At 38.2% G+C, this 133,236-nt stretch overlaps 1 long non-coding RNA gene across 5 annotated transcripts; it reads left to right on the top strand.

The window, feature by feature from the left end:
- The first annotated feature begins 14,298 nt into the window (after positions 1–14,298).
- LOC121949868 (uncharacterized) lies at positions 14,299–84,176 on the top strand. Of its 5 annotated transcripts, XR_015776907.1 has the most exons (6): positions 14,299–14,494; positions 15,806–15,910; positions 16,225–16,305; positions 18,833–18,890; positions 37,912–38,006; positions 83,998–84,176. It is a non-coding gene; the product is annotated as an uncharacterized LOC121949868 (long non-coding RNA). The 5 variants fall into 5 exon arrangements; XR_006106306.2 differs by lacking the exon at positions 15,806–15,910; XR_015776904.1 differs by lacking the exons at positions 15,806–15,910; positions 83,998–84,176 and adding an exon at positions 53,193–53,422.
- Positions 84,177–133,236: the final 49,060 nt, after the last annotated feature.

Here is a 133,236-nt window from a genome sequence, read left to right as displayed (position 1 = left end):
TGTCTCTCTGACCACTGTTCTGGTCGCCTTCACTGATGATTCAAGTATTGATGCAGAGTTTGCTGCTGCTGATATAGGATGTGTGTCATGTAGTAGACCAGTCGCTGCTGCTTTTTGGTGATACAGGTTTGATGCTGTTCATAGAGCTGAAGTCAAGCTGTTTCCCTCGCTGCTGAGAAAGTTCCATCGGCCTCCACTTCAACGAGAACCTACTTCGAAACTCGTGACCAATGCCCACCTGCCTGTGTGTTTTCATGGCAAGTCGTCACATATTGCCACTTTGTCTTTGGACTTCCATGTCTACATACTACCAACCCGTTCTCCCACCGAACTCATCAAATATGTCCGCTCTGTCAGTGCTTTTGGTGTATGAGTATGATGCCAAAAGCCACCTTACGCATCTAACCTGAATGTGGCTGGATGGCGTCAGGTCAGAATGTGCTTGGACAGAACTGGTGGTGTTGTTATTATATGCCGGCATACAGCTGGCTGGTGCGTCCACATTCAGCGTGCAAGGGCAGTGTCACTTGAGAATGGAACCAGTGCCTGTGCATGGCTAAAGGACAGTGACTTTATTAGCTAATCCTAGCTATGGTGACGGTCCGCGTTGGTTGCCATGTGCTGTGTAAACATGAGGACTGTGCTGTATCATCCCACCATGTGCATTTATGAAATGTGCAATACATTCTTCCAGCTATTGAATGTAGGCCATATTTAACATGTAACAGTTGTTTATATTGTATATAGTCTTATTTTTATTCTTACTTACTTACGTATATCTCTGTTGTTCATTGTAGCATTGCACACATATTTATATTTTTATACTTAGAACTTGAATACTAGTTTAATACAGTGTTATAGCATAAGGCACAGTTTTATTTTGTACACACTTTTTGTATTTTACACCCTATACACACTCAGCACATTAACCGTTTTGTAATTCAAGTAATCACATAATAGTGCTAGTTGCCTATTGATGTTTTTCTTTATATCTATATTTTTACACACTTGCATAATCAGCATATTATACATACTTATTTTTAAAAAAAAATTATTTACATACTGTACAAATTGGTTGCTGTTACTGTATCTCTATTTTTACATTTATGTTTTTACATTCTTGTGTTTGTGTGTACTTACTTTCTCTTAATTCTCTATTCTGGCATCAGAGCGACTGTAATGAATCACAGTTTCCCCCCAGGGATCAATGAAGTGTTTCTGATTCTGATTTTGTTGACATCATGGTGACAGCATCCTGGAGCGATGCAGAAGGTTACCTAAAACCGCATATGGAGATGCATAAGGTCACTGACAGAGCGGCACCATGTGATGAGTTGGGATGAGAACATGTTAACGCTATGCTCTTGGTATCGTTCTGTGGCTGCTGTCGACGTTCTGGTATGCTGCTACCAACACCAGGATGTCAACAAAAGCACATGCTGGGATTACACATGGTCATGTTTAGGCAACAAAAGAACATGGCAACCAACGCTGGGACTTAAAAAAAAAAAATTTAGATCACCTTTTGTAGATGGTGACCTACTAACTTCACAACTTTGTTATCACAGCTTCTTAATGAGTTGCCCTGCCTTTCTGCCCAATGCTGAATACTTTGTGGATGAACAGTTGAACTGGGATGAAAGGTTCATTCTACTCGGAGCATGAAAATTTTATCATGCAGTGAATGCAAAGAGGAGTAAGTCTGTTGAGCCCCATTAGTGGTTTCAGCCAATAATCATAAAACTACATTTACAACAGATAACTGTTGTTTCACAATAGTGGAATACATTTGGCAATCATATAATGTCTGTCAATCATCTTATAAATACAGTAAGCGCTTCAATCCTTTCTGTGGTGTTGAGGTTGTATAGCTCATTCTCTAAATGCTCTCAGCATTATGTCATGGTATTACAGTAAAATGCATTAAGCACTGTATGTGTTGCACACTTCTTTATTGTTTGTAAAGTTCACAGTTCACTGAAGACATACATGCCATCGATCATGCATACTTGAGTTACACCAAGTCACACTTGCCGAGTCAAAGTGCACAACGGGGAGATGTTAAGGGAAAAAATAAGCTGAAAAGGGGGAAATGTAAAACATAGCATATGTAGTGGAGCAGGATTGAAACTCACATGGCTGATTCTGTCGCCCCAGGGAGAGCTAACACTGAAATGCTCTTTGACCATGAAATGGCCCTGCCTGGTAATGGTGGTTAATGACTGTATGGTGCAGTGGTGCCGAGGCTAGGCAGGAGGGAGACCTAACAGGGGCATCCTGCCTGCTCCAGTAGGCCCCATCCAATGAAGGAAAAGGGGAAGGCTGGGATAGGGATGTTTGCTTGAAATTATAAATGTCAATGTGCTGTAGTCAGAGGACTCTATGTGTGATAGGTAAAAGTAGAGCATCAATAAGAAGGAGGGATATTGTTGTGCCAGGAGCAGTATGTCATAATACTGTATGCCTTTCAATGTATAAGCACAAATAAAGATATGGTGGAGCCATGCTGTAATATGGAAAAATATAAATCATTAATAGAAATAAATGCGATATGCAACATATATTTTGCATTTTGAAGTACTGGTCCAGAAAAAAAAATCTCATGGTCTGCTAAATAAGCATTCCTATCTCTAAGACATAAAGATGTAGGCTCACAGCACTACCATTACCAATACCAGATTCACTTTCATAGTATCAAAACAAAACAAACATGATTGATATCTGCTGATATAATGAAGAAATCTAAGTTATAATTTTGATGATTTACTTTGAGTTCATGTAAAAACATGCACATTATTTACAGTTGCATATGGCAGAATAAGGGCTGGGCGAGATGGCTTTGAAAATATATTGTGATATTTATGGCTATATCACAAAACACAATATATATCTTGATATTTTCAAATGTCTTTGAACTAATGCTAATTAGAACTAGAAGCTACTGTCGTATAAATAAGTCAAATACACTACTGTTATAATAATATTTAATAAAATACAGTTATAAGGAAGTTAAAGTAATTTCATAATGACATTCCACATATTATTGTTATAATTAAATAAGTCAGAGCGGGACCCATGGTGCTTTTATTTTGAAGGACCTGGCTCATCTGAGGAAGGAAGTGTCAATGTTTTTGTTGTGGACTTGAAACCTCGGGTCAACAGTTGGATGTTAGCATTAGTAGACAGTTAAACAGATATCGCAGTGCCTTTAACCATGCAGATTAATTCATTATGAGCGGGCAGCAAACTAACAGCTCTCCTATTCATATATTAATAATATTTACAGGTCGCACTGGTGCTTCATGGTCACAAAATGCGTAGTAGCGATCTGAAGCTCTGCTAAAGCCTTGCTTTGTGTGTGCAAGAGATAAATGGAGAGAGCGAGGGAACTCCAACGCCAGTGGCTAATAAAAATGACGCGCCAGTTTATACTCAATGTTAGTGATATAATCATTTTATATATCGCATAAGGAACAAGCCACGATACCTCAAGTATATTTGATATATCGCCCACCCCTCGCCAGAATCTTTAAAAAAAAAACCTACATTTTTATGTACTTTTTATTTAACAGTGACGATAATCTTTCGTGTATGCTTGTATCAGATCAGATTTTTCAGTTTGACTCATCTGACCTTTTCAGATTAAAGCGTGCGCGTTTTACCCTTTGTCCTTTCACTCTTTGACTGCCGAAACTGATGCAGCTTATTATTTGTGTCCAGCTATGCTATGACTTGAAGTGCCTCTGACTGCTGACATATTGGCCTCATCACTACAAGGTTTCACCAATGTGTCCTCCAGCTGAGACCCTGAAAGAGCAAAACCCAGGGGCAAGATGTGGGCCTCAAGACCTCAACCAAGCAGTGGCACATCACGGCCCCACCACGGGCAGAGGGGGTTACTATTTGAAAGCCATCTGGCAATATAGCATGTGGCAGTACAGAGGTAATGCATGTATTATAGAGTAAAAGTGTCTCTCTCTAAAGGTTATTATTAAGGGACAAGACATTACACCACTAGAACTCAAGTAGACACCACTAGACCCCCCCAATTACTTAATATAGCAAAACAACTTTAGCTTTCATTTGGAGCTGTGTTTCTGGCTGCCTGATGGATGTCTGTTCATGCTCCTTTCAGCTCTGTGTTTGGTCTCTACTCTCCTGTGGGAAAAAATGCATTTGCAGGTTATCTGCTAAATTTTTGAATATCTTTACTAGCTAGTGGTTAAGCCAACTTTGCCTTTCTGCAGTTTGGTGCTGGGCAGATGAAGTGATAAGTGATAAAGTTATTTGCTGAAAGCAGCTGCCTGCTGAGAAATGCTGGAAATGACAGCATGAGAGCAGTGAGGGTGAATGAAAACAGTAAAATGTTGGGCCTCTAACTAAAACAATGAGCTGAAAGACACTATAGAGCATTGTAGAGCTGAGGGGAAAAGTAGAGTTGGGTGATGATTCACTGTGGGTCCAGCATCATCAACAGCCACTTCTATATACAAGTCATCTATTGTTGATTTAAAAATATTGACTGCTTTAAAGAACCCATTTATGTCTGATGGATTGATTCTGTGGTTTAAAGGTCCAGATTGAGTGGTATCTATCGGTGAGGTGGCAGAATTGAAACTTTTCCTGTGTGCCAGGCGTTTAGGATGTGGCTGATACAAAAACACATATAGCCCTACCTAGAGCCATCTTTGGATTGTCTGTTCTGGGCTTCTGTAAAAGCAACATGGTAAAAGTCCATGGAAACTAACCCACTGATATATGAATATGAATGTCTCATTCTAAGGTAACAAAATAACAACAGTTTGAATTTTCAAATGGCTATAAACCAATGAAAACATAGTCATGAATAGTATATAACATTCCTAAAAAAAGATTGCCCTAAATCCTACACGCTTTACCTTTAACCCTTTGAAACCTGGAGCGTGACATTTTTCTTATGTTGCTTTTCGAGGCCTTTCACAAGTATTTAAACCTTTCAACTTTGACCAAATTGGTTCAACTTCTTTCTGAAACATGGGAAAAAGGCCATTTTTTATAAGAAATTTACCTGAAATTGTAAGAAAATATTAGATTTAAAAATTATTTTTTGCTGGGTAAAATGTGCAGCGAAAATGAAAAAGGATATATACTACATATATTATATATACACTAAGTATTTATAATTATAATAATTACATATTTGAAAATATGTTAAGCACTTTTTTTCCAGTTCATTTCATTTTTTTATTTTACTTTCTTTTTCTTTTTAGTTTTTTTATCCTTTCTGTTAAAAAATGTTTAAAATATAATCTTAGAGTATTTTTCTTTTTGTTTGTTTTTTTTTTTTCAAATTTCTTGCTAATTTCTGGGTCATTTCTTCTTAATTTACTTAATGCCGTCTTCTCATGCATTCGACAGAAATTAGGCCAAACTGCCCTGTTTATTTATTTATTTTTTTTCTAAAGTAAATTTCCAGGTGATTTTCTGTACTTTTACCTTTTCTTTTTTTTTTTAAACTAATTTTTGGGTTATTTCTTTTTTTGTTGCTCATTGCCTTCCTGGTTTCAAAGGGTTAACCATGTCTGTATGCTTGACTATTGTCTGTTGACACTTTTTGTTTGACAAAGTTAAGAAATCCTGTATTTGCATAACTTGTGAAAATGTATACTGTTCTCAAGAATTATTTGTATGTATACCTACAAAATGTAATGCACTGCATTCTGTATATAACTCTCGTAATCATGATCCTGTAATTCATGTATATCCAATGTAATCAGGAAGGCTGTGATCATGTGACCAGTGCGCTGACAGTAGCGGAGAAGACCAAACATCCATCAAAGCAAGCAGGTTTGGGTGCTTTAAGGTGCATTGTCACAATGTTTCTTTTTCTAAACCTAACCTATGTCACTTTACCTTAACATCAAGTGGGGCACTATTTCATTATATATCACAAGAACAGCTGTATGAGGATTTGTTTAATTTTTTGGTTGTTAAATAATGTTTTGATTCAGAATAACTTTAATTACACCACAGTAGTGTGTGAAAAGTGACTTTAAATTTGTCACTGAAACAACAAATACACCTTTGATTGAAATGATGTTAAAGTTGACATCTTTTAGTTTTTTTCTTTCATTGAAAGTTAGTGTTGCTGCAAATGTATACAAAATTAAGGGAGAAGCATGAGAATACTAAATAGTGATAGCCATGCTATTCAGTATTTACGTCATCATTGAGGTACGAAACATGCATGCATGTATGCATGTACACATATGCTTAGACATGCTGTATGCTTTAAAGAGACATGTATAAATGGCAATCTAAGTGCACATACATTTACATGCGTTAAATATGTGGATGTATGTATGTAAATTAAGACGCATTACGACTGTGGAGCAAATGCGGTTTTAATCAGATTTGACGATGAGTCGTGATAAGGAATTGAGTCATCAGCTGTGGCGCAGGCAGTGAGGAAAGACGGAGACAACTGAGGGTTAAGCTGCAAACCTCTTGTGACAAACCTTGTCTGAGAAAGCTTTAGTGGACAAAATGACAAGTGAAATATGGGGTCAACTATCAGTCATTTATCAATGAACCCGTCCTGTCGTCATTTGAATTTTGAGCACTAGGCAATATTAACCTCCGTAACCCCCGAGTCGCAGAGGACAGCTTGGCGATGCCTAAGACTGACAGGCACAGTATCAAAGTAACTGTTGGGTGTCACTGTTATAAATGCTTTCAGTCACATAAAGCCATGGATGAAATGGTACCAGCATGATGATAGGCACTTGAGGAGCTCTTCATAAAAGTCTTATCCTAACTGGTTTACACTGATGCTTTGGCAACTCAGCACTCACTCTGCAGACATTAAATTTAAGTGCTATTCTTTGTGAGGATATTTTAAAACAATTACTAACTTTTGTTTCATGCACTGCTTGTCCTTTGTGCTCCTATAGATAGTCCTGCCAAGTAAATTTGCCATGGGCCATGCCAAGGCTGGAGGCTATTTAATCTAATCACTATGATCTATATGAGTGGACAGAGCAATGTGGCCTCAGTGTATAGAGGGTACTTCTGTGACCTCTGCTGACCTAAAAGTTCATTGCTCTTATGTTAGTTGGAGATAAAGTTACATCCAGTGGGAGCTGGGTGATATCCACTTACTGCCATCGCCTTGTGGGAAATGTGGTTGACACAAGGAAGCATGACTTCTAACACTCTCCAATATTAACCGATACATGATCAGCCATCTCTATATGTAAACGATAGCTTTATCATGTTTGCAATCATTGTAAAATAATAAGAGTTTCTGTCCATGCTGAAGTTTAAAAATAGCCGCTCTCCTCTCCCTGCATTTAGCTGGATTATATTCTCTGTTGGTAAATTACTCCCTTTGGAGAGAGAAATTAACCCAGATTTCCATATCAAAGCATTATGAACTGAGCCATTTTCCCCTGCCCTCCCTTGCTGCTGAAAAGAGAGAGTGGAAGGAGTGTGTAGAAGTAGCCTGCAGTGATATGCAGGCCTTACAGGGCTCCTTTCTTACAGGAGCAACACTCTCACAGAGAGAATCAGCAGCTTTCTACTGAAGCGAAGAATGAGATCACTGGGCTTTTTGTGCAAGGTCAACTTCGAGGCAAGACACATCGTGTTTAAAATTCAGTCCTATCCTCACCGAGCACTTGAAACACACTGTGCCAGCCGGGGAACCTGCTTGCCATTATGCAAAGAGGCGGCGGGCTTAAAGTAAATACGTAATCTTAATGAATGCCGAGATCTGTGGAGGTGGGAGTGGGGGAGCCCAAGTCAAGTAGAGAAGGGTCAGAAACACAGGGTGAATAATCCTGTGTGTCAACAAGACACAACCAGCCCTCTATATCCCAATATGTAGCCATGTTTACACTAAACAGAATTCCAAAGTTTTTTTTGAACATCTGACATTGCTGTGCTATCGCAAAATATGCAGGAAACTCCAGAAAGAATCTTTTTTTTTCACATATCACAAAGTTGTTAAATACCTAGTCCTATATAGAGGTTAAAAAAAATACTGATGGCGAAAAGCAAGGTTTATGATAAACCAACAGATGCTAATGATTCTAATAATGGAAGGTACTTATGTTTATCACCGCCAACAAGGTATTTAATGTGTGATTTTAGAGTATTAAACATTAAAACAAACATAACGTTCATTTTTCCTGTTAAAGAGCCTGCTTACATTTGCTTATTTGTCTTGTACATTGTGACCTATGTCATTGGCCTCAACTTGTCTCAGATGCATAAATTTAAAACAAAAGGACAGCCATTAGATGACATGTCACACAATATAGGGGTCTTGTTCTGGCCCCGTGCCTGCTGGCTGTGTCCTTTGCTTTGCCCACTTTGCTCTGCAAGACTGCCAGGACATTGAGCCTGACACGTCAGAACTGCTGCTCTCTTGGTGCCCTCTTTCATTCGCACTATCACAGAGTCAAAGCCTGCAGAGACGAAGCTGTCCAGAGACTAAGCCCTGCTGGGTTTGACTGGGCCAAGATCCGATCAAGCCTGGAGGAGAGGGTCATCCTCTTCCCTGACTTCTACTTGCTATGATCTCTGAACCGATTCTAAAAGGCCCCTGACTTGATTTGAGCAGACAGTCCCCCTTGAAAGCAGCCTTTGGTTTGGCTTCTGTAGCCTGGAACGGGAAGAGCAGGGTCATGCTGCACACAGGCAGGAGAAAGCTCAAGCAAAGGCAGTGTGTGTGTGTGTGTGTGTGTGTGTGTGGGGGGGGGGGGTGGGGGTGGGGGGGGGGTGGGGGCAGAGCTGATAGGCATGCTCCAGGTGCAGATGGCACACTGTTTTATGTGTGGCCTCAATGGACTATGTCAGCCAAGCTACTGGAGGCATATAATATGGGGAGATCACACAAAAACATTGTCAACCAAAATTCAAAGATTCATTAACAAAGGTCATCTCCATGACAGCAATTGCCTAATAGAGGGCTAAGACTCTTGAAGTCATCAGCAGGAGAGATGAAAAAAGAAGTCTGGAAATGAGGACATTAGTAATTTCACAATCTCACAAAAGGTTTGTACAGTAGATTATTTTGCATTCACATGGCTTACAGTGTCTCATTTAACTGAGAATTTTCAAATGAAATGCTTTACCCAAATCCGAACAAGATATGGTATTTGTTATAGTAGTCGACCGATATTGTTTTTTCCGGGCTGATATTGATACTATGATATTATTAGTAATTAATGAGACCAATAACTGATATTTGGAACCGATATGCATTTACAATAACAATGAAAATATTTCTGTTCAATGAAAATTTGAAAATAAAAAATGAATACGTAAAAATAGTTCTCTGAGGTTTTGTTAAGTTAAAGTTCCTCCCATGCTGACACTTTCTTTGCATATATTGCTGACTCCCTTCCCTGCTGTTGGTTGAGCGTAATACACACACTTTTTCACTAATTAATTTTATTGGCGATCATCAAAATAAAACCCTTATACAGATAATCGGCAAAATGCCAGATATCGGCTCCAATAATTGGCCAAGCTGAAAAATCTGTCAATCTATAATTTGTAATCTACGTGCACCTTCTAAACAAAAGGAATAAAATGGCACTTAGTGAGTCAGAATATTTTATTCTAGCATAAGATAAGATAAGAAATAAGAATCTGATATTTGTCTAGTTTACATAAGCTCTCAACAATCAACAAAATAGCATAAAAACAATAAAGAACACATAAAAACATCTATAAGGTTGCCCTCCAGCAGTTATCAGACAGACTATACAATAAGTGATTACTGTTCACTGATCACTGTTATGTGAAAAACATTTATATTATAGACAACATGCATTCAGAGAAACCCCTCTCCAGTCACAGTATAAGTGTGGAATATAATTCCAATCTGTGCCGTGTTGCTGATCGCAAGTCTATCTGTGTTTTTGTGAGTATTTTAGTTTTTGTGTGTGTTTGTGTTGGGTGGGGGGTGTTATCTCCTTGTGTTTCTCATTTGGTTAACCCTCCATGTTATGTTGCAGGTCAATTTGACCCATTTTAAAATTTGACAATCTCTGTGATATATTTAAATTTTTTGTTTTTTTCAGTATGAAAAAAAAAGTTCCTCTACTGGACTCAGTGAGTGCTTTCCAAATGAAAATGGTTTATACCTCAGAAGTACTGATTGGGTCAAATTGACACAGCAGTGAAATCGGGCTCAGACATGTCAAATTTAGACCTTTTTTTTTTTTTCAAATATGAGACATAATTTCCTGTCTCAAAGGAAGGAAAACTTAAAAAAATGTAAAACAGCATTTTAAAAGTGTAAAATGTTATTTTATATCTAGGTAATTCCAATTTTCATAAAAAAAAAAAGTTTAAACATGCAGGCCTATTTAAAACAAAACAAAACAACCCCTGCCTTTATCTGTGAGAGGTGAATAGGACCATTGCACTTAAAAATGATTGTATTATTAGTAATTGGGTTGGAAAAAAGGTACATACAATGCTAATTGGGATTTTTTTGGTTTCAGATAACGTTTTGATGATTAAACATGAACCCGGTCACTTAGGAATATTCTTGCTGTAATAACAAATGAACATAACAGGAGGAGTAAGCAGTATTATAGAGTGGGGGAAGAGGGAGTGGATCATATTATTAGCTAAGTAATACTCCACAACTTGTGCACCCAGTGAAGATATGATCAAGGCGGACACTGCCCCTAAGGAGCCGCGGCTGCAACAACCCCAAAAACCAATAATGGTCAGAGGTCAGAAAAGGGGAAGCAAAGATCCAAGTCCTATCCTATTGTGTGACATGTTTCCTTCGCCTGCTCACCCCAAAGGCTTAGTGTCAGTGTTAACACTTCAAACACTCAATATCTTCACAAAACACAAAGGACACAACTGCTTGCCATCCACATCATTTCTTCCAGGAACAGAGATATGGATCCTTCCCAAAGGTCACTGCCAGCTGAAGTTTCAATGATTAAGCAAAGCTTTGTTGTTTGGCTTTTTTCCCAGCAGCACAATCTACTTTTAGGTGCAAATTGAGTAGTTTGCTCAATATTATAAAATCAAATTGAACTGCATTTTATATGTCACCTTTAAAATGTAATGGGTGGCCATTTTTGTTGGATAACAATTTTATAATTTATAATCAAAATCAAATGTCAATGAGGAAAGAATACTCAGGTTTTTTTTTTTTTAACCATAATGCATATCTGTATATTTTTGCCAAATAGAATAATACTGCAGCAATGATTCAAACAGTTATAATGTGTAAATATGCAGAGGGCACTTTGAGTGGGTGACTATAACACACCTACATATGTTCCTTACTATAAGTTAATTTTTCTAATATAAGGGTGATAGCTTTCACTGGAACTTTTATTTATCCTGCCACTCTTGAACCTGGGAACACTCTGCCTGCAAGCTATGCCGCCACTACTTCAGCAGCATGCTCTGCCATCACTCAAAAGACAGCATTGTTACCAGACAACTGAGTCCACGCCGTCTACTCTGTTACACATTTATGGAATCATGCACCAGAACACAGACAATGTCATTGGCTAATCTCACAAGACCGGGATCCAATTTCAAGCAGGCATGGGTGATTCAAGAATCAATCTGGTTAGCTTCCTGTTTTTAGCCGGCCGCTGTTATACTCTGGGTGTAACTCAAAGGGATCTCCAGTTTCCCCTGGAATGTGTTCCTGCTCCTAAGGTGGTGATAAAACACCTTATTTTATGGGTCACTGATTACTCACTGTACCCTGATGTGTGTGTGTGTGTGTGTGTGTGTGTGTTTGTGTGTGTGTGTGTGTGTGTGTGTGCATGTGTATGCTGATATCAATCTTAGCAAGCACAAAACTAGAGCACTCTCTATATTTACAGTATCCTCCAATTTTGCATTTCTATCCCATTCTCCCATACAACCACACACATGAAAAAAAAGGGAAAAAAAGAAAGCAAAATCTGCGGCAGATAAATATATAATTGTTTGTTCAAGTGTGTTTTGCACAGTATGAGACCTTCCGATTGCTGCACCAAGTAGAATGCACTGCAGGCAGTCTCTTGAGGGAAGGTCTCATTTTCTGCCTCCCGCCGTGAAATATTCAGTCCGGCCTGAAATAATGTGGGACTCGTTTCAAGGCTTAGCACTTTTCAAATATGCTGGCAATAATGGACAGGGCATCAAATGAAGCACAGCCTCTCCAAGCAAGGGGAGCAGAGGTTTTAAATCCACAGCCAGGGTTTCACATAATACCAGAGACAGTTGAAGTGCTGTCTACATATACAGTGGAGTGATTAGTTATTGCTGGGATGAGCCTGTGAATTCTTGCCAGCGTTGATTTAGTCGTACTGTACGAGGGCTTTTTGGTTAGGGAGTATATAATACAAATTCATATCCCAATATTCTTTCTAAATACCTTAGTTGGACAGTGCCAAATTATATTTCCATATTTCTCTGCGTTATGCATATCACCAGGGAATCTGAATTTCATTCAGCCTGAAAAAGAAAAGAGAGCGAAATCAAGGGTGCGCCATAAATGCACAGAGATGGAGTGCAGAAGAATGTTATAGAGGGGGCTTTGGTGAAAGGATTCAAGGATTTAACAATCCCACATCCTCTCAGCCTGTCCTTCATCTCTAATAATCAAGCTTGGCCACAGAATATCCCTCTGGATGGGAAAAAAAAACATGTTGCCTGTCCGCCTCTCACTCATCTTTAGACTGCCAGTCTTGGGTCTTCCTCTTGAAGTCTTCTGTCACATTTATGGCTTCAAACACTTAGCACAGCCTTTTTTAACTGACTGCCATGTCTTTAAAGCTAGATATCTTTTTGTACTACATTAGCATGAGATGAAGGGCAGTGCGTCTGATGCAAAGGAAGCCCTGAGAAGGCTGGACCACAGACACTATGAACTTGTTTGTTGCCGTACACCAAAGGCCACCGAAACAAGCCAACCGCTTTCGGCGCAGGTGAAGTAGAATGTGTATAACTGTATTAACTGCATATTCATCAACACTCTTGAGACAAAAATAGTGCTTGAATTTCAGACTGAAGACAAATTTACATTGGTTTTCCAGAAATGGCGCATGGGCACAGATCTAATTGTTATAATCACATAATATCACAAACAATAAAGCACACTGTATGGACCAAAGTTTTGGGAAAGACAGCGTGTCGGTATGTTCTCATCTGCTCTCTATTACATGAGGACAGTCAGTGACACCTCAGCATAATAATCTATAATTGAAGTATGATATCATGTGATAAATATGTAGATTTTAAACTGAAAAATTTGTTGCATGAAAACTAAAAGTAGAGGCAGACTGTTTGTAACTTTAGAGTAAACATTATCAGAATTCCTAAAATCACTGAAAGATTTAAAGGACTGGTTAGAAACAAGAGGATCTGCAACCTTTGATATGACAATCGTGAGGGAGATGAGCATCATATTTTATATAAATATCAGAATGTAAGCTTAATAAAGTATAGAGAAAGGTACGTATTTTCCAAATTATTATTTAAACCACTCATCCGTGTGTAAGTCATTTTTTTAAGTTACAGTAAGATAAACCAAAAGTTATCTGTAAACTAAGTGCTTTTTGAAGAATGTCCTTTCTTTGTTTATGAACATTAGTTGTACTTTAGCCTCGCCGTGTGCCATTCTTATGTTAATTTTGTATGTTTATGCTCTATACCCTGCTGTGGTCTTCAGTTAGATAAATAAATAAATGATTAATCTAACAAAACTAATATACATAAAACTTTTGACATTGGCAACATAGTAGCACATTACAAGATTTTAACATTAGGCAGACAGAAATCAAGCATATCAAATAGACTGTCTATTTTTCCATCTATCAATCTATCTATCTAGTAAAAAAATACAAATGTCAGAAAGTGAATTCCCTCCTCACATTTAAAATAATAAGAGCCAAAGTGTGTGACTTGAGTTCAGCCAACTTCAAATTAAATTAATACCCAGAAGTCTCACCACATGGTTACTATATATGTGAGTATAATGACAGAAATTCAAAACTTATTTCTGCTGAATTTATTTTTCACGGATCACGCAGCATTTTCCCTATTAAAATCATAAAGTATTTATTTATTTGACTGTTTTTCAAAACTGATATTGTTTACAAAAGGGTTTTTTTGCGCTCTAACAATAACTACAATACACTACAATAATTCTTAAAACCTAAATAAATAAATAGACATTAAAAAAGAAAAGAAAGGGAAAAAAGAATGTGAGAACTTGCAAACAGTGAGTGTATTTAATGCAGTGCCGGGAGGCTGGCTGCCGTGACAGCAGTAATATTAGCAGAAAGAGCTCCAGGATGCGGAGCGTCCACTGAGCGGCGCCGCAGCCCGCAACATGCAGCAGCAGCAGCGGCGGCAGCCTCCGTGTCCTCCCTGCAACACGCTGCAGGCCAACCCGCTCACTCCCTCCGTGTTGGGTTACAATGACAAGGGCCCTGTCTGAACCACGACTTTTAGAAAGATAATATTACAGGTAGGTGCAAGCCACGGACCGTGTCACTATCGATAGACAAATTAAGCATTGAAAAACAAGACCGTGACCCAGAAATTCTCGCTTTAATCGGGTCACCGTGCTCGTTTTCAGCACTGAGTGATAATGGCACCTCTCACTGTCCTTAGCATTTGAAGTCCCCTTACCGCAACCTGTAGCTTTTGGGGCAGTGAAAATTGTCCAGCTGGACGCCTTGTATTTCCCCCTATTGGTGCCTTTGTGTGTTTGGAGCCATGTACACCTGCCTGCTGATAGCTTTCAACGTTTTTTTGAAACCTAGTTGAAGGTCAGTTCTCTCTCTAATGAGCTGCTGTGAGGATTTGTATCAGCAGAGCGAGAACCAAGGATGCAGATAAATGTGCACAGCCTGAATTCACTTGGAACTCTTAATGTAAGTTAAGTAGAACCCAGCTAGCAATTTTGGTTCTGAAAACGTTCGGACAATGGTACAGTGCTACTAATGCAGTGTTTTAATAACATTTTCAGAAGCAAGTTTTCTTTTAGTTCCCATAGTGTTCTTTTTAAAGTAAGGGTAACATTCTCTACATAACATCAAAAAATGTATTTATTTATTTGTTAACATATCACATTACATTCTCATAAAAAATGTGTAATCTCAGGCTTCAATAACATGTTGTGAATGTTGCTTTGAAAATGTTCTTCCTTTGTTCTCATGTTACATTGAGGGAATGTTTTATGAAAGAACATTCTATGATCTGTCACCTCTAAACATCACCAAAACATCCTCCGATGTAGCTGTTATAATCTTATTTCTTAGACAGCATTTATAGGGACATTATTTGAAAAGATAAACATTTTTAAAATGTTCTTTGAACATTACATTAAAATGTTTTCTTTTAAACATTATTACAACTTGTAGGTAACGTTAGCCAATGTTATGGGAGCGTTGCCTGCTACCTGGGAAATGTAGGATCCATTTAAAGAAAGAAGACAGGGCTGGTTTTCTGCAAATTGAATCACTTTAATTTGTTTATGTTGGTGCGTGTTTTCCCTATCAGGCTCACTAGCCATTTGATGGTGAAGGTTTTTAAACAGTTAAAAATTGATCTTCCTCACCCTCATGTTAACTCTGCAATATGCTGGAGGACTGAACTGGTTTGAGTCAAGTGAAACGCTGCAGTAAAAGAAGGGTAAATCTCTTTTCTTTATGTTGCACATGGGGGAAACAGCCTGAAAAGTCCAAGTACGCTTGCCGGGCGTCGGAAGAAACGCTGAGATGCAAGCTGAAATTTCTCTGAAATAGGCCGAACAGAGAGTCTTTTGCTCCTACAGGGTTTTGTTCAGGGTTCCACAGAGAAAGCCCAATGCAAAGTGGGCCTACAGCCAACTGGGATGGATTCTAGGGTGGAACCTAAACAGATGGGAAATAGTATAAAGGTGAGTACAAGGTCAATCTGAGCTTCAGTGATAAAGCTGTGGGCACTGCTCATAGCAGTGTTTTAAAAGTTGACTTAAGAAAACAGATTGTGTGGTCAGAGTAAACTCTTAAGACCATATTGGGCCTTTTTTTTCCAGGCTCCTTTTGTCTAGATTGCCACAGGCGGAAGCAGCAGACACCAAATGGTCAAAAAATTGTTATCATTATGTTTGTCTGGAAAATCAGCAGAATGGGGGTGTTGATTTCCAGCGGGTGGGTTTTCTTTTGTCCCTTTTTTTTTTTTTGTTCTAACCCAGATTTTCATGTTTAACAGGCCCACAGCTGATCCATCCCCCAGTACACAATCGAGACAGAGGAGGTTAAAGCACTCTGAACGCATGGGACCATATTGCAGGTAATTAATATGTCAGCTCAATGATGAACTTCGTCAATACATCTATCACCACACTTACTTGTAACTGGAGTAGCTCGTGGGATGCTGCCGAGAGCGCAGACTGGGAGTACATTTGTCCATTAGTAAACACTTCATAGTGTGTGTTGTGATTGGGGAGGTAGCGGGGCTCGTCTCTGTCCAGTTGCAGTCATTTTCGCCCGTCACCTCCTCATCGCTGTAAAAACACTTGCAGTGGTTTGGTAGATTAACAGAGAGCCCCCTAATGGAGTAATTACACCGAGCCAAACATCTATTTTTCACCTGTGCTCTGCCATTATTCTCTGTCCCCTATCCACTCCATTGGAAGTCACTTACTCTCCTTACAATGAGTTATCATTGACTGCCATTTAGACGTTCTGGAGCAATTTGTCTTACTGAGGCCACGCGCTGGCCTCATTGCAAAGAACAATCATTCTCCCTCCAATACATAAAACATTCATGGGGAAAAGGAAGAGAAAATGCCCCACAAACAGATAGCAGAGAGTCGCTAATAGATACTATAAAGGTGACAGACAAGGAAAATAATGTAGGAGATTACTGGAGCAGGAACAAACCAGCACAACCACAACAAAAGCTTCAGGGACAAAAAAAAAAATCCTTCATGAGACAAATGCGTTAAATGGCTAGCATGGCAGATATTGGTGGAGGTATTTGATCTGGTTGCAAACAAACTCTAAGTCTCAATTTAAACTTAAAATCAAAATTGTGCCATTGTAATTTACAGGGTTCCCACAGACATTTCAGGCCTGGAAAACTCATGGAATGAGTAAAAATAATTGATTGTTCTGGAAAAGTTATGGAATTTTGTTGAATGTCATGAAATTGTTACAGTAATCTTCTATGCATAACCTTGCATGCAATGTCACACAATGGGATTTTTTTTTTGAAGCTGTTGAATTAAAAAAGTAGAATAAATCTTGCCCCACATTTTTCAAACATATGAGATTCAAACATAATATCAGTTAGCTGGCATACAGGGAGAGACGGAACTCTGGGAGAAAATGAAGAGATGTATATGCGGGTAAACAGAACGTTGTCACAAAAACACACTTCAGAGCTACACTGTTATGTATTTAGTTATTTATTCATTCATTTATTGTGGTTCATTGAAAAGTCATGGAAAAGTTTTTTAAATTTTGTCCATAAAAATGTGTCGGAACCTTCAAAGTATTATATTTTAAATTTTTTTGGTCGTATTTAGTAAATGTTCAGTCATGAGACCATTGCATGTGTTCAGAATTATTTTAGTGAAACATTTAGGACCAGTTTCTTCTTTGTTTTTGGTTGGTTGGTTCCATGTTGAATAGATATTGAGTGACTTTAAGTCCTTGATTCTCCACTCCTGTTTTTTTTTTTTTTAACTTTTGATCATTTGTTCCTATGTGTTATGTAAAATGGAAACCTTTTCATCTCCTGGCCTGCGGGTCACTGTCATTTCACCCAGTTGCAGTCTGAATTTGCAACAAACTAATGGGAAAAATATAGAGAATGTTACACTGAGAGTTTGACGGGATAGAAAGGTTAAAGTTCTGCTTTTGTGAGTGCAGATACACAGTTCTTTTAAAGCCTTTAATACTGCTATTAGGCATACTTTTGTCTTTTTAACAACAGAATAGCTGCTGATAGATTATTCAGCTATAAATCAGTGCTGCACAGCTCCTCTGAAGGCAACATTCAGTGGCTTCACTGCTGTGCACAGTCCAGCTGCACACATCCCATCCAGTCCCAGCAGACAGGGTTAATCACCTTCCTAACTGAGTGTTTTGTTAGATTAGTCTCTCTCACTGCTTAACACAATGACAAATAACCATTATTCTTTTTCTTGCACTGATAATCGGGACAACTTAAACATTTCTTACTAGCACAAGTGAAACCATTAATCCTTGGCGATGCTGCTGATAAGTGCTGACTTTGGAGTAATGGCCCTGTCACCTTTAAAAAAAGAGGGAAAATTTGAACAATTAAAACAAGATGCCTATTATATTTAGTGCATCCCATCTCTTTGTGTCTTCAGGAAGGATCTGTCAGTGGTAATGGACTAAAAATGGATTGACTTTTTGTTGATAATGGATTTTAGAATGGATTTTAAGACGGAAAAATTATCAGTTTAAATACTTAAAGGACAGGTACACTTGCTCATGTGATATTTCATCTTCATGCATATTAATATTAAAGTGGTATTGCCTCTAGAGCTGTGGCAATAAGTTGATTAATCGATAGACAGAACTTAATTGGCAACAATTTTGATGACAAATTAACCGTAAGCAGTTTTCAAGCAAAAATGTAATGGTTTTAGCTTCCCCATGAAAAATCGTCAAACATTGTCTTGGGTTCTAGCAAGATGTGATTTCTAATTTTCACTATTTCCTGTTGTTTAATTGGACAAATGATTGAATTTATGAAAAAAAAATCATTAGTTGCACCCTTTCCTTTTTTGTATCATACTGCATTTTTAAAACTTCCTCTGATAAGTTGTGTTTTTCTACAGCTGGAGATGCATGATGGCACCGCAGTCAAAGAGGCAGTAAATATGGAGAGAAGTAAAGGTAAGAGTTAAAATGAAAAAAAAAAAAACACATCATAAAGTCTTATAGAATAGTTGTCCTGCATGCAGGTACATACCAGTACTATGTCTGATGCCAAATTAATCTTCATAGAAATAAAGGGGTATTCATTTTCATCCAAACTGTGATTTTATTATCCTGAATTTTATGGAATTACAACTGTGCATGTTGCGCTGCTTTCCCAAACATGCAGCTTTGCCACATGCTGCACTTTTATTCCCTTCAGTTGTATCTGCAGACAGTCTAACTGTCCATTGAATGACTTGCTTTGCACCCTTTGAATAGCTTTTAATGTGGACTGGAAACACCATGATAACAGTTTAAATATGAGCTAACCAGCAGCGCCGTGAGGAAGTATTCAAAGACTTCACATAGGCTAATTGAAATTCTCCCTATATAATCATCTCCACCATCATATGTTCTATTTGTCATTATGGCTGTCTGCAGCACTAATCAGTTGTTAATGTAGCTTCCTGGAGGTGTTACACTATAACTGACAGGATGATAATAAACATGCAGAATTGAGTTTTTGATTGATTATGATTTTAGATTATTTTCCCATTTTCATTTAATGACTTAAGATACCTTGACATTAAGGAAAAAAAGCTGTATTAATCACACTGTACATTTGGTCAGGTTATATTGTTAGCCTTGTTGTCAGTTTGGTAATAATAACTTTGATCGCAGTTGGGCTCTTCTCTTACTTAATGGATTTATTATTAGAATAAGACAAAAACATGCCTACTTAATTGCTCGAGGCTGCTCAAGACGGGGAAATCTGTTCGTGTTTGAGTCTGAATCATTTTTGTTCTTGTTTGTTTCATCAAGCATGCTGACTAAAACAGGACACTTGCTGAGAGTCAAAGTAGAACTAATTAGCCAGTTAAATATTTCCAGTTACCACATAACATCCTTTTAAAGCAGATGGTGAAGAAAAACACTTTAACCACCTCGTTTAGTCTTCATATGTCATGAGTTTAAAATAAAACTTAAAAAGAGTTTTCCCAAACCTTAAGCTAAAGGATTGAATGGAAATGCAAAAATCTAACCAGCTGTAGGTTATACTTACATACTTCCTGTTTGCTACTTTTATCGTACAACATCATATAGAAGTGTATTTTTTGGTTTAGCAATGCATAAGTTAGTGTTGGCGCCTATCATTTTTGAGATTCTGGCTCCATAAGAAGAAGCAGTTTTGGAAAAAGTACCTTAAATTGTCCTGGATGTTGGTCATTGGTGGAAAAATTAGTATTATAATAGCATAATGTTTTCGTACTTCTTACTTTATGATTTTTATCTGTTAATGTCTCATTCTAGCCAAACTCTCCATTCTTTGGCAGCAACACAGTCCCAGGCACTTGATACTTTGTATTTCTATGGACGTAGCTCTGTTTTGATCAAAGGGGGTTCAGGGGCCTAAGTTTCAAATCCCCCAAAGCCCATTTTGGCTACTCTTTGTTTAGCCCATTGGCATTCTGACCCCATGCTTCTCAGACTTTGAACTCAAAGCTTGGAAAAGCCGTATCGCTTCTTTAAACACATTATCAGTGGGCTAGGTTTTAAGAATATCGCTAATCATCTTAAGGTTTTAGTGCAGTGTGGCAGTATCGTTCAAGCCTCGGGGACCATGTGCTGGCATGGGCACTGTAAGAAATGTTGTGTGAAATTTACGATAAGTTGATGCATTTTATTTTGGAGCAGGTTAAATCTGTGTTGCTGTAAAAATTCACCAGACAAGTGAAAATCTTAAAACGTTCAACTTAATTTTGTTGCTATATCAGGATGGGTGCAGTATTGTGGAAAATATGGCACTTGAAAGAAGTGAGATGTTTCTAATATCATTTGAGTTGTGGCTTATCTGCTCGCAGCATCCTCCATATAGCATCTTAATCCACATGGCCGAGTATTTATTTACTTCCAGTTCACTTGTTTGGCTCTGACGGTTTAGCTGACTTTGTGTGTTGGGGTGAAACTCCACAGTAGAGAACTTGACTCAGAGTTTAATTGAAACTGTTAATGCTACAGTTTAATACATAATTGATGTGTTACTGTCAAGAAACTGGCATTGACTGCATAGATTTTGAAATGGTGATACAGCTCATGCATATTACACAATGATTTTACAAAGTGGAAACACTGTGTGAAGGAATCAGATTTCTGTGGAACCTGCTTGCTGCTAAGTGTTGCATATTTTTGCTGGCTCATTTTCCATATTTATAGTTTACTGTTTGAATGGAAGCAGTAGATGCTGTAAGTGCTTGTAATTTTTTAAATTTTTTTTAAAAAGTTTTACCGCAGCAACCCATGGCATTGGTGGAAAATGGGAAAAAGACATCCTACAACAAATCTTATATAGAAAGTTTGTAATGATGTGTTAACGCAGTCTGAGTTTGACAATGTTTGTATTTAAATGAACATTTTATATTGTTTTATTGATGATAGTGCTCTTCCTCTAAACTGAACAGATGTAAATTGCACATGGAATGTTTAAAAAAGAAAACCCCAAAACAGTTATGTTTTTTGAACACATTGAGCACTATCTGAATGAACAATTGTCCATCTGCTTTATTCGATTAAACACAATACCTGCAGTGCAACATGTAGTAGTTGCCGATGATACTAATGAATGCATACCGTAATAGCATTCTAAATGTAATAAAAATGCTTCTTGAGCACATAGGAGCGTCTCTTCACACCCTGTCTCGAGAACGTGCATGTGCGCATATGATTGCCTGCAAGTCTGTTTGTGCCCCTCTCACACCTCTCAATCTTATCAGCCCCTATGCTAAAGATTTGGCACCTTGAATCACATTGTCTTCATCTGGAAATATTTCAGCTGCATTTCTGCCACTCTAAAGGGAGATGAAGATAAAGGCGAAGAAGGTAAAAACACACCCTGTTGTGTGAATCCAAGAGAAGGCCTTGAACCCTGCCATTCATCCCTTTCACTTCATCAGCTGAGTCTAATTGCCAGAGAGGACAGGATACCCAGGGCCCAATTGTTCCTTATCCTCTTTGGAGCCTCTGAGGCATGAAAAGCGAAAGGCCTGCTTTTGATCTTTTTTTTTTGTTAGTTTTTTTTTCTGTCATCCCCTACTATCCTTTCCCTCAGAGTGAGACACTCCTTTCACACTGTGGCCCCTTCTTCAACCTCGCAAAATAATTATCAAGCTCTGCTTCATCAAATAATGGTAGATATTGGAGGTCATGATGGGGAGGGCCAGAGGTCTGCAGGGGTGGCCCTAGGACGTGGTGGAGCTCCCAACTCATCTTAGAGGCATGCTCCTTAGCTGTGGCTACCTTTATATACCTTGACCCCGGTTTTCGTTTGTCTGTCCTAATGAGACCCTCTCATGCAGCCAATGCAATAGAGGTCTTGCAATGGCAGGGTTGGGAGGCCAAAGTACAATGAGACACAGGGCTGTGCTCAGACAAGGGCGCATCTGTGCTATCTTATTAAGCCTTGGAAAAGAGCTCATGCGTCTCAACGTCCCATAGGCAATGAGAGCAGATCTATTGACACCTACTTGTCCTCTGCGGTCAACACCTTTCTGTGAAGAAGCAGGCACACCCAAGTTCTTGTTAGAAGTAATTCTTGGCAGAGTATTTAGCGAGGCAAAGTGCTTAACTCGGTTTGGGTGGCCATGTGGCGTAAGGATAAAGAATGCAGCTTTGTGATGGTGAAAAATTCCTTGGAATTGGAGACATGACAAGGGATGTCAAAGACACTGTCCGCATATGAAAAAGTCTAAAGTAAAAGAATGAAGGGTGCCAAAGTTTCTCTTAATGCTTAATTCCACACTTGATTTTTTTATAGGTTCAAAAGAACACTTTAGGTTATTATTTTCCTTTGTTTTGTTGCCCTTAGTTATAGACTTGGCCATTATCCATGCCCAGAAATTTGTTCAAATCTGAAAGAGTGAAATATAAGTTAAACCCCCTGCTGATTAAGAAAAAAAAATCCCTGTGTGAGGAACAATGAGACCAAAGATAGCCAACCTAAGCACCTATCTAACTTGATAACAAAAGGGACAGCAGGATATACTATAAGTAGTGCAAAATGACAAACAAAAACACAAGTCGGCAAACAAAAACCTTTAAGCAATCATGTTAAGCACGCCTAACATCTGAGCACTGTGCGAGAACAAAGCAGGGCTCCTGTCAGTGCATCGATCCACTCCTGAAGGCACACACATCCATAGCTCTCTGATTGCTCCCTGCCTCTCGCGCCTCTCTCCCCCGCGCCTCTAACTCTCTCTGCTCCGGCTCCTTTCTGAGAATGTGCTTATCGATCTGGCCTACTTCGTTGGAGTTAACTCACTGATAAAACCTGACCAAGGGCTTCCAATGGCCTGAAAGAGTTTGGAGAGCTGGTGAGAAGGCAAAGATAATAATAAAAAAAAAGAATGTAGTCCCTAAAATCACAAAAATATTTTGTCGTAATGTTGAGATAGTTGACTGTTACAGATTATTTAATATGCAGACACTAGTTTAATGTTTAAATGTTGTTGTCTGTGTTATGAGCTTTTTATTGTGGGCGACTTAGAGGAAGATAAAATTATGCTGGACTTAAAATATTACCCTTTATCTGATTTAAATCACAGTATCCTGCAGCTTGAGCAGCTAAAACCTGCTGGTTTGGAGACTGCTTTAAAGCCAAAGAGACTGGTTAGAACCTTTAAAATAGCAAATGATCATGGGAATTTGGCAAAAAGACATAAAATGAATCATTAATTTCGAAATTACATGGTTTAGGTTGTAGTCCAAACCAGATACCTGACCAAACCATTATTTAATATTTATTTGTATTTATTTGGAAATGTTAGTCAGATATCCATTATATGTGGTTTTTGTTTTGCTTTGGTTTTGTATTTTAACTCATGGACGTGTTGGTATTTGAAATTTAAGAGAGCATGTACTTGTGAGTATGGCATCTTAAATGAAGTGTTTAACTCTATCTGCTGCTGCACTATGAGCTAGAATGGCCCATGAATTTGACTCAAGTTGAGAAACTTAAGTTGAGGAACTCTTTTGTTACTCAGTTTCAGTCTGTAAATCAGAGTCTGGCCTCTAAGTAGCTCAGTGTGCCTGGGTTGGACTCTGAATGTAACAGGGAATGATTGATATGTTGCATTGCATCCACGTTTTGTAACGTCTGATGTGATTTGTAGTGTTTGTTGTATGGTTTTGTTGGTTGGTTACATATTTTATATTTTTGCACCTAAGTGTATTTATGTGAAACACTCAACATTCTGAGATGCAAGACAGATTTAAAAATGTTTGCTGTCAATCTAGGAAATTTAAATTGGCTGAAATATCAGTTGCATCTGAATTAGTGAGAATTTTCATTTATTTTACTCTGCTGTAGGCACTCTGTGATAAAAATTTAATAGAAATAAGTAATAAACAGTATTGTCTTGAATGAATTAGAGAGAAATAGTATCTATTGTAGTGCAGTGTATTGTAGAAATCAAACAATAGTTTCTTTTATTTTTTTCTAGTAAGCCTGCACCAAGATATGAAAAATCAGTGTTTCTTCAAAAAAAAAAAGTGACTCATGTTTTGTGTGTTGGTGTGTATAATTGCGTCTCCAGAGTGTGATTACATTGTATGTCAGTTTGTGTATATTTTTGCAAGTGTGTTGTGCTGTCATGTTTGTAACATTCCATGTGGGAGGGTCTGTTGATAAGTAAGCCATCTGTAGTGTTCTGCCGAACGACATGTTGTAAAGCGAGATTTGAGAGTGTTGAGAGACTTGACTTGACAAATCTTGGCACATAATGAGACAGAAGGGAGTAAAGGCAGAAGTCTGTCCAGAGATAAACAATTAGATTTGTCCCTGAGGTAAAGGCCAGGCAATGCAAGGACTCTCAGACTAACAAAATCAATATGGCTTCCAGTAAGAACACTCAGGGGGTAGAGTGATGAAGAGGTTATCATTCATTTCTCAGATTAGGACACACATACACAATGAGAAACAGTAACGCGTTCAAAATCAATATGATCACTGACATGAAAGCTGCTTGTCGGGGATGTATACATTTAAAAGTATGCATGCAATTTCCGTCTATCTGTCAAACATCGCCGCTCTAATGAGACATGATAACTTAGATCAACGGGGACGCTGAACCGAAGCCAGTCAAGCCAGTTTTCTTAAGCAGCCAATTGTGAGAGGATCTTAAAGGAGACAGCATTTGGGAATGATGCTTTCACACTCTCAGATAAAACCATAATGGAGCATGAGCCATAGACAGAGTGGGCAGTCCCTGTGCGTTGCATCCCCTCTTAGGTCCTGCCCAGACTTGAAGGTCTAATCTAACATCTCACCACTGTTCCCAGCAGGCCTCACAGGGGTAGCACTACCAGGGCAAGAAGGGTTGGACTGTTGGGGGAGGGGGGTGCAGGCGTTCTGCGTCGTGCTTTAAAGAAGACAACAAAAAGAGAGGGTGAATGGTTTTTTTTTGGGGGGGCACTTGTGTGCAACTGCTGTTCGTCTCCTCAGAGACGCCGAGCCGCTGACCATAAAGGTGTGAGGCTGAGCTGTGGCGAGCCTGTCGCTCATCTCCATGGAGACGGCGACGTGGCACCCCTATGGGCTTGTCTCTGCTATGGCCTGGAGCAGCAAGAGCACTAGGGGATTTGGCCCGGCCATCACCTGGGCTCCAGGGTACCAGGAACCATGGCTTCAGTGACCTTCAACAACCTGCCAGTCTGTCATCTCAGCTCGCTGGGGATTTGTGTAGAGACATTGTTTACTGGGCTGCTGTATCTTTGAAAGAGGCTCTTTGTTCCAGTGGGAATGAACTATAGAAAAGGACGTACTTTTCACAACATTTACTCACTTAATATTCAAAAATTTTCTTTTGCCTGCTTTACCCTTTCATGTTGAGACAATATGGGGGATTTTCGACTATACTGTACTTTTGTACTTTGTTATTCTCTGATTGGCTAGACAGAAATATAACACATCTGGCTGAGAAGGTAAAGGGTAAAAGTAAATTAACATAATTAGATTGCAATATCATCACACCGATTTTTGCATAGGCACATTTTTTCCTCGGCAAGTGAAGAAAACAATGAAATCGCTGTTTGGACATGCCTTGACTCACCACTTCGGTCTGAAACATTTTTATTGCTAAAGAAATGTGTTGAATTTAAAACTATTGTTTGTAATCACAGCAGGTGTGATTGTTTTATATTCAACACAAAATTCATCTCATTCATTTAACTCATTTCTGAAAGATACCAAATCGAAATAGAAACATCTTAAACATTCAAAAGTAGGTGTTTCCTTCGCTGCAACTAATGATTCTTTACTGATTATTCAGTTTTTTCTTAATTAATCTTTAGTCTATATAATGTCATATATAGTAGAAATAGACATATGCATTTTCCAAAGCCCAAGTTTAAAATGTAGGTTTTTTGTTTTGTCTGGCGACAGTCCAAAACTTGATAATATTCCAATTGAAATGATATAAAACAGGGAGAAAAGGCACATCCTCACAATTTAAAGGCTGGAATTTGGAAACAGTGTTTCTAGATACAACCCCCCCCCCCCCAATTATCTATTATTTATTTTATGTTCATCTCAGCTCTAGCAGCATGAAAGCATATACTACTTTAAATAACAGTGTTGTATGTCTTTAAAAATGTGCTAAAATGTTTTAAAATGCATAGAAACATTTAAATGTTAAAGTCATTCTATTTAAAAATATGTACATTGCTATGCATTGTTATATAAAAGTGCTCGTGAACAATCAGTTTTAGGTGTCAGCTGCCCTAGAAAAATTACAGGTTTACAAAATATGTCTTTTTTTCGGCTTAAAAAGTAAAACAAACCTCAGAAAAGCAAAATATAAAATAAAAAAGCTTGTGTTTCAGGGGTGTGGACGCTACAGCAGTAACAAAATCAACATGATCAGATACATAATCAGTAACATCAGAGTAATTCCTGTATAATGTTAGAGACTATTGTTGGTATCACGGTGATAAATTATTGCCAAATGGGATCTGAAATCTCCTGCACTGGAGTGTAAAGCAGTGCCATCCAAACCATTCCCTGGAGACACTTGTGTTGCATCATCTAACAAACCAATACAGGAGATTCTGTGGAAAAATCTGTGCTTTCTTCCTTTCAGCCAAAAAGAAAGAGGATTTTGAATGGAGTGGTGATTCTTTATGCAGAGCTGAGACGCGACACCTTCCAGACGGTGAGAGATGGCGAGCCCTAATAATACAGAGCTGTACAATGGTTCTGACAGGCGAGCAATAAAGCAATCAGGGTCCCAGGCATTCCAAATCTCTTTACCGCCCACCCTCTAACAGACTGAGAGATGGGCGGCTGACCTGTGAGCTGTCAATCATGGGGGATACCTGCTGGAGCCTGATCAGGGAGAGCTGAGGGCACCAGTCCATCAGATCTGTTTTCACACTCCAGACACTAACATTGCAAGCATAACCACAGACACAAAAAGCCCCACCGCCTCACTCTTAATTAGGAGATGTGGGTGCGTTCTTTGGGGGGGGGGCTTGTTTGGTTGAAATGGGTATGGGAGTGTCTTAGATATAGGGGGATAGTAAGTGGAATCCCAGTGAGACACAGAATAACCTTTTCCCTTGATTTAGGAATCCGGCATTGATCTGTCACGCTGTTTTGTACAAGCAAGAGCTCTTTAAGCATTGCTTCTCAGTGTGTGTTGCTCCTCAGTGTGTGTGTATGTGCGATACATGTGTGATGGGTGGCAGGCTGAGAGAGAAAGGATGGAGGGGGGTTAAGGCTTGTTCATTAGCTGTCTGTAGCCTATTCCAGCAAATAGATCACCATAATACTGTGGTTAGTTAATGGCTTTCTGGTGTTTTCTCTAGAGTCTTCCTGTCTGAGGGCTGACTGCTGAAACTCCTCCACTGTTTTCTCCTCCTTTCTCCAAGTGGGGAGTCTTGTGTTCTGCTGCCTAACTCAGACAATTGGCTTCAGCCAGCGGCCAAGTCTGTGAGCAGTCTGGCCGCGTGGACTCACATTAGAGAACTAAAAGCAACATCACAAAAAACATGCTGATCTGACATTCTGTCTCACTGGTGACTGGAATCACACTGGTGCTCCACAATTAGAGCCCAGCCTGTGACAGGGAGGGTTCTCACAATTCGGAGGTACATTTTTGGGTTGCCTTCGTCATAGTTTAGATGTAGGCGAGAATAAATTATGGTGAAAATAGATAGAGACCATAGGGGTTTTTCCATCCACCTATTTTCACAATTTGTGCATTAAAAAAACCCTACTGGAAAAGAAAAGCCAAAAATGTATCTGGAAAATATCGCAAAAAAGTTTAGGCTTGAGGGCGGTGGAAAAGTTGGTGTATCCATAAAAGATTAATGACATTAAATGCAGTGAAAACAGATTCAGTGAAGAAATTATGACATATCATGTTTGTGGGTTTCCATTACAGTTTTGCACAAAACTTCAGCGATATTTTTTAAAAATATTGATCAAATACATTTGCGAGATGACTGCGTTTCCACTGAGTGATGTTCTGTGACCTCTTTTGCAATGTTCTACAACTTCTTCTCTGGTGATAACATTCCAAGAATCATTGCGATGGATGTTCAAAACATTAGCAGCTTTATTTCTATGCAGCTGCCGCACTAGCTGTCATTATTTCCAATCCAAACCTTTTGAAAAGTTATGTGATGCAATAACAGCTCTTGTAGCTCCTGCTACTTCATGAGGGAGCCAGTTCCTACTGACAAGCACATAGTCACAGCATCATATGACCTAGAAAAGCCGAAAAAGTGTTTCTATTGCAGTTTTGCAAAATCTGGCTTTTTTTAATTGTCTGAAATACCACCTCATGTGAGTGTAAAATATTTTTGCGGTAAATTCCATTAGGCATAATTTATATTAGAAATTTCTGTTAATTACATTTAAATTTCTGTTTAATTGATGGAAATCTGCCTACAGACAATAAAGCAGGGTATGCTTAAGAACATGGCTACGTTGTGATTCACAAGACGCTACCATGGCGGAGTCCACGCGTTTTTAATCAGATCCATGCCTTGCTCCTCCACAGCTCCGCCCTCTCATCCAAATATGGTCACTTCTTGATTCAAATAAATAAATAACTTAGATTCCACAATGATGATGGCAAAGATGCAAAACTTGAGGCTTTAAAACAGCAGTCCACAAACAAATGGGTGAAGTCACATTGGATACTTCCACATCTGATTTACAGTCTGTGGTCTGAGTTGATTGTTTGTTTGGTCTGTAATAACTTTATGGTTTCCTCACACTGACTCTCTCACTAACACATCTGCTTCTGGCAAGTTCAGAAAAGGCAACTGAACATATACTCAAAGTGAAACATCACAGGGCTTTCTCCATGTCTGACTCAAGGGTCTAAGGATAGAGATTGCCCTTTGCTGTACAGATTGTTTGAGGTATAGTTGTGATTTGTGATATTATGATATTTATTCAGTTGTCTGTGTGTCCTGCACAGTCAAAAAGCTAAAATACCAGGACTAGCGCAGCATCTTAATTAAAATTCCTACAAATCATGCACAGTCAATGGGAGTTTAAAAAAAGGGGGAAAAAATCTAAAATTTATTCCTCTTCTTTTGGCTGTTAAATACCAAATCTCGAACTGCCTCTACCACCGGTACACAATGAGTTGCTAAAAATGTGTCCAACCGGTGCATACCGAGATTCAGCTCTGTGCTTGGGAGGCAGCATTGCTTGTGCTATTCCACATTAAATAATTCCATATGCATTCTTCACTTATTGTGACTTACTGAGCAGTTTGCCTCAAAACCTCAGAAGGGTGTTTTTTCCTCCAAATTGCATTGGACTGGTTTGAGGTTTACATGATGCACGCGTGTGTGGAGCTGATCTCTCAGTCGCTGTCATGTGATGGAATCTCATTTTGTGATCAATGCCGTTCCTAACGAAACGTCTAAATAATATCCTCATTTATTAAATGAGCTTTGCTTTGTCAAAACATGAAAAATGTATTGTCTTTGGAGCTTTGTATAAAAAGATTATTAAATCTGATTGAATTAAGGCATTTTCAGATGTAGCTATTAAATTTGGAAGTGAGTTTTTTTCAGACCTGCGACATTGAGTTCCCTGTTGCATGGCAACTGACAACAAAAAAAAGTTGTTTTGCAAAACAGATTTTTTTTTCTTTTCTAAATTTCAGTGTTGTGCTTTGTAATGAGAAAAGGGCAGCAAATGAAATTTGTGATCTTCCACTGGCTCAAACATTTTTAAAATTCATAAGTGAGCATCATGAAATCTGAGCTCTCAAAAAATGTCTCTCCAAAATTCTGACCAACGGTGGACAGCTCTGCACAGTGAGGCTAAGTAGTCTCCAGTTGTACAAAAGCTGGAATATTTCAGTTAAACTTTTATTTATTCACTGACATTTTAATAGCTTTTTCTTAGTTTGATCAGTGTGGGATGTGGCTATAGTTTGTCATTATTACCACCCATGGATTGTAAGTGTATGCAGCTTAAATAAATACACCATTAATGACACTAATGACACCATTTTAATGTCATTAACTTTATTTTTGAGAGTGATTTAAATCACTTCTATAAGTACTATTAACCCTTTGAAAGCTGGACAAATTGTTTTGATTTAAAAAAAGAAATTGCAAAAAGGCACTGAGAAGAAGAATGAGAAGGAATTACCCAAAAATTACCAACAAATTAGTATAAAGTACAAAAAGTTAATTTCCTGAAATAAACAAAAACAAAAATTAAACAAACAAGGGAAGTTTCAAAAATAAAAAATAAGGGGAAAAAAAACCTTAAAATCCGTCCCTAAAAAATATTTTTTTAAGATTTTTTTTTTTTTTTGGCTTTTGCCTTTATTTGAGACAGGACAGATATAGCGTGAAAGGGGGAGAGAGAGTGGGGATGACATGCAGCAAAGGGCCAAGGCCTGAACCAAACCCACAGCCACTGCCGGACACAGCCTCCGTACATGGGGCGCCCACCCTACCAACTAGGCCACTGGGTGCCCCCCTAAAATAATTTTAACTATATAATGATATAATGATTACTATGAATATAGTTCTTTGGACATTTTTCCATTAATTTATTTTATTTTGTATATTTGATTTGATTTAATTTGATTTGATTCAATTTTGTTATTATGTCATACATAAACAATATGCCCAGCCCAAAGGGACCCACAAGACACCATTAAGAAAACAAAAAGACCACAAACCAAAAGCAGACGCTTCATAAAACTAATATTAACAAAATAAACCATCCTGATGTTACTTCCAGGCTTTAGAGACATAAGTGGCTAACTTATAGACATTGAAAGTAAACAACCATTCCATCCTGTCATTATCAGTAATCCAAAACATTTCAGGATTTTGAAAGTACATTTCATTCATCAAAGGTGATCTTAACTCATCATAAAATGAACAATATAACAGGAAATGAGATTCATTCTCAACTTCTCCTAAATCACAAGTGCATGCATTCTTTGTTCCTCTGGGATGGGATTTTCTGGGATTTTTTGATCTGCCGACTTCAAGAGCCAGAGGAAGGATTCCTGTTCTTATTTTTATTTTATAAATTTTATTATATATATTTTTTATCTCCATTACTACTCATTTCTTGTAATTTGTGGGACAATTTTTGTCAAGCTGCTAAATGCCTTTTTTCATATCTTTTGATAGAAATCCACCAGTTTGCTCAGGTTTCAGAAGTTCAAATGTGAAGCTTGTGTAAATTCAGCACAAGAAAGGGATGCCTATCCAAGTTTGAAAGGATTAAAGGTGAGCTGAATTTGTGACTTTTCAAAACATAAAAGTTGCTTTTAGTTGTGTCTTTTATTGACTTAAAGATTCAATGTGATGGATTTTGAATGATCTGTTGGCAAAAATGGATTTGTGTTTTTTTGCTACCTTAGATTGAGCCACTTAAATGCACTTAGGAAAAGAGTCCTCTCCCATGGAACCCTCCATCATAGGTTCTCTATTCCCTTGAACAGAGGGGATTTCAGTTGGTTGCAATCATAAACCTTACTGCTAGAACCCACTAAAATCCTTCACGCTGGACCTTAAAATAGCATAATTTTCTAACATGAGTTTCATGTTGAGTGTAACAAACAATATATATTAAATAGATACAGTCTATATTAAAAGCACAACTTATAATCAAAATATAAACAAGAGTATCTCCATAGCTTGAACTTGCTGCCAAATCCATCCAGAGGTTTTCTGATATACCACCTGACCAATAGTCACGTTTCACATTACGAAGCTTTGCCAAGTTTGTAAATTTTGGAATAAAACTGGCCTATGGTTGATTAAGGAGCACATTATTTGCAGTTTTTTTAAAAATTGTATTAAACTTGTAAAATAGCACAATTTTCTCAACCCATGAAGGGAATTTTAATACAGTTCATCTGAAAAATTAAAAATGGCCAAAATGGAGATATTTGATCAGTGGGCAATAAAAATCTGTTTTGCTGTATTATACTAGGGAACTTGTGTAAAAGTTTTATTTATTTTAGTAGTTTTTTGAGGCACTGCTTTGAAAGTTATCGGTGGCTGTGAATTCTCGTTTCTAACATTTTGTGGTATCTGAATTGGTTTAAAACCTTCTTCTGAAGAGCATGTATGATTGTATCTGCCTGTATGTGGAGGCTGCTTGTGTGTGTGGAGAGAGGTGACTCCTGCTGACTTATTTTAACGAGAACCCAGAAATCTTGAAACCTTGCCCCTCTTTTTGCAAGCTTCTGGGATAGCTGTCTCATATGCGGAAAAGTAAATGTTCAATGATAGAAGATGAAAGGAGTGTGTGTTTTAGGGTTGGATTTTACCTCAGCCATATTTGACAGTGAGTGATGAGTTTTGCAGAAGTCTTCAGTTAAACTGTCCCTCAGTGGTGCTCTGTAGATCCCCCCCTCGCATCTGGGAAACTTGCTCACTTGTGGGGCCAGCAGCCTGAAGCCTCCTGTCCAAAGAAAGACTTGTTTTGTTCCTTCCAGATTTCATGATGTCATCCTTTACTGGGAACATGTATGTGATCTTCTCCAGCTGGAAGCGCAGCACATATGCATTTTACATCACCCTTAGTTATTTTTGGGTCAGAGAGAGGCAGGCTTTACTGGACCATTCACAATCTGACATCACACTGAAGTCTGGTTGAGACTGGATTTCTCTTCCCATGCTCCTGTCCGCTGACAGCTATATCCCCAAAACGCATCGTGCCTTTTTATATCATGCTGTATAACTAAAGATGTCTGCATTTAATGTTTTAACTTGTTGCCAAATACTTTGGTTTGGTTTGCTGCCAGTGAACATGGTTCATTACATAGATGTATTGGTCACTACTTTTATTGCTAAGTCATTTTGCAAATTTCTGAACGGTGTTCCTCGTTCACTGTAGCTCACAACATGAACTTTTGGAGACGTTCCTATACCATTTTTTCCTTCCCAGTTTTGATTCTGATACCTGAACTTACATATTGGTCAAAACCAAGTATCAATTGGATACAGCTGACCCTTCGCGAAGCCCCTCCATAGAATAGCCACTGTCCAATCCTGCGTTAGCAACTGTAACTAGGCTCGGGAGGCCTGTCAAGCTTTCAGCAGAATCATATATCTGTGTCCCAATTCAGGGACTGCATCCTTTGGAGGCTGCATTTGAAGGCCGATTACGTCACAATGCTGTATGAAGGCTGTTCAAATTCGATGGCTCCTTCAACTGCAGCCCACAGATGCGGCCTTCTTTTCCCTCTTTTTGCAGGATACACCGCTACTGTCCTTTGCGGCCTTCAATATCCCAGGATTCTTTGCGCGCCCCTGCTCAGTGTCAATTTCACTTTTAAATGTAAGTTTCTTTTGTTTGTCTTTCTTCCTTTCTGTCTCTCTTGCGCGAGCCTGGGCAGCAGAAATCAATTGTGATGTGAGGGTAAGGGCGGGAACATCTTGTGACGCAACCAGGAAATCCTCCGAAGGCCCGTTTAACAACTGTTGATGTGGCTTTCGGAGGTGCCATCGAAAGAGACGCCAGGCTGCGTAGGTTGCGTCCTTCGAAGGATGCAGACCCTGAATTGGGACACAGCTAATAGGTCGAAGTGGTGTGCTTACGGGACCTGCAAGTGTGGAAGACCACATGAACACATGAATCCATCAAAGATTAATAAGAACATCTTCGTTTCTTCCTAGGAAATATACTAACCAACATTAGCTAATGCTAGCTTTGTGCGCTTAAATAGCGCTAGCTTTGTGTGCTAAGTTAGATTACGTTTGCAAACAAAGACGGCTGAATAATAATATTAATAATATTACATATATATTATTATTCATCCATATCCATATCCTACACATCTCTTCTTGGGTCTTTGGCTTTGGGAAGGCGAAACATTTTAGACCCCCCTCTAAACTTTTTTTGTATTGGCTGTCAGACTTGCAGGTCCCGGTTAGTACTCCACCAACGAAAGATATTGTGAATGTAGCTCTCACATGCATATTGTAGACCTTTCTGTCGACTTCTCTCTGATATTTCTGAGCAGTTTTTCCAGAAATTTGGTATTATTTCTTTTGGAATATCTCTTACTGATATAGTTGAAAAACTCATATTTCACATGATAGGAGTGAAAGCTTGTAAGGCGTAGCAACAGAACCCAAGTGGGGCGGGGCTTAGGTAAGGGTCAATTGGGTTAAAACCACTACAGCTGAACATGAACAAATACAGAGTAGGGCTGGGCAATGTAAATATATTATATCCTATTGAGACAGAAGAGTGTATATATTGTTTTAGATGTTGGATACTGATATATCGCTATGTGGAATAAATTGTTTTTTCCTCATTTTAAGGGTTGCATAACCGTGAAGTGATGTACTTTTCTCAACTTACCAGACAGTTCTACTTGTTTTAATACTTTCCTTTACCTGCTTCGACACTATATCGACATTACTAAAGATTATGGATGAGTATTTTGAATTGTGTGTGAAATGTTTGTATTTTTTCAAGTACTAAAAGTCATTCCTACAATACTGTCACATCAAAGACAGAATTTGGTAAAAAAAAAAAAAAAATCGCAGTGTTTGATTTGGTCTCCCAGTTCTAGCATGAATGAAGTGCTTTTGAGGACATTTAAAAATTTTGACATATATATTGTGTATCAAAATGTAGCCTAAAAATATCACAATATAATTTTCAGCCCATTTCACCTACCTCTAATGTAGAAAATAAAATGGCATCGAACTTTGCTATATTATCTAATTTGACTGTGAGTTCAAAAAAATAATCATAGGAGTAAATCACATTTCCTTTAAGAATTAATGTGCAGCCACAGTGTTGTTTATTCACTCCAAAAAGCATTAAGATTTACAGTGTTTTACTGTAATTTGTAAAAGACATGAAATTACTGTCAGAATTTGGCCCTATTTTTACCTTCTCATTGGTTCCTGCGGCTAGGTGGGGCCTATAGAGCTTGGAAACTGATGTCATTATGCAGTGCATTGTGGGTGTTGTTTGGGTCGGAACCGCCATATTGTGTGGCCCCCCAGCAAATTTATAGCTAACAGGTAATAGGTAACAGATAGTGGTATTGGTTAGTTTTTGCTCATTTTTCGCTCAGTGTGCTGAAAAGTAGTTCAGAAGACAGTGGATTGTACAGGGAAAAAGTTTAACCCGATGCAAAAAAACTGCCGGATCAGCTGGAGTGGCGAGACCGAGGACCTCCCGCAGTTATTACAGAATCATGCGCATTATACCAGTGCAGAAGAAGAAGTAATAACTCCATTCACTCCCATAACTCCCAATAAGTTGTTTCACGGAATTTCCTTTCTATGGTTGTCCAGCTGATCCGGTAGTGCTGTGCTGTGCAGGACTCACACTGTCACTGGTGGGAGTTGATAGATGAGGGAACAGAGAGAAAAACCGCAGCAGAGTCGTAATGCAAAGAACATGCAACCCGTGGAAATAGTAAGGGAGGAAGGACTTGTTGTGTCGGTGGTTGTAATGTCACTATGCTGCACTTCTAACTGTGAATCACAACTTAGACTAATATAAATTTCCAGATCATGTACCCTACCATTGGTAAACTGAACGTGGGCTTCTAAAGATTTAAAATATGGAAACTGGGATGCAGTGTAGGAACTAACACTAGTGATGTGTCCCTCCGTGTCGAGGCTTCCAAGCGTGTGTCGAGAAATCCATGAAGATTTTTGTGAAGTGCGTATCGATGCTTGTATTGATGACATATGTGGTGACGTTCGAAGCCTTGGGAGTTGGCCGCACCACGTGACTGATTCAGAAAATGGTTTGCGGGTTTGGAGTACGATTCGAAATATAAGGGGCAATGAAACGCAATGGACCTCCCCTGTCCCCTCATATTTTGTGGACTTGGGACTTGATTGGGCATTTGTTTGCAATCTATTCGAGCTTATTAATGAGTATATTATTGGTTTATTGGCATTCATCATTTATTTAGGTAAAAGTTTTTCCCTGTACAATCCACTGTCTTCTGAACTACTTTTCAGCACACTGGGTGGAAAATGAGCATAAAATAACCAATACTGTTATCTGTTACCTATTACCTGTTAGCTATAAATTTGCTGGGTGGCCACACAATATGGTGGTTCCAACCGCTCTGACCCAACAACACCCATAATGCACTGCGTGACGACGTCACATTGCCAAGCCCTATATTTCAAATGTTTCTAAAGCCCTGACGAAAACTCAATAGTAGTCCAAACATGTTGGCTTTTTTAATTATTCAGCCTCGATAGTCAAGGTTTTTTAATGTAATACCTCCTGTTTTTTGGGGTTTTTTTTGTGCCTGGATTTCCTTTCTGTTTATCCTTTTGGTTCCTATTTAAGTGAACAAAAATGTATTTAACCCAACATAAGTTTTTGACCCAAGTTTGACTATAGCCTACAGAACAAACAGTCATCTCTTTCTATTTCTAAATAATCAACAATGCTTCTGTGTGATGAGCTGTACTCATTGTACTGAACAACTTTTAAAATATAAGAAATCCTCTTTACATCTGACATAAAGTTTCAGTCAAAGTGAGCCATGGTGGAACCAAACTACTTTTCAAGCATTAAACTCAGAGTCTTGTTTGAGAGTCCAGAGAAAGTAAATCAGGCTGGAATCACACTGGCTGCCCTCTCAGCAAACTCTGTGCAGAAGTTTTGTTCATTTTCTCATTTCTCAACTTCAACATGAACACACAGCAAAACAAACAAACCTGAAAGCCTGCCCCGACAACTTCTATCCCTTTTATTGGCAGATGATACATGAACAAGAGGTTGTCTTGGTATAAAAAAAAGCAACTGCTGAGGCGTTGCTGGACCTCCAGACCTTTGTGACCAATGGCGTGTCATCCCTCACTTTGTCATGTTTAACTAAAACCAATCCCCATTCAAAGCAGCATCCATCAGTGTTAGTTGAGAACAATGACAGATTGCCTTTCTGCAGCACTCAAAGCATCTGGATCCTTTCTCTACTCCCGCTCTTTTATTTATGGTAAACAGGCTGAATAACAGCTGGGCAATGGGAATTTACAAGTTAATCAATTGTTTGTTAGGAGCCACAGCGATGCCCTATACCCAACCATCTGCGAGTTAATGTTCATTTGCCATGCTAATTTTCCCATAGGCAACAGCATATCTATTGATTTATTTTTTGAGAGATTTATCCACAATTATGAAAATCTTAAATATATAAAATGGCACCTACACTGAGGATGTGGGTGTGTTCAATTTAGGCCGTGAGGAGTAAAATATTAAGCCCGCGGCACAATCAACTGAAAAATGAAATCATCCGGTGCTGAAAACGTGTGCCAAAACAGGCTCAAAACTATAAGAGCAGGAACACTGTGGTCCCATTCACATTTTTCTTGTCTTCCGGGGGGACGTCCTGGAAGTCATATTAAGTTTCACACACTGTTGATGTGCCTAGGTAAGCACTGTTTATCCTGGACTCTGTGTTTCCTGTTAAAGTGAAGTTGCCTTTGTCTCTCCGCCCAGGTATTTGTGCCTGTGGCAGGGTCTTGGTCTTTTGTTCCCTCCTGCTCCCTCCTCTGCACTGCGAGTCGACCGGCACGCACACAAGGCTCAGACAGGTCAGTCACAGCAATCCTTCAACACGCACTCTGCAGTCCACACGATTGGCTCGTGTACAATGTCAGCACATTCACAAGTTTAATCAACACAGAAAAAAAATATTATTTGTTACTGAAGTTCAGACTAGTTTTACATTTTGATAGATAAGTCAAGAAGTAGGTTATTATTGATTTGGGGTTGGAATCACCATGGAGTTACAATATTATCATGATACGATACAATACTATTGCGATTTTAATCTTTTGTATAACATATTTTACAATATATTTCTATTTATTACCTCTTTTGAACAGCATGTTATGTCCCCAAAGGAAAACTTTGCCAACATCTGTTTGATCTGAGAAGAAGTTTAATTCTTACTTTAATCTTTAATTATTTTTTTTTAAGCAGCAAAATGTGGACACAAAAAACAGTTGTTTTTATTATTCTAGTTGGCTACCAAAAGTTAAATATTTATTAGCAATATTAAAATGTATATGATAAAAATACCAATACTTGGCATTTGTGAATCAATTCAATATTGCCAAGCAAAATATTATAATACTAGCCTGTGTTGTTTATCACCCCACCCCTGTTTTATTAAATATATTTTTTCTAAATCACAAACACAAAAAATCAAGATAGACAAAAACAAGCATCTACTTTCCTTTGCTCATGACTCACGTAGCCGCAAAAACAAGAATCATATTTAATGAGATGGCAGAAATGAATAATAATCGTTAGTGTGGCAATAAAATGTTTTGAAAACTCACAAACACACAATGGAACAGCAAAAATCTTTGAGAACATGTAGAAATTGGGAAATATTTTTTCCATTAAATCCACTTTATTTGGCCGCGCTGGCAGCCTTGAACCAGTGTTAGGATAGGGCATCATTTACAACTGCGCTGTGAGCCCTGGTATTCACCTTTTCCTATTTCGCGGCTGCAGCACAGAAACCACACGCTACTTTATTTATAATCCAAGCAACCTCAGTGTGTAACTCTTGCCCCGTACTCTTGCTCGCATCACACAGTGAGGTCACTTCCCTCTGCACCTCCAGTGCTCTTGCATTCCAACATGGCTCTAGGACAGCAGCCCAGCAAAGCTCTATACTCCTCAAATCACAAAGAGGCCCAGATCAGAGCCGAGCTGGACGCGAGCCAGGATCCAGGCCTTCACAGCCCAGGCAGCTGGGGGCAGCCTATAATAAGTGGGAGACAATGAGAACTAGCACACCTCCCACGCTTTGCATGTGGATGTCGATTCCGAACTGAAATTAAATGGTTTCATAGGTTTTTCCATAGACCACACTAATTATGAAAAGATATGAAACCCACTGTTGGGTTTTGATTGGTGTATACATTAAGTACATATGTTTAACATAACAGACCTCAAATTAAGAATATGTATTATTCGGTTAAGTGTAGTGAGTTGTTTGAAAGTGCAAAGTTGTAAAGGACAAAGATTAATACCGAACACATGAAGGCATAAAAAGAGGCTTTCTGGAGCTTTTGATTTTGCTGAAAGTTTAAAAAAAGTGCTGAACTATTTATTCTTTTCTTACACATTTCTAGGCCAGCTTTTAAGTGTTACCTACACTTTTTAAAAATCCAAATTTAATTGCACCAGACTGTTAAAAAAAACAAGAACTGAGCAACTGAACATTTTTCCAAGTCATCAAAAACGTATGTGCACTGTATTTTTTTTCACATGGGGAAAATAGACATATTAAAGGCATTCTGTTTTAATGAATAATAATGAACAGTTCACTGTGATGTAGACGGCGGTGGTGCTTTAATGGTCCCTTGTAGCCTCTTAAGCCTCTGGTGATAAATCTCACACAGGCTCACTCGTATAACTAAAACCCAAACCTCATTCAACTTCACATCCATCAGTGTTTGGCTGAAAGCGATGACAAAGCACTTTCAATTACACCAGTAACTGACTCTGGAAACAGTTCATAGCAGGGTCCAGGCTCCAAGACTAGGGGAAACACACAAGGGGGAGGGGGCAGAATGGCTGGTGGGGCATCCGTTTGACTCGCTCCCAAATAATAAAAAGGGTGGTGTGACTTGGGGACACAAGGGGATGCCGCCAGCATCGCGAACCCAAGGACAATTCACCTATTTTGTGTGCTGTCACCCCTGTAGTCTGATTTATGGTTTGGACATCCTTCCTGTGACCCATTCGTCCATCAGCTCGGCGCTGTAAGGATACTCTGGTGATCAGAGGCTGAAGTATCAAAGCGTCCTCAGTCAGGGCCCTTGTCTAGTACCAGAGGGCCCTGCGCTGCTGAATGGGGAGCGATGCAGTTGGGAGGGAGAGCGTTGCAGCAGAGGAGTGCCATTCTTAACCCTGAGCACCAGAGCATAGAAGAGCTTTTTGAGAATCCATCAACTGTAAATGCTTCATTCTATAATGTTGATGTTTTCTTTTCCATTTTTCATCCCAATTTGTAATTATATTATGTGGAGTGTGTGCTCTCTAAAAGTTAACATGGCAGTGTTTAATTGGAGTGATTTTACTCGTAATTGCATGATCCTCTCTACCACTTTTGGCTCCCACTTTATTTGAATAAGCGGGCTAATTTCGGAATCCATCCTCCAAAATTAATCAGTATAGCATGCTTAATATCGAAGTTCAAAAATGAAATAATTGAGAAAATGTAAATCTGCTTGGAATAATGGGAGCCTTAATCAACAAAAATAGCAAAGCCCCAACAATGACAGTCAGCAGCAGTCAGGGAAACATCCAATGCAGCAGATAAGTGATTATCATTTTTTCTCTCTTTCAAAAATGCCTTTATTACATAAATAAAAACAAAGTCTGATCCTCCAGAGTGCCTGATCTTTTAAAGCAGCTCTGACTCCAACCCCCCTGATGAAAGGCCCACACTAACATCAGGAGTCCAGAGCCTTTACTCTCTAACTTCAGGCAATTATGACACAGAGGAGATCTTTGCCTTCTGCACTGAAAAAGAAGAAGAAAAAAGGCTTCCCTTTTTTCCAAGCTTAGTTGTAAAAATAAGCTTGCTCTCCTCAATTGCAGTCACCCCGTGCCCTTTGCAATAGCAGCAAGGATGTATCGGAACAAGCCATGGGGCAAAACAAATCACTTGTGATTTACAGAATTATAAAGATTTTAATAGCTGCAATGTTTCTCTCTCAGATTGGTCTTTATTTCCAGGAGTCAAAGTTTCCTGGGTGCCCTAGGCTTTTTAAAAGCAGTAATTGGCCAACAGAGAGACTTAGGATCTCCCTGAGTGATTGAGTGTATTTGTTGCGGTGAACTTGAGGGTATCACTCTAAAGATCACAGGTCCAGGTTGTGAGAGCCTGCAACTTATCAAGCACAATCCAGTTTGCAGCAGCCGTGGAAGTCAGACTACTTTTCCATACAGTTTTGTTTAGAGTTGCAACCTTTCTGTGGAACTTGATTTGTTTTTTTTTTGTTTGTTTGTTTTTTTTCCCCTGCTGATTAGTTATGTTTCCAAATAATTCACTGTAACCAAGGGGCTCTGGTTTGTGAACTAAAGACAGCCTTGAATTAATGCAGAATAATTGTTATGATGAAGAGCATGACTGTTATTTTGGCACAAAAGAGAAAAAAGCCAGCTACATAAATAATAATCTTTGAGAAATAGCATAGATTTTTATCAAGTGTAATTGAAAATCATTTATTTTACTCTTTTCTTCACCCAGCAATGAATCAGCATACCACTCTTTAACATAAATATGTGTTATGTACAGTTTGATTTTGAACAGTGCAGACATGGCATCAAGCAGAAATTAAAGCTTTGCAGGACTGTTTGTGCACAACAATGTGCCTCACCATGAAAAACAAACCATGCTGAATTAATTGCTACGCAAAAATAAAAGTTTGAAATGCAAAAAAATATGCGCTCACTGCTTAACTTGTAAATACCTATCTCATGATTAAACCACCTCTCTGTACCTCTTACCTGTTTTTTTAGAAACAGTTCAGAAATGTCAGCATAATAAGTTCCCTCTCTCAATAAGAATTATCTACATTACGCTGGCAATTTATAAAATATATTGAAATTGACTTTTTTTTCTCATTGCACAGTTGAGTTACATTTTGTTTTCACGTTGTATATGTTATATTAATTATTGGGTCAAATATATTTCTTTGCTCCTTATATATTGCTGTAAATTGTACCTCAAATTAGGGGTGGGACTATAAATATATCGTATTGAGCTAAGAGACAATATATCATCTTAGAAATTGGATATTGTTACATCATGATACAGAATAAATAGTGTTTTTTACTGATTTTAAAGGTTGCATTACAGTAAAGTGATGTATCAGACAGTTCTATTTGTCTTAATAATTGCCTTTACACACCTATTCATTGTATGTACATTACCAGTGATGATAGATCCAAATAGAAGTCATTACTGTCACATGAAAGAGGGAATTTGGTTAAAAATAAATAAATAAATTGTAATCTTCAATTCTGTCTCCCAGTTCTACTATTAACAAAGTGCTTTTAAGGAGATTTAAAAACATCGAGATATATATTGCGTATTGAGATATAGCCTAAAAATATGGCTATATAATTTTCAGCCAATTTTGCCCAGCCTCACTTCACATACTGTAGCTGCAGAACCACTCTAATAATGTTGAAAGCATGTGCGTTCTGTTAGAAAAACAAGCCTGGCAGTAGCTAAGCTATATTAAGGAAATCCACCAGGGAGGCATAATCGAGTTTGACTCTCTACCGGTGGTCTCCTTGTTAGTGTTGTGAGTGTCAGAACTGACAGTGCAGGTAGCTCAAATGCCACTTAAGGTTTTAGCTTCAGTGGCTTTTGGAAAGAAATGACCGTGACCTGTGTAGCTTGAGCCCACATCCCACACCCTTTCTGCCTGACAGCTGCTCAATGGCAAGTGTCTGCCAGCATGCCGAGGGGAACGCTGCCAAGCAGCCGGAGATAGAGATGATTACCACATCCCTCTCTCCCTCTCAGCCTGCTCGCTGAAAACTGATACCTACTAACAAACTGCTGTCAACATGTTAGCGAGGCAGAGAGAGTGAGAGCGGGACTATGTGCTGAGAGGGAAAAAAAGGGAGAAAAAGAGATGTGTGGGAGAGTCAACGTGAGGAGTCCAAACAAGTTAGGATTAATGACATTGAAGCAAGTTTTTTTCCGCTGTTTGCAGAGCCATTGTGGCACACTTGAAGAATGCAATCAACGCTATAAGGAAAAGCCTGTTAGGCAGGCACTCACCTACAGAGAGACGATCAGATGATGAATGTCAGACAATGCAGTCACCAGGTCACTGCTTTTCAGCCTACTGTAGCTCATCATGCAAAATTATGTGTATCCATGTGCAGTCAAGACTGTAAGAGAAATGATTTCTTGGTGAGAAGTTGTACTTTTCATACAGTAACAAATATAATTTGTGCGCAGTGAATGCCACATTGTCAAGAGAAAGTTTTTCCGGTGTTGTGCAGATATGCAAATCGCTGCAGACCTTTACTCCAGCCACTTAAAACTTAGGTTTTCCTGCTGAGGAGACAATGAATGCAGTTCCTCCAGAGAAGAGTTATAAATGTCATTGTTTTTGAATAAATCCCCCACAGCGCCACTTTAAAGTGAAATAAGGGAGAGAAAAAAATCACAGCTGACATATATTTTTCTAATTGTTGCAGAAGGGGGGACAGGAAGCAGCATGGAGTAGCCTGAATTATCGGTAATTAGAATATCGCTGTGCTTAATTACAAAAGATTTTGATTGTCTGATTTTCAGCAGAAGGACTATTTTAGCTACTGTCTTAATACACATTTGTTTTTGAAGATTGGGAATGACAATTATGATAATGTGCATCCCAGCATGAAATATTTTGTCAAAGATGGAAAACAGGACATGTTAAGTAGACATAATGCATATGTAGATTCTTTGAAAAATGCTAATTAGAGACATTGTAACAATCTTTTTTTTTTGTAATTTGAAAATGAAGCTATTTCATTCTAAGATTATTTTCAGGGCAGCACAGCTTTACTGGAGAGTAGTGTGACAGAATGCACGCTGAGGATTAGAAAAAACAAGGACTTTTTTTTAATGTGTCATTTAAATCAACCATTGTTCAGTTGCTCTCTCTTTCTTAATCCTCCTTCAAGAATTGGGGTTAAAACTACTCAGTCAGGTTTTCATTTGAGCGGCTTGAGGTTGTAGCTTAGGTAAAAGTTTTTTGCTAATACAGAAGATGCAAATTACTTTTAAAAAATGCAGACTTTTTGTCTAGAGCATCATGTGGTTCAGCATGATTCTATAGTTGTCTGCAGAGGTGCAGAGGTTGGTGATTTACTTATACTTATACTTTACTTATTTATTTTATTCCAGTTTTTTAATGCCACAACTTAAAAAAAGAAATCTGGGACAAAATAAAACTGTCTACAGTAATTCACTGTGGAACTTTGTTGAGCAACAATGTAAGTATTTCTCTAAAAATCAATTTTCGAGAAGAGACAATGGAAACAAACCTAAGTGCTAGTTTGAAGCAACCCCACAAGGCTTCCAGGGAAACCACCAAGCCTAAGAAGCACTTTATTAGCCAGCAGGGGGGGGTCAGGAGGACCAGCCCTATCATTGATTGAGGTTGGAGGATGCATCCACAGCTGCACTTTCTCTAAATTTCTAAGAGTAAATATGCACCTTTGAAGTGGGGGGTGCCTAGGAGCACTCCTCTGCACAGATTGTGTGGGTTTCTGTGGGGAGCTGTAGTTACGGGAAAGATCAATGGACAGGGCATTAGGGGGAAGAGTACACTACACTGTCCAGCCCTCCAGCCTACAGAACAACTCAGCAGCTCCTAGATGGCCAGTATTATTGAGCTCAAGGCAGTTTAATTCTCCATGCTGTTTTCTCAAGACTGATAAAAATTTCAACCTTTCCGGCTGCAAAATGTATTGGAGAAAAAGATGAAATATGCTGTGAACTTTATATACACAAAACCGGAGTTTGGATCATATTGTTCTGCTGCCACTTTTTTTTTCTCTACACATCAACTTGTAGTCCATTGTAGTCATGATTGTAAGAAAAAAAATACAGGTTTAGAGAACACATACATTTTAAAATGGTCTCTGGATGAGCACTTCACTTTGTCAGGGTGATTCTTGTAAGGTCATTTAGTTGCTGTTTATAAACATAGTTTTGGACATTTTTATTGTACTTTTTAATATAGTAAAATGCATACAGCTCTTCTTATTCAACTTTTTCTTTTGTTTCTGATGACAAATATACTCCGCGTAAATTTCCAAGCTTTTTAAAACAATTAAAATGAAATCATATTTTTGACTGGAATACTCCTGACTGCATAATTACTGACTGGAAAAACTCCTCTGTCCTCTCGTGAAAGCATGGAAAAACCCATATCCTGCTCATTGTGCGGCTGGATATGTGTGTACTTGTGGCAGGCTTTAAGTGCATCAGTCTTGTGCTAAACACACAGCTTCCATATTGTGGTTTGTAAAGACTATGGAAAAGCCTTTTTGGGGTAGCCACACTTCCAGATGAGGCTAATCTGCTGGTGGTTGGTACAGAGTGATAAGTGAGAAGAGATTTTTAAGCCTTTTGTCCTCTCCTCATGCCTTATAATATGTCTCAAAGTCAGTGATTATTAGATTAAAATAAGAAGTAAACTGAATAAGCCTGCGAATTATGGACAAATGATGGCAATCGTGCTGAAATCGACCTATTTTTAATTAATTTTCTGTAGTGCAGTGAGTGCTATGCCCTCGCTGAGTCGAGGACCAGGGGACAACATGTATCATCTCCACAGAGTGTCAGAGTGTAGTGGCTCCGCGCTCCCAGGTGTCGCTGGGGTTTGGCTCCACCAGGCTCGGGGAGATGCAGCCAGTGAGCGTTAGCATTTACAACCCCTGTCACACTCCACAAAACACTGTGTCACTCAAGCACAGCCTGTGTGGCAGCTCTGGCATTAATGGAGACGTTGACATCTTCCGACAGAGTGTTTATCTAATACTAATGCTAAGCAACCAGAGCCAGTCGCCCCCACACGGAGCCACCAGGACCCCGCCGCAGACCTTGGCGTCTGGCAATCGCACTAGTTTTCCCATTCATCCCTCAAGACTTATAGAATTCATAACAATGGCTTTGCTGCTGCTCCCTGTCATGTCTGTCTTTCTTTAATATATATATGTATATATATATATATATATATATATATTTATGATTCAGCCACACTTTTTTTTCATCACCACCATCCACTACATGGCCCAACTGCTTCACAGGTGCTTAAGACAAAGCTGGGTGAAATCATGACAAATTGCAGGAAGCATCACCTGTGTGTGCTGGCATGGAGCTCCAGCTCAGGACCTCCAGCAAAAGTTGTTTACATATTTTTGCTGCAATGTTATTCTCTCTCTCTCTCTTTTTTTTTTTTGCAGATACTCCTCTCACACACATGCACAGAGCGGCCCAGAGAAAGGGGGATTCAAGTTTGTGTTTCAGTGTCAATTATTTAATGCTTTTTGAAAACAACAACAAATATGTTTCATGGCTAATTCATTTACATCATTGAATTAATGTTTCCTTGCAGAAGTATATGTTAGATAAATAATAAATCCTGCAGAAAAATGATTTGTCCAGAAAATGTTAGTCGAAAAGGCAAACAGTAGTTGTTTTGAGAGCAAACGCGCTGTGCAGTATACAATGCACAAAAGGCCACAAAAATTCCTATATGTTACTATATGTATCAGAGACTGATGATGGGTTCATGAAGTGTATGGAGCTATCTTTAGAGGATTGATTTCCCATACTGCCACGCAGTTGGCTGCATTTATATTCCATGCCTGTGGCTCTGTGACCCCTGGTTCTCCTTTGATGTGGCAGGCAGAAGCACAAACTAGGATGAGGCAGAGAGAGAGAAGGCTGAGGGATAGCAAAAGGTGAAACAGTCTACAATAGGAGGAGGTGGGGGGGGTGGGGGTTCTTGTGGTGCAGGTTTCTAGGAGGGATGAGAGGACGGGATGAGGGAGTGTAAAAAAGGCCGGTATGAGTTTGCAGGGAGTAGCACGAAACCAATGAAGCCATCATCTGACAGATCTGTGAGAGTTTGCACTGAGGGCGGGTTGGTGGTGGGTGGGCAGAAAGGAAGCTAGGCCGAGGGAAAGGGATTGGGTGATGGTGGGGGGTTGGGAGAGGGCATGACGGTGGCGCGAGCTGATAGAGACGTCAGCGCCGCTTCAGTAATCTCACGACGGCTGGCCGCAGCGAGGGGCCATCGAGGGGCCCACGAGAGCAGAGGCATGATAGAGCAGACCACCCCGACAACACTAGCAGGGGGCCAGGCAGTATGGACAAATCAAAGCGGGAAGAAGTAATTTTTGAGAAATTACAGAAATCTCCATGGAAATTAGCATGAAACACTTTCTAATCTCTTGCTTTTCACCATGGACGATAGGGGTCAGTGCTTCAAGTTCTTGCAACCCTTGGTTTCTCTTTCTCTCTTGCCCCATCCCTAATTTCATTATTCTCTCTTGATTTTTTTCCCTCCCTCCTGCTTTTTATGTATACTCATTTTACAGCCCTGACACTCTGAAAATGGCCCCTCCCTCCGCTCATATTCCTCAGCCATTCATTTGCTTTAACCCTTTTTTCATTGACCACAATTAAACGTTTAGATTTCAAAGGCAAATCAAGGGAGAGCCAAGCCGTGCCCTCACAGTGACACAGGATCAAGCTGTTGGGCGCTTTGGAGTCTCAGATGAGGGTGAATCCCCCAAGATTTGTCCTCTGCACCCTTCCTTTCGTTGTCGTGTCTGTCAGAGCTCGGGACACTGTTGAAGTGAATGGGCGAGGTGAAGCGCCCCTAGTTGTGACCATGTGGGTATTGGTAATCAACAGCTTTAACAGAAATACAATGACACCCTGAGCCATAATTCCTCTCATCACAATCGCTCGCCATCTCAACAATAACGGGACAAAATGCACCTTAAGAAAACAGCATGGAACAGTATTGTAGATGTGCATACCAGAATTTTAAATTGTTCTGCAGCCTGTTTGGCTCTTTTCATACTTTTGTTAGTGTTTAATTAGTTTTGATATAATTTGCATCAAGCCCTTGCATTATAATTTAGATCACCGCAGAGGGAGAGATGTTTTTTTCACATTGACAAGTTTTTGTGGACAAGACTTGTGCTTTTACAGATTTGAGCAGAAATTTATTTTTATGTTTGAACAGGGAAAACCCAGCTGAGAAATTGAGTTTGGACCCTATATTTAAGGATTTACCTCTTATTATTTATCATCAAGTGGAAAATATATTGTTATATATCTACCAAATATAGTAGAGCTTACAGAAAACAAACTTGTATTTTTTTTCCCATTCTGCATCCATGGCAACACAGAAAGTGTTGTCCTCTTTCATGGTCGTGGTCATATCATCAAACATTGAACTAAACAGAGCCGCTCCTGCTTCACTGAAGCTCATACACAGAGAGCCAGACTTTGGTATTGTGCTCCATGTAAATGTCTTCCTCCTCGCGTGTTTGCTTTCACGGTCGCACAGAATATTAAACTTATTTTGGTAAAATTAAAAGAGAAACGTCAAATTCTAAAAAAAAAAAGCCTGAATAATGTAATATAACAGACTCTACCCAAAAATTTGGTATTAAATACATGAATTTGTGCCATTTATTAATTCAGTATAAAAGAGTTATTGTGTTTTTAGATTAATTATTAGATTAATAATACATTTTAAATGTTTTCCGATCTCACTGCCTCACTATTGGGAGACAGAAAGAATGAGTTGCCAGAAAATTCAGTCGAGGTATATCCAAAAGAGACCAGGGTCTCTTGAAGCCTCGGTACAAACAAGAGCCAATGAAAAAAAAAGGGGGATCATCTTTATGTACTGTTGTACTACAATATAGAAAGATAAATAATTGCATTCAGACGCCACAGTAATAATTTATCTGTCTGTATCTGTATCATAACTAAACTGGTTTCATAATTTTCTCAACGATTTGCAGCTTTCTGTTTAAATATGTTGAGGGACAGAAAATGTAATTCAGCTTTTCTTGTCCTTTTCGTCCTGACATGTTGCTGAAGGACTTTTTTTATGAACTTACAATGTCAAATGATTTCAGCACATCTCTGCCTTATTAAATAGAAATGGGCACAAATTCACTAATAGGTACAGTAGACAAGACAGGAATAATGGGCATTAGGTCCAAAAGTAAAATAGTGGCATTTGATTAACATTACATTGTATGCTGATTCATTGGGAATAGCTATAGAGTAATGCTGGTGGAAGCTTAATTAGAGTGCTTGCAGACTTGGCACATTGCAGTGACAAGCAGTAGAAATGTGTGTAAGATATAGAAACCTTTCTAACCTCTAGTTAAACCCTCTCTTCCATTCTAACAGTTTGCCCTCTAATTAAGCTCCAGAGTCACAGTTTAAAAAAAACTTTTACTATTCACATGCAATCTTGCTAATTGCAAGCATAGAATATGACAGTATTGTCCAAAATCATAATCTATGGTATTGTCTAACATATGTCAAAAAAAGAAGTCTCATAAATGATCAACTATAAATATGGAAAAGTTGTACATTTTGTGAATGCACAAACACATCAAAACTCCTAAAAGATTTTGCATTTAAAATTATGATTGCTTTAAATTATTTGTAAATTACTTGTAGGTGATATTTTAATGCAGAATCAGATGTCTGGTGTCTTATCCATCATAATTTTTTAGCAGCTCCAAAAGCTTTGGTGCAAATTGAATGTGTTGTAATTTCTGTAAAGCTGCGCTTAATGTGTTTTGACAGAATAAAACAAGGATATTCACATATGAAGCTTGAGACCCCATTTAACCTAGATGGTACAAACATTTGGCAGGGCCTGAGTGTACCTGCTCCTAGCTGCGGTTCTGCCAGTAATAGATAGATGGCACTGCATCCAAGGTAGAGCAAAGGGCCAAAGACTTCTCTCTACCATCTTTCAGGGTCTTACTCTCATTATCCATCCGAAAATTAACCTGTCAATTTATCAATCAACACCATCTTGAGTTTTCTGCCTCCTGTTTGGCGACTAGCATTGCAACGACGCCGACGCACTGATAACCAGGAGGTATGTGTTTGTTAGTGTAGTGAATGAGTGCATTATCACTTAAATGACTGCTATGAATCACAATTGCTGCCAGGCGGTTGATAAGAGGTAAATACACAAGCAATTTGATTTGAAAGTATATATCTGTTTATGTATTCTTTTATGTGTCAAGAAAAATAAGGTCAGGGCCAGGCGGACAGTATTTCGGCTTTGTTGCACAGCGTTTTCTTTAAGTCCCATACAGTGTGAGGGCAGGCTGTTTTATGAAGGCTGAATTCTCCAGTTTACAACCATTGCCACTGGAAAGAAAGAAGTTTAAACAAGCTTGCATTCAATTTTTAATTTAAGAATTATAAATGTGCACAGTTTGTTTAAGCAGGGAAATGATTTTATACCTACAAGAAAAACTTGAAGCAATACAAAATTAAAATCTAATCAGAACATCTTAACCAATGATAGTACGCTGAAAAGAAACATTATAATTACTATTACTGTTATTATTAGTTGGTTTTGTTATCATTAACATAATAGTAACCATACTGCTACTACTACTAATAACAATAATAATAATAATAATAATAATAATAATAATAATAGATGCCACTAGGTTATCTAAACCACTAACATTTCTATAATAAATATATTATTATTATTATTATTATTATTATTATTTACAGTGAAAAATTATAAATGAATGTTGCTTTAATTAATTTAATGAACAGAATCAATACAAACAGTGTCCTTATAATTATGGCCACTTTGATCTTCATTCACCATTTGAAAAACAGAGCACTGTTAGATTTTTTTCTATTTTAAATGTTCAGTCCAAATTTTATTGATAATTTACAAAAAAATAATATTAATAATGTCTTGATAATTTTAAGAAACAATTCAGAATAGCAAGTGTAAATATCAATAATATAGTTTAAATGTGTTTCAAGGACATTGCACACATTGCCTAATTCTTCTCTATTGACTTTGGAGTTAATGTTACATCTGCTCTTAGAAATATCTAAAAGGGAGGTGGATTGAAATATGTGTTTGCATGCTCAGCATGCTACAGAGTTATAATAAGCGCTGGGACATGTCTTTATCTCTAAATGGGTTATAATGTGATATGCTAAACTAGACCCTCAAAAATCCCTACCAAGTGCAACCCCGGGTGGGGGACCTCAATTGCTTCAGTTCATTCTTCTTTTTCCCTGGTATTTTCTTCTTCTCTGTTCAGGTTATTAGCCGCTACATGACTGGATCGCCCGAAAATGCAAGGACGCGAACAGAACCAGATAGGGGTTGTGAATAGCGGGAGGGACTTTCCTTTTTCCAATTGTTGTTATTTGCAAATGGCCTCATTGTGTGGAGGTGTCGGAGAGGAGGGGGCGCTAGTGAGGGAAAAATGGCGGAGAGTATTTTAAAATGCTGACAAAAAGACGGGAGAAAAAGGAACACAACATCTGGTAATTTGTTTCAGCAAGCTTAGCCTAATGATGTAAGCACATTACTTTCCAACAGAGTGGGAGTGGGGCAGTCAGGGCTTTTTTTTTTTTTCTTTTTTTGTGCCCCTTATGGATCTCCCCCATTGAAGACTGAGACAGAAGCCACTGCCATATACACCATATTAGTGACTCTGTGTCTGCTCTTTCATGCCATTTGATAATTCACATGCTCAAGAAGTGGATTTTTGAGCAGATCAGAAAATTGCCTGCTTATTTTGCAGGCTATTTTAGCGCCTTAAAAGGGGAACCTCCCCGGCTATCTGAGGTGGGATGTAAGCCACTCGATGCTGCGGGTGCCCCTGGCCCGATTTGCTCTCTCTCTCCTCAGAGAGCAGAGATCAGTGGTATGCCCAGATTGAAAGGGAGGGCAGGAACCCGGCGTGATGAAGGACACTGGCTCCCTGTCAATGTGTGGAGGAGACTGGAGGATGAAACACACCATTAAGACCAATTTAGAGTGTTGCTCTAAATTTCAGCAGGACTGATCGATCCTGACAGGAGGGCATCGTACCGCCTGCCAGATCACTTAAACCACTGCCCCTTGTCTCACGTTACTTAATGTCATGTCATTGGCTATCATTCCCAGTCGAACAACGATCTGCTGGATTTCGTTTCAATTACGACTTGTAGGATTACCTTTTACTTTTTTACACATCAGTAATCAATGAGGATTTTGATAATAATGTCATAAATGCAGTCTCAGTATTGCATTCTGTCCCTTTTTTTCTCTGTTCTTAATCCAAAGTGAAATCCTCTGAGACTGGTTGTCCCGTTGGTTTATTGATTTTTTTTTTTTTTCTCAGTTGCTCTGTGAATGTTGGATGAAACTTGAGAGCCAAGGTACAGAAAAGACACTATACCTTACTCAAGGGCTTAAAAATCATACAGGTATTCACATCCTAATAATAACAGACACTAATAATTTAACTAATAATACTAATTATTTGCAGAACTCTTTAAAGGGAGCTCAAAGTGCTTCACGGCTTAAAATGAGACAGATATCCCAAAATAGGACAAAATAATAAAATTTAAAAAAGCAATTTATAAAGACTGAACAGTCTCAGTAACAAAGGAAGGATAAATTCTATTAGGATTAATGTCGAAACATGAAACAACATAATTAGCAAAGTTAGATAAGCATAAATAATCCTGGAAAAATAAGCATTAATTTCAGTTTTTAAGCACATTTTTAAGAAAATGCATGCTGTCTAGATTGTGTAGGTTATGATAGCTGTGTATTATTATTGCAGTGCTACTATCTGCAGGCACTGTGCTGACATTTTATATGCCATCTATTTATTAGTTGGGATGTTCATTGAGGCAGCTCGGGTTAAGTATCGTGCTCAGTGTCTGACTGGAGATATTGAACCTGCAGCCCTCTTGTACCAAGTTCAGTTCCCTAACCACAACCAGTTTGCCCCTTTGAAGGATGAGGTCTCAGGAAGAGTGCTGCTATGTATACCACACAGACAGTGATCTATTCCGTGTCTGATATCATGTTGCTCCATGTCACTGACTGATGTTACCTGCATCCCCCCGTGATGATTAGATCCATGACTGCGCCTACAGTTCCCTCATAAAAACACTTCCTTTTCTTTTAACCCACAAGATGCTGAGTCCCCTACCGGAGAGAAAAGAGCCTGCCAGTGAAAGAGCGAAGGAGAAAAAGAATAAGTGAAGTTATTTTCAAGGATGATATTGCTTCATTGTGCGCTGTCATTCCATCCTTGACAAATGTTCCTCATCTCAGTTGGTGACATGCTCCACTGTATAAATGGGTTATGAGCTGGAATATAAGCTATGTAAGTCACAATGCTTCGAGACATCTGCTAAGCACATTCATATGTAATGGAACATAATGTAATAAAAATAATGGAGGCAACATAGAAGATTTATCTCCCATTATAAGCATCCTTGCTCTGCGTTATTGCAACCTTCCACCTGCGCCCTGAAAACACAAGGATTTTTTGAAAATGGAGAGCTTTTCTTCGCTGCAAAATTCTCACTCACACCTGTCAAGGATCTGCATACTTTATGCCCTTTAAAAACATTTAAAATTATGTCCTGAGGGATTAAATTAGGAAAATGACGATACAAAAACATAAAGTACAAATGCTGGGGGAATATTGGATCAAATTTGAAACAGTATAAGTCATTAAAAATGAGCAAATTTGTGCCACAATAAATATTTTTAGAATCTCAACAACACTTGAATCAATTAAAACACACAAAAAATAATTTAAAAATAGATAAAGAAAAATAATGAAAATAATGAAGTGTTTTAAGTGTACAAATATTTCAGATGTTGAGTCTGAAATTTGGTCTACGAAGAGGAGAGTGAACTCACAGCCTGTTGTACCTTTAATGATTTGCCTGGTGCGTATCTTCAGGGGCTGTCTGTGCCACCAGCTGAGGCGTTAATACAAATATAGCAGATAATTTGTCAACTAACCTGTTTTTTTAAGTGGATTTCTCCAAAAGTGTGACAGGCAGGTGGGGAAACATGGCACTAGTAATTAGGTATTTGCTGTTATTGAACCATCCTGAGAATTCATTTTTTATCTTTTTTTTAAATATGACACAACTTTTAAAAATTGGAGGATTCTGATATTGGTTCATTTAATTACTTATCAATCTATCCATCTATCTATCAATCTATCCATCTATCTACCTATTTATCTATCTATCTATCTATCTATTTGTCTATCTGTCTATCTATCTATTCAGCCATCTGATTTTTACAATCACTATGAAATGAAGACAAGTCATTCTCCAAAAAGAACATCTCGTTAAATAATCTCATTAGCTTTAGCTGTTTTCTTTTAAAAAGAAATAGTAGGGCAATTGATAAAGTCTAAGCTCCACCTTCGCCGCCTCTCCATTTTGTAATCACAGGCAGTTTGGCAGCACAACGTAATTAGTTTGCACGCCAGATTTCCCATGAGTCCCAACCCAGCTCAAAGCCAATCCCTTCCTCATCAGCAGCCCAGAGACTAAACACCTACTTTATCTGGTTCCCCCAAGGCTGTCCATCCATGGGGAGTCAGGGTGCCCTCAAAAACATTGCCAATGAGGGCTCCAATGCCTCAGGCTGATATGGGTGAAACTTCAGATGGCAGATGGCACTGGGAAGGAAAAAGGACCATATCTTTGAGGTAGAACTGCCAAACAAAAGTGGAACATCGTATCCCAGAGCCTTACGTCCCAGGGCTGAGATTAAAGCATGAAATATATGTTTAGAGGAAATGTCTTCATTTCAAAAACTGTAAGCGATCAAAGTGTCTGATGTGCGGAGGCATGCTGCAGGGTGTTTTTATGTTTTCACCAGTTGACAGTAGCCGAGGAAATGTTTCACAGCTTGTTCAAATGTCATCATTGATAAACAGGACTGCTGAAGTTGAGTGTCATTTATTACAGCAGCTATCTGTTGTAGAGTAAGGCAGTGTGCAGACTGCGTGTGCTTTATATCATATGTGCATCAGTATCGCACCGTGATCTCCACATCTTTTGCCTGAGTGCTGTGTTTGAAAGAAATGGTGAAGGCCAGTCTTTTTTTTCTCTCTATCTTATCCAGTTCACTCTTTTCATTGTAAGTATTTGTAGATGTGCACACATCTGAATTACCTCTGCCAGTCAACAGCAAGAAGTGATCGGGCAGTTTTTAATACCACTAGGCCCATCTGGGAGAAGGACCCTTTTCATTCGACATACTTGGCTGCTTGTCGCCTCACCATAATGGGCATGTTGAACGAGCTCTGAAGCAATAGCCAATTAAATGCCTTGAAGGGGATGCCTCGAGGCCCTGCATGAAAGGCTTCAGGTGTGAAATGCTTGTTTTTCAAGAGTGCTGCAAATGTTGGCTGCTTTCAAGTTTGCTATTGCCCTGCTGGCTTCCCCTTCCAGCCCACCCCAGCAGCCCTTCTCATGTGGAGGAGGGTAGAGGCTAGAGGTGATGGGCAAGAGAAGACCACTTAAGTACAATTTTCTATTCAGTGTTCCAAACTTGTGCACTCTCATGTTTTTCACTGCTGCCTCGTAACAGCGAACAGAGTTTCAGATGATGCAGACAATAGCTTTTTAGCGCACAATAGAGAGAAGAGGAGAAGCTGAAGGGCAGACAGGGGGGAAATATGGATGAGACAGAAAGTCTGCGCGTGAATCCAAACCAGCGGCTGTGGTGGCTGGGTGATGGCGGGGGTTGGCTGGGAGGGGGCTTAAAAGGAGATGGATTGTTTGCTAATTGTGGTCATTTCTGACCAGAACATGACAGGTTCAATGGCTACTTTATTGCGTTATTGAATACAACAGAAACTTGAAATGCAATTGTGGGAGACGCTTCTGTTTTAGAAATTTGTTTGCAGCCCCTCTTCTTCCCCAGGAGGGAAGAATGTTCATTCATAGTTCAAGTGTAAGAACAGGCTGCTGGTCTCTGTGCAGTAAAACATTTATGTCTGAAGTGTTGCATCCAGCTTGGATTCAAGTATTTATCCATACTGCTACATTTCTACTCTTAATTCTTAAAACACACAAGCAGAGAAACAGTCTTAGATCATTGAGGAGTAACATTAAAAGACGCCTGCAGGGCCTAAGAGGGAATAAATCCAGGGGATATTAATCTTATTAGGATCATACATCACACTGGTGTCAGGTGAGAAGACAAATGAATGGGCGCCTGTTTATCTGAGCTAAGCTATGTGGTTTACCTAGCCATCGCTCAGGGCACATATTGCCACTAATAAATTGGTTAAGTCTGAGCAGAGTGATTGTAATGAAGTTAAGGGACTGGCTCGTCTGAGCTCTCGCCACTACAGCCAGCCACTCTCGCATCCCCCTTTTTATCTGTCCAGATTGGGAGAGCCCTCTTGATAAGATGAAGAGAGGAGAAATCAAAATAAATGGAGTCCATTAAAAGCAGCAATGCATCAACTGCTTGATAAAGTGATTAATAAACAGGCTGGGATTGTGATTGATTAAAGCATTTAATCAAACTGTTAAAAAGCCCTATTGGCAATGGTGCATAAATGCCCTGCATGGTTTAAATGTATAAAATGCTACATAACCATTGTTTTTTTCTCTCTCTCACTCTTTAAAATTACAAATCGACCCACAAATGACACATTCCAAATTGTGTGTTGTAGGTTAAAAATGTGGTGCTCTCTCTCTTTTTTTTTGAAAATATTTAATAGTAAGTGTGCCCTGATACATTGTGGCTCTCTCAAATCTTGGCACATTTCTTTCCCATTTGAACAAAAGAGCAGTGATTGACTTAAGTGGTAACATGGACTCATTAAAGATGTTTTAAATATGCCCGAATACACTTGCATTAGGCTTCCAAACACTTAGTAATCAATGACTAAAATCACTTGCAGATTCTGAGGTGGTGGATGAGTGGGCAGTGACAGGCTGGTAACAACGTTTCTGAGACTTAAATGTCATTCAAATTCGCTAATGCAAAGCGAAATATGTGGAGCAGATTGACACATCGAGCTTGGTAAAGTTCAGCCTTGATGTATAGCACATTAAGATAGGAAATTACAGATGTTGTAATTATCAGCACTGAGTGACCTCATGTGCAAAAGGCTGTTGGGTTAAAGTACTTGTACTTTGCTTTTAAGATGTGTAGCACAAGAAAAGATTGGCATCTATCTGCAAATGGCATGCTTTTATTGAAATGAATGGGGCGAATAGGAGGGATAGTAATGTTAAGAATAATTTCCACAGTCAGGAGAGATGCATGATGAGCTGCAGAGTTAGGAAGAGGGTGCGTTTATACTGCAAGGTATTTTCATAGTTAGAAACAATCAGCTCACATTTACTACAAGAATTTGTATCAGTGCACTGTTTCTGACCAAAGTCTGCTTTGAAAATGAGATGTATTGTATAACTATTTGCTTGTTTTCTAGACCTCAAACCCTAATGTGCTGTGCCTCATATGTGAGGACTGTCCGAGTTATTTTCCATTAATGGCCTACAATTATATCAACAGTGTGAAAATACCGGAGTTAGCTACAGGAGACTGTTGCAAGATGCACACACAATCTCATAGCAGTGAATCCACCTTACATCTGCCAGATGTAACTGACCATATCATGTCACTGTACAGGAAGCAGCAGAGGTGGAAAGTAACTAAATACACTTATATATTCTAAGTAGGTGTGGGAATCACCAGAGACACCAGAAAATGATGTTATCACGATTTTTAAGTCACGATTCAATATTATTGCAATTTTAAGGTTTTTTTTTTTTTTTTAGATAAGCTGAGTATTGGGACATATATTACAATATATTAAGATGTTTTACCCATTTTGAACTTCAAATAATGTTCCCAAAGGAAAATCTTGTCACAATTGTTTTATCTAATTAAATCAAGTTTTCAGTCTGTTGAGTGCATTGTTATCTTAATGTATTTATTTATTTGTTTATTTTGTAGAAAATTGTGTCCACACGACTCGTTTTATTATCTTAGCACCTAGGTCTTCAATTAGGCATCCATGACCTCTACGGGGTTCTCATAATTTACTGCAGGGTGGCCGACAAATATTGTTTCATAATTAATTTTTTTCCAAAATGTAACATATGTCTGAAAATACACATGAATATGAATCCAACATATTATTATCAAACTTCATTTAACCTAGTCATTAAAAAAATTACATTACACAACATTAATGATAAGCTTACCTTTACCCATTAATCTTTGTGCAATCATGTGAGCTAGCTAGTGTTAAATCACTGTGCAGCATTTCTACCTTAACAATGAGGTGAACAAGTAAGCTAACAGTTTTATCCAGTACATACAGTAGTAGAGGGCCTCTGCTCCGTCTCTCTTTCGGCTTATGGCTCCTGAGCCTGAGAAATGTAGTTGGTTATCAAAAATGTAACTTGTATTTCCAGTTAATACAAAAAATGATAATATATAAACTTGGTGCCCATGTATCAATACAGTTTTGCCTCACAAAATATTCCAATACTATTTTGTTTGGATTCCCCACACCTAATTGTGTTAGTAAGTTTTGAGGTACTTGAATGTTTGCATTTTATGCTACACTTCAACCCTACTGCATTTCAGAGGGATATATTGTACTTGATTAATTGTGATTGTGATTGTAATTTTTTTATTTTAAAATATTGAATGAGGTTTCAAATATTGTGTTTTGCTTGTGAGGTATTAAGTATTTAATTTAAGCATTGACTTAGTGCTTAAACTTTGATGCATCAAGACTAATAATCTAATAGTTTATTATTTCAAAGTAAAACACAGGACCCGTTGTGCCTCCACAAAGAGCACTTGTATTTTTAATAGCTGAAGTGTGGACTTCAACAGTGTGGTTTAAGAGAAGGATCCAAACACTTCTCCACTGATGCAAGTGCACCAAATTCTCTTTTTCAGTACTGTACAGCACCGAGCCAACAATTTCACTGAAGCAAGAAAAGTGCCAGTTCTGCCAGTGGGTATTTGGAAGTCCAATGACTGCCACAGTAAAACCACCATTGTTGAACCTGCATTCCCATATCAGTGTCAACCTCAAGCATTTCTAAAAAGGCGCATGCCAGACATGCAAGTGCCCACAATGCAATGTTTCATGCAAATTATTGCATTTTTCTTCCTCCTTTGTCTCTAAAATGGCGAGACACATTAGTAATTGACTTTAATTTGTGTTTTTATGGTCGTAATCATTTGACACTTAGTCGGAATTAACAGATACAGTGCATGCTATTTAATCTGAAGTCTCCTACAAATGAATAGAAGTCAAATGAATGACACATGAATGACTTGTTAATTATGCAAATGGAGTGCTGCAGGAACCTGGTAAGTTGCGGGAACTCTGTCATCTAAAAGGGTATGGTGAGTGTGATAATGTAGCGGCTTGGCACGGCTCTCTTGATGTAATGACAGGTCAATTTGACTGGCTTTATGCTCTGCACCCTGGTTCCTTTCTCTGGCTCTGGTGTGGCTGCCCCAGCCTCCTCCCCCACCCCCTCCTCTCTCGTGTCCCTTGGACTTTGATTTCTCCTTTGTTCTATTGGCTCCTCTACTGACACTTCCCAAGAATACGAGATGCCACACAACCATGGCCCTTTCACACCACACCGATGACCTCTGTCTCTTCCATGCACAACCTCTCACCTAGAAGCTGACAGCTTGATTAATTGAAGAATGTTATGATTTATGAGTATCTTCTCAGCATGATTAACAAGGCAACAGGTGGCACAACCAAACAGTCAGCAAGAACATTTCTTAGAGCGGAGAAAACAATGGAGGATTATTTTTAGAGACCGTGTTTTGTCCAACAGTGACTGTCAATTTGGTTAAGCCATATATCATTTTGACTTTTTTGTCCACCGCTGCAGTTAGGATATCTTCACAGAGAGGTTTCTTTTTTGTCCAACTTGTCAGCCCAGTTAGACGCACAGGAATATGTCACATCCCAACAATGTGCTGAAGTAAAAAGCCAATCCAGTGTTGTGATTATCGACTCACCACATATTCAGTCCAAGTTCTGCCTTTTTCTACAGGAGGGAGAGCCCAAAAACCCAGCCAAAGAGAGTGGTTTGTGTTCCTTTAATTCAATGAAGTCAAGTTGAGGTCTGTACTGTATCTTTGAATGGCTCTTACTGCATGTGATTACTGATGACAGTGTGTTAATGCTTGACTCCGCACAGGAACGAGTGTCATTGGGAGAGCAGCACGTAAGAGGAAACAGTGTCAGTGGTGACACAAGGCCACGTCCAATTGTCTACCCAAAGCTTTGCGAGTTAACTCACCTGACAGCTTCCTAGATAAGTCTGTCTTGTAGTCGAGACACTTAACTGCGTAATGGAAGCTGGTGGTCCAACTCAGGTGACAAGGAGATGGCGGTGTTGAAGAGGTCATATGAGACCTTCTCATCGACTAAGTCAGTCACAGAGGGACTGTAGAGTGGGCTAGCAGTCTCTTGACACAGTGTCAGCAGCAGACTGTCCAGCTGAGTGAAAGCGCACGGTAAGATGTGGCCTTTTTCTTTTGACATGGATTTGTTCTGACCTTAGCTTTGGGCTGTGACAACTGATGGATGATTGATGGTGCTGTTTCAGCAGTGTCAGTGGAGAAAGCGAGGCAACCTCAGAGAAAGCATCTCTCTGACCCGCGGTGACCTGACTCTAACTTGTGTTGGACAACAAAAGATGTTCAGCTACAGCTTGTGTATGTCATCATTCCCTTGCCTGATTATTGTCGAAAAACTGGGTTTTTTTTTTAGATTTGTTTGGACATTTTCAGATAGAGTTTAGTCTTTGCAGTCTTTGATGACTTTTGCTGCATTCATGTTATGTCGGCAAGTAGGAGTTTTCAAGTTGGGAAGTCGTTCTTCCGACTTTGTTGTGTTCATGAGCTTTAAGGTCATAAAGTGGGAACAACATGGAAGCTTGAAAGAAGATGGGTTGCGTTTTAATGCTAAAAGCGTTTATACAAGAGGTTTATAGCTGTTTCAAGTTTATTTATATTTTTAGATATTTTATTTTCATTTTCATTATATTTTTATATTTAATCTAGGTCACTCATGGACAGCAGTTAACATTAATGCCACATTACAATTTACATGTGATCAAAAATTGATATATAAAATTTGAATTAATCAAAAAGTTATAACTCATGTCATAAAATAAGGTTGTTATCAGTGTTAGTATACCTCGCCTGGCATGCTGAATAGTTAAAAGTTTGCTTGCTTGCTACAGCTAATAGATGCAGATACTAAAATGTGCAACTACTAAAAGAGAGTGCTAGCTACTTGGTTTAGTGGTTTAGTTTTAAAGTAAGTTTAGTTTAGTTTAGTAAGGTTTTATCAAAATGTGTGTGTTTTGGAGGTACAGAGCATATGACTGGATGAACCAAAAGTGATATTTTATATAGTTTTGCTGTTGTTGAACTTAGTCCCCAATCAATCAAGAAATCAATATGATCACTGTTTCCCATGAAGGCATCTGAGAAAAATGAAGTTTCCATAAATGCAAGGTGAAACGGCATAAGAAAAAGAGAGAGATGAGACTGGTAGCTGCTCTGTAGGATATGATCAAATGTACGTCAAAAACTTGTGTCGGATGCTCATGGAAAACTGCAACCAACAGGAAAAACAGGAAGGAGAACCAGGCACTCACAGAAATGTGAAAAACAGAAAAACGAGGTGGAATTACATAAAAAGCCTTTATTATAGAGGAAAAATCATTAAAAAAGGCAACATGTTTTGACCACTACCAGTCTTCGTCAGGGATTTTGGGCGAAGTATTCCCTTAAAACCCTGTTCATTGCTGTTCAGCTCACCAACAATTCTAGTGAAAGTCATACCAGTTTTTACACTTTAATGCCACTAAAACACCTGCACCATGTGAAGCTGCAGCGACTGGAAGCTACCAGGCAATGAAATGTTGGAGAGCTGTGTTTACAAAGAATTGCCATCAATGAAAAATTAATTATCTGAGAGTCAGCAAAGGTTAATTTTGGTCGGAAACCTTTCGATCCAGAGGAGCTGACCCCTTCAGTGCTGGTCTGCACACTTGTGCCTGGCTGAGGTGACACATGCGGTGACCTCTGACACGGCCAGTGACAGCAGAGTAAACTGGGCCGTGCTCCCCTGCCTCGCCGTGCCTGGAGACCTTAGAGGGCTCCCGGCTGAGAGGAGCAGGTTAAAGCACAGCGCTGCTCCCATGTCACCAGCCCGGCCCGTGATCAGTAGCTCCTGTCCTCGACAAACACTCCCCAGTCCTGCCACCCACCTCTGTTGTCTCCTAGAGACAGTGCTGCCCACCGCTGGTTGCCCCATATGTTTGGGCTGCACACAAGGTGGTTTCTCGGATACTGTGGTTGCTAATTATAAATTTAATTTGCATTTTAATTAGAATGGTGGAAAATTAAAGCCTGCCAGCTGGAGAATTTCAAAACGCTTTCCCTCCCTCCTTTTTCCTCACTCCCTCTCCTCTCCTAGTTTAGACTGAGCGTGACTCCGTCCTGTGTTCATTTGTGCGAGCACAGCAGTGGCACCCTCTCAGTGTGGGACAGTGTCTCTGTGGCATCCCCTCTGAGTTATTCCTCCTTTAGTGTTTGCTTTATATGTATGGTGAAAACACGCACATGTTCACCAACCACATCTCTCCTAATGCAATAATTCATGGCTCATTTGACACTTCACATAATGTAGTTAAGCTCATAAAACGCATTGATATTTTATGGGAATTCTAATAAGTCCACGCCTGTCTTCTTCTTCTTCTGTGGTTTGATTAGTAAAACAAGTCCCAAATCCCTGTCATGGTGCTCAGTTGACGCACTTTACGCATGCTGGGAAGTAAGCGATCTGCATGTGTGGGCTGGTAATATCATTCAGTTTTGGTTATTATTTTCCAATCTCCATAAATCGTCCTGTTCCCTGTGTTGTTCCCCCATGGTCATTCTCATTCCCTCTCTCACCTCCCACGGGCGTCCTTGCTCAATAATTGTCATTAATTGATTGACAGCTCTGATAGACCCAACTAACCCCAGTTCTGCTCTCATGTCTATGTTTTAAATGAGAGCTTGTACATCCAGTGACCTTGTCTGCCCATCAGCTGTCAGTGAGTGTGAAGCCAATCCAGAGTGCGTCTCACCTTAGCAAAGTAGACCGTCCTAAATGATTGTAATTGGTTTGTGAATCTATCCCGTATTGCGCTGCGGCATGCATGGTAAAAGCCAGTCAAAGCTTAGCCTAAACTATTTGTGTTAAATATGAATCTAAAGCATTTGTCATTATAATATCAGTGTTAATGTCATTTGCTATCACAACAGTTTGTGTTTTTATGTGCTTGAGTGAATTAACAGAAGATGTGCTTTGAATCCTGGAAACCCATCACAGCAGGCCATCCTCTCATTGTGTAATTTCTCTAAATTTATGTCAAATTATGTAAATAAAAATGCAGCTACTTTCAGCTTATAAACTGCCTGTTTTCCTTGACAGGAATTCCAAAAAATAGCAACCCGTCTTCTCGTGTGTGTTAAAGCCATCAAATTGTATATTATTACCACATTCCGGCTTATTCCCTTTAATGATTTTTCTTGAGGTATTTGGCTGTAAAAATGAAAGAGCTAATCATTTTCTAACATAAACATTAACAGTTTTCCAGTAGTCAGCTCCACCTTTTTGTGACAGCTTAGCCACTGTTAATATAGATTCTCTATTTTTTTTTCTCTCCCTCTACAATAATCCATGCATGTACTGTGTCCTAAGCACATGTAATGTCTGACATTCTTCCAGGTTGTTTTGGTTTGGGAGGCTGCCAGCTCCAGTTTTGCACCTCTTTGCAGGCCCAGTTTGATGTGGTGTGAATAACATTCAGACATACACACACGCCCTCATTAGCATTCATTCAGGGAGGCAATACAGGACACCCTCTCTGCTCTGAGGGTGGCATTTGGCAAGGGCCAAATACACCTGGCAAAAAGTCTCCATCTTACTCCCGGCACCTCATGCTCAGCGCATTTAGTTTTCCATCATGCACACAAAAACAGGCTTTGTTTTATCCAAAACATCTTTTTATAGACTACTTAACACATTTATTTCTATCATAATATAGAGAGCAACAATTGCTTTTAATACTGTCAAATTGCATCTAAACGCCACAATTCATATCAGAGTCTTTGATGTGATGCAGCAGGGAAAATTTGTGTAAAGCTGCGATTAGACTACTGATTAAATTAAGAGAATGAAAGCACAAGAGAACAGTCCATTCAGTGACCCTCAGAAGTCTGGCATGCAGCAGCTTTCCCTCTAAGGCATGGATCCATCAGCCTTAGTCTGGAGCAACAGTGGCTATGTGAAAAAGGCTTGGCAGGAGGAAGGCATGCATTCTCCAGATCTGAATCTGTGGACTGCTGTATCTGTTACTCTGTATAGCAATCCCTCTGTCTCGCAGTGGAAGACATATCCATGCTTGATTGTTGTTCAGATGTGTTGTAGGATCAATAGGCGGGTTTCTATTAACCTTCAGATTTTGCAAATTGAAATAGCAAATATAAAATCCAGCTAGCAATTTTTGGCTTTAAAAATGTTCTTAGAACAGGATATTCCAACCACTGAAAGTTTTAGTAACATTTTCAGGGGCAAGTTTTCTTAATGTTACCAGAACGTTGCCCTTAAAGTTCAGGCAGCATTCTCTGTAAACATTTAAAAATGTTTTGTTTTTAAAAAAAAAAGTTATTATATCACATTACATTAAATTTTCATCTAAAAAAAGGTCTGTAATCTCAGTCCTGAATAACATTTTCTGAATGTTGCTTTGAAAATGTTGTATCTTTGTTCTCATGTAACATCGTGGGAATGTTTTATAAAATAAAAGTCTGTGATCTGTCACCTCTCAACATCACCAAAACATCGTCAGAATGTTGCAGTTAAAATGTCACGTTAGTCAGTGTTTAACTTTAAAGACAGATTATTTGAAATGATATCCTTAAAATGTTCTTTGAACATTAGATAATGAAACATTATTACAACTTGTAGTTAATGTTAGCCAGTGTTGTATGTTGTATGTTATATGCCAAATGGAAATGCGTCAGTTTCGTTTATCTCAAAGAAGTTTTTACGCTCATGTGAGGTGGTATTTCAGGGGATTTGAAAAAGCCATATTTTGCAAAACTGCAATGGAAACACTTTTTGGCTTTTCTAGGTCACATGATGCTATGGCTGTGTGCTTGTCAGTAGGAACTGGCTCCTTCATGATGCAGCAGGAGCTAAAAGAGATGTTTTTACATCAAATAACTTCAAATTTTTGGTGGATCATCTGGGAGTTTTGAATCCAGAATTTCTCTGTGAAATCGTGGACTATCACCTCCCAGAAATCCGTTATACGTGGCTGCTTCCACATATAGTTGGTTTGCCTTTCCATTATTGCTCCATAACATACCTATCTGACCTTAGACTGTAAATAATGACGGCTAGTGTGGTGGCTGCAATAGAAATAAAGCTGCTAATGTTTTGAAGATCCATCACCAAGCTGTTTGGGATGTTATCACCAGAGGAGAAGTCACAGAACATCACTCAGTGGAAACACAGTCATCTTGCAATTGTTTTTTATCAACATTTCGCTTTATTTTTGTGCCATGGAAACCCGCCTACTGATGGTATAACTCCCTGTTGATGTTGAGGTGACTTTGCTGCCTTAAGCAACCCAGAGTAACTCTGGCATCTAAAGTTTTAGGAGAGTCAGTAAATTTTTTCAACACATAGAAATGTAGTGAATAATATTCCTTTAGCTGAAAAAAAAAGTATTGGCAGCCAGCTATTGAAGACCCCTTTTAGGTTTATCTTTGTCAATTGTCAAATATTTGAATGTATGAAGTGGTGTGATGAGGTGCAGAGACAGATATTTGAAGGGATTTTAACTCATTTGAGCAATTACATGCTTAACTGGCCCAAGATAATCTGTCATCCAAAGCTTCTGTCTCGGGCTCTCCCTCTCTCCTCCACTCTCTCATACCCTCCTACGTGGCACAAGAGAAGCTCAGAATAGTGGGATTTAGAGCACAAAAGCTTACCCTGAATGGAATGAAGGCCTCAGAGAAATTAATTGCTTCTAACAAACAGCATGACTGCTAGCATGTTTTGTGTCCCATTCTAATCAGCCTGCGGAGGTAGAGGGGTGGGCGACCGGTCTGGAAAGGGTGAACCTACAAACGAGGAGAAATAGGCTACAGGAATGTGTACTGACATTATATGAATGTTATTCAAGGATAGATAGCAGCAGAGGCTTTATGCAGTTAATTTGCGTGGGTATGTGTCCTGTAGGGCGCATAATGTTCCCAGTTGTTGCATCTGAGAGGAGCGTTAAATTTGAGATCACTAAAGCGACACAGGTGATCGCTAGAAGCTGTTGACATTGGAGACTTCAGTGAATACATACTGCTAAATAGAGGGAATGTCTATACTGCGCACCTTAAAATAGAAAAAGAATTGTACGCGGTTACATTATATGTTTGACAAGACGGGATTTTTCTTTTGCCGTAACAAGGCTTAAAGTTTCGTTTTGTTTAATGTGTTGCAACAAAAACTCTGTTTAAAGGTCAGATGTTCAAGAATCATTGCTTTGCTTTCATAAGAAAAAAGTATACGTGTCCTTTAACTAAACGCAATGTTGATATCTTTAAATCCTTATGTTGCAAAACAGACATAAACAGCCTGTAAAGGGTGTATTTCCCCATTAATTGAAAAAACAATCTGTAGCCATTAATTAACTGTGTAGATTTTGAGAGCATTCAGGGAAGCATTAGCTAAGGCAGTTGTGGGATTTACTTTTGCTAGGGTGTGTGGCATATTTGCCCCAGTTCTGTTCCCTGCTTGCTCCCACTCCCACATGTCACCATTCTGTCTACCTCCACCAGCGTGGCATCTATCATCCACCACAGACGCCGCGGCACCCCACAAAAGGAGGCTGGAGCATGCACAAAGACATTTGCATTTTTGCATCTCATTACAGTTATAATTGCATGCCAGTGTAAGCAGCTCGCTCTCCATTAGCTTGCGTAATTTTATCAGTGACGTTTGAAACGTGTGTTTAAATGTCAATTATTGACTACAAAAAAAGCAGTGACCTTCTTGGAGTCATCGCTCTCTCTTTTTCTGTCCCTCATCCCCGGTTCACTCTTCCTTTCTCTCTCTCTCTCTCTCTCTCTCTCTCTGTCCCTCTCTGTCAGTCTCTGTCCATGTTCTTATCTGTTCCTTATGTCATATTTAGGTTCGCTAACCGATATGCTACCTACATGTTGACAAACTTAGCTTATCACATTCTACAACAACAGTCAGTTAACATGCATGATGTTAATGATGGTCAAATACTCACCGTCAATAACTTTTATTAATATCTCATTAAAACAACAGCTTTAATGAAGAAAGTGTCCGAAACAATGACATCATGCAAAACATCATCACGGGTAAGTTATTAACTTATATACACTTTTTTTTAATAAATATGGCAATATTTTAGTAATATAGTGGATCTACGCACGATTGCATTGCTGTCATCCAGCCATTATTAAATAAAGATTATCACATAAAGTGATGGGTCAATAAACCTTATTTCAATTACTTTTCACATATTTTAAACTGAATATGTACAATATTTTTTGTTATGCGCCATACTGTGGTGTCATATTTGCCATCTAGCGAATTTATATGTTTATTTTCTCCATATTTTTTTTAGAATATCAAACAGCATATTGTATGGTGCTATACACAGAGCAAGCATTATTATAAGAACTTTTTATTTAAATGACAAAAAAATGTATTTCTAATAAGAAAAATCTCTACTAATAATGACAAACTTCTTGTTATAATAGAGTTTTATTGTCGTAGCAGAATAAAGAACTTTGGGTGTAAATTCATTTTAGTTAAGTAATATAAAAGACATTGTCATTTTTCTGCAGACGCTTTTGTACATGATGCATCTTTGCAGCTCTTCTAAAAAAGAATTTCTTCCCCATTAGAGGCCTTTTGGTTGTGGTATTCACAATGTTGCATTGTTACACTGGACAACATGTTCTGTCATCAGCCTAACCTTCAGCCATCAGTGTAATTTCTGAAATCCTGCTCTTTTTAACAATGGATAAAGTTTCACAAAGAAAGCATCTTATTACATTGAAAGGAAAAAAAAACAAAACGTACTTGTTAAAGTCAGCAACACTTCTTGCTTTAACGACATACTTTTGTTGTCCTAATGGGGTAACTACTCCTCATAACGAGATACTGTGAAAGTTTTTCTCACACACTGTAGACACTACAGTAAAGTTGCATTGACGTACTTTTTGTGCAGAGTGTCGTAAAATAATAATTAATTAATACATTTCTATATTTATTGCTTTAAAAGATATTATCCTTGCATACATAATGCTGCCAAAAATACAGTTTCCCAAACTTCAGTTCCATCTAAAATGTCCTAAATATATATTTTTTTCAAAAGCTTTTGAAGAACGTAATGGATTTAGTTTTGTTTCCTTCTCTTTAATCTCCTCATTATCTGAAAGGTCAGCCTTTGTTTTCACCTGAAAACTGAATAATAAATGACTAGAGGATCAACACTCTTCATTACTTCTGAATCCTTATTTGAGTCATAATTGATGAATAGAGGCATTGAATGTCTTTATATTCTCTACATGGATGATATTCCACTTATTACAGCTGCACAGTATTGCTAATATATGGAAAAGCTTTATGCACTGCAGAGTGCTGCAGCAGGCTGAGCGGGCATGTAATGAGCTGACAACCACAAGAACCACAATCTTTAAGAGTTTATCAAACTACTTGCACCTTCTAATTAAAGGAAGCACAACCCACCAGGATACATTTACATTTGATTTGATCTGGAGCAGAAAATCTCCCTATTAGCATCCTCCTCCCCATGAATATGACAGTAATTGCAGTCTCACTCTGTTCCTGTTGTCCTTCTCTAGTTGAACACATTTAGCAAATTTACCTCGTACTGTAGGTTATTATTGTGCCATACAGTCTGGGGAATCAAATAAATCACTTAGGTTATCTTATTAATTAAGTCAAAATAAATGTGCTAGAGCCAATTTATTCTCTCCAAATACCATGGGATCTCCCACTGCAACTAATGGCGTAGTCTGACATTTCATAGTCTTAACAAATAACCTGAAGTAATTCATTTAGATTTTTTCCAATTAGAGATCATTTCTCGCAGCTGTAACATAGTATATACACATATGAATTTGCATTGGAAGTTGAGCAGAGCTGGTGTCAGACTTTTGTTTTGTTGTCTTAAGAAATCCTCCTAGCAGTCTTAATTACGAAGTGAGACTTTAACCCTTTGAAATCAGGATCGACAAAAGTTTTCTTGTGCAGCATTCAGATGCCTTTTACAAGCATTTCAACATTTGAAAACTGGAAATTGCTTTAAATTCTTTCAAAAACAGGAGAAAAAAGCAGAGTGCATCTTGGCAAGAAATGACACCCAAAATAAGCAAAAAATAGAGATAAAGGGGGAAAATTGTGAAAAAAAACACCAGGGAAAAATGTACTACATATATATTTATTATGATTATATATTTAAATATATGTCACATAAATATTTTGAAACTTTTTGGGGTCATTTTTCATGTTTGTTTGTTATACTTTTCTTTTTTGATAATTTTTAGGAAATTTTCTTGTAGCTTTTATTAATTTCTTGCAAATTTTTGGGTAATTTCTTGCAAAGTTGCACATTGCCTTCATCTTATATTCTTGAAAGAAATCAGACCAATTTTCTCAGGTTTCATAGAGTTAAAATAGAACTTACCTTACCTATAAAAATGCCAGTAACTGCATCAAAGTATCAGACAAAAGTAGCAGCTAATTTTATAATGAGCTGAGTTGTTACTTAGTTTATTACCACACATTTGCAGCACTCTGAGAGTATTTGTCACTTTCTCTGTTCTCCCAGCAACAGCCCAAAGCAGGCGATGAGAGTTAGCGTATAACCCAGGCATATGACAGTCCTGAACCTCCATGCCCCTGCCCTCACCCGCCCCTCAGGCCCTCAGTGGAATAACACTTGATCCATAGCTCTTGAGTCTCTGTCCACGCCTCCCTTTTATGGCCTGCGGGCATGTGAAGACCCTGAGCCAGCCGTGCTTATCTGACCCTAACCTTGGCGTATGGTGACCTTGACCTGCACCTCACCCCTTCCTCATCCTCAGGGCTACATCTGTTCCTTTCCCTAGGACACCCAAGTAGTTAGTGATATTGAAACATCACCTTGGGGCTCCATTTGTTTTCTCTGGAGAGGTCAGTGAGGGGTTGTCATTAGGACTGAACTTGATCCTCCGCTTCCCCATAAATTGGTTCGTGTGTGAGGAGTGAGCACACTGTAAATAATGAGCGTATAATACTGAACATGAAACAGAATCTCAAAATTGACACTCTATACTTATCCCTTCTTATATTATGTAGATCCATTTATTACCAGTCAAATGTGGCATGGTACCAGAGTAAAACTATGAAACCAAAAACACATGTAGAGCAGAAATGTAGGTCCTAGCAGACAGTGTTTGTTGGTGTAACAGTTGTTCCTGAAAAAAGAGGGACCTATCTTTATGATATGAAGAGCTGCAAGAATTAGTTGATTAGCTTTTATTTGTCATTTATGATAGTAAATGGAGACTTCTTGGGTTTGGGGCTGTTGGCTGGACAGAGAAAGCAAATTAAAGACCTCACTTTTGGCTCAGGGAGATTGTTAAGAGCATTTTCCACAGTTTTTTTTTAAAACATTTTTAGACTAAAAAAATAAATAATTTCAATTCATTTTTCAAGCAAAAATGTCAATCATTTCATAAAATGCACAGATATGCAACTTTTCTTTGTCATTTATGATGGCAAAAGAAGGGTCATTGAGTGTTGGGGTGTCAGTTGGATAGAAGAAGCAAATTAAAGACGTCACGGCTCAGGGAAATTATTGTGAGCATGTTTCACCTTTTTGGGGTATTTTATAGATTAAACATATGGAAATTATTTCATTCATTGTTCAGACAAAATGTCAAACATTTGCAGGTTCCAGCTATGTATGAATATGCAACTTTCCTTTGTTATTTAAGAAGTGTCATTAAGAAGATGTTACTTTGGGCTCTGGGAAATTGTCATGAGCATTTTTCAATTTTTTTTTAACATTTTATAGATTAAATGATTTGTCAATTAATTGTTTCAGCCATTTTTCAAACAAAATCATCAAAAAATTGTTGGTTCCAGCTTCTTAAATGTGAGAATATGCTGTTTTTCTTTGTCATTTATGATAGTAAATGTTGAGTTGATGGGTTTTAGGCTGTTGTTAGGAGCACTTTTTACAATTTTTTGATTATTATAGACTAGATGATTAATAAAATAATTGTATCAGTTATTTTTCAAGCAAAATGCAGGAAGCAAACATTTGCTGGTTCAAGCTTCTTAAATACATGAATATGCAACATTTCTTTGTCATCTATGATGGCAAATGAAGAGTCTTTGAGTTTTGGGGTGTTGGTTGGACAGAAGAAGCAAATCGAAGTATGTTACTTTGGGCTCTGGGAAATTTACATTTACATTTTATAGACCATATCATTTATCCATTAGTCCTCTCAGCTTTTTTCGAGCAAAAACATCAAACATTTGTTGGTTCTGGCTTCTTAAATGTGAGAAATTGCTGCTTTCCTTTGTCATTTATGATAGTAAATGAGGAATCTTTGACTTTTAGTTGGTTGGATGGAAAGAAAAAAAGCTAATTGAAGATGTTCCTTTGGAATCTTGGAAATTATGAGCATTTCTCACTTGTTTTTTGAACATTTTATAGACTGTACAATCAATCGATTAATTGTTTCAGCTACTTTTTAAGCAAAAACATCAACATTTGTTAGATCCAGCTTCTTAAATGTGAGATTTTGTTGCTTTTCTTTGTAATTTATGATAGTAAGTGGAGAGTCTTTCTCTTTTAGACTGTTGGTTGGATAGAAAAGCTTATTAAAGACGTGAGTTTGGGGTCTTGGAAATTATGAGCTTTTTTCACTATTTTTTTTCTTCATGGATAATGATTAATTGTGACATGCTCTGCAGATAACTCGATTATGGATATAATTATTGGTTGCAGCCTTAATTTATGAATAAACTTAACAAAGAAAAGCCATACATGCTCAACAGATATCGTTGTTGTCACTTTTCAACTAATTGTAGCTGCTTGGATTGTACCTCAGCTGGTAAAAAGCATACATTGTGTCAACCTCACAATTGTTTTGGGTGCTGTCATTTCAACTCATTGGTTCGTCCCAGCATGATATCTTGATTGTGATGCCCTTTATTATTTTGCTTAGTGTTTCAACAGTTGTGTGAATTGGCTGACCTTTCTGTGAGTCTCTCCTTTATTCTCTGCTGCAGAAACAAGCGTCCTTGCCACATGGCTATACCATGGAAGACTGTTGGTATTAATATTAATGAATATACAATGACAATGTCGGGTTTTAATGGATAATGAATTAAGGGATTCTCATTGATAATTAACTCTGTGTGGGCAATAAACACTACCCAAGGCAGGATGCTGTCTTTTGAAGCAATGATATTTTAATAAATCATAAGAGGGATTGAAAACGGTTTATTCTTTCCTGTCATAGAGATCAAATTCATGCCACAAACTATAGCAGAAAGATGTGTTTAGGAAATTAAATGGAAGAAAGAAGGCTGTGTAGCAGTATCATGTTCCCTAAGTATGTGAAAATGTATTTTCTATCTCTGTCAGTCTTGTGGTATCATATCACAGTGGAGTCAAGGGGGAGGCTAAAGGTTACAACTCTGAAACATGGCATTGATCCCAACACCTGACAGCATCTCTCTGTTTCTCACTGTCTCGTTTTTGGTTTTTGTAATTATAGCAGACATGGTTTGCTGCCTTTGTTACTTTTCTTTTTATTGGAAAATAAAGAAAACCAAGACAAAATACTATAATAACATGATTTTTACCAAGATGCATTGTATATCCATGGCGTTATCAAAGACAGTAGTTTAGGACAAATTATTCTCTTATCTTCTTCTCTCTGTTACACAATCCAGACCTAAGTCTGAAACCAGAGGTGTTGTCGAGCCCGGTGTGCTGTGCATATCATAAATCAGACCTAACTGACATTTTTTTTTTTTAAAGAGAATGAATATCCACCCACTCTCTGTGGAAGGGCCATGGTATTTGTATGGTCAATGTGACCTTTCTCCATACCCTCTCAGATTAGGTGTACGACATAGAAAATTGCGCTCCTGCTGCAGTCCATAAATCATAGCGGGCCATTTTTTTTTCTTTAAAGAGGTATGTAAATACCAGTGTACTAGCTAGGTAAACAACACTAACCCTGATACAAATGGCTTGAAAATTGAAGAAAAGCACCTTATTTTTCAGCTGAAATTGCTTTTGAAACCCAGTCCTGGCACATGGGATGAAGGAGCCATGAAATGATTTGTGCTGGGGGAATAGAAATGGGTTGATGATAACCACACTCGACACAGTTCCTGTGTTGGGGAGTTCGAGCAATGATCAAAGATATCATTGTTGCACATTATTTCCCCCCATGCAGACCCCAAATGCATCACGATCTGAAGTGACATCCACCCCCATGCGCTAAGAGTATTTTCGTTTTAGGGGACAAAGGCCCTCCACTACAGTGCAGTGAGGCCTGCGCTTAACCAGTCAGTCCTGCTGCTGCATCGGCTAACAGATTAAAAACATTCAGTGTAATTCCTTTGCAGTATATAAAGAGAGAAACATTTGCATTTAGTGTCATTATTAAATTACTAGAATATGAATGCAGTGTACAGTGGGGCTGTGCAATATTTAGACGTGGTTTGGGTATGAAAAGACACAGAACTGGGAGTAGGTGAATATATGAATATACTCAATATATCATGGCTTGTTCCCTGGGCAATGTATAAAATGACTTTATCGTGAATATCGAGTATAAATTGTCACGTCATTTTTTTTAGCCATTGGCATGAGACTCGCATCAGCGTTTCTTTTTTCCAGCTCTCTTCTATGGCTCTCTGCCTCTCACAGACACACACACAAAAAGCAGGGCTTTTGCAGAGCTCCAGACCATTATTATTTAGTCACATTTTGTGACCATGGAGCACCAGTGTGACTTAGAAATATTTGCAGTATATAAACTGGAGAGATGTTAGTTTGTTTCCAGCTCGCAGTTACAGTTTAACTTTTTGCTAATGCTAACATCCAACAATTGACCGGAAGCTTCAAGTCCACAGCAAAAACATTGACACTTCCTGGCTGAGACAAGCAGGGTCCTTCAAAATAAAAGCATCATGGCTTTAGTTTATTTAATGATAACAGTACTTAACTTTACTATAACAGTACTTTATTTAATCTTATAATTTACTTAAACATTATAACAGTATTTTATTAAACTTGAATATAACAGTAGTTCATGTAACTTTATTTTATGGCAGTAGCTACTTTATTTGTAACTGTACTTAACTGAATAATTTTGTAGTTTACAGTAGTTTAGAGGAGGTATATATTGTGTTATATGTTGTGTATTGCAATATAGCCTAAAAATATCATGATACTAGTATAAAGCCATTTCACCCAGCAAGTATAAAGTTTGTTCTCATGTGCTGTTAATACATTTATCTACAGAAAGTGTCCACCATTATTCATACATATTCCCTGTAATGATGAGCAAGTAATTCATGCATGGTCCATGTGTTTTGTCACAAAACACGGGACGTGACCCAGAAGACCGATGTTTGAAACATGAACTGTGAGTGAACCTTAAGTCATTTTAACATATGCTGTTGCCAAGTTTCTTCTCCTAAACCTAACCACAGTAACGTCATTGCCCTAAACTTAACCTCTGTGAGGGACTGTACACATTTTCTGTTGTTTTCAATGGAGATGCACAGCAGGTGTAAACCACACCGACGCCCTTAAGATGTGCACATGATAAACAGAGGCCAACTTTTGAAACACAGCAGCGCACACCGCATGTCCCGTTACGTGGAGGAACAACCAATCACACCCTCTTTTCTTTGGAGAAGGAGAAGTTGATCATTTTTATGCAGCAATAACCAGAGCTTTACATCCCTCCCACGGACTATATTTTAGGCCAAATACACACTTAAGAAACACCTGAAGAAGCTCACTTCTACTCTCAGGATTTTTGGCAAGAGGGCTACAATATGATGCTGGTTAGGGTTGCTTAACAACCTCATACGCAACCTTCCTCTACTCTTATAAAAGTTCACACAGAATGGACACAAGAGTAGCACCCAGTGCCCAACCTTGCATTTTCCAGGTGTTTAAAGTCACAGCATGTGTACGCCCCCCTAACTTTATGTTAATTAGGCAACATTAGGCCAAGTATATAACGTCATTCGTGGGGCACAAATTTGTGAAATATCATACAAACCACTGGTGTGGATTTTTATTGGAAATCATATGAACCATTGTATGAGAATATGTTGAACAAAACATATGATGCACAAATTTTATTTCAAATGAAATAGAATCCAATTGACCAGTTTTTCCAACTCCAGGGAGAAATTTCTAAAATACCGTCTGTCGGAATAACAGGATGTATATTTGTTCAGCAACTGAAATTGAATCCTAAGCCAAAGAAAGAAGCTTTGTTGTAATCTGCAACAGCACATTCATCCACAATAGCAATCAGAATAAACCAGTGATCATATAGTACACAACGGAAATGTTAAGTGTTTGGTTAATTTTAAACATTGCTTTGCAATAGAAACAAAACTGGAAAAGAATGAGTCCCATTTGTTGCAGAGTTGTACACTAGATTGCTGGTTTGCAGCAAATGTGGAGCCTCCTGCTCCTCAGTCTGTCCCCTCAGAGTCCTCGTCTGTGTGGAGCTCAACTTAGTATCACATGTAGACAAAAGGGTATGCATCTGGTCAGTGTGTTCACCAAGCATAATGAGCCAGTCTGCATCTTTGGCTACGCTGTGGCTGCCCAAAAAAGCCAAAAAAATGATCATCGCAGAATGCAGTGTTAGTTGTAGCAGTATAGTTACTATTTTGTTTAAAGAATGTTTCCATGGTCTTTTTGGCAACTCATCAACACCTGCAATCCTGCCCGGTGAGTCTCAAGGAGAGCTGCAGGGCACAACCCATGACAGCCAGAGGGACAGCTAATTCCCAACATCTGGTACAAGCTGGTGCTGTCCGTAGTATCGCCATGATCGTGGTATCGCTGTGGTGGGCGCTGCTTGGCAGCTTGTGGCATCAGACTGTTGAAGAATCACCCCCATCGTGTTCTAAGCAGAATGGGCGGAGAGCAAACTGTTTCATTTCAGCACGGTGGACCATTGATGCCTGCAGTAGATCCCCTGTTATCTAATCAAACAGCACTGGTCAGTTATGATGCCAACTCCTAAATCCACAGCCGTCTGTAAAGCCGTGGGGGGAGATTAACCGCTACAGCGCCAATGTCCTACATTCAAAGACTTCCTCTTAAGATCTCTTTTCCTGGAAAGTACAGTTATCCATACAAGCAAACACAGACAGACACATACAGCCTAAAGTAAGAGTCCTTCATGCTGTAATGGGGCTATCACAAAGACCACACAGCTTGCATTTTGGAAGAAGACTTGATGCTTTCTAAACCCTCTGTTTGAGACCACTAGAATACCTCAAAGAAGGCTTGAGCCTCTGCCGTCGTAGAGCCTTGGAGAATGTGTTGTTTTGCCATGTAGGTGCTGCCTCGTGTCTAAGATCCCCCCACGAGTAGAAAAGAAAAAGAACTCACAAAGAGAGATTGCCCAAGACATTTATCCTTTCTGTCTTACAGTCTGCAGGAGCTCTAATAAGGCCACGCTTTCTGCCGTTGCCCTGCTATGTGGGCGCACTTCATTATAACCCAAGAGGCAGAAGCTCTCACATAGCCAGCAAAGAGCTCTGGGCACTTTTTTAATATTTATATCACAGTCTGGTGTGGCAGTAATGATATTAGGGAGCTGACGAAATTCTCAACCCAGCTGGACATGTTAATTGAGAAGCCACGATTTAAAGGCAAAGTTCACATTTGTGCAGATGGCGGGACAATGCAAGATGGCAGACCTAGGTCAGTGTCATTTCCAAGCTATACCTTAATGGCAGCAATTTTTTCTCTCTCCTTTTTTTCTCCTCAAGTTTGACACATACTAGTCCCCGAGGTCCGTAGCAGTCTTTGGGGCTAGTCCCTGTACCTTAGTGCCCTTGACGGAGGACTATATTTTATAGTTGATATAATGGCAACACATTCTCTGTCCCACCTTCACTTTCAGGGTTAGTATGAGCATTTACGTGTCATGAATATATGATGGTGTGAATTTGTTGGCCATAGAGGAGTATTATAAAGACGAAATGATAATAATTTAAATGAAAGAAAAATCCATTTATCATATAATTTTATTATCCGTTTATATAGATGATAGTGGCTTCTCACCTTGATGTTAATAAGCTTTGAGGGTGAAATACATGAATGATGAATATGTTGTATTAAGCCTCTAATTTCTTATAGAAAACTGTTAATTGCTGTTGGTTACTGCCGTTGAGAAAGGTATAGGACATTGTACACATGTCACATAGGGCCCAAGTTTATCTCCTAGAAATGCTGCCCTTATAAATGATATGCATACTTATGTGGCAATAATGTGACTATAAAAAAGTGATATTTGTATGATTTCAAATGTTAGATTTCAAAGACATTATCAAGGCAAATTGAGTCATGAAGTTATATCACAGAAGTGTAAACAGTAAGATGATTACACAGTGTGCAGGCGTCAGTGAACGTCACTCTGCTGGGAAGTCTAACAGATGGGTTTATCCTTAGTGAGATGGATACTGTCGCACCGCACATCTACATCAAATTAGAGTACCCGGAGTGAGTCCTCCCCCCACTCTGACCATAGACCGGAAAGCAGGTGTCTGCTTAATAATTTGGTCAAAGATCAGTGAGTTAAAGGTTGAGGCCAGGGGCAGAGAGGGCCGGGGTCATCCTGGTGGTAGGGAGGTGGTGAGACATGATCTCCTCAAGTCTGGAACAGCCAAACCCCAAGGTCATCCATTAGTGCTCTGGCCCATTGGTGCTGGAAGACCCACAATAAATTTACTGTGCACCCTTAACCCTTTTAATACTCACCATGACCCAGATGAGGAGATCAGCTCCCTAAGGGAGGGGCACATTACATTATTAGCACTGTGCATCCATTGACAGCTATTATATTCTAACAGTGTATTATGGGTGACTTCATACTGTAAATACTTCAACACAGATATTAGACAGTAATGTGCATTACAGTCATTCTTGTAACATTTTTGTTTAGCTGTGAGTTCAGTATGTTTTAATCAATGAAATTGCCTGAATAGGTCTGCATCTGAGTAACGTTAATAACAGGGAGTGAGATTGCATCTTTAATTTAAATTACTGCAAGATATTTTAATATCTGGAATCCCCTCCCCTGGCCATTTGTGATCAGTTTCAAACACGCAGATGATAGCGTCAGTGTCTGGCCAAATTTTTTAGAGAATATTTGAGTTATGACTGATCATTATCTGCTCTTTCAAACAATGAACAATTTATCTACCTTTAATGCGATGCATTTTTCGATTCTTACAAGGAAAAGGTGAGGCTGCAAGGAAGGAGGAGAATGAAATGTCAACAGTGTCAACCACTCCCTTTAAATAGGACCCTCCTATGATCCCTTGCTTCCATGCTCGGTCAAACCTTTCCAGGTGTCAAGACTGGGCGTCAGAAAAAGAAATTAAAGTGACATAGTGTTGACAGGAAGAAAAGACAATCCAGTTTTCACCCCTCTCAGGACAATGAGGGAGCCATCACCTCGGCTCAGACACAGGCACTAATGAATCAAGCAACACCTTAAGTTCTGCAGTGCAAGGGACTTTTGGCCAGGGGCACCCATATAGTGTCATTGATAATGGGATCCCGTGTTGGACTGCTGTTGATTTGATGTCTACTGCAACCTCTCCCATGGCCTGCCATTTTGACACAGCTTAATTTTGCCCCTTGCTCATAAAGACATCCTGTTAGATGGTGTTGCACAAGTGTTAGGTCTTCATCTTTCCTGCTTATATTTTCCCTCTCAAAGTCTGAGGACCAGCAGTGTTTTATTAAGCAAAGGCCGCTCCATTAAATTTATTTTACCCACAAGGCACATGTGTAATAATGCAGGTGTAGGAGGCAGCAGCGTGTTGAAATGAGATTCTTTTAGTTTACTATGTGAAATACACAGGGATGGAAAGAGTACTCAAACATTTTACTGAAGTTAAAGTACTGTTACTTCTGTAAATATGCACCTAGATAACAGTTAAAAGTAGGTCAGCTAAAATGTACTGGCAGTAAATTTTACTGCATTACTTTTTGATTTTATAAAGTGGGGTTAACCTTTAAAACCTGAGCAAATTAATTTCTTTCAAAAACATGGGAGAAAGGCAACAAGGAGCTTTACAAAAAAAATGCCCAAAAATTTAACAACAAAAAGCTGTCAAATAATTTACAAGGAAATTACCCGAAAATGCGCAAAAAACATACAAGAAAATGACATTTAAAAAGGTTAAAAATGATCATATCATATCATATATATTCTATAACATATTTTACTTCTAATCATAATTATTTCTAATCATAATTCTTGACAGTTTTCCAGATTGTTTTAAAAATATTTTTTAAATGTTTGTCTCTAACTCTCTCTCTCTCTCTCTCTCTCTATATATATATATATATATCCCCATTTTTAACATTAAATTTTCAGTTTGTTTTCTTGCCACATTTTACCATTTTTTTGCAACTTGATCATTGCCTTGTTCCATGTAAACCTTTTCGTTCATGTTTCAAATCTTACTAAAATCTTACAATACTTATCTGCTTACTTGATGTCCATCAGCTTTCAAAGGGTTAAAACACACTATTATACACATTCAGACATAAACTGGATGACCATGTCAACATCTGTCTAGCTGAATAACATCACACTACCAAGCCTTAATGTCCGAATCAACAGCGTGAGCCTGAATTCTCTGGCTGTTGCACCACAAATACAACCACAATCTGCTCTTAAGTTCAACCTGTTATTAATTGTCAAAACATGCATGTTTGGAGTGGCTGACTGTTTGGCCTATTGTGTTGCTGCTTGCAGCTTTCTCAAGAACTGCTCATGCAAACAAAAGTTTTGAGCACTTCCTCAACCACTGACAATACCAACATTCCAAGTTAGAGAAAGGTTGAAAAGTAAATCAAGTTGGTGTTTGCTTAAGGACCCCAAATCACTTAATTTGCTCCTGAAAAACATCCAAATAATGTCTAAGCCAGTGTTAATTAAACAGAAAAAAAACATCTTGATTAAAATGTCACAAATTTTGGTAACTAGACTGATGACTAAAATGGGACTAAAACTAAAAAGCATTTTCGTCTCAAGACTAAGACTATATCTAAATTGCTGCCAAAATTATCACTGGTCTATGTGTGGTCAGAAGCACTGGTGAAATACACCTAGCAGAGGTATTATTTTCCAACAGGTATATCAGTTTTTTGCTGCGCCATAACTATGACGTTTTAAGAAGAAAATTAATTTAATTAGCTAACGTATTTTCCCAGTAATAACGTTATTAATGTTTTAAGTCAGTGCGGCAAACTTACACAATTTGAGTTGTGATGGCCAAGTGATGCTATTCCTGAAGGCTGTCTGCCTATGCTTGCTGACTCCATGAAAATGAAGAAGAGTTTGGTTGTAACCTTAATATATGCAGCATCCACGAAAAAAAAACTCCGTAGAGTCCGTAGAGCCCTGAAGCCCCACCCCCACAGCAATGCTATTTGCTACTTTATTTAAAGTTTATTAATATTGAACTTATATCATGTTCTCAATTTGCACCAAATTCAACACTGCATTTCCTTAGGTCTTCAATGATACACCTAGCAAGTGTGAAGTAGACCAGGTTAACGGTTCTCAAGATATGTGAAAGACATACAGAGATTTATATCTCTGCATACCTCGCTGACAGTAAAAGTTCCTATGTGGACAGAAGACACTGCTGCAGGATCCACTGTGAGCATTGTAGCATTTAGCCAGAACCTTGCTAAGTAATGCATTGAATCAGTTATTAAGGTACATTAAACCTTTTTTATTATTATGATCTTTACCTATGCCAAGGTGCAGTAATGCCAACTTTAACCATAACCCGTAATGATGTCGTCCTTCATTTTATTGCATCGTTGGTGCATTTTTGGTACTGTTCACAATCTGCTAGGCCTGGCCCAAATGCACCCCAAGCACTCATGGCGCTTTGTCAAGTTATTACTCTGTAACAAATGCAACTTGACAGCTGGCAAAGTACTTTTTGTTGTAATTCCTCAAAAAAGTCTAAAAACACAAAAAATCTTTCTTACAGTAACCAGCATGGCTGCCCCTTAAAAGCCAAAGATATAAGCCAAAGATATAAGGTTTTTTTTGTTTGGTTTGTCAGTAAGCGTGAAGTGTACTTCTAGGGACATATCCATTCCCCGATTCAGCTGCAGAGTGAGCGCTCCTCAATTTTACACTGCTATCCAGTACAGGCAGCTGCAGACCCAGATCCAGGGTGAGTCTGAGTCAGACGGAGGGAGCTGCACAGAGGAAGAGAGGCTTTGAGATAACCCTACGTTCTGCCTTCTGCTTTGAAGTGGTGAATTTACAGCCCACAGCAACTTCATACGATACAGTCGCTGGCTCATGTTTGATATCTTGTTTTGGCAAAAAAGTTACACTTTTCCAATCCGTTGCTAGCACTCAGACAGCTAACTTTGCTTTTTTATTATCTTTTCCACCTGAATGTGGCTGTCACCCTGTTCTCCTTCTCGAACTTTATGTGGAATATACGTAACAGCCAAATCCAATGTGACTAACATAATTCCAAGTTGGATACGGGGTAACTAGAGTAAATGTAATTTGTTCTATCCCACCCCCGTGAATATAAGTATAACATTGTTCAAAATGAATCACTGTCTACAGTTTTGGGATCAAGTATTTGTAGAAATAATTCAAAATGCTAGCATTTTTCAGTGATATTGAGGATTTTCAAGCTCTGGTCTCTCACTTATATTTACCATGATGCCTGCTAGATTATGCTATAAGTCAACCTCACTGGTATGAGTGCTGTTACTGTGAAAGTCAACAACTGGCACACTGCCAGACCTCTCTGGGTGAAACTTTTGGACGCATGTTTCATGATGCAGGCTGGAATAACACTGTTTTACACCAGTAGTGCTTTAATTATTTGGTTGAAAGGGTGTGCAGAAAAAGTCATTTACTGAAAGAACCTTTTGTACTAAAGCATTTGACATGAATATGTGTACAGTTACACTAATAGTAATAATTTGTTGTTGAGTGTTTTATGAATATTGCAGATTATTCATCTGCAAGCACTAATATAATAATTGGCAGTAAGTTATAATGTGGTATTGGGGGGAAAGCTTGGATGTTGATGCACATAAATTGGAGACTGGCTTGGAGACTTGTGTTCAGTTGTTAAGCCTTTCAAACCTGAGTGATTAGGCTTGATTTCTCTTAAAAACATAGGATGAAGGTAATGAGCAACTTGAGAGGAAATGGAAAAATTACCTGAAAATATACATAAATAATACAAGCAATACATAAAAGAGAAAATGACCTTGAGAAAGTGAAAAAAATAAAACATATTTGCTCAGTTTTCTGGACATTGTTTCCCTTTTTAAGATAATCCCTTTACAGCTAATTTTCAAGTTAATTTCTCATCACCTTTTACTATTTTTGCAATTTTCTGCACATTTCTTGCAAAGTTGCTTATTGCCCTGTTCCCATGTTTAAAAAAAAAACAATTTTGAAAGGTTTCATAGGTTTAAATGCTTGTGAAAGGCATCTGAACGCAGCACATACATTGTAATTCGACATTTCTTTCTAGAGGTGACAAAAAACAGAAAACCATTGTATTGTTGCTGATATAGTGAATATTGGTAGCATTAACCAGGACAGGGTGTCAGTTCAAGTAAATTTCAGAAATTGTGGATTGACGGTAGTTGATTCATTATTCGGTAGATGAGGGGTTTAGTATAAATACTATGCATTATACTAGGGCTGCAACAACGTATCGATAAAATCAGTTCTAATCTATTAAAATCGATTATTAAATGTGTTGGCAAGGAATAAAATTATCAATTTGTAGTGTCACACGATTATTACATCACTCGCTGTGTCGCAGGACTGTTTACAGCACAACAGCACGGGAGAAGCTGGTGTTTTGAAGAGGCATGGCGGAGGCAGAGAGAAGGTTTTGTCCGAAAACAAATTCACGTTATGCAAAACAAGGAAGTCTGTTAGATTCAAAATATGCAAAAGTGACATGGCATGGCACGCAAGCACGTCAGCTATGATGCAGCATCTAAAACGAAAGCGAAAGTGAGGAGGAGGAGAACTTAACGGCAGGTTAAGTCTCAACAAAAAAACAACACATGTCGAGTTTTAAAGTAAGAAAACGTATGTTGTAAAAGCTGTCAACATTTAGTTTTTGAATTGTTTCTTGTCGTCATTTATTATTTCTAATTTAATATTATTTTGACAGCTCATGCAACTGCATGTTTATGCACTGCACTTTCTGCACTGTAGTCAATCATAGAAAAGAAAAAATGCTTATTTTGATATAATTTCCATTTTTATTTTTTAAAATCTGATTCATCAATTAATCGAAAAAAAAATCAACCGATTAATCGTTTATCAAAATATTTGTTTGTTGCAGCCCTACTACATTATACTACATGAGAGAGTTGTCACTGGATAAAACCAGCCCTAATGACTTTCTCACTCTTAGTAGATGTCTGTATGCACACCCTCTCTTACATGTCTCCATTATCCCGTCTTAAACTGTCTTTCGTTTCCCCTCGAACAGACATACACCACGCACCCCCAACATCCCCCCGCGTGCAAGGCTGGTGGCTCCATTGTGTGACCCATTCTCACACTGTTCCATCTCCACATCACGCAGCCAGCCTTTCACAGCAGCAATTCAGCAGCAACAATCACACACTCACGCCTCAAAAAAAGACCTCTTGCTCCCTTTGCCAACCAATTAAGAGCCATCTGGGCTTGGATGCAGTAAGAAAGCTATTACAAAATCATAACTGTTTTCATATTTTCATGATATGTTTTTGATGTGGAGACTCAAGTATTTAAAAAAAAAAAAAGCTTTGTTTCCATGATCGGTCTTCCTCGAAAATAAATGATCCTTAAACAGATATGGTGGGCTTATCAATATTTTGTTAATTTGCACGTAGCCAGTGGAGGGCACAGCACAGTTTAAAGACATGACAGAGCCAGTCAGCTTTTGAAGCTGCCATGCAAGTGTGTGATTCCCAGTGAACTTGAGGTCACAGATTCCCAGTGGCTGCGTAGGGCAGGGAATGGAGAGCAGCAGGGTTCAAGCCTTGGGTCACTGGAGCTTCAGAAGTGGCCAGCCAGCTTTTTCCCAGGAGGGATGATGGTGACGGATTCACTGGTGTTTTCTCAAGGTCCACTGAACCCTACAGCAAAGACTCCAACTTAGAGCCCGCAGAAAGAGGGAGCACTCCTCTCATCTCCAGTTCACAGAACTCCAAAAGAGGGGCCGTCTGGATGGGCTCCAGGATGCCTCGAGATACATGAAATCCAGCTGCAACCTCACGGTGGCAGTGCCAAACCTCGTTTCAATCTTTTCCTCCACGTAGGAACTGCAGCGCACCTTAGGCCTCTGACATGCACTGTAATGGTTAATTTCACTATTGTGGGGAAGTGTTGAACCACTGTGTTGTCAAGTAGGCTTTATAAGGCAAAAAGATATGAATAGAAACTCCACTCTGTCTTTTTTTCTTTTCAATCTGACTAAGTTAAAAGGCTTACTTACCCCTAATCAAAATGGCAAGCCCACTGGCATGGTATGTCCCAGCTGTGGCCCTGGCGCAGCATTTCCCTTCTCCCCGTACATTGTTCTGGGCAGCACATCCAAGAGCTCTTGCTGTGTTATGTACTTATCTGAGGTCAGAGTTGTCATTATCTGGGTCTTGTTGGCACTAAGGCCTCCTCTGATGATTGGACTCCCTCTCAGACCTTCAGCTTTTAGCACTCCCTAAGAACTAACCTCTGTGAAGAGCAGGCAATCGACCACCTGCAAATCTCGCCCAGGGCTGCATCTGCGTTTAAAGGAGTTTGCTTCATGACATCCTGTCACATGTGTGCTGTTTGGCACAGATGCTCCAACATTTACCACTGATTTTTTTTTTTCTTTTTTTTTTTTTTTTTTTTTTTGGTTGCAGGCAATTAGTAAAGTAGAAATGTTCTGACAGGTGATGTATGTTCACTCTTTCTAACCCTTTGAAACCAAATTGGCTTGATTTCTTTCACAAACATAGAATGTAGGCAATAGGAATTGGGGATTGAAATCCGGTTTTGCTTTTTTCAAAACCCGGAAAAATTGTTAACATTTACTGCTGTGGAGTCCTGTGGGTCCATTACTGGACATTACATCTTGAGCTGAGTCACCTCATCGAAATCCAATCACTGGTCTGCATATATCGATTGTCCATAAAAAGTTTTTTTTTAATACAATTGAATTTATACCCAACAGATATTAAACCAAGCGAAGAAGAAATCTTGTGGTCAAGGGGGGAACACAACCTCCATGGCTAAATACGTCAACATTGTGCAACAAATTAAAACTTAAATACAGAACCTTTGACTGTCTTTGGGTTGAAAAAACTCCTTTAACTCCCTGAGCTGCTGCTGCTTCACAGCTGGCTCAGTCTTCATCAACATCCTCTAAATATTGATAGTGGTATCGATAAAGACTTGGATTGTTAAGGAGTCTTGATGTCTTGACCAAAAAAATAATGATCCCCATAGAAAACAATGAGCAACTTAACAAGAAATGGCCCAAAAACTAGCAAGAAATTAGTACAAAGTTACAAGAAAATTACCTGAAAAAAGTTTTTAAAAAAGTAAAAAAACATGAACACATATTTTTTTCTTTCTTTTTTGTGATAATATCTAATAATTCCCTAAAAGCTAATTTTCAAGTCAATTTCTCTTACTATGTTTGCAGTTTTCTGCACATTTCTTGCTAAGTTGCTATTTGCCTTGTTCCCATGTTTTCAAAAGAAATCAAAACTATTTTAAGAAGTTCCTTAAGTTGAAATGCTCGTGAAAGGCGTCTGAACGCAGCACAAGAAAAGTGTGTTGATCCAGGTTCTAAAGGGTTAACCAGGTGGCCCAAAATGACTGCAGGCCAGAGATCTCTCATCCAAACACAGAATCCAGTGCCTGGTTTCCAGCTCAATAATAAACTCAGAACACATTGCAGGTTTATTATTTTTTTTCCCTGCAGTATTTTCTATCGTATCACAATTTTAAAGATTGCACAATATTTGGGACGTATTGGAAAATTGATCCTTAGAGGCATTTTGGCATGGATTGAGGGAAAAAACACAACAGGAGACAAGTGTTTGTGAAGGCTTAGGTTTTACAAGCAACACTTCCTCATTCACGTCCGCCCCATGGTGTTACTCTGTTAGGAATTATTTTTCAGAATATGCTGCATTTTGAAAAGATATCTCTCTCCCCCATGCTTCTCTTGTTCACTCATTCTCTTGCTGTCCCTCTCTGTCTTACAAACACACACAGACACACACTGCAACTTGCACACAACCAGACATACACCACCTCTCTTAAGACCGGTTCTCTTCCCAATAGCAATTTTGTCAGAAGTTGACAATGTCTTGATTTAGTTGTCTGGCTGTTCCGGCCAGTTTTCCCTGCTGCGCTAATGTGAACAGGACATCCTGCTGGGCACCAAAGAATACCACTTCACGGCAGCCGCATAGCTGGCAGCTTTTATTTATGGCGCTACCGAAATGAATGGGTATTAGTGTCCAAACATTTCACCATGCTCCTGCAGCCACACACAAAAGCCACTGATTTCCAGCAAATCTGCACTTATTTTATTCAAGAAGACTAAAGCTAGGCAAAGGGAGAGAGAGACAGACAGATAGACGAGTGGGGGGGGGGAAACATTTATAATGACTTAAAAGACCTCAAAAGAAGAATAGGACTTGCGTTTGAAAAGGATTTACCAGACAGAAATCGGAAAGAAAAAAAATGGCCCCTCCATTTCACTGCATTTTTGTCCGAGTTGAAAATGGAAAATATCTATATCCCCAAAATGACTCAACTTAAGTGCTTATATTCACAAAAACTGCACTTCCTTCACAATCACCCAGTTTGCAGTAGCTCTGTCTTGGCCGGCAGCACAAAGCATTGTATTTTATAGGACTGCACTAGGAAGGAAAAAGTAATTTTATCATCACTAAAATTCACAATTTTAAAGTGTCTTCAAAAAAATCACTCCTGCTACCATTTTGCAATCCAGGCTGCCTACTGTCTTGTTAACCTATGAATTTTAAGTGGACGGTCCCCATTAGATAGCAGTGGCACTGCTGACTCCTCTTGGCTTTTCTGTAGGGAGCAGGCTGAGGCAGAGTGCTCTCCTGGCCTGCCGCTGCACTTTGCCTGGTCTATGTGTCCGGGACCTCATCAGCACAGAGTCCGCCTGTCCTTGTGTTCCTGCCACTCACCTCCCTGCTCTTCATCTGTCATTCCTGCCCTTCTGCAAACACACTCCACTGACATTTTGAAAAAGTCTGGCATTCACCCTCAATATGGATTTTTGTTGATTATAGCTTTCTGTCTGTGAAGATTGCACGTATTATTGACTTTGCAATCCCATGACTATTTGCACAGCTTTTTCCTCCTCTCTGCATCTCGCTGAAGTCCAGCAATAATATTCCCACCAGTTTCTCATAACCTCTTTTCATTATCCTTTCTTTTTTAAAATATTTTTCCTTTTTTTTCCATATATTTTACTAATCCCCTCTGGCCACGACCCTTTCTTTATGCCACCAGAGATCAGAGTTTCTGCAAAGCTTCGGTCACTGATGTCATTAAGATTGGGATCTGATACACTAAATGTCCATTGGTTAAATGCCCCTGGCCTGAACTCCCTATTGTCCCCTAATTCCAAACGGCAGCTCTGTTTCACTTGCTGCATAATAGCCCATAGGTTAAAGTTCTGCTGCTTTTGCTTTGAATTTACATCTTTCACAGGCTCCGGTCTCTTGTTCCGAGCTGGCGTTGTCTTTTTTTCCTCCTTTCATTTCTAGTGAGCCTCATTGCCTGCAGGCGGCACGGCTGTTTGTGCTGTAGCTTTCCTGACAATCTCCCACATCCAGGCATCTTTTGGAGGGTCAGAGGAGAGCAACTTGACTTAACAGGTCAACGTAAGTGGGCTCCGCCCTTCTCCAGAGGGGAAGCCATGGAGCCCTCCATTAGGAACTGACCTCCACGTTGCACTGCTCTGGCCCCAGCCAGGGTATCACATGGCTCTGCCTGAAACAGGCTGCTCATTAAAGCCTGCTGCCCATAGCAGGATTAGGCCTTTTCATGGTTTATCCTCTACTCTGACAACTGACAATAGGCGAGGATAGCTGCTTCAAATGGAGTGTGCATATGAATCATGGAATTATAACTGCTCTTTCATGATGAGAATATTGGAAAATCTATCCACATGCACAATGCAAAGAATTAATTGGGGTCTGTTTTCAAGGGCACATTGCTACACTATATGAGCCCAAGAAAACGGGAAGGGTAGTAATGAGGTATTTTCAATACAGCACAGCATCTTTTTCACAGCACCTGTACATAGACCACTGTTTGCACACACATACACACACACACACACACACACACACACACACGCCGATAACTTCTGTCTGTAACCTTTGCCCACCATGAGACTTTAACTCAAAGTTTCACTACAGTTAATACACAATGGAGTGCCCTGTTTACTTGTGTTATGATGTTCTCAAAGAGCAACCCCATTAACAGTGGTGGCCCATTCCCCACGACCCTGCGCCAGCTTCCTAAGGGTGTACGGGTTACGGAGGGCCGTGGCTCAGGCGCCGAGTAGGAAACTAAGATGACACTACCTCTTGAGCTGTGTGGGAGGGAGAACGCTGGTGATAGCGAGGAAACTGAGCCGCTATCTGCAGCTCCAAGCCCCAGTCAGGCTTCCTATTTACACCACAACTCTGTCTGTTTTCATTATTCATATTCCATGTGGTATCATGGCTTGAAAGAGAGTTATTTCCTTCATGGTGGAGGGCAGGTTAAAGCTGGCTCTCAGGTCGCACAGCTCACAACAAGTTGGGGCGGGGGGGGGCTTTTCTGGATTCAAAGCATCAAAACACCCTGCACAAATAGAAAAGAAATATTTCCCCTGAGACGTAATGCCCAGTCCTCTGTAGTTATCTAAAACATGTAGCTTTACATAAATCTGATGACAGAAAAATCTAAAGGTAAAAATGTCACTTTTAAATTATTGCTTAAAATTGTGCAATGAAAAAAAAAATCATTAGCTCATTAAAAGTGTGAACAACACTATTGTCATTTACATATGAAGCGAAGCTTTTTTTCACATTCATCTGTAATAAACACAATGTGATAAGGTCCATATACTTAAAAAGGTGTTAATGAACTGCAGGTTTAATACTCAATTTTCTATTTCAAATTATTCCCTTATCAATAACCACCTGTCATGTTTTAGAAAAACAATGCATGTTAAAATTTGTTTTGTTTTTTATTTTTGTAGTTTTTTTTCTGGCAGCTGTGATATTTTTCAATGAAAATTGAAATTTATGGGAAACATACACGGTATGTCAAGCAGGCATTATAGCACTGAACTTGTACAACTTTAATGGAGTTTTCACAAAATTTATAAATAAAAATATATTTTTTTTAAATTTAATTTTACAGTATGTATCTGACTAAAATCAAAAGACATTTTATATTTGAACTGTCTTGCCCAGACCCAGTTTTATTAATTTTAATTTTAATGACCGCATGGTAAACAGGACAAAATGTACAGGAAATTAATTTAGTTGTTGGTTGTTGTTTTTTTTTTTTTTTTGAGCAACATTCTTTTGGAGAGCTGTCAAAAACCAAAAGAGGCCAGAGAAGAGAAGAACTGAAAGTCTGTTAGCAACGCAATTAAACTCTGGTAATGAGGTCAGACATCAGATCTAGTGCAAGTGATATCATTACACAGGCTGAACGGATGGGCCGCTCCAGCTGCCATGCTCTTGCTGTGGGATTAGACTCACTGTCCTGAGGGCTGCACTTTTACTAGGCTGACCCCTGGCTGCCACTGGGGCACCAACCACCCCCTGGGCTCCTGGGGGTTTTGGCCCCCAGTCCTGGTGCCAGTGGCACCAACAGGACTGCGGAGAAGTGGACTGTGCTGCCACGTGGGATGACAGGACTCGCAACTCTATTAGAAAGCACAGAGACAGGCAGGCACCAGCACACAATCCACCCTGTGTTGCCAACTACGAATTACTGGGTTCCTTTATTTCAGTCAGCTCATTTGTAAAAACCAACCAACAATGACAAGGTGATAAAAGGACATTGTATCAGTGATTAGAGTGCTACGTTTGAACCTGGTGACGGTTAAGATGTGACTTGCAAATAAAACCTTAAGCTTTTTTTTTTTTTTCTGGAGATGGAATCCTTTCTGCTAAGTTAAAATTGTGGTTGATACTTGCAAACAAGATTGAAATAATGAAACATACAGATTGGTAGCAGTCTAATTTTCTTTCCCCATTGTTTAAAGCCTCGTTTGCAAAGTCCCTAGCAGGAGTCGGCTTAATTTGTCTTTTCTTATTTGGTCTGCTTGTGTGTTTTGTGCTGTTCTCTTTTTGTCTCCCATGATTACTTTGAGGATATCGTTATGACATTCAGCAGCAACAATAATTCTTCTGTTCTAATTCATATCAATTAGTAGGGGACGGTAATTCAAACTGACGGCACAGTGTATCTTGAAAGGCTTGCGAGGATGTTGTGGCGGCAGCATCACTGTGCAGCCAAAAGCCACCCTCCTTTCCCCTTTCTTCCCCCCTTTCTGTCTTTCAGTCCACAACAAGGGGCTCCAAGCAAAGAGGACAATACAAGTCGGAGCCAGTACTTTGATAATTAGTTATTGATTGAGAACAATGGCACGGCGTACACTGTCGTATTAGCTAGACGCCAGTAGGTCGCGACACCAAGAGCAGCCATCAAGAAACCAGGGCCAAAACATGCCTGACTCCCCTAATAAGATATTCCTTCATGTTTTTCTCTTTCATTTCCCTCCTCTTTTCCCTTCCTCAGGCATGTTAGCGTTCAGGCTACACAGGGTCAAAAGTATTAATGCTTGTGCACAAACGAGCGTCTGATGAAGGAGAATTTAATTAGAGAATGCCCACTCAAGCTTCTCGCCCTGTTTTTCTTTATTTTATTTTTTTTCCTTTGTTTGCAGGACAAGTGTCCAAAGGAAAAATAGCATTTTAAAAAACATTGTAAATTTTTCTGGCACTGCTGGTATTGTTTTCATAATATACAGAAACATTGATTGCCAAATGAAACACGCAAAAAAATATTGTGAGGCAGTGTTACACATCAAAGACCACCTACTCATGAAGCGTATGTCTGTATGAATTATTTCATGGTGAGAGTCTACTGAATGGGTCTAATTTTGGCCAGCGTTTAAAATAGGAAAAAAAAAAAATCCAGTTATTATTTTACACATTGACCTGAACTGTGCGTATCACATTCTCTCTGACAGCGTGGAGGGAAAACAGATGCATTTCAGCACACACATATTGATGTTTCTAGTGGCTGATGCATGTCAGAGACGGTGTCATTTGGTGAAAGTTTGGCTTTTAACCAAGCTGTGTTTACATATAATAGAATATCCTCAAATAATTCAAAGGTCTCCTCGCTAAAGAGGGATATGTCAGCGTTGGCATTAGTGTGAAAGAAGCTCCCTAACTCTCCTCACCTGATCCGTGGCCTGTAAAGATGCACCTGGCATTCAACAGACAGGGCAGCAGCGTCAACTGAACAATGGAGGACTGTCAGGCCCGACAGCAGGGCACGGCTCCACCGTCACTGCTCTGACAGGGAGGGCCTCAGAGGGTAAACTGCTTTGCTGGAACTAATTAAACAGATGAAGTTATGACATGAATATGCAGATGTTGTTTACATTTTACCATATGGTATTATTTCAGGTAATAACGCACAGGAGAGCCTTCCCACTCATTAATGTGAAGGGATGGAGTGAGAACACTGTCTATCAAGAGACACTCGGAGCGTGTTGGAGAAGTATGATCAGACTGACACGCGGGTGCTGAAATCTATTTCAAGCCACTCAATTAACATACATGTTGATAGCTATTACAGTTTGATTTGAATTGTTAGCGTGCTGTTGGACCAGCTACTCCTTATTGAAGGTGGAATTTATGCTTCAAATCTACCTAAATGTGTCAGATTTCTTCTCATTTAAAGCGTAAATTTAATTATCGCAACATTAGTCTTGTTACCTGGCATGACAATATTTTACTCTCAAGCTAATCCAAAGCCTCCTTTTGGTATTTAACCCTTGTTTTCTCTTAACTTTCTGTATACACCACTTGTCCTAAGGGTCAAAAATTACCTGCCCTCACTAAACCCCTAAAATTAAGCAGCTTGATTGAATTTTAAATCTATTTTGCATGAAGAAACAACCTGTCATTCATCATAACCTTTGTGAATATCCAGGTTTTCCCTCTTCACAGTGCAGAAAGACTGCATTTAATCAGTGGAATCCACTCGTTTTCATTACAACACACCTGTCAAAGTAGTTTTCTTTGCAAAAGTAGAGGTTTATTATTATTATTATTATTATTATTAGTAGTAGTAGTAGTAGTAGTAGTAGTTGTTGTTGTAGTAATAACGGTACTGCATTGGTGTAAACATAATTTTTTTTAATAAGATATATCACTTGTGTAGTCTAAGAAAGTAGAACAAATGTACAAAAAGTAGTTTTAAATGCAGTTTTAAACAGTCTTTAACAACATAGTATATTATACTGTTCAATGAGGACAGTATGCAAGCTTTTGTGCATGGACTTTGCATGTATTTATATGTGTGTGTGTGTGTGTGTGTTTGTGTTTTGTTTTTTTTTTGTGGTTTTTGTGGTATGAAAATGATTTTATAACTGTCAAAAATGACCCCTAAGACAAGACTTTAATTCTTCTGGTGTACAGCTTACATGGAAATATGAACTAAGGCAATGTTTCGCTTTTTCTCATATTGGGGTCACTCAAGGAAAAATCTTCGAATTTCAAGTTGAAAAAGGATAATTTAGGGTGTTTTCTATGCTGTTACAACATAGTGGTGGGTCATTTTTGACCCCTAAGACGGCTTAAGGGATAAATTCACTCCTGCAGTTTTTCAGTAGGAAGGTTCCTACTGCCATAAAGCCAGTTTAATTCTCAATGCACAACCTGCATTTAACTCAACTTCTCTATTTTTTTCCCTTTTTTGCAAAGTGTTAAAAGTAGCAGAGCTGTCGGAGTTCTTTTCCCCCAGTTTTGTGTGCAACCTTCCCATTCCCTCGGAGCGGGTGCTGAGAGGTTAAGAGGGAAAGGGCCGATGGAGTCGCGTTTAGTAAGAAGTGTGGGATCACGGGGGCCAGCTGGTGGGGTGATGGGGAGCGTAATTGTGCCCGCTGTGTGGATAGGGTGGGGGGTGAAAGGATGGGGTGAGAAGCCCTGGAAAAAAAGGAGGGGAGGGGACACCTCAATTACCTGTGCTCTCTCTGACCCCTCTCTCCCTCTGTCTCTCCACGGACAGACGCACTGTCTGAGAGGCGGGGCATGTTTCCACAGGCAGATGCACATCCCCCTCCTTTGTTCAAGATAGCATTCGCTCCTTTTCGTGAGCTGCAGAAACTTAATTGCAACAATTTCCTCTCTAATGCCTTTCTCCTTTATTTGTCACTGTCAAAAAATTTGAATTTTCTGTTTCAAAAAAAAAAAAAAAATCAAAGCATTTTTCTGTTGTGTGTTTATGTTTGATCACGGAACTTGGTCAGGGGATATTAGATTAAAGATGTACAACCAAATGAAAAGCACATTTACCTGAACTGAGCAGTTCTCTCAAACATATTCAGCAGGTTACATGCAGCTGTCATAGTTTATTCTGGAGCTCTTGCTTGGGCTAATACAGTAAGTGACAGAGACTGGTGTAAAATCAATACTTCACAGGAGTGTGATGTCTTAATAAACTCTCTGTGTTGTTCAGACAGGAAAGCTAGACATGTACGAGGAGGACTACAGCGCAGGCCATTGTGAAGCTGTCAAGTCTAGCCCTCAAAAGCAGATGAAGCTGTCAGATTATTAATATATTTATACTGACAGGCCCCACGTCCACCCCTAAAACCCTCCCCTCTTTCAGTGTCTCTCAAAAAATATGCTCAGCTTCAAAGACAGAGGCCATGGGGTTGGATGCAAGGTCAGAGGCCAAATACATTTTGAAAGCAAATTCTCTTCCTTTTGCAACCTGTTTTTATTGCTGTCGCTCCCCTTCTCTGTGGCGACCATTCAGCTGAAACTTAGGCTGAATTGGCAGCAGCTTTCAAAGCGCTTGGCAGCCTGGTGATCCTCAGAAGCTCTCAGCTGACATCTCTCTGGGCTTGTCTATGCTCAGGGGTCAGCGTGAGCCCTGACTCCCAGGACCCACTCACTCAGGCGCTACCATGAGTCAGTCCCGCAGACTGAAATTAAAATGTGAAAAGCTGTGCGACTGAAGGCATTCCTCGCCCCCCATGGCATTCTCCTTTCTCTGTGACAGTTCCTCTGAGACTGCTTTTTCTTTCATGTTTCTTTTTTCCCTTTAGATTATTTAACAACATGCGAACAGAGCTGTCAAGGAGAGACATGCTTGATCGACAGAGCAAGGGAGTGTCTTCGTCAACATGGGGTTAAATTCGATTTTCTGCATGTTCAGTACGCCAGTCTCAAGCCAGTTATTGCCTTGGCTTGATGTTTTTTGATGGATCAATTATCCATTATAACATGTTGCGAAGCTAAACATAACGGCAACTTTGACACCTGTCACCATCTTCTATTAGGAGAAGGAAATTGAAATAATTTAATGACAGCTAATTTAGTCTTTGTTTTGAATCTCATTATGGCTTCAGTAATTGTGTCCTATAAAAAACTGAAAGTGAAATATGACTGCGCACTCAGAGTAAAGTAGAGCTATTAATTTGATATCTCTCAATGAAAACACAAGTGAATAAATTTCACTTTATCAGATTCAGACAAACAAGTTTGAAAAAAGACCAAGATCTTAAAGATTTTTTTTCCCACTTTTAAGTCCAGTTTAGATTAAGTTACAGTCTTGAGATAACACTGTAGAAAACAGCCTTAATATTAAAACCAAGAAGTGCTGTAAGTCAACATGTATAATACCATAAAACTTTAATTTATATATATATATATATATATATATATATATATATATATATATATATATATATATATATATATATATATATATATATATATACATATATACAGTACTGTGGAAAAGCCTTAGGCCATCATACATTTGTTTTACAATGCATTAAACACCCAAAAAGTCAGAACAAAATGACTTTAGACTGGAGTCAACACTTACTGTGATCTCCCTTTACATGCAGCACCTCTTGAACTCTCTTCGGTAGACTATCATGACGTTTTCTTAAATAAACTGGAAGATTAGTATTGTAAATGTCAAATTGTTTACCCAAAAGAGCTCAAGACATGCCAAGTGGAAAGGAAGCAGACTAAATACGTACATCTTCAGCCTGTTAAAGTTGTTTTTTTTATTCTTAATATCTGTATCTTTAATACTGTATACATATTTCCTGTATGTTCTGGATGTATATTAGTAAAGACACTACTGAGAAATAAAATTGTATGATCATTATAACCTAGCTAAAATAATATTATATATATAATATTTCCTCTCGCACAAAACTGTTGCTCAGCAAAAATGGGAAAAAGAATCAAATTGTTTATTTTAATCTGTTTATTTGCGTCTCTCTTGTTTACTCTGCCGGTCTTACCGTTGTCTTTGGTGCTCCTGATTTTAGTGAAATGAGTGGCGTGATTGAATTATAGCAAATTTTTACTAGCTAAACGTGTGTAGCATGTCCATATTGGCAAAAGTTTAAACATTATATTTTTGTTTTGCGTGATCGAAGCAGTCAACCAACTTTTGCAACTGCAGGGAGCCAAAAAACTTCTATAAAAATGAACTGCATGGTAACCAGGCCTCTAATGAGACAAGCTTTTATTTATCAAAATTTGTAGCCACACTAGGCTAATAAAAGGGAGTGGGTGTTTAATTGAAACATATTTGAAGTTTTGTGATAATTTAAAAATCAAGAAAAGATTTAAATATATATTCTGTCATCTTTTTTTAGTGTATCAGTCATTCTGGAAAACAGGAAACAGGTTTTTGACACATATTCAAGCAGCCTAAACAGTCTAAATTATTGACGAGAATTTGCAATTATCCCCACATCATATTTAGCAAAGATATAACTTCAGATTGGGACAATAGCACAGAGAGCTGAATAGATGTGATATGCTTGTCAATAACAAGCATGTGAGAAAGCTGCGTGGGAGCGTCTTATCGGTGCATGTGTGCATATACTTGAATTTGCAAGTAAAGAGTCTTATTGGGATTACCCACGGTACATTCTAGCTGGTATCATAAAGAGAAAGAGGGGGACTAGATGTGTCTCCCTTTTTTTTTCTTTTTTTTTTAGGGATTGGGTAAGCTCTCTGTCAATGGTTTGGAGTTTGAATTGGCCTGGATAGCTCCCCTCATTCCATGGAATGATCTCAGACCTAATTTACTGGGCAGCTCAGGATCCAAAGCATACAAGGCTCTCCTCTGCATAGAATGTGTGAAATAGATAGAGCAGTCATCCCTCAGATGTCCTCAAGTAATCTTCAGCCAGAGCTAGTCCAGCAGGCCTCACCCCCAAAGGGATTGATGCAGTGTCAAAACCTTTGGCTTCGGGGTCATCCTCTCTTCTTGCCTCCCCAATCTGACAAAAGCTGAATTTCTTTCCCCTCACTATTCGTTTCTCTTTTTTCTTCTATTGAATTAATCAGAGAGGGAGGCATGAGATGTGAGATGTGAATGAAACATTTTCATTAGAAGGGAGGAGAATCCCCGGTCAGAGACAAGGCCGGAGCTGATCTGAGCCAATGACATCCCCACCAATTCTTTCCACCCTCTCTCTTTTTTTTTTGTCCTTCTTACTTTCCACAGCTGTCATTCTCAGCGGTATGTGGCGAGCTGATTGAAATCAGCACTGTGTCAGGGCCGTCATATCTCAGAAAGACATAAAACATGCAGAAACATCAATAAGCAACAGGCCACTGACAGCTCTCAGGCAGCGATGGCGGCGAGGAGAGATGAGGGGAAGGTTAGGACTCTGGGGGGATGCTGTGCAGTTGAAGTGTCTTCTTCAGGCTTCACTGAGACCCAGGGAAGACAAGATAAAGTCTATCAGGTTATCGCCTAGTTCAAGTTGCTTCTCGGACAGCAAGGCCACTGGGACGCCAGATGTCAGAGGATCTGTGCATGTGCGTGTGTGTGTGCAGGCATGTGTGTGTACAGTAAGCACGTCTTTCTGTGGGTCTGCGTGTGTGCTCCTGCAGGTGTCGAGCATTTGAAAGAGATGTTGTTATTGACTGCAAACCTAGTTAGCCTGATTAAAGTCCAGAGAAAATAATTTTTTACAGCATGGTGAATATTTTGTCATACACTAAATGCATTTTTTGTGATGTGCTCAAGCTGTTTTTTTTTAATTATTTTTCATGATTATTGTGTGTGTAAAATACCTAAAAATATTATAACACTGAATTTATGTTCTTTTCAGTCATTTGTGCTTGTAAAATAGGATGGATAACACACTAGTTACAGCTGGTGGGGAGGGCCAAGAGATGCTTTGGGATTTTCAGTGTGTATTTAATTCACTAATGGGAGGTAAAGGTGATAGTCTTTTAGATCACAGCCTGACACTACCTCTTACCACTGCTAATTAGGCAAGTTTTTAGCACAGAAAAACTGCTGAATCTCTCCTTTCTCATGTCTGATAATGGTCATCACCGTGCCCCAACCTACCTGTTTGGAATGATGATACGGGGCAAATAATCAGCTTTACAGGCTGCAGACTTTGACGAGGCAAATTCACCAATAATTAGCAGGACAGAAGTCGATGAAGGGAGCTGAGTTTTGGCTGAAGTCCCCCCCCCCCAAAAAAAAGTTGAAGCCTATTATTTTTGTGTTGATGGGTTAACGTTGTGGACAGGCGCCCATCTCCATATCAAATGTGACTCCCATTATTTTATGTTTGTCTCTGCTCACAGCTCCTCCCAGCACTCCTCCATGTTCTCCTCCATCTGCCTCCTGTCCATTGATCAGCCTTCCAGGGCATCAGTCTGTTTAACATCTGCTACAAGTTCCAGCAGCTCAGGTAACTATCTAGCTGCTCTCCACCGCCTATTGATCTTCATGTCCACCTGCAGGAACATCTGTTTCGGCATGTCGTTTGTCAACGCAACCAGCTACCTTGTTTTGCTTCTCGTCTTGTCCACTTTCACTCACTCCCACAAAGAGAATTTACTCCTAACTGCTTGTTAAACTGCTGTTTGCATTGTTCTAATAATTAATTGTAAATTAGTCACTCAGTTATTGCATCTTGTGCAAATAGTGGGTGTAGTAATTAAAACTGAAAAATAAATATTTAAAGATAAAAAAAATCCCAGTCCAATCCAATACAACTGTAAATGTTTTTAATTTTCCAAGATTTAAACTCTAAATTTGAAGGAGCTACCTCATCTATAGAACCCTTTGTTATAGCACTCAAAACATTTACTTTCTCTTGATTATTTATATAATATTTATATCGATGAAATATTCTGCAATTTTTGCATTTTAAATTAGATTTTTGTGAATTATTTTATTTGCAGAAAAAAAACATGGAAAAACACATCCCAAAATCTATTATTTTAATAATAGAATTTCTTTAACTCACATCAAGAAAATGTGCTGTTGAATGAGCCTTAAATTTTATTTGAAAAATGGCAGTAATTCAATGAGTTATGATACATATTATTAGAATGCAACAGTGCACATTTTATGTATTGTTTTTTAAATTGTTCTGGGCAGAAAGTGTGAGTCACAGGCCGAGGAGAGCTTGCATCTTCAAATTTGTCTCCCTCACAGGCTTTCAGAGCTCAGAGGAACCGCTGCTGCACGCTTTAATTTGCTCTTTTGTAATGACGGGGCGTAGGTTAGTTAATTTCAATTTTTGATTTCAAAAGCTATCAAATACAGCTCAGATGAGAAATCAATTTTCCCAGCTGCCCTGGCTTTGTGGTGAAAAGGACTCCCACCATTGGTGAACAGCCCGTCACATGACAGAGTCAGGGATTAGTTCAGTAGGCCCATGTTGCCACCACCTCAATTACAGGCTGCCTCTTGTCATTTACCTCTATAACATCTCATTCTCAGACACAACTCATATTTAATTCATGAAAGCCCTGTGCAAAGAGTAATTGTAATATAGATTGTTGTAGAAAATTTGACCAAATTTAGGACGCAACTTTTTGTTTTGCACGCCAACGCCAGTGATTGTGTCATTTGCTGTAATTTGAGATAAACAGAGTTGGAACAGTGAGTGTCTCATTTTAGACTGATGAAAAAATTGTCCTGGAAAGTGTATCAATTTAAAAAAAAAAAAGAAAGAAAAAAAGACACATCCAAAAAAATAGCAATGATGATTTTAATTGGAAAGATAGTGCCTTGTGTCATGTTGCAGACAATGAAAATCATCAGCAGCATTATAAGGACTGTCATGTGATCAGCCGTCTGAAAAGGTGACTCTGGGCGGCTCTGCTGACAACAAAACACTTGCCTTCATAAACTCTGCTCTGTTTGAGTGTATAAGTCTCTTTCTTTGACAGTTGATAGCCCTAAATAGCATTAAAATTGTTACATATTAATACTCTATATCTTATCATGTATTAAAAAATCACAAAAACTGTTTGTTTAAGCCACAGACTTTACAGTATAAACAGATATGTATGCTAAATGAGCACCATAAAGCTATTTTCCTTTGAATAATTTACCTTATTTTAAACATGTGACTAATTGCTGAGGGTAAAAAAAACGCTCAAAGAAATTCTGACTGTGCGTGCGAGCATATTTTGCATTCTTAAGAAGACTCTGGTTTGGAAAATTTGAATCCAATCCAACATTTTTCTCTCTCAAACGAACCCTCTTTCTCTTTTTTGAACAACACAAATTGACAATTTGTTAAGTAATCAGTAATAAGCATCTCCTTTTTCATATGGATCAGTTCAGGGAACAAAAAAAAGTAGAGCGCAGGCAATTTCTGGGCATATCTCGAGATTACACCCGTTTGACAGTTGCGTTATTCTATGTGGTTTCCATGACAACAGTTTGGGTGAGGCCTCCAATAAAACCAACCTCAGCTGTCATCTCTTCACCTAAAAGCTTTGTAATTGCTCTCATTTGCATACTACAATTAAGTGTGTTAGCTCACAGCAAGAACAATCAACCTCCACTAAAGACTGGGGATAGTATAATTATTATATCAGTGGATTTGTATAAAACATTACTGACGAGCCTTTGTTTGACGTCGCCGTTGTACTGTCAGGCTAGTTTCACCACTTATTTTCATAAATACACATATTTCACAGACAGTGATGGGCAATGCATAGGCATGCTAGTTAAAATGTTGTGATGACTGTTTTCAGTCAGAGTTTTGGTATTGCTTTATGATCACATAAAAGTGTCAGTTTTATGCCCGAAATTATCATTTAGGTTCCTGTTTTGTCGGTCAGTGCAGCGAAAGATATTTTTATCCATTTTTGATAGGAGGCTTTTTGACTCAGCGGTGCACTCGACTGGCTGGAAAGCGAATGATTTGCAGTAGTGGGAGACAGTTTGAACTGCTGATTGAATGGAAAGATTATGTGCATTGAGCTCTAAGCATTGTTTCTCTTTCCCTCAGATGCGCAGAGGCTGTAATGAAGAGCTCTTGAACTCGCAGTCAGAGAAGCTGTGACAGGAGTTCAGGAGGATGCCTCTTTGGCTCTGCTGGTCGTACCGACACATACTCGCATAGGTGTCACACTCAAACACACACACACACACACACTAGGAGATAGCAACAAACAGCTAATGCAGTAATCAAAATGAGGCTCACAAATCTTTAGATTTTCAATTTAACGTGTCCAATATTCCTCCTAATATCGGAAAAATATTTTAAAAAATCTACCTTTGCACTTATATTCTTTTATTTTCTGTTTTTCTTAATATTAGTTATTTTTGGGCTCGGACATGAACTCCATATGAGAACCGTCTTCATGAAAGCATAACTAGAGCTGTAAAAGCGTTCGTCTTTCCAGCCTGCCGAGCTTTCTAATCAAGCCTGTGATACTGCGGCACATCTTTGGGCAGGTACATTTTATTTTGAGTTTTTTTGCCTCCGGGCCCTGAATTGAAATGGAAAGACCAAATGGCACAAATGGCAAGTGCACCATTCCTAGCTCTGTGCAGCCTCCCAACACAAACTGGTCAAGCAGAAATGAGACCTGCATCAATTTTAATTTGTATTTATCCTGCTGATGACCCGCTCCTTTCACTCTGCCGTTGGAGGCACAAATTACACCCATCATAACTCTGATTCTAACGGCCCACGGTGTGCTATCAGAAAATGAGCGTAGTTATATACCACCGGCGGGTTCAAGGTGTCACAACACAATTATACAATCATGCAACCTGACGAGCTCTGACTGGTTGCCGTTGTATGACAACTAAGCTGGAGGGCCACGCTGTCTGTCACATGCAGCCGGGTAAGATAAGTTCACTGAGGAGTCGACTATGCCTCAGTGTCTGCTTCTCTCTATCTAAATCAGTTAAATATCACAGCTGCTGCTGTCCAGGGTGATTTTTAGGGGGAAGTATAAAGACCCACATCTGAATTTATCTTTGACTTGTCAGTTTTTTTTTCGGCATAGCAATTTTGAACTTGCAGAATCTGTAAAAAAAAAAAAAAAACAGAAATCAAAGTGACGTAGCATTATTAATAGAATTAAGTCATCAATGAGGAAAGTTTAAAACCTTGTACACATTGCAGTGCTGTGCAGCGGCAGCTCTCTGTGACTTTCAATCAACCCTAATCCTTGTATCTAATAAAACTTAGACCAAAAAAATGAAGGGAAGCTCCCTCTGCAAAGATCCCCAGTGTGCTCTCAGTGTCAAGCCATTAGGCTGTGTGAAATGAGGTGCCACTCATGAGTTATAATGCTGCACATCTATAGATGCAATGGTAAAATACAGCCCTTCAATGCTCAGTTCTCTGTTGGAGTTGGGGAAATAATTCTGCTCTGATAGCAGTCCGTCCGGCAATATCCCGATTCAAAGTCGCAAAGATATGAAGAGGGCTGTTGGATAAATTCAAAATAATCCACTTCAGGATAGCTGCAAGATTAATGGAAAAAATGTGTGTGTTTGCTTGTGTGTCCGTGTGCACCAGCTAACGTGTTTGTGTGCAACTGATGAATAAAATATATATAAAAAAACAAACTTTTACATATTGTAGGATGATATTACTATTAAGATTATCAACCTTTGCGATGGAAAGAGATGACACACAGAGGAATAAGAGACATGACAGAAATGTTTGCTATCCCAGAAGGAATAAAATGCCCAAACTATTCCTTTAGACACTGGATAGAAGCTCTCAGGGACTTTATTTGTGGGGTAAAGTATGTTCATTGTGTCCAATTTAAAAGCATATCAATAGAAGACACACATCTCCATAACCAGTTGTTACAGAACTACAATCAATGAAACTTATACTGACTGCTGCTATACTTAGAGGCACCTAACAAAAGCGTGCAAGCAGCAGTCTGATCTGGTGGAATATTTACCCAGAGGTACTGTAGATGTAACAATGATAAGGAAATAAAGCTAATAAGTGTCACTTTGATGTGACAACAAATTATACATGGTTCTATCAGATCTCATTTCCATCCCACAACACAGAGACAGAGAATACCCTGAAGCGTGGCTGTTAATGGGAGCCTCTATCAGCCATCGTGGAAAGCCTGCCTCATTACTCACTCCAGCACAACTGTGCCCAGGGTGGTCGATTTCCCCAACGGACACTGGTTCACAGACCAGAGACGCACTGTGAGGCACATGACTTGTTTTTCAATGCACAGGGGCACAGACGCAGTCATGCTGCAAGTGTCAGGGAATCATTTAAGCAAAAAACCCCAAGAATGAATTAAAGAAAATCAATCAAATTAAAAAAAGAAAAAAAAAAGAAAATACAGTTAGCTATTTTTAATTGCTTTTTTTAAAAGTTGGAATTATTACATTAATAAATTTGTTCTTTTGCAGGCTGCAGAAAATTGCCCTGTGTGTCTACAACCAGCTACCACTCATCTTCGTTTTCATTATACGTCTGATGCTGTACAACCTGATTGTTATTCAGAGAGAATTTTCCATTCGGGAGGGCGCCAAATACTCACATAACCTTCTATCCCTCCCAACCTGTGCAATGAATATTTTAAAACCTTAATGTATATTGGCCATCTGAATTTTCAGCCCGACTCTTTCCTTTGTCCATATAATCTCAGGGACCCCGTCTCCTACCATTGTAACTGAGAACGCTGTCACTCGGGTTATTTCTCTTCACATTTTGCAATCACCGCTGCTCTCTGGTTTTACTCTCTCTACCCCTGTTTCTAGCCTCCCTGACAAAGTCAACAGGGGGCATCCCTCATCTGTCAAAAACAAACATCAGAATACTTCTGCTGCTATTTTTCCTCTTTTCTCGTACCACTCTCTTTGTGCAGCCTCTCTTGCTGGCTGTTCGACACACTGTAGATCCTCAGTTCGTCACTCGCCGCAGATTATGAGATTATTAGTCGGGTTGCTTGGTGACCCTAATCAGCATAAGCGAGTAAGAGCAGTCAAAACATATAAGGGAGAAAGTCCTGAAGAAGCAGCTGACCCTCTGGTGACTCTCTCACCCAGAGGGGTGGCAGCAGTGCTTGCTGTGTGTGTTTCAGTGCAATCTGTGGAGCAGATGGCTGGAGTCCTGGGCAGAGAGCAGCAGGTCTCAGCCTGCATGTCACCAGGATGATGTGAGCTGGCTCCCTCTGAGCTTTAGTTAATACCTTCCTGTATCACAGACTTGTTAATGGTCTGGGCAAAACACAGCGACACTTTACAAAAGAACAATACTCTCTCTCACTCTGTTTCTCTGTTTTGCTCTCTCATTCTGTGTTGTCTCTCCTGGGTGGCGGTAAATGTTTACTGGCAGGTATTGCCTTTAACCTCTCTCTATGTCTACAACAATTAATTTTTTTTATTTTGTTTTTGGTTGGGTAGTCTTATTTAGACACACCTGTTTTCTATAGAATTTTTGGAATGGGCAATAAAATGCTTATATCACCATATATACAAATCTTAGTATTGATATAAAAAAATCAATTATTTCCGAGTAGTTTTTCACTTACAAGGAATTTGCTCTGGTGTTTGGATGCATACATTAAACCTAGAAACATATTAAGGGAAAAAAATAAGGCAAAGTATGCAACAGTCAAGAATTCAAGATAATAGTATATATATATATATATATATATATATGTGTGTGTGTGTGTGTGTGTGTGTGTGTGTATATGTATATGTATGTATGTATATATATATATAATTACATAATTATATAATTCAACATATACAAAATTGATATAATAATAAGATATAATAAAATAATGAATATAATGTTAAATATAATAATAAGATGAGAATGAAATCTCTCTCTCGTTCTCTGTATATACACACACAAACACACACACACACACACACACACACGTGTATAATACAGCCACACAACAGCACACTGATTTCCAACATTGCCTACAATGGCCTAATACATCCAGGAATAGGAAAGTAATGGATTAATATAAAAGCGATTAAAGATGTAAAGCAATGTGAATTGCTTGAATAACATACCCTCGAACTGCAATGTCAAAGAGTAATTATGGACATTAGTGTCTCTCTATTAAAATGTAATGCCCCCGACTAAATGATTTTACATTCACGTTGATTAAGAAGTTTCTGGTTCCGATAAAACCATTAAAGCAAAATCACTGGCAAAGGTAAATAAACATTTGCTCGACTGTTGTTCCCACTGCCACTTAGGCTTTAATCTTGGTTACTAGCAGGTAGAGCAGGCTAGGCCATGCCTTGTGAGGTGTGCGCTGCCTCTCCTCCCTCTCTCCGTCTCTCTCTCCTCATATTATATAAAGAGTGGCAGCAGGCAGAGTGACAGACTGCCCCAAGAGATGACACCTGTCACTGAGGGGAGTGCTGCTAATCTACAAGCCTCATTTTGTTTGAACTCTTTGTCACCTTGCCGTCAAATCCTCATCTTCTCAGTCACTGCCAGCTTCACTCCCCTCTGCTTCTCTGCTCGCTCTGCTTTGCCCAATCTCTCCACAATATACACTGCCTGCACCGTCACCACACACACACAGCACACTGCTCCACACAAACCACTCTTGTTCTGCCTACAAATATTTATTTATTGAATGAGTACTGTACATGTTTTTGTCTGTTATTCGGAATTATTTATAGATAGAAACCTAGTGAGCAACTTTTGGCAAAGTCTTATATAAAAAATATATATAAATATAACATTGACAGCTCAGTGTCTTTGTCAGAAAACTGCTTTTGTCCTTAGCGTATGAGAAGATGATGCGTCCTTGTTGAAATGTTTTTATTTTCTGAACAAAGCCCCATTCATTCTTATTGAGATTTGTCTAAGTTAAAGTGATCTGAATAGAAATGCAGTCTGGAGTGGCCCAGTCTCTGTGGAGCAGCAAACTCCACCCCCTGGCCAAATATCTATATTGTCCACTTCTACAGACTGTGCTTTGTAATTATAATATAATTCATTATGTCTATGCTGCATGTGTCACAAAGGACGAGTCCTCCCCAAAATCCTCCTGTGCTGTTCAGGCTGACCGAGCACATTCTTGTTCCCATTTTCAAGCCTGCGGCTTGGAAATACCCTCTCACACCCCCATAAACAATAGATTTTCCTTTTTTGCTTAATTGAGATATCACCCGCAAATCTGACAGCTCACACCAGCCCCTAACTCAGGCTGAGGGAAACGTATATAGTGACAGGAAATGGAACGGAAAGAGAGCCAAATAAGATTAAATTACTAAGAACATAATGCTGTTATTATTATTGTTATCTTTCAGTATTATTACAGAAGTAATTATAATCATAATAATAACAATAATCTTTAGTGTTAATATGTCTTATTATATTACTCTCAAAATGTCGAAAAACCTCACTACTTGCTGTATCTTTCAAAATGATGAAATCATTAATGTGGAAGCTTTGGTAAACATTCATGTTAATGTTTACTTTTCCCCTTTCTTTAAGATAAATTGTGATGGCAGAAAGGAAAAAAAAAACACATAATATAATCCAAGTTGCAGTAGAAGCATCGGCCAACTTCTTTAAATGCCTCCATTAAGTGGAATTATCTTTTCCAGACACATTTGGTATGAATGCTTCCAAAAATCCCCATTTCATTTGGATTGCATGGGGTTTAATTTAATCCTTTTGCTTATTAAGAAAAAATAAGATGCAGCATCTTTAACAATAGAAAGGCTAGTCTGCATCGAACACAATGGCTAAGGTTAAATTAAAGGTTGTGTATACCCTTTGCTGTACTAGAAGAACATTCATATTCAAATAAAAGCAAGAAGCCCTGCTTCATATTGCATAGCAATGTGCAATTGTGCATTTGTACACACAAAGCAAAACTGAAATGCAATTTTTCTGATATTACAAAAACACTCTTTACCCATTTTTCATTTTGCAACTCCTTTAACATTGTGTGAGAAGTCACTTACTCCTTATCCAAGTACTTCACGCCATTATAAGTCATAGTACTTAAATATCTAGTAATTTACTAACATACAAAAAAAAACAACAACAAAAAAAACACTATGTATAAGGTAGAGAGCATAGTTTTAGTGATAATTCTTCTAAGGATTCTGGGGATCTGATTACTAAAACATAACCACAGCACAGTACACAGAAGTTAGTCAGTTCAAGGTCTAAGTCATGTTAGCAATTACATATCTCAATACAGAAGTTGAGCTAGTAAATCTATTAACTCACTAATTGGGCAAGTAGTAGAGAATAATTGGTTTGCTTTTGTGATATCACAGTATTGCTGTTTACAGTTGTTTTTAGAAATACTCACAGTATGACTCTTACAACTGTAAAAAAAAATACAGATGCTCCTCTTTTTTATTAAACCGATACTGAAATGCTGCATTGAGGCGATGTAGTGCACAGCATGTGCCACCAGAGGTCTTTACTGGTGGAAAAGGTGGTAACACAATTTTTTCTGGAGCTCATGATAAAGTTAGGTCAGAGATGAGTCTCATCTCTTAAGAGGTGCACATGCACATTACCGATCTGGCACTGGTGAGACAGTGGCAGCAGTTAAAGATGAAGTTTATGAGCTGCAGCGCAAGCAAGCATTTTATTTTTTCTATAAACAAGAGTTGAGTTGGGTGAGTTTAGAACATTTAGGCAAAACTCCAACATGTATTGTGCAATTTGCTGCAAGTTAGAGAGCAAGGCAGATATAACAGTTGTTTCTCACAACAGTTGACTTTAGTCTTTGTTGTTTGAAAACTGCTAATAAATCAAACTGTTTGTATAGGGAAAAGTAAAACTTAAGGTTTAGAAATAATAAAATAATAATCTCAGTCACTTTCATTTCAATAAATGTATTTTAAGTTACTATCTGTCCACAAATAAGTTAACACAAAGGTGATTGAGCCTATGGCCCACTGATGATAGTATTGCATTATTCATGTATGTCATGGTAGAAGTCACAGAAAATGCAATGTGTTTGTTGGTAAGATAAACACTGCGACTACTGTGGTCATTTTCAGCATTTTTTTTTTCCAACAGATCAATTTGAAATATTGCACGGAGTAATGAAACAGTCAGCAGTAGCCACAGTGAGCTGCTGATGAAGAGCTTCAGGCGACAGGCTGCACAACAACTTAGTGAGGTTACTTTAGCCAACTTTCACTTGGCAGGTTTCCATTACAGATTTGCAAAAAACTTTAGCGATATTTCCTAAATGTCAATAAAACACAACTGTGAGATGACTGTGTTTCCACTGAGTGATGTTCTGTGACTTATCTGGTGATAACATTCCAAGGAGCATGGCGATGAATGTTCAAAACATTAGCAGCTTTATTTCTATTGCAGCCACCATACTAGCCTTCATTATTTCTAATCCAAGGCCACACAGGCGTGTTATGGAGCCATAATGGAAGGGCAAGCCCCTTATATATGGGAGTGGCCAAGTATGAGGGGTTTCTGGGAGGTGATAGTCCATGATTTCACAGAGGAATTGTGGATTCAAAACTTCCTTATGATTGGCTCTACTTTTGAAGAGTAATGTGATGCAATAACAGCTCTTGTAGCTCCTGCTGCATCATGAGGGAGCCAGTTCCTACTGACAAGCACACAGCCATAGCATCATGTGACCTTAAAAAGCCAATAAAAGTGTTTCCATTGTTTTTTTGCAAAATATGGCTTTCTTGAATCGCCTGAAATGCCACCTCAAGTGAGGGTAAAAACCTTTTGCAATAAATGAGTGTAGTTGTTTTTTTTAAATTTTTAAACTGACGTCTTTCCATTAGGCATATTATACGTTTGCAATTTCAGTTTGCGCAATTTGAAGGTTAATGGAAACTCACCTACTTTCACTGTGTCCTGCTGTCTGCACAATCATGCCATGTTCAGCGCAAAACCTGGTCACAGTTGCTTTCAGAATGATAAAACAACTTCCTTATTAAAACAATAAAACCTGCCCGAGAACACTGTGACAAGTAGTGTTAAACCACATTTGCTGTTGCCACTACTGACTACAGGTGTCACTAAATCAAGTACGGCTGTAATCTTCCAGATGGCACTTTAACACTGTACTTTGAATTGGGATGTATGTTTATATTTCATCTAAAAGTTCTTTATATTGTTCACTAGAATTAGAGCCTGATATGTGTGAGATGTGTTCTCTGATAGTTGAGGTTAAAAAAACAGTTAACAAGCAGAATACCTGTTTGAACTGCTGCCTCATCATCAAAACATCTATTCATGAAAACATTTCTGAAACTGCTGTAGAAGCACTCTTTTAAGGCCCAAAATATTAATGCTTGGATAAAACGTGTAAGTTGTTACTTTATTATATGTACAGTATATTTGCTAGCTTTGCAAAGGATGCTAAAATATACAAATTTAAGCTTTTAAATTTAATCAACATTTGTTTTACTAATTTCAACACATATTTTTTGTCATAGTAACATAGAAAAAATGAGTCAATATTAATTATGGCTAACAAATGCAATCCATGACTATTGACAATGATAGCTCAGAAGCGTTGTTGAAGCCATGTTTGCTAATCAGACGGCAGAGAGGAAAGTGTTTGTAGCCAGTGTGCAAAGCAAAATTGAGGATCAAAGATTTTCCATCAGTTCTGTTCAGTTCTTCTCAGTTAGACAGAAAAAAAGAATCACTTTTTTGTTCTTAGAATAAGGTTCTGACAGAATGCTTCTAATGAGTACAAAGACTGTACAAAGATGATTTTGACACCTGGTTGTTGTGAGCAACACATGCCAACATGAATTACAGTGATATCACTAGATCAGGTATTTAATGTTGTCTGGGACTCTCTTGGACATTAGTCGTTCATCAGTGAAATGCAAACAGCAGGATCAGGGAGCTAGTTAGTTAGCTAAACAGCTTCGAGTCAATGACTGTCAAAGTACCAATATTCAGAATCGAGCTTTATTCCATCACTAGTAACCATTACTATTTACTCTCCATTACTACTTAAAGGATGTACTGCCTGATCACCGGTTTACCTCAAATGACTGTTACATACTATATATTTTGCTGATGACTGCAAGAAAAACTATTTCTATTTATTGGATGAAGCTTAGCCCTCCCACAACTAGTCAGTGGTTACAAAAAGTCAAACATGTTTACATGAGGGTGCGCATGACAGCTCAGCTACAACTAAAACTCCCCATTTTTAAAAGGACTTTGGCATCAGTTTATTGATTACCTTGGTTAGAAAGCTTAATTATATTTATTTTTTTATTTATTATATATTTCATTATATGTATTATTTTTACTTCATTATTTTGAGGTTTAATTCATCTTGTGGATTCAGGCGTATTTATGCGTATGTACATGTATGTATGTGTATGTGTATGTAATGTTTATATGTATGTATGGATGCCCATGTGCATTAAAGGTGTAGAGCTGTGTATCTTTTAATGTTGTATGGTGAATCCTCATTCACATGTGCATTTAGGTCAGGTAAAACCCACTCTGAAAGTGATCTTGTTTTGCCATGTTAATTGCCCGTTCATTGTTGTAAATGGCAAATAAGTTTTTTTTAAAAAAGAAAGAAAGAGATAATAAGAAGGGAAAGTATCTTGACTATCCTAATCAGTTTTACAGACATAACATATTTGACAAAACAAAGTGAAACAAAATCATTTTATTACCACCAGAGACTTTTAAAGCTCCTGCCAAAAGATTTAGCAGCACTGAAGTTAGAAATGTCAGATGCAAACATGCAAGGACCATAGCAAAGTTCTTAAAAATACTTAAAGTCATGAAAGAAAATCTTGTGTCACTACCCAATCTGAATAGAGAGAAATCAAATTCAACTGATTTTGTAGCTCATATGAACAATTTCAGTATGTGAAATAGGGATGTCAGTAATATCCATTTTCATTGATAGAAATCAATTTACACAGTATTAAAAGAAAGTTATCAGCTGCACCCTCATGCTCTCATATTCTTAATGTTGACTACAGTCATTGTGTGCTACTATGCTACTAACAAAGACAAAAAGTCATCTTGCTCTATTTATCTTTGAACAAATATTTCAAATTTTCTGACTGCACTATCAGCAGGTTAAATTCAGAAACGTCATAATTCCAACATGAGATTAACAGGTTAAAATCAACAAAATTTACCTGAACTTAAGATAAGATAAGATAAGATAAGATAAGATAAGATAAGATAAGATAAGATAAGATAAGATAAGATAATACAGTACTTTATGTCCATTTTCATGAAATTTCAACAATTAATAGAATAGCAGAAAAACAATTAAAAACACATTAAATACATATCTTCTTATTATAGCTGTTTAACTTTAGATGCAGTGTTCTAATTACCGACAGCAATATTGCATTCATTATGCGACTAATCACAGTTTGTGTTAACTTTTAATCAAACTTGTGTCCAGCTGCCACTTCTTACATTATATTTTCTTCTTGATAATTAATTTTAAAAAAATTACACACATACACACACAGTCCAAATAACATGCATTTTAGCCTTGAGAGGCTTTATGTTGGGATGCATTGTCTTTCCCATCCCCCTGTCTTTGTGTCTGGGGAATGTCACGTGACTGTTGAGAAACAAATAATTTCACCGGCTATATTCAGAGCATGTCTACGAAGAGCGCAGCAGCTTGTCTTGGGAGTCAAGAACTAGGTACAATGTCTTCTGCAATGGGAAGGCCAACAGAAATGGGCTGGCGCACCTAACCAATTAACACCCTGCCTGCCAATCCCTGTCAGGTCACACGCTTACTCCCATGGCATGCTCTACCTGTCTCTGCTGCTCTCAACACATGCCCAGCTCCAATATAGAATTAACGCCACTTTTCACCTGGTCACGCTGACATGCCATAGATTAGACTGGTGCAGCATGGAGATATGCCAGCCACTCCAAATGAGGGCACCTGGGGTTAAGATTTCAAATGCAGTGGGGCTATTGTTTTGCCACTCCTTTAATATTAATTAAACTCTGAGGTGAAAATGTTCTTAACCAAACTACTGCTTTAATTCCTCCACAAGTGAACACCTGATAAGAGATTTTATTTAATGACCGCCTGAATGTTACAACTTATCACACCAGTTAAGACCTTAATAAGACCAATAAGCTACTGGGGCTAAGTGCTTCTTTTATATTGTACAATTTCTTTGACATATGCATTTTTATACAATACTACAAAGGCAAAGATGATTTTTGTTTTTGGTTTTTTTTGCTTCTGCCCTAATCCCTAAACAAAATACAAATGATTAGACTGAAACACTCCACATTTAAATTCACTAATATTTCTTGAGATCTTGACGGTGCATAATTTGTGCAGATATTTTTGTATATCTGTAAATGTATTTGTTTTTGTATAAATATTCCAGGAAAGTAGAGAAGAGTTCGAGGGGGTGAGTGTAACATAGCTGAGGAAGTTAGTAATAATCGTATTTCCTATGTACCCTGATACACTGAAAAAGCCTGGAATGCCTACCCCTACTGCAGAACCATTGTGACGAATGAGTATATGAAAGACATCATCTGATAAACATCTAGTAAACTGATTGCCTTGAAAGGGATAAGTAAATACAACTATTAACCTTAGTTCATGTTTAGTTTTGATCTAGATGTTAAGGTTACTTTTGAGTTGTTTTGTATTTACGCAGTTTTTAAAAATGATGTGGTATTATGGTACTTCGTTAAATCAAGTTAGTCTGATTTAACTTGGCCATGACAAAGATGATTTTACTAATGATTAAGTTAGGAGATTTGCAAGTTCTGTTTTTTAACATGTTTGAAAATATACAAATAAGAATGACTATAGTGCAACCAGCAGAATACAGATATATAGCTAAATTAACTTGGTTTACTAAAGTTGCTAACACTTGAAGATTAATTTAATTTAATATGTCTTTTCTTTGTTGCAACAACTTCACAAAAGTCAGTAAATACAACTAAATTTTAAGTAAACTGAACAATTAGATATAAAGTAAACATAACTTATTATCAGACCTTTTTCAACCCAATCAGTTTCCAAGATTGTATTAAGTAAAATCAAGTTGTCAAATTTAGAGTGTAGTTGTTTCACATATGCAGACACAGCTGTTGTGTGTTGTAGCTTGTGTAACATCTGTTTGATGTGCAGTATTTGCACCGTGAAGGTAATGGAAAATCATTTTGGTTGATAGTTAACAATCCATCGATCTCATCGATACATCAATTAAATTAGCAACAATCACGTAACATCGATGCAAAGTGTAAACATTGATCCATATCTTCCTCTTTCTGGCATGCCCTTATTTTGAAAGTCTGTGTCACTGTCACACAGCGTCCAGTAGAGATGGCAAATTCGAAAACTTTTTAACACCTTCAAACCATCATTCTGAAACGTTTCAAAACTGTTCGCTCAACATTGGCATCCACGGGCAGAAGCTGGCATTGCAGTTATCACTCAATGTTTGTACTGAAAGCTCCCTTTTCCCCAGTCCAAAAGGTTGTAGCTGTCATGCAAATACAAGTAAACCGTTAATCATTTATTTAGTTCTTGTAGAATATGGTGACTGTCTCTTAGCATTATCATGTAACCTAATGATGGTGGTCCTACAGTTAGTTGATAGTGCAGACACCCAGAAATAATACAATGCATGTATTTATGCATTAATGACTGTGGGATCAAAAATTACAGTTTGAATGGGTTTCAATGGCACACCTTTTCCACTAACAGTATGGATGTAACAATTTTGTTTACACAGTGTATTTAAGACTTGTTGTAGTAGCTTAGCTGGAAATTCACAGGTTCATTTTGCATAAATTATTGCGATTGCAACATGGCAGCATCTTGGAGGGGCTGAGTGTATGTAGTCATTTGAGTCAATGTTGATAATAATATTGACTAATGCAAGTTTATTCTGTGTATCATATCTAGTCTCAGTAGAATTTATACAAGATGCTGAGGAATATTAAAACACTTTCCTCACCTCTCCAGAATTTTCAGTTAAGTAATATTTAGCTCTTAATTCCCTAAACACAGCTAATTGTCATTAAGTATGGAATATAGTGTGTAAATGGAGAATCATGCATCAGACACAAAGAGGATTTTTAGGAAACGATACACTGAACATTTATTGGGTCCAATTTTTTTTTTTTATTATTCATTCAACCTCTACCAATATTTACCCTCCATGGGTGGATGTTTGTTACATTCACAAGCATTTTAATGGGTCTATAACTAGAACAGGAGTGAATTCCATCAATCACAAGTGACTGTGCCACCCCATGCTGTGTGGGCTGCTGCAGAGTGTAGCACAGTGTTTTCATCAGGCCATGTTACTGTATCATAAAGCATACCTGTGTCTTTTCACAGAAAGCAAAATTCAAAACTCGCCCACTTGTAAGTGTTGTTAACAGATTAACAATATTGAATTACAGCCATTTGTCATTTAACTATTCACCAGCTTCTTGCTGTTAAAGGTAGACTATACAGGAATTGTTGGTTACTGTTTGTAAACAGTATCACCAGCAAACGTGAAAATCAACAATCTGATTTGCTCTTGTTTTGGAACGAGTTCTGTCTGACTTTGCTTGTTTCTTTTTTGATGTTTTTTGATGTGTGTGCTGCTTACCTTCTGGTACCTGGTCACTACCTTTTTATACAGTCTCACCCACATGCACACTGTACCAAGGAATGTCATGACAATTTTAAAATAAGGAGAAAGTTTAAATAAATAAATAAATACAGGCAGAGGGCAGAATCTGCAGATAAACGCACCGCCATGGGTCATAAGTGACGATCAAGAGGAATTACTTTTGTATGAGTCTGTAGATTACACTGAAAAAAGGAGAATTTTTAACCAGTTTAAAACAATTACTTCAGCTGGTAACACAGAAATGAATTAAGTTTTCTCAACTCAATTTCCAAGCAGTCCCAGCTAACAATATTTGGTTCTAAAAATGTTCTGGGAATGGTACAGTGTAATGTTTTAGTAATGTTTTTGGTGTTTTTTTTTAGTCACAGAATGTTCTTCTTAAAGTCTGTGTAAAGTGTTAATTAAAATGTGTTCTGAATATGTCACATCACAGAAAGATGTGGTATTAAACACCTTACCAAATTTGAATGACCAAAAAAATCGCTAGGTATGTAAAAGAAGATCTCAAAATCATGAAAAAATGCACATTATTCTCTGATCTGAAATGCTGGGGGCATGTCCAAAGGAGGAGCGGAGGCCATGGCCAATCGCAGGACTATGCTAATAATGCTTCTCATTTTTATACTGCTACATTGTCAGGGGCGGGGTTATGCTGAGTATAGCTCCATTGCATGATAGAGCTATAGTTTTAGGCCTGCCCAAAAAATCTTAAAACAGGAAAATGGTAAAATAAAACAGTCAACCATCTAACTCCACAATTCAGTACTATATAGTAAAGGGTCTTTGTGACATGTTTTCAACAATCAGTTCAGAACATTTATAATGTGTTTTGAAACAAATCAATGAATTCACTTTACACAGACGTTAAAGTTTGGGTGATGTTATATATATACACACACACACACACACACATATATATATATATATATATATATATATATATATATATATATATATATATATATATATATATATATATATATATATATATATTCACATTACAGGTATTTTTTATTAAAAAAATGTTATGTTAAAATCTTAGGCCTCAATAACATCCTGAAACATTTTAATTGTTGCTTTGAAAGTGTTCTTCCTTTGTTCTCATGTAACATTATGGGAATGTTTTATAAAAAGAACATTCTATGATCTGTCACCTCTCAGCATCACCAAAACATCTTCAAAATGTTGCAATTAAACCATTATGTCTTTGTTATTATTTAGCCTTAAATTTACATTATTTGAAATAATAAACATTCTTAAAAGATTCTTTACATTAGATTAAAATGTTATCTTTAAAACATCATTGCAACTTGTAGGTAACATTTACCAATGTTGTGGGAATGTTCCCTGCTAGCTGGGGTAGCGTTAATTAAACTTGATTTGAAAATCTAAATTCATTTATGTGCTACCAATTGAAGAAATTATTTTAAGATGATTAACATTTTTCTTTTTTCAGTGCATTTTTTTTAAGAAACTGTGTTTCAGTCGGTCAGTCAGTTCACCACTTTGGTCCAGACTGAAATATAAACTGATTGCCATTAAATTTTGTACTGAGATTTATGATCCCCAAAGGACGATTCCTGCTGAATTTAGTGGTCCCCTGATTTCTTCCATGATGAGCTCATGGGAAAAATATGGATAAGGTTTGAGAAACAAGTGCATTAATTTCCGTCACACTTTCAAATGTAAGGATAGAAAATAAGTTAGAAGAAACTATGAACATGAATGTTATAATCACACCTGTTGCTCAAATTCATTAAATAAATAAATAAATAAATAAAATTGTAAGATACACTTAAAAGAAGATTTTTGAGGTGTGTCTTTAACTGACGACACTGTTGTCTTGATTTGATGAGGTTTAAAAGTAGCGCCCTCTGCACTGCCGTTTATCATTACAGCCAGCTACTTTTTATCATGTATTTTCTGTCTTGCGTTTGTGCAAAAGCAGGATATTTTTCACTAAATGTTTATGCTTAATCATCCCTAATTGATGGCAAATCACCTCTTATGTCACCACCACTCTTTTGGAGGTGATGATGATGATGATGATGATGATGACATTGTCCAACTTGGAGCATGACTTGGCATGACTCTATGCTTTTACATTGGTAATGGCATCACAAATCAAAATGGCATGGTTTGACACACCTTTGTTTTTTTTTGTTTTTTTTTATAAATCACTTTTGAGTTTTCTAATATCAAAACAGTCTTGCACAGAAATCATGAGCTTTTTAATAGTTTCATATGAGCAGATCAAAAACATAAATTCTTCATCAGTGTACAGTTATACAATTAATTAGCTGATGTATACACCCTCCCAAACGTTACGTGAGGTGACTGTGATATAAGCGATCCAAAATCAGTGCTGGTCACAGTTGTCCCAAAACACATGACCCCAATTTACAAAAATATGCAATACATTCAAGCAGATAGGTTAAGTTCTCTAAGTTTTAACAAATTCAGTTGGCCATGTTGACCTTCAGGAGGCCGGTGAGGGATTATGTCTTTGCGTTAGGGACTCCTGCTTGTTGGTAGGGGTATATCATAGTTGAGGATGAGAGTGGAGAAGAATTTTAATCTTTTGAATGGCCAGAGAGGTGTATTTCATCTGAAAAAAAAGTAAACTAACTTTTTTACCCTGAACTAATATATCTTTCTAAAAGACTGCATGGGGAATAGAAATGAAGTGTCTCTTAGAAACTGGCATTAAAAACCATATTTTCTAACTAACTTTTAGGATGTGTGCCAAAAACACATTTTGAAACTCATAAAACTCCTTCTTGATGAAAAACTATTGTTCCGTAGCCAGAAGAGGATCAGAAGTAGCTAACTTAAAGGAAGAACACAAACCACCAAAACAAGTGTCCACTGCTGCAGCTTTTACCCAGAGCTCGAACATTGATTCTCAGTATCTCAGTGGGTCCTGTGATCGCCACATTCAAAGCCAGATGAATGAGTTTGCAGAGTTAGGTTTGATTTTTGCAACAACAGACAGTATTCAACTGAATGGATATTAGTCAGACTGAATCAGGACACTGCAGATGATTCCACTGCCAGATTCTGCCGCCAGGACATTTTCTGTGGGGAAACTCACAACATGTTGGTTGCAAAGATCATTTTTACACAACCCACTCACCAGACAGACTGCTGATATTGGACGATTTCTCAAAAACCCAGATTACGTTCTGTGACAACATTTGTTCAGCGCCAAAAGTTTTCATATTATTATTCCTAGAGTATCTCCTCATGACATATACAGTATGGTTGGGTCTGGTTAGGTTTATGCAACTATAGCTTTTTGCTTTAGGTTATAGAAAGACAGTGGTTAAGGCATATTAACCCCGCATCTGGACCATGGGGTTTTTAATGCAGTTTCTCTAATGTTTCTGTTGTTTCATAGGGTTCTGTTGCAGTTGAAAAAGATGAGTAGATTTGAATGAGAGTAGTTACAGTCTCATATTGCCAATATTGATCTGTTCTCCCTTTTTTAACTTTTAGATCTAATGTTTTAAGTATTATTGGCTATGAGAGTACATATCAATTCAACAGCTGCTGCTTGTAAATAGCTACTGTGTATAAACAGTGTTGCAGCATTTCCACTACACTGTTGGGAGGGCTACTTTTAAAATGTAATAGGTTACAGATTACAAGTTACCCTGTTAAAAATCTAACAAGTAATGTAACAATGTTTTAAACAGGCTAATAAAGCTGAAAAATATCCTGAAATAGGATACACATCAAAAGATGGCATTCCTGCACACGAATTAACGATTCCGCGGAGAGCAAAGACATGACCTTTCACACTTTGACTTATTCTGCTGCTGATTTGCTAATATGACAAAAAGGTATTTTCATAAAAGTTTCCGACTCTAGCTATAACTTAAAATAATAAAATGGGCGATTGAACTGTCAGCTGTTGAGTTGTATTGTGGGAAACGTAGGTGCCAGATATTAACAAGAAAGACAATTTTTGCCTTTATTGATATAGCTTTGATAAACAGGAAAACCATGACATTCTTACCCTAACCAATGCCACCCCTTTCGTCTAAACCTAACCAATCCAGACGAAGAAGGTAACGAGTACTAGCCAATCAGAGGAAGAGTAGAGAAGATCATGCCTTCACTAGCCAGTGCTTTCTGCATGGCAAAAAAATTTAGTTGGATGTTTATTTATTTATTTATTTATTTTGGTGTAGTTTATCTAATTTGGTTTTATTTTATTTTTCTTTCTTTTTCTGACTTTATATTTTTGTATAAAGTCTAGTAGTCAGTATTTTTGAATGTTATTAAAATAAATAAATATTTGAATGCAGAAAAAAAAGAAGATGCAAAGCAACAGAATAGATATCATATTCTACATTTAAACTTTTCAGACAAAAAAATATGCACTGATGTAACCCCCTTTGTATTCACCAACATTTTGATCAGTAACTGTAATTTAATTATTTTTCTCAATATTTGTGATTGATTACAGTTATATTTATTTTGGAATTAAATTACATGTAATTAGTTACATCCCAACATTGTTGCCACGTAAGCCCCAAACTTTAGTAATAGTTTCTATGTTGTATATCACTACGAGAAAAAAAAAAGAGAGCAGGTACAGCAGTAATCCCCACCCCTAACCCTATCCCCCTAAAAAGCCTCAGGTGGTCCTCAGTGTAGATAAGAGTTGGTAGAATTTGATACATGACTCCCTGTATGCACATGCAAAGATTCAATCATACTTTAACCATGGCTTTTCTCTCCGTCAACTTTAGCAAGGGAAATATCATTAGGGCAGGTTTGCCAGGGATAAATTTAGCTATCCTGGGATGTTACAAACCATTAACATCAAGCAAAGACGTATCACTTTCCCAGGCCTGAGTATTGTATGTGAAAGGCTAGACTCACCTCAGCGGATCCCAGTGGATATTAAGCTAACAGTTCTGGATTCCGGTGGGCATCTTAGCAAAGAGATCCTCTTTATTACACTGAAAGTCAATGGCACAAATATGATCTGGGTGATGTGAAGCTTTTTAGAGGACTCAACCCAGCAGCTTTGTAGAAAGGGGTGCAGCTTGTCTACACTGCATGTAATTTGCAGATTCTTTGCACTGTATTGTGCCCACTGACAGGTTTGTGATTTGTTTGCACTTCATGGGTGTCTAATTGATTAAGATTAAAGGCAGACGGTTTGTCTGGCTGTTGAGAAAAATTCCTGGCTGATTTGTATTTGCTGCGCCCCTCCTTTTTAAGTGCAAGTAGACCCTCTAACTACACACCTAACATGAGCCAACACAGGCCACATGCTGGTCTGCATGCTGGTTCACATGCACCGCATGACACAGCAGCTGAATAAAGCCATCACTTACTCTCTGAACAACTGGGCTTGTGGCGTCGCTGTCTGTTCTGGGGGAGCTTCACCATTTCCGTATACACTCAAAAAACCCCACTGAGCATATTCTGCTCATACTTTTATTTGCAAAATTGAATTAGAAAATTTTTAAAAAATCAGCGTTTTAAGGCCCTTTTAAAATATATGGGTTGAATATATTGGGTTAGTTGGGTTAAATATATATGATGTTTAATTGTCATCCTTAAAACAAGTCATTTTTAATAGGAAGTCCAAAAAAAAGTGAAGATGAAATCCTCTTTAGGTGGTGCATCACATGAAATAGCATGCCTTCTTTTAGTTATTTATTTTTATTATTATTATTAAAAAGTAATTGTATTTCTGGACAGTGTTCAAGTCTCCAGTTAGGACTCTGTGATGTAATTATAATTCAACGGACAAAATCCCTGAAACTGTTTTAATTAAAGTATAAATTTGAAAGGTAGAAATGAAGTGGGCTGAATAACAAAGGGAAATATTATGTCAAAGTCAGAGAGGAGGTTTTATTTTTTTCCACTGCAAGCTAAAGCTAAACTACAAAGTACAAGAACCGAATCCTGTCCTACTCCACTTGCTTTGATAGTGGACCACCATGTTATAAATAATGTATTAAAGGATTTACAATGCAGAGAAAGAGCGCTGCTTTCACAGGAATGAAAGTTCCTTTACTAGTGCATGAAAAAAACATGTTAACTCTTTGCAGTCCGGTCCCAATCTGAGTTATAAAAGACTTCATATATTTTCTTTTGTATTGTCCAGGTTAAGAGAGTGTTTGGTTTCCTTTTTACAGTTTGTGGTAGCTTATTTTTTCTGCCAAAAGGTGTTTGAGGCCTACTGGGACCACTTAAAAGTTTATGCAGAGCACTAGCCAAGTTGGACAAAAAAGCCTTGAAGTATACACACACTGGCCCCTTTCTCAGAACCTCTCAGCTCTGGCTAGGGGGAGTGTTGTTGGTTTATGAGAGGGAAAATAGCCCCAGCCTTCTGCAAAAGTGAAATGGGATTAAGGCCTTTGTTCAGCCCACAATGGTGAGGGGAATTAGCAATAGTTGTAGGCACTTAGAAGAGCTCTCACACAGAAGCTTATCCCAGATTTTGCACAATAATCATTTGAATATCAACAGTGTTTTGCAACTACAGCGCTAATGTATAAACCTCTCCCTTTTAGATATCCAAATCCCCAAAAGGATTTTTTACCAATGGCCACATCACATATATTCGTGCTCTTTATGAAGAGTCATATTTTTGGGAATGATTGTGCTTGTGTAGCAGAAAAGCACATGGCATTTTAAAAGTGGGGAGGATAAGTTGAAGTTTGGGACAGAAGTTTGTATTAATCGTGATGCAACCTTCCTATATTTGTTTGTTGATTTTAAATGTAATTGAATCACTTCCCATTAATAAGTTAAAGGAAAATATTGTGTATTGGCTCAATATAATTTAAAACCAAATGTGACTGATGTCCATTTCAGCATTATAATCAATTTATTGCAGTATTTCTTACCATTTTCAACATAACTGCCTCATTATTGAAATATGCATAAATATAAAGAACACTATCATGTACATTTATAGTAAAGTTTCGATTTGACCTTATGGCTGACTTTCTATTTCACACAACATTAATAATAACTTTAGAAGGAGATTAAATGTAGTCAAAATTTAAAGGAAAAACTCAAGTGTGTAACATAATGTTTGACTTGAAGTATAGGTTGTATAAAAAAACCAACTTTTCTGTGCATTCACTTTTTACCTCTGTAGCGTGAGCTTTACTTAAAATCGTATTTTGGTCATATTAGTGTGGAAAGACAGAATCCCGTTCTCTGTTTGATCGCAGACTTATCTGGGATCAGGCGGATCCACTGACGAGCATATCTCTCACAGAGGAGGAATAATTCAGAGCTGCCTCAGTTGAGTCTCACAAGACTGGCCTCAAGAAGTGTGATGGCCTCAGCATTTTTGCCCACACAGTGAAAACGTATTGTCCAAATCACAAAACATCGAGTGAGATCAGCAGACTTGTCAAGAGGCCCTGGCTTGAATATGAATGATGAGAGAAGAGCAGGGTGGTCCTAGTGCTGTTTTGGTGTTAGGCAGGTGAAAATAAGCTCAACTGTCCCCGCCAGCTGCCCATCGCTACACCAGAAACAGAAGAGAGTTTACCAAATTAAAAAAGGGAGAGAGAGCTGTTTGGCACTTTCATGTAAATTAACACCAGAAACACCGACATTATCTGCAGACGTTGGTGTAATTGTCAGAATGTATTGAATTTTCTGGCATGATTACAATATTTTAAGCCCCAACATGTAATCATAACACCATCTTCCTCAAATTTCATACTTAAGGTAAACTGCAAGTACTCGTACTAAAATGAAAAGGGGCTGAAGGTGGTTTTAAAGTGAAGCCACGCATGCGTTTTCTGTCAAAACCAAGAAATTAAGACATAACACCTCCCCTTCTTCCTGTCCTTAAACACATGCACGCACGCTAGTTCAATTCACTCGAGTGTCTGCATAGTTTCTGCATTCAACTGGATACAATGATGCACAAGATGAATAAAGTTATCTCTGCGGCTGAATGGGATGTTGCTGGTGGGAGGGAACAGGGAGGTTCCCTATACGGCTGAGCTGAAAGGAGCTCAGCTTTGAGGGCCAGTGCTGCAGGGGTCAGGGCCCAGCTGCTTTTAGGGGTGAAAGGGACACCAGCGGGCTGGACTGACTCAAGAAACCTTACAAAACCGATGGTGTCAAATAAAGACATCTCAGATAGGACGTTGACAGATCCCATTCCGAAGTTGCTTAACACACTTCCCACATTCAAACTTTGTTGCGGTTTGTATCATGTGTCACAGTCAGAGTCCCATTTCACTAGCAAAGAGTCTAATGTATTAATTTTTCTTGTCTTTTTTTCTTTTTCTTAATTTTACTTTGGTTTTGGGGTCTGAAATCAACATTTCTACACAGGTAGGATATATTTTTTAATCTTTTTTTTGGTGCCAGGATTTTCTGTTTAAGTGCTATTTAGATATTTTTTGCCATGATGAGGTCCAAAACCAACTTCTAGCCAAAGTCATATTTGTTTTTTTCTTATTTGTTGGTCACGTTCCTTCTCATCTCTCAAAGATCTGATCTCAGAGTCTGACAGTTATTATTAGATGGATATGGTGATTTTTCATGTGTGTTAGTGTGTTTGTAAATCCACTTTAAGTGGTTTGTTGATGGTTTTAGTAACTCTGAAGATGCTGTGTTGGTGGTGCTTTTTTTTGAGAAAAAAAAGAGAAAGATAATAGGCCCTCAGAAATTCGCTAAGTTAGAATTTGTGAGGGGTAAGTAGGATAATAATCAGGCCACATTATAAGGAATTGATGGTTCATTTTCCCTGTCAGCAGCAGCAGAGCTTTGCCCAAAGATGTGCCGACCTGTGCAGATGGGGTTCAAAGCCAATTTCCATGTTAAAAGATCCACACGGCACAAAAATCCCTGCAACTGACTCTTGTTGATCAGAGTGTATGACAAGCCTGTCTTTTAAAACAGGTCTGCTGGTGTAAGTAGATGGAAGTGCTCAAATGTACTACAAACAGTGTGGCCAGTTTTGAGTGTAGTAATAGTCTTGTTTTCATGCATAGCCAGAGGCAATGACATAAAGACAAAAGATAGCTCTGGACTGTGCTGTCAGAACGGAAAATATGGCCCATTATATGTGTCATACAGTAATTACACAAACTGTAAAAAGTAGTCCTTTCCGTTTTTTTTTTTTTTTGTTTTGTTTTTTTTTTAGTTTTACTCTTCTTTTCCTTTCATCAAATGCGTGTCAAGTGTTGTTACAAAGCTTTAATTCTTGCCAGAAAATCAGTTCAACCATTCATCATCAGCTCACATTTAAATTTTCCTTCAGGCTGTTTTTTTTTTTTTTTCCCTTACGCGCTGAGTTTACTCAGAGACAGAAAATCTGTGAGAAGAATAAAGAGATCACTGGGATGGCATGAATTTGTTTGATGACTTATGAGATGAACCTTTTTTTTTAAATGGAGAAAAAAACACATCTGCCATGTATCATCCTCTGTGTCCAGAGCACTGCAGCGTTTACATCACTCTTTATCCTGCTGTCGGCTGCCTGAATGCTGTGTGTTTGCACGCATGCACGGACACATTACTTGTAGTGTGTAACGTGCAGGGAGGGACAGTTTTACTTGTGAGTTCTGCACATAATTACCATGTCCCAGAATTGGCTTTTTTTCTTTCTCTCTCTCTATTTTTTTTTTTTACTAAAGCCATCTATCTTAATTGCAATCACATATACTTCAAGAAGAGAGGCAACTGGAGAACAGTCTCATTTTTTAGACTTTGTTCTTTGTTCACTGTTATCACACGACTCTGTGTAATGGTGTCTGCGCTATAAGCTGCTAGCCTGCTCCACTGCACTGGATATATTATATCCATTGAAATGCCTGCTGGCTGCAGAGTATTAAGTATGGTGAAAACACAATCTTGGTGGGGTCTGTGCGACTAACAATAGATAGAGGCATGATGACTTATTAAACACAGCCAACCGGCAGCATGGCTTTTCTCATTACCTTTTCAATTCCCAGCCTTTAAAGCCTATGGGTCTGGTGACAAAACTCTTGCCATGTAATTCTCTCTCAGGCTGCTTTCATCAGCCGATTTCGTGGAGAAATATGAAGCTGATTTTATCGTACTCTATAAATTCACAAAAGGCCCTCAAGTTGCCCCCATGGAAGACATACCTCATCTCAGCGATGTGCCACCACTATTGCTGATCCCGAGCATTTGATAACAGTACCTCTCCTTTTTAATGATTTGACAGGCGTCAGACATGAGCCCTATAGACACAGCATTTTTTAATACACTTTTCTTTGCTTGTTTACAACCTCGTCAGATGAAAGAACATATCTATCATCTCTTTCTCTCTCAATAAGTGATATATATTAAAACCTACAGCAGCTTTCTGATTGCATCAATTGTGCAGCAGTGCTACTGCACACAAAAAGCTTTTGCACTTGTCAAAATAGTCAACACTTTTAATTTTAAAGCTTTTTATTTTATATAGAAAATTATTTAAAATATTGGCCATCATATCTGTCTCCAGCAATCTTTGTTCCCCTGCAGAATCTGTTTCATTAATACCCAAAACAGGTAAATAATAGTAATAATAACTCGCCGCCATCATGTCACATGCAAATAACAAAATGACATATTACACAAGCTACAAATTACTTATTGGCGCACCAGAAGAAAATAAGCAATAATAAGACAGTAGCTGTCATATATTGTTAGATTTAATGTGTTTGAATTTGCGTGTGTTTTACCCAGTTGTGTTCACTTCCCTCTCATCTAATTCTCTCATGTTGTTTCTGGCACATTCACACTATCCTTGCGTGCAGCAGGGATTGTTTCCTTTGAAATGTTTTGACTATGGTGTCATTTTAAAAAACTTTCATCATGCATGGCTACCTAATCAATTGAAATTCAGCTGCCTTAGCCCCAAGCTTGCGTGTAACTTAGACCAGCTTTCATCAGCTCAGCCCTTTTAAAAATAGAAATCCTGCTATGATGAAATTTTCATGTTTGAAATGGATATTCAGCCTCACTGTGTTGTAACTGTATTTCAAGCGAGAGCGCCGTAAACAAAACTTCTAATCAGTTTTTATTGACACAATTCACACGATTAGCACTTTGAGGACTTGATTGTCGTGATGGTGAGAGTTTAGAGATGTTTGCAGTTTATAATATTTCTGTATCCAAACATTAATGCCTCCATGTGTCAGTCAGCAGCTTACAGAGTCTCGTTTTGATCAGTGCATCTTGGGGTAACACCCCCCCCCAGTCCTGATTAGATTTCTTCCATTATAATGTTTGATAATGCCTTAAGGTTTGCGCCTTTCTATCAAAACATTTCTGCAAATATTCCCTCCTGTTAACTCTTTGTGGGCCTGCGTTACATAATTATTTCATATTTGCTATCTTCACCTCCATAGGGAAAATATTATCTGCAATAATCATTGTCATCATCATGATTCTCTTCGTGGTCTGTTGGCTCTAAATAAGTAATTTAGTTGTAAAGCAGCTTCATTTATTTTGCCTATTCATTTTTCTTCCTATCATATATCTAAATACAAATCTTCATTTTATAACTGACAGCTTATTACCTCTGAGCACATGCTGATAAATTTAATTCCAATGAGTTAGCTTCCATTTTCGGATCCCATTATCCACTAATGTGGCAGCAGCGTGTGGGAGGAGAAAACTTACAGGACAAGAACAGGAAATAAAATGTATGTCTTTATATGTAAATATAAATGTTTTTAGATGTTTATTTAAATGATTATTATTATCGTGTTATTGTAATTTTTTTATTATGATTATAAATCATTAGATTTTGTATGCTTATATTAAGAACATTAATCCGTTTTGGATTTATTTCTTTACCAAAATAAATTGAACTGAATCTGAAAACCTTTTTTTTTTTAATGTGCACATTTTAAACAAAAAATGCTGTTATTTCTTAATTTATCACATTAATTTTTCACTGACCTATTTAGGTTGAGAGATTTTTTTTTTTAACCAAATAGCAGCAGCGTAGCCCCATAAATACAGCAGAGCTGTACAGGGAGATTTTTAGTGATCAGAGCATTTTTGGGGGGTTTTGCATTTCAGTCCATTCAGAAACATAGGTCCCCTCACTAACATATACCTTCTAAGAGAGCAGCATTATGCCACAGTTGGGTCTATTTTGGCAAAGTAAGGAAGAAAGTAAACAATTATTATTAGCTTTGATGTTGGCCTGAATAGCACTCAATTAACAATGTGGCTAATGAGCCCATTAAGGATGAAAGTGTTCTCAACAGGTATGAGAGGATACTGCTGTTTTTGGAGTCTCAGTTCTCAGCATTGAATGCAGCATGAATAACGGTGCTCTTTCTCAATCGCTTCAAAGGCCAAACCTCTACAGCCCAGAGAGCAGAGTTAAATAAAGCTTTGCTTGCAATTGAAAAGATAGATAGGTAAATATTTGAAGACATTTCAGAACAACAACAAATATTTTAGAAAAGCAGCAGAACACTTTCAGTCATGTTAATATAATAGTGAATGAATAAATCCTCCTCACATTTCTTTTTGATGAAAATTAAATCTTTAAAATGCTTCAAACAACATGAGAAAGCCCCAAAAAATCAATTTGTGTGTCTTTAAAATTTAAACTAATTTTTGCTTTAATTACATTTTTCGTTAAAATAAATATGAGCCTGCCTCAGTCTAATAGTAATTACTCCGCAGTACAAATAGGGCTTGTCTGTTGCAAAGAAAGAAAAGTGAAAAAAAGAGAGATTGTGAGGCTTTCTGCAGCCCCAGCGTTTCCTCTGAAGGACTTCCCACTGAAATGCACAGAAAGCCTCACGCGTGGATTATTTCCACATTATTTGCTGCTGGATTCCAAAAGTTCTTGTTAACTAGCAACAACAGTTCTTTTTTACTGACTGTCTTGTTTGCCTTTGTATGCAGAAAACTTTTTTCTTTCGGCCCCATTTTACAAAACAAAATGAAAATTTAAAAAAATGTTCTAAATTATGATTTTCACCTCTTCAACAGTAAAAAATGTGACCTTACAAAAATTATCTTCCATGTTGTGGAAACATCCTGAGATGTTATTTAATATATGTGTGATGAGGGCAAATCTTTTTTATTCTCTGCTGTCAAGCAATAAACGAACAACCTTTTGTTAAATATTTAAATCTGCTTTTATTTAAATGCAGGTGGAAATAATTTTTAAAAGAAAAAAAGAAACAAACACTGCAGAAAAAGGGCCAAAATGGTATTTAAACCAGTCACTGTGCACCAAAAAAAATGACAATAAGTAAATCCAATGATACAACAGTGTGCTGAATGAATTTATCTATTTGTAAAACCTGCTTGTCTGCAGAAGTTTCAGAATGTTATCAGTAGTTTCAGCTCAAGAATAGCTTGAGGTGTTTTGAGTGTAAATCCGTCTAAAGCTGCCAGCACTGACATACACAGCATATGCTAAATACAGATAAGAGTATTTTTAATAGATCTGCAAAAAGTCTCCCCACATAGCTCAATGGATGTGCTTTGAATGTAGTTGATAAGTTGGCTTAAGCTGAATGCTGTATCCCAATGCAACATTGTGCTACTGGGTGAGCCCATCACAAACTAGCCTTCCAGTAAAGACCACTTCCAGGGGAGGGATTATAGAAAAGCCTTCGAGATCAGCTTCATGTCTTACTAGAGTTTCTGATTATAAATAGTGCAGTGTTACAGAAAAAAAACAGACATTGCCAAGGATCATATGGAAAAAATATCTTTAAGCCATTTATTTACCTACAATGTCAAACTAAAAAGGAGAAATGTGAGGGACATTTTTTCTAAATTTTCTTACAATCATTTGATCTATTTAATTCAAAATAAATTTGTTTAATTGTTTAGAATGTGTTTCCTTTATTTAGATACATTTATAAAGCATTAAAATTGAAACAAAAAAAGGAAAAATTAATCTGGGAAAAATAAATCCAGCAGAAGTAAGTTTCATATTTCTATCATTATACTCAGTGACCACGTGGTGAGACTCCTCTGTATTAATTTATGTTTGAACCCCAAGTTGGCTGAACTCAGGTCACGCACTTTGCCTCTTATTATTTTAAATGTGAGGAGGGAAGGAGGGAATTAACTTTCCCCTATTTGTATTATTTTTTACAAGCTCGATAGATGGATAGATAGATAGATAGATAGATAGATAGATAGATAGATAGATAGATAGATAGATAGATAGATAGATAGATAGATAGATAGATAGATAGATAGATAGATAGATAGATAGATAGATAGACAGACAGATAGATAGATTAAAAAAACAAAAGAAAGTGGAATAAATGTTGACTGTCTTTGTTTCTCTTTAGCTCTCCTCAGGTCATCTGATTATGTGGCTGGAGAAATGAGAGGGGCAGATAAGCCTCTTTTATGCTTCCAAGCCACTTAAAGAGCTAAAGCACCAGCTTCTGTTGCAACACTGTGATGGAAGAAAACAAGTCATTTGTGTACAACAAAATGGCTTCTCTCTAAAACGTTTCCCCTTAAATCCTAAATATACTACCTGGGTCCTTTTATTTAAATGTATTCTAAAAAAGAGAGGCAATTTCATGACGTAAAAAAGTCATAAAGTAATATTCAATAATACTTACTCACTCACCTTGATTTTTTTCTTTTTTGAGGTTTCAAACAGATTTCACAATAATGAAAAAATCTTTCCTTTCATTCTAAATTAAAAACATCAGAGTAAAATGTTTGTTCATGCAAAAAATTTTATTGGCTTGACTTTTGCGAAGCATGAAAAATAGAATCCGAGATTGTATTTTATTCGGTAATATGGAAATGTCCTCAGTTCCTGCTACATGTCACGGGGGGCATCTCTTCTCTGCCTTCTTAATAAGGTAGTTCTGCAGGCCTCTACTGTAATATATTTCACCAATAAAGCAATTCCAAAGCCAGCCTGGCCTTTTGACCACCGCTGAGAACGTGGAAAGCAGCAGGCCGCCTTTGCTAACTAGGCTTACTCTCTAATATTAGATACCTGTCCCCTGGCTTTTCAGAGGGGGGCTTAGCAGTTGATATTTTCATTTGGTCCTGCCAAGATGCGACACCCCCGCTTTAATCTTGTGTTTGACGTTAAGCGCTCTGTTCATGAAAAGTCTCGGTGAACTTCAACCTTAGGGTGGTGCTGTCATACAAAAATGATGTGGTGGGGGAGTGAAACTGGCTGCTCTATCCTTGACCTCTCCCATTGGCCTGCCAAAGTCTTTCCCCTGCCCTTCTTAATCAGGTGGGACCCTTCCCTTTTAGAGTGGAAGATGGTATATTCTCAGCATCCAGCTGCGTCTTTTATAACTAACTGGCACAGATGTCCACGGATGAAGATGTAGCAGAGCAATTGCGATGGAAGAAAGCAATGCTGCTTTTCATTTCGTGGAAATCTTCAGAAGTCTGTAAAGAAAACTTATTATTGAACATTTAAATTTTTTTTAAAAAAACACACATTAAAAAAGAATACATGCTTCTCTTTGATACTTTAATTTTCCCATTAATGAAAATCTGTAACTTAATTCATTAACAAGAATAATTTAATCCAATGTTTGAAAAATATTGTTGATATGCAAGATTAATGGTCTAAATTGAGCTCACTACATTTGTCTAAAGGCAATCACTTTTTGAAAAACATTTCATGTGAGCTGGGGGGCATCAGTATATATTTGCAGGTATTAAACATGCTTGGAAAATATCAGGCGGACGACAAAGTAGGAGTAGACTAATGAATTTCTTGTGATGGGTAACCATCCTTCCATTCAGCTGCAGGTATTGTGCTTGGCTTCCATGTTAACATTTATCACAATGTTGAGGACAAACAAGCCACTTCTCTGCAATCGTTAAGATGAGTTTCCCTACTGATTGATGTGTGGAATCAATTGCTCCCCATAGCATCCATGTCAGTCTATTACCACACAGCCTGGTAATGATAGGCTGCTCCCCACAAGATTATAGAGCTCCGTCACAAAGCAACAAAGACTTGCTTCCCTGTGTCTGACCTGTTCTGCTATAATTGAGAATAGCTTCTGTAGGTAAACAGAAACAAAAATGATGATGTTGATGAAAGGATGTCTTTATTATATCTAAAAAAAAAAAGGTTTTTTTTAATGGCTGTAATGCAATGAATTATTAATATTTACTGAATAAAAAATAGCTTTTTTAGCCCTATGCGCCTAAAAAAATGTATTCTCAAATTTAAAAGTTGTGTAGGGAACTTAAATACAATTGAAATTCAGAGAGATTTGGTTTTATGATAAATAAAAACCCATTTCAACAGTCATATTCAAAGCATATATCTGATCAGAATTTAAGCTTTCCAATGCAAACATATTTGAAGTCATGAAAACAACAGGTGTTTGCTCCTCAGAATACCCCTCTGTGTAACTGTCCTTTTTTTTGTCATGTGAACACACCACAGCTCTCTTACTGCCAAGCTGACTATCATCCAAGCCACCAAGTGCCAGCAGCATTGCAACTCATTTAGTTTGTGGCCCAGAGACGTACCACACAGCCCTGATCCTGATTACACTTGATCAAAGACGGCTTCCTCAACAGTTTGATTACATATTAAGCTCGAATAAAATCGACATGCCTGTGCTTCTCTGAAACGACTAATTGAATAGACATGTGAGTTTTATGGCGGTTTAATACAACAATTGGCATTTTCTTCAGGTTGACCTCAATCATTGGAGAAGGACTACAGTATGCGTTGCATTTAATTGCCTACAGTGGAATTTGATTATCGGAAAATATGTTGCACATCAAGTGATTTCCTGCCCTGAGAAATATTATTCTGTAGAGTTAGAGTTGGAAAAAGATGACATGGGAACTTCAGTCAAGACAAAAGGCACGAGCTAATGAGACTGGTTAGTGATTCAAATTTATGGAAATTTTATTAATTACAGACACCTATCTTTCATCTGTAGCATTTAGTGGTGAAGTAATTAAAACCAACAATGATCGTCCCAGCAGTGGAAAAAGCAAAACAAGATCAAAGAGTGTGCAGCAGTCAGGAGAAAGTCCTGTATATTGTGGACTGGGCCAGGCCGTGGGCTACAGGGCCTCATTAAAGTTACACTGTGCTGATCATCAATTAACCTGCTTTGTGTTGCTTCTGATTTTAAACTTGCGTAACATCACTTTAAGGTTTGTGCATCATGTTTGGCTGGAGGTGACCAGGATGCATCACAAGTGTAATAGAGGGACAACCTTTGAACTGTTGTTTGGAAAGGATGATTGATTGTGGCCTTTCTTCATAAAAGAAATTGTATAATTTTTGTCTAAAACATCTTCAGGCTGCAGCATAAAGACCATAATCTATTGTTGAACTTCTTCTCCTAGGCAATGAAAAAGTGTTCAAATAAGAGAAGGCCAAATTTAAGTTTTTTTCTTTTTTTTCTTGGTTAGCTAATTTAACTCATCTACAGTAAACTAACAGCAAACTAAAAATAAAAGCAAAGGATATTTTAGGCAAATTACATTGATACAATTTATGAACTACATAGCCTTTGCAAATTGAGAATGTAAATAAGTGGATTTTTTTTTACTCTTTTTCATAGTTGATTAAATTGATTTCTGATTAGATTTTTTAGGATAATTTGCACTTAGTGGTGCAAATTAGCTCTAACTGATAATCCTGACTGTTTAGAAAACCTTAAATTTGTCTAATGAATTGTAACTCTTGGTGTTGCTCTTACTTTAGTAGGATGAGCTGCTTTTTGCAACAACAAAATGTGCAAAAGTGAGCACATTTCCACATTTTCTTTTGCATTTTTGTTTCTGTATGGCATGTTTTTCATTCAAGGCATAATACATTTTGATTTTAAACCTTGTAATGTATCACCCTTCTGTGTTCAAGTATTAAAACAAGATAAGATCAAACTTTATTTATCCAGAGGGAGAATGTTGTGCAGCAGTTTGCAATACAAGGTAAAAGAGTGCAGAAACCAAGTGTGCAGTTTACATGGACTAAAATAACATTGCAAAAGAAGCAAATGTCTAGCAAATGTTAAATACCATATAAAGCATATATATACATAACAGTAAGATTCAAAATATAACAACTAGCTAACATTAAGATACAAGATATAGCAAATAGCCAACACAGCCAACAAGAGGGTGCAAATATGGTGCAATCCAATATATAAAAAGACACAGCGATTTTTGGTTCTAAAAGCATTCTGAGAATGGTACAATGCAACCAATGCAATGTTTTAGTAACTTTTTGGGCAGCAAGTTTTCTTTTAGTTCCCAGAACTTTCTTCTTAAAGCTAGGATAAAATTCTAATGTTAAATGTTAAAAATGTTTGTTTTTTTTCCACATTACCTTACATTTTCTTTTTCTTTTTTAAAAAAGAATGGTCTGTAATCTCAGGCCTCAATAACATGTTGTGAATGTTGCTTTGAAAAATGTTTTTCTTTTGTTCTCGTGTAACATTGTGGGAACGGTTTATGAAAGAACATTCTATGAACTGCCACCTTTCAACATCACCAAAACATCCTCAGAATGTTGTTAAAACATTACACCTGAAATTATAAACATCCTTAAAAT

Source organism: Plectropomus leopardus, chromosome 7 (assembly GCF_026936395.1).
Source record: "Plectropomus leopardus strain MGB_pleo_1.0 chromosome 7, ASM2693639v1, whole genome shotgun sequence".
In the NCBI taxonomy this organism is placed as follows: domain Eukaryota; kingdom Metazoa; phylum Chordata; class Actinopteri; order Perciformes; family Serranidae; genus Plectropomus; species Plectropomus leopardus.
The sequence above is the reverse complement of the archived record's forward strand: the minus strand, read 5'-3'. Positions and strand labels throughout refer to the sequence as shown.